Source organism: Anomaloglossus baeobatrachus, chromosome 5 (genome assembly GCF_048569485.1).
Source record: "Anomaloglossus baeobatrachus isolate aAnoBae1 chromosome 5, aAnoBae1.hap1, whole genome shotgun sequence".
NCBI classification, from domain to species: domain Eukaryota; kingdom Metazoa; phylum Chordata; class Amphibia; order Anura; family Aromobatidae; genus Anomaloglossus; species Anomaloglossus baeobatrachus.
This window is the reverse complement of record NC_134357.1, coordinates 80,265,643-80,409,821: the sequence shown is the minus strand read 5'-3', so window position 1 is coordinate 80,409,821 and position 144,179 is coordinate 80,265,643. Positions and strand designations below refer to the sequence as shown.

The 144,179-nt window shown below is 47.2% G+C and overlaps 1 protein-coding gene across 3 annotated transcripts; it reads left to right on the top strand.

Moving 5' to 3' along the window:
• The first annotated feature begins 43,868 nt into the window (after positions 1 to 43,868).
• PLEKHA1 (pleckstrin homology domain containing A1) lies at positions 43,869 to 117,858 on the top strand. Of its 3 annotated transcripts, none has more exons than XM_075348627.1 (13): positions 43,869 to 43,998; positions 76,281 to 76,441; positions 76,712 to 76,768; positions 76,864 to 76,909; positions 89,252 to 89,349; positions 98,934 to 99,065; positions 99,548 to 99,682; positions 100,689 to 100,757; positions 100,865 to 100,929; positions 101,432 to 101,495; positions 101,953 to 102,042; positions 116,047 to 116,124; positions 116,569 to 117,858. In XM_075348627.1, the coding sequence occupies exons 2-13, from the start codon at positions 76,301 to 76,303 to the stop codon at positions 116,842 to 116,844; spliced, it is 1,251 nt and encodes a 416-aa protein (XP_075204742.1). In that variant the 5' UTR covers positions 43,869 to 43,998; positions 76,281 to 76,300; the 3' UTR covers positions 116,845 to 117,858. The 3 variants fall into 3 exon arrangements, with proteins under 3 accessions (XP_075204742.1, XP_075204745.1, XP_075204743.1); XM_075348630.1 differs by having other exon boundaries at positions 116,084 to 116,124; positions 116,569 to 116,850; XM_075348628.1 differs by lacking the exon at positions 116,047 to 116,124.
• Positions 117,859 to 144,179: the final 26,321 nt, after the last annotated feature.

Below are 144,179 nucleotides of genomic sequence, written 5' to 3'. Positions count from 1 at the left end.
CCCGTTTTTTTTTGCGTTTTTGCAGCAGAAATTTCTTGAGAAAATGGTTGTAACCTTTCTGCAGACCAGCAAAACCTATGGAAAAAAAAATAGCTGTGTGCACACTGCGTTTTTTTCTCAAGAACATTCTTTCTGCAGAGTTTCTTGAGAAAAAGAATGTGCATGTCACTTCTTTTCTGCAGGTACCTGCATTTTTTTGCCATAGATAATGGTAAAAAACCGCAGGGACCAACCTGCGGAAAAAGTGCACCAAAAACGCTCAAAATCGCGGTAAAAACGCATGCAATTTTTGGTGCATTATTGGTGCATTTTTTGACTACAAGTGCGCTAATCTTTCAGACTCTCAAGAAATTTGTTGAAAAAAATCATTTTTCTAGTGTGAACAACCCTGAAGCACATCGCATGCAGACTAGCAATGCGCAGTGCGGCTTTTACTGGGGCCCAGGGAAGAGGGGGTTCCAGCTCGGGGCTTAATAAAATAAGATAAGTACCCCGGCCGGACCCCCCTCTTCACCGGGCCTCATCAGTAAGGGCACTAATGCCCTGATGGTGGTCGTGCCAGTGCCTGGGCCCACCAGAAGATCCTCCGGTTCCCCGGTGGGCCAGCCCGACCCTGTATATGATAGCCCCTGTAAAATGCAAAATACATAAAGACAGAGGTGACATTGTGTTGTTTATAGTTTATGAGGATTGGCTTACAGCAGAGTTCACATCAATGAAGAGTGACTCTAACAACCATGTTTAGAAGTGTCCATCTGTTTTTCTATCTTCACTTACACAGGATTCACAATATGTTTTTACTACACTTCTGATATTAAGATTCATCAGATGTTTTTCCAAGTTTATATTGGCCATCAAATCTGAAACCCTGAAGAGGCAAGAAACTTCCTCCTGACTCTGCATCTCGTATGGAGTCAAAGAGTCACATCTGTAGTTGCAACACTCCGGGAGGGTCGTGAGTCATTCCAGATGGACTGTGAGTGTAAGCATATGGGTATTTTTCCTACACTGTCCTTTCCTAACTCTCTAAACAGTGAATAAATGCTAACCATTAAAAAAATGTTGGCCTACATACACACTTGATATTTGGGATCTTGGATCATACGTGTTAGTTAAAAGGATTGATCCCCGGGATCAATGAAATATAAACTAAGTGGGAGAAGATATGGCAGAAATTAATAAAGATAAAGCATTATTATATGTTAAATCCCTACTGCTCCTGTGTTCACTGAAGACCATTATTCACTTCCCTCAAAATGGCCAACGTAATCATCACAACAGTACAGTAAAGAAAGACCAGCAGGAAGCTTTGGGACAAGGATGCTACAGTGGCAGGGCTTTCACAAGTAAGTAATGCTTCATTTATTATTTTAGGGCATTTCCTTTCCTTAGCCCACAAAACCCCTCTAATGTAATGATGACCCATGAACTTGTCCTCATTCCGAGGTCCCTTGACAGTATCTGCGGTGGATGGAACACTCTGGATGGAACTAATACGCTTCTTTCCGAGCTAGTGGAATTTCATGTGGGAGCTTCGCATTCAGAGACGATATCTTTCCTAATGCTTCTGAACTTGTCCTGTCCTGCGTCTGCCTTGACTCCATGCTCACGGGCTTGCCCTGGCCAATGCTTCATTGGGGGCAAAATTGACGCAAGATATGTGTGATCTCTGAAGCCTCAGTGATGTGATGACTACCTTGGAAGCTGGTGCCGTCTACCTTTCAGGATCCGGGAAGAGGTCTCTCAAGCAGCAGCCAACCGCCCTACCCCTTCAACCGGCTATTCCTACAGTTTCCAAAAACATCTTCCAGGAGAAGAAAATTCCTTCAGGCGTGGTGAAGAGGAGGCGTAAGAGGGCAGAGGGTACTGTAGCACTTGCATCCCTGCACTACACTGCCTCTCCCAGCAGGCATGCCGACTCACCACTGCGGCAGGGCTGCATTCTCCCCCCACGTTCCCACATCTAGCCACATGGTCTCCTGCTTCGATTTCTTCCAGCAGCCTGGACACGCAGCCCAGATCCCCCAGGGAGTGTGCTTAGGGTGCATGTACACACACGCCATTTCCTAGAAGTGCCTCTCAGGCATAGGCTAGTGTAACACCTGCCTGGATCCACAGACTCAGACGGGCTGTAATGGATAGGCTAGAGGGAAGCCACTCACCAAGCAGGACCACCAGAACCCAGAAACCCTTTTACCCCTATACAGGGATTTGGAATTACGCAAGGCCCTGGAGATCACTAACTGTGGAAGGTCCAAGAGAGTAGTCGTCAGGCAGGGTCAAACCAGGAATGGCAGAACAGGGACAGAATCGGCAGGCAAGGACGTAATCAGAAAACAAGCAGTGGTCAAATCCGGATCGGGCAGCAAGTTACATAAACAGCAGGCAGGAGAGGTAGTCAGGAAACAAGCAGAGATCAGCACACAGGAATACAAATAACACAGGAACCAGGAATAGAACTATCTCTGGAAGTGGTCAGATGACAGGAGGGGGAATAGGAAGGGTGTGGTGTCTTCCCATTGGCTGCAGGTGAATGATGGCAACTTCAGCTGGAAGACACATGCCACCTACAGTCAGCCAGTGGTACTGCAGGTTCCAGGGAAACCCAGCCTAGTGGATGAGCGGAGCCTGCGCTCAGCAGAGCCACGGGCACTGACTCCTCTCCCATCACTAGCACTATCCATGGCGGGAACACGGCGTCGCCTGGTGATTGGAGCAGAAGTCGCAGGAGCGAACTCCGGTGGGGACATGACAGCTAGGCAATTTACGCAGCTTCCTTCTTGGAGAGATGCCTGCACAATGCTTCTAGTTAGTCAGTCTCTCCATCTGCTAGCTAGTTGTCAGGTGCTCCTGTTTCGTTACCTATTCCTGAGACTGCTTTCCCATACCTATCTGTCCCAGGCATGCCCATCACACCTGTCCATACCTAATTTTCTGTCTGCTTTTGCCATCCCACATGTACCTCCCTGCACCTGTGTCTGTACCTTAGTCAGTCTCCTGTCCTGGGGGTAAGGTGCCACAGTCCCGGTCACTGCCCTGAGAGTGGTACCTGGTGTCCGCCTAGCCGAAGGCGCTTAGTTACTAAAGGGGTAAGGTGGGTTCCCTCCTGTGGTCCAGTGGATCCACTCTTGCTTGCAGCCTCAACACTGGCGAGCATTATAGAAATAAACGTGTATGACAAAACATGTATAATTGCAGCAATTTTCTGGGAGAAATATTTCATTTTCTGGATCAATTTTAAGCATACCAACACTTTTGGCCATGACTGTATTAACTATATACAATTACATACTTAGATTCTTCAATCTCTGCTTTCTTACTCATGTATCACACATATTAATGCTTCTCATATTTTCACTTTTTTACACTATCACCTTTTATTATCACTGTCACTTCTTTCACATTATTACCACCATGAGCACTAGTGCAAATTTTATTCAAGTACCACATTTTTATAAGTGCCCGGCAGTTAGACATGGCAGTTAGACAGGGCAGGAGACAAGTAAGTCATGCAAATAATCAAACAAACTTGCTGCTAGTTCAATTGTGCTGCAAGATGTTTTCATCATATGTACGAGGGGCTGCTGATAAGTCTTTGGCTTTGTGATTTTTTTTGTTTCTATGGTAACAAATATTACAGCACATGAAAGCCTTATGTGTCTAATATATGTTTTCAAAATGTTGTGTTTGCACAATATGGCAACAGTGTTCTACGCACTCGAGAAAACACAATGGCAGAGTCCAATGCAATATTCAGAGCAACTGAGAGCAGAGGAGTGATACAATTCTTTTTTCTGCAAGGAAAGTACGCACAGGATATTCATGGTGATATGTCGCAGAGATTGGGGAATCAATGCCCTTCATATTCCACAGTTAAGAATGGGTTGCCAAATTTAAAATGGGCCACTTCAGCACCAATGATGAGGAACGTCCTAGATGACCGAGAGTTGTTGTTGTTCCGGAGATCGTCGATGCTGTGCACAACCTCATACTGGAGAACCAAAGAATTTCAGCTAAAGTAATAGCAGACATCATGGGGATTTCCCATGAACGTATTTGTGTTATTATCCATGAACATGTAGACATGAAGAAGCGATCTGCAAAGTGGGTCCCCAAATGTTTGACAACAGATCAGAGAAGCATGCGAGTGAAAACTTCTCCCGGTCCATTTGTCAGCGTTTCCAGACTGATAAGAACTTCCAGGATTGACTGGCCACTATGGATAAGATCTGGATTTATTTGTATGGTCCTGAAAACAAGGAGCAGTCAAAAGAGTGGAGGCACACTGGTTCTTCTCGTCCAAAAAACTTCAGGGTGCAAAAACCAGCCACTAAGGTGATGGCGTCTGTGTTCTGGGATAAGGAGGGCGTGCTGCTAGTGTACTACCTTTAAAAGGGTTCCACTATCAATGCAAGATATTACATTGAACTTTTGGACCAATTGAAGACAGCTCTGAAGGCCAAAAGGCGCGGCAAGCTGTCCAAAGGAATCTTGTGCCTATAAGACAACGCCTCCGCTCACACTGCACAAGCGACCACCGCAAAACTGGCAGAGCTTGGCTTTCAGCTGGTTGACCATCCACCTTATTCACCAGATCTAGCTCCCCCTGACTATCATCTGTTTCCAAACCTGAAGAAACACCTCAAGGGTACCAAATTTCACACAATTTCTGATGCCATGACTACTACGGATGCCTTGTTTGAGGCACAACCAAAATCCTTACAGAACTTGGAATACCGATGTGAAAAGTGTGCTGACATCAGTGGAGAGTATGTGGAAGAAATGTAAAGTTTCATCATCCTATCTCGTTTCTTTTTGGGTAAAGCCAAAGACTTATCAACAGCCCCTTGTATTTGTATTATTTATGTGCTAGTTACTTCAATCCCTCATATCTATTGCCCTTTCACACTCTCTGTGAACTCCATCTATATCAGTCACTCTCTGAGAGGTAAGAGACCCATTTATACCTCCAAAACAGGTGAAATTATGCATTTTGATGAGCTATTAGTCTAAAAAGGGCCCATATATTGTTCTTGTACATGGACCATTTTCTTTCTGTCTCCACCAGTGGCTCTCATGCTCTTTTCATATTCTTATACCACAAACATCCTTTCACTCCCGCCATACAACACAATAGACACTCTCATGAATCATTTAACCATCCGGTCACTCTCTCTATTCTCTTTCTCTCGCAGGAGATATCTCCTCTAACCCAGGCCCTTCATGTTACTAAATTTAACTCCTTCCCTGCTATTTTCAGAAACCATATAAATCTAATTTATATTTTTTGCATGACTTCTGACTCCTTTAACTGTGCACCACACTGGACTGACCTCTGAAAGGATTCGGGTTCGACGGAGCCCATCACAGCAGGTGACCGGTATTACCCAGGCTAGCGGCACTAAAGACTAAGTAAGCCACCTGGAACCACAGAAACTGGTTTGGACTCTTTATTACCAGCGCCTCCGCTCCGCGCCTCGGCGCCAAACGCCATCACTACTCCTCTCATCATACTCCCCATGGGCCGCTCCACCTGTGGGGAGCGTTACCATCTCTGGCTGCTATCATCTGCCCCAGAGGACAGCGACAGCAACGGTGGCTAAATCCCTGGTTGCATACCACAGGTGGCATCACAACATTCATCCTACTACTACCCCCATCATCTACCCTCCTTATTGGCGTACACCTCGAAGCCCGGCAGGCCACCACGACATCCCAGATCATCACACTAGCAGTGACGAGTAATTCAGGTATGAGATACTGTGTGCCTGATTCCCCATGCCCCCTGGGTGCTACATTTTGGCGTCACGAACAGGATACTGTGCCCAGCCTAAGAATCTGGGTACTGTGCGCCTTATGGACTGAGTGCTTGAAAGACTGTTTAATTGCAACCAGTAGCCATTAGTGAACAAGAAAGGGTTAAATATCGCCCGCCCTTTGTGGGCTGGCAGGGAAAGTGGCACGAAAACCATGGCCCATCCCCTTCCAGGCAGGGAAATGCAAGAAAACAAAACTAACATGAGGAGAGTGGTGGGAAAGTCAAGCTCCACCTCCTTGTGTGCAAGTGGACTGAGAAATTAAACTTATATAGCGAGAGTCAGAGCCTGGAGCGCAATGGAGACGGATGTACCGGGACCACTTGAAGTGCAGGATGTCAGCCATGGCAAACCCTGGCTAACATGGGACGACACCGGTGAGTCCTTTATTCTGGAGCGCTCAGGACATGGAGGCAAGGGGTGTCTCGGGTGAGCCAAATGCTACGGCGGATGCAGTTTGATGCCATCCGTGACTGGGAGGAGCAGTGGGAGCCATGCGGGCCCATGAGGAGCAGGACACGCTAATCTTGGAGGAAGAGGAGTCTGTGGTGGAAGCTGCAGAGACCCTAGTCACCCCTGCCATCGGCGATATCCTTCAACTCCCACCGAGCTGTCCAGCATTCCCAGCTGCAGAGGCACCTGACCTGACCACTGACCCCTGGGTAGCCGAACACCTGGTTACCGATCCTCTGGTAGCTGAAGACCTGGCTGCCAACCCCAAAGCAGTGGAAGACCTGGCTACTGGATCCCCGGTAGCTGAACACTCGGCTGCTGAATCCCTGGTAGCTAAGGACCCAGCTACTGCAACATGGGTGGAAGGTGACCTAATCACCTTTGACTTCGAGCCGGAGGAGGAGAGTCCGGACAGCGTATTCTCGGGTATGGAGTGGGAGGAATGCCGTGCTGAACTGGAGGCTCTGTACCCAGTGTCTGTTAGTAAGGTGGTAAGGTGGACCGGGAATGGGCTGTTTGCAGAGCCGCCATTTCTAAACTGGCTGATGTGCAGGTGTGCCAGGACAGGTTGACGGTATCGGAGGCCCGTAACCTGACTGCCAAGCAACGGCTCCAGAAGGCTCACCCCGTGGACCGAGGCCCGTTGCGGACCGGTGTGGTGACCCGTTTTGACTTGACGTTGTGACTTGAAGCGGGTGTGGGACTTCATCTCGGAGCAGGTTCTTTCCAAGGAGGTCTTTGTGTCCCGCTGGGATGTGGCCTCCCGCCTCCGCAAGGGTCACCCTGGATGAGATCTTTACACTGGAGAACAGGTGACTTATACCCGGCACAAGGGAGAGCGGGGCTGGTATGCCCAGGATGTGGAAATGGATACCAGGGAGAAGGCAGCTGCTGAGCCGCTCTCCCAGCCAGAGGAGCGCCCACCGCCAGTCCCTGCTTCCCACCAGTCACCAAAGAAACCAGGTACCAAGGAGATGTATACGCAGACTTTCAAAGTTGACTTCCTGCGACTGGCCGGCCAGGAATTCCCTGGCAACTACGGCAAGTAAATATGTTTGTAAATCACGATTGCTTTTTCGTTAACAGCATTTTTCCACAGTTTATTTTTGCATTTATCATGGACAACCGGCCCACAGGACTCACTGGGGTCAGAACTTATTGTAAATAGTTGCATGCGTTGTGCACCCTACCAGAATTAGGGTGGCTAGTAAGCTTACTGTTTAAAAAGGAATATCTGATGATCAGGAGCGGTGCACTGCACTGTGGCACAAAAGGACTACATTTCCATTCTTTATCGAGTTGCAGTAAGGACGTTTTACATGTATAATACATGAAGGTTTTCTATTGATGTCCAGAAAGCTTCATTTACCTGGTCTTTGCACTAGTTTAACAATGACAGTGATTTCTGACAATGAATGCTGCTATGACCAGTACTTGAGAATGTTTTGACACTGTTTTTGATATTGCTTTTACCTTGCAAATGTTTTTGATGCTGCTTTTGATACTGTTACCTGTACAGAGTTGACCCGTTAGTAACGTTCATAGATAAGTGTCTACCATAAAGGGAAGATAATGTTATTTATTTGCTTTTGCATACAAAAATATTGCAGTGTACTAACTTTGTTTATTTTCAGCTCAGGAGTGCTGTCATTTGCTGTGGTGGAATGTTGCGCCCCTGTGGCTTCAGTCGCCACAGAGTATTGCACCTAATTTAAAGTGTAATGCTACACCTAGATCCTGAAGAGGTCGGTACCAGTTTCATCACATACACACTCAAATACACAACCAGGTTGCCCTCCCCAATGGGGACCGGGCTAGGGTAGGGTCTTAAGGCTGCCTTCAAACATGGGGGGCACCACCCACTAGTGACAGGAACCTGGGGAGGGGCGGCCACTTAGGGAGAGTTAGGAGCTAACACAACAGTTAGAGAGAGTTCTCCAGCAGGAGAGGAAAGAAGCAGACATGTCTCACTGGTGCTCCAGTGGGACAGAGGAGTTCACAAAGTTGCCGAGGGGAGAGCTTCATTGCTCCCTCGGAACTGGCGCCACGCAGGGTGCAGGACTCTAGGGAAGATCACACTTCAAGTTGGTTTTCCAGAATCTGCCGGGACGGGGAGGTTTCAAGCTTCCCTGGCTACAAAGAGCCCGAAAACACAGTGCCAAGATAGGAACCGGGGCCTTGGCAGCACCAGGCCCCAGTGTGGAGCCACGGTACCTGCTAATAGGGACAAGAGTACTACTCAAGACGAACTGGGGTCCCTAAGTAGCTGCAAGCCAAGAGGATCCAACACACACGGCGCTAGGAGGAAGGAACTCACAGAGCACCACAGCAGACTGACCTCTGAAAGGATTCGGGTTCGACAGAGCTCATCACTAGAGATGAGCGAACCAGTCGTGGTTCGGCTCGAGGTCGGTTCGCCGAACGGAGGTCCCGTTCGAGTTCGGTTCTCGAACGTTCGACGAACCGAACTCGAACCGCATAGTAAACAATGGCAGGCATTCACAAACACATAAAAACACCTAGAAAACACCCTCAAAGGTGTCCAAAAGGTGACAAACAACTCACAACACAACACAAACACATGGGAAAGTGACAAGAACAAATTCTCATGCGAAAACAAAAGAGCGTAACGAGGAAAAAGAGGACGAGACACAGATATAGGCATGGCACGCCCTTCTAAAATCATGTAAAACACCGCAAGGTGACTCCAAGCGGAGTCTCCCTTTTTTCAAAAAATTGGGCCCCACACACACCCACCCATTCAGTGGCAGCACTTGTGCCCTAGTTGTACACTTTACAGCTAGATTTGCATCAAGCACATTCAAAAATACGCCATACTTAACCGTCCCCAGGATGACACCGGGGTAGGTAGCAAAGTCTTCCCTGATCCCAGCTCTGTTCATCTTGGATCATTTTTAAAAACAATGTAAGTAAGGGTTACTCCAAGCGGAGTCTCCCTTTTTTCAAAAAATTGGGCCACACAGACACCCCATCAGTGGCAGCACTTGTGCCCTAGTTGCAAACAGGATGTTTTGATTTGCATCAAGCACATTCAAAAATACGCCATTCTTAACCGTCCCCAGGATGACACCGGGGTAGGTAGCAAAGTCTTTGCTGAACCATGACTTGTTCATCTTGGCTCCTTTTAAAAAACACAGCAAGCAAGGGTTACTCCAAGCAGAGTCTCCCTTTTTTCCAAAAATTGTGCCCCACACACACACACCCATTCAGTGGCAGCACTTGTGCCCTAGTTGTACACTTCACATCTAGATTTGCATCAAGCACATTCAAAAATACGCCATTCTTAACCGTCCCCAGGATGACCCCGGGGTAGGTAGCAAAGTCTTTCCTGATCCCAGCTCTGTTCATCTTGGATCATTTTTAAAAACAATGTAAGCAAGGGTTACTCCAAGCGGAGTCTCCCTTTTTTCAAAAAATTGGGCCACACACACACCCACCCCTTCAGTGGCAGCACTTGTGCCCTAGTTGCAAACAGGATGTTTTGATTTGCATCAAGCACATTCCAAATCCACAAGCATTTACTCTCCCCAGGATGACACAGGGGTAGTAAATTCCTTGTGGATCCATGACTTGTTCATTTTGATGAACGTCAGTCTGTCCACATTGTCACTGGACAGACGCGTGCGCTTATCTGTCAGCACACACCCAGCAGCACTGAAGACACGTTCAGAGACAACGCTGGCAGCTGGACACGACAAAATCTCCAAGGCGTAAGTGGAGAGCTCTGGCCATTTTTCAAGATTTGAAGCCCAAAATGAGCAAGGCTCCATTTGCAAAGTCATGGCATCGATGTTCATTTGGAGATACTCCTGTATCATCCTCTCCAGCCGTTGACTATGTGTTAGACTTGTTGTCTCTGGTGGCCTTGCAAAGGAGGGTCTAAAAAAATTATGAAAAGATTAAATAAAATTGCTGTTACCAGCACCAGATACAGTCCTACTGGTACGGGTAGACTGTTGAAGATGACGAGACCGTCCCATGTTTGTCAAGTTACAACTGGGAGATTCACTCCCTGCACCTGCACGGTTGTTTGGTGGAAAAGCCGAGCTAAGATCGAGTAACAGCTTCTGCTGATACTCCTGCATACGTGCGGCCCTTTCTATGGCTGGAATTATGTGACAAAATTTGGACTTGTACCGGGGATCTAATAGTGTGGCAAGCCAGTAGTCATCATCACTTCTAATTTTGACAATACGAGGGTCATGTTGGAGGTAGTGCAGCAAGAAAGCACTCATGTGTCTTGCGCAGCCATGCGGACCAAGTCCACGCTGTGTTTGTGGCATAGAGGTGCTAACCGTTCTTTCTTCCTCTGACATCTCCCCCCAACCTCTTTCAACTGAAATTTGACCAAGGTCTCCTTCATCCGCTGAGTCTTCCATGTCTATGGACAGTTCGCCCTCCATTTCTTCATGTTCTCCTGCACCTTCCTCAACAATTCGCCTGCTACCATGCACCCTTGTTGATCCCTGTCCCCCATGGTCCCATGCCTGCCGCGTTGGTGATGATGAACATCTGGACCTTGGAGATGTTGTTATGTCTTGCGCATATGAATTCTCCTGTAGTTCCTCCCCTTCCTGTTGTCCCACCCCCTGACTCGGAATAGTGTTTAGCGTGTGCTCCAGCATGTAAATGACTGGAATTGTCATGCTGATAATGGCATTGTCAGCGCTAAACATATTCGTCGCCATGTCGAAACTGTGCAGAAGGGTGCATAGGTCCTTGATCTGAGACCACTCCATCAGGGTGATTTGCCCCACCTCTGCATCTCGTTGGCCCAGGCTGTACGTCATGACGTATTGCACCAGGGCTCGGCGGTGCTGCCACAGTCACTGTAACATGTGGAGAGTTGAATTCCAGCATGTCGCCACATTGCATTTCAGGCGATGAACCGGCAGTCCGAAAGACTTCTGGAGCGATGCAAGTCGCTTAGCTGCGGCGCTTGAACGGCGGAAGTGAGCAGACAGTTTTCGTGCCCTGGTCAGAAGGCCATCTGTTACACGTCATGGCTCTCTTATTGCAAGGAATGAGGTGGTCCCCCATTCCTTGTCTGCCACGAGCCCTCCTGCTCAGCAGCGCCAAAGGTCTGAGAGACTGCAGGAGTTGCCTTCTCAGAGACACAGCAGAAGGGTGACACCTAGTGGTTCTCCCCTTGCAAGGAATGGAGCGGTCTCCCATCCCTTGCCTGCCACGAGCTCTCCTGCTCAGCATCACGGAGGCTCTGGGAGGAGTGTGCAAAGAATAGATGCTCAGGGAAGCAGCAAGACTTCCCATGTCTCTGCACATTGTGAAACCGGGGATCCCGCCTTTATGACCCAGAGGCAGGAAGATGAGCATGTGCTCCACGTGACGTCTTCTGATTCGCTCACTGATATCACACGGCCCGATGACGAGGCTGGTGATGTGCTGAATCCTGACTGGCTGGGCCAGGACGTCACGAATCCTGATTGGGTCACGCCCGTCTCGCGCCCGCCCTTGGGTGGAGCTACACCTCCTTAAAAGCTCCCCCTGCCATCATGGCAGCGCGCGACAGTCCTTCTATGTTTGGATGTCTGGCAGCGTGCTGCCACGCCACTGCTTACGCATTATTGTCTTTTGTGGGCTTTGCCCTTGCTGCTCAGGCAGCACCTAGTTTGCAGGTCTTGCCCCTGCCTTGCTGCTCCGGCAGTATCCCGTTTAGCAGGCTGTGTTCCTGTCCCAGGTGAGCTTCTCGAGTCTCTGTCGGACTCACTTGGTTTCTGAAGCACACGTGCGTGGGCACCTCTGTGCTACCCCCGTGCCATATTCCTGTGACTCCCGCTGGCACACGTGTGTAGGCACCTCTGTGCGTCCCCGTGCAACAGGTACACCGTACGAGAAGCCCCGAGCCATACAACCCTCACGGGTTAGGGCGGACCGGTGTACATAGATCGTCTGTGACGTTCCAGACGATCACTAGCAGCAACCCGCTCACTCTTTCCTGACCATAGCAGTGGTCCCTTACACCGCACAGTGGACCTTGACCGGCGGAAGCTGTCCATTTCCCATCTTGGCACGCTTCCCCGGGTCCCCCTCGTAACAGCCATCTAGGCTGGGATAGTGTGTTAAAAATTGCTGGACAACAAGGTTCAACACGTGAGCCATACAAGGTACGTGAGTCACCTTGCCCAGGTGAAGGGCCGCACCCAGGTTTGCAGCATTGTCGCACACGGCCTTACCAGGCTGCAGGTTGAGTGGAGACAACCATTTATTAAACTCAGACCGCAGAGCTGACCACAACTCCTCAGCTGTGTGACTCTTCTTCCCAAGACATGTCAAGCTAAAGACCGCCTGATAACGTTGCGCTCTGCTGCCAGCATAGTAATGAGGGGTGCGTGATTCCTTCTGCGCAGTGAGAACGCTGGTGGCCTGACCAGGCAGGCTTGGGGCAGAGGTGGAGGACACAGATGAGGTGGAGGAGGCAGAAGCAGTGGCGGAACTTGGACAGACAGAGGATTGACACACAAGTCATGGGGACGGCAAGACTTGTGCAGCAGACCCTTCACCATCTATCAACATAGTTACCCAGTGCCCAGTCAGCGACATGTAACATCCCTGTCCATGCCTACTGGTCCAAGAATCGGTGGTAAAATGCACCCGTTCACACACAGAGTTTCTCAAGGAAGCGGTGATGTTGTGTGCGACATGCTGGTGTAGCGCGGGCACACCTTTCTTAGAGAAGTAGTGGCGACTGGGCATCTGGTACTGGGGCACAGCGACAGACATAAGGTCTCTAAAATCCTGTGTGTCCACCAGGCGGAAAGGCAGCATTTCGGTAGCCAAGAGCTTACAGAGGGATAAAGTCAACCTCTTAGCTTTGTCATGGGTCGCAGGAAATGGCCTTTTATTTGTCCACATCTGAGGGACAGAGATCTGGCTGCTGTGTGTAGACGGTGTTGAGTAGGGTGTCCCTGGAAAAATGCAGGTTTGTGAGGAAAGTGCAGTCGGAGACATGATGTTGCCTTCATCCAACGTTGGTGCTATCGATGTCTGAGAGAGCTGTACACACGCACTTGTTTCGCCTTCCAAACCAACTGACGATCTACCAAGCAAACTGTCTGTTGCGGTTACAGTGGTGGAAGTTGTGCGTGGAAATCAGGTGTGACAGCTGTCCCCACAGTACTAGAAGATGAAGAGCGCGCGGATGCACTGGAAGGGGCAGGCCGTGGATGGTTCGCTCCGCTAGGCCGCATTGCAGCACGGTGAGCTTCCCACCGGGACATATGATGTTTATTCATGTGACGATTCATGGAAGAAGTTGTCAAACTGCTGAGGTTTTGACCTCTACTAACAGAATCACGACAAATTTTACACATCACATAATTTGGGCGATCTTTTTCTATGTCAAAAAAGGACCAGGCTAGGCAAGGCTTAGAGGGCATGCGACCTGCTGAGCCCCCCCGACTAGTGCTCAGAGGCAGAGTGGTGGCTGATGATGCAGTTGTAGACGTGCTACCAGTGCTCCGACTCTGTCCAGGAAGGCGCAAGGTAACTTCGTCGTCGGTTGCATCCTCCTCCACCGCCTCTGTTGACCTCCTCGAGTGCCTGACTGTGGGTTGACAGTAGGTGGGATCTAGAACTTCCTCATCAATTGTTGTTTGCACCTTCCTCACCCTCAGACCGAGCCTCTTCTTGCCCTGACCGAATATTTAAGTTGTCATCCCAATCTGGTATCTGCGTCTCATCGTCATCAGTATGTTCCTCATTGTCTATAACCACAGGTGTTACAGTTTGTGACAAAGGGTCAACATTATGCTCAGAAACTTGGTCCTCACGGCCTGAATCTGAGTCACAAAGGTTCTGGGCATCACTGCAGATCATTTCCTGGTCTGTACTCACTGTAGCTTGGGATCAGACCTCTGATTCCCAGGCTATAGTGTGACTGAACAGCTCTGCAGACTCAGCCATCTCAGTTCCACCATACTGTGCAGGGCTGATGGAGACTTCAGAGCTGGGAGAAAGCAAGTTTGATTGGGATGACAACTCAGAGGACTGGTGTTTTTTGGATGCGGTAGTTGAGGTGGCTGAGAGGGCACTTGTTGGACCACTTGAGATCCATTCAAGCATTTTCCTTTTTTGGCCATCATCTACCTTTGTTCCTGTTCGTGTCCGTAAAAAAGGGAGCACATCGGATTGTCCACGGTAAGTAGTAGACTTCTTACTTTTGCTGGAAGATGGTCTATCTTCAGCAGATGTTAATGGAGCTTTGCCACCTTCCCCACGGACAAACCCTTTTTTTCCTTTTCCAACATGCCTCTTGCCCTTTCCACCAGCATCTGTCATTTTGCCACTCATGTTGATTGCGACAAGATTGTGCACTTAAAATGTGGTAGTAAAAATTGAGAGGTGGTGTAGATTGCAGCGGTGGTCTAGCTTTATTAACAGCAGAATAATAAAGAATAATTATCCCTGACAATGCAACTACAGCCCTTAAACTGGCAGCATAAATTGCTAGTATAATGGCTTAGTAACAATGAGTTGGAGTGTGCAATGCAGGCAGACGTGCTGCAAATATCTTTGCACTAGTGGGACTATACAGAAGTCCAATAGCCACGTTTAGGATGCCACTAAGTTCACTCAGTGTTTGCTAGTATAATGGCTTAGTAACAATGAGTTGGAGTGTGCAATGCAGGCAGACATGCTGCAAATATCTTTGCACTAGTGGGACTATACAGAAGTCCAATAGCCACGTTTAGGATGCCACTAGGTTCACTCAGTGTTTGCTAGCATAATGGCTTAGTTACAATGAGTTTGAGTGTGCAATGCAGGCAGACGTGCTGCAAATATCTTTGCACTAGTGGGACTAAATCAAATAGCAGAATACCCAAGGGATCCACAGTATCAACCTAAGCAAATAGCTGAATCCAGACAGGAAATTAGGTACTAAAGGGAGACCTAAAATATAACTTTTATTTCACGTGCTTAATAAAAAGTGAACCTAGGTTCACTAAGAGTAAAACCAACAAGTCACAGACATAAATATGTCCTGTTATGTACAGGGACAAAGAAACAGACCAATAAATTCTTGGCCCTTGGTGATAGGGTACGGCAAATGATGGCCTCAAAGTTGAACTGAGGATACTACCAAAAAGAGGACCCCCACCATAAGAAAGTTAACAATAACTCTGAGACACATCCCTACTCATTCATAGGCTGAATATAACAGACTTGGGGCATGTGTCACAGAAATCAAAGGTATATGTTAACAATTATCCTGGAACATATCCCTCCTCACTCATAAAGCTGAATTCAAAATCAGCATAAGGGCATGTGTCACAGGTATCAAACATGGACCATAGGGAATCATAATCAATTGTCCCATCAAGGAACGATCTTACCCTGTCCAGCTGATGTTTTGGAAGGGCGGCAATTGGAAGGACCACCAATGATGGCTTATCCAGGGGGGGCTGTCCACCAGCTCATCAGATCCCACAATGATAATGCCAGACGGTCACCTCCATATTACGGCAGAAAACTCACTCCCAACGCGTTTCATGGAAAACAATCATCAGGGGAGTAGGTGAGTTAAATCATATATGGCCCATATCATCCTATGTGGCCATTTCCATATGCCCAAAGAGATTCGCACTCCTAGGTGCGTCAGTCATACGCCCATTCAAAGGTGCCGCGCGGCACCTTTGAATGGGCGTATGACTGACGCACCTAGGAGTGCGAATCTCTTTGGGCATATGGAAATGGCCACATAGGATGATATGGGCCATATATGATTTAACTCACCTACTCCCCTGATGATTGTTTTCCATGAAACGCGTTGGGAGTGAGTTTTCTGCCGTAATATGGAGGTGACCGTCTGGCATTATCATTGTGGGATCTGATGAGCTGGTGGACAGCCCCCCCTGGATAAGCCATCATTGGTGGTCCTTCCAATTGCCGCCCTTCCAAAACATCAGCTGGACAGGGTAAGATCGTTCCTTGATGGGACAATTGATTATGATTCCCTATGGTCCATGTTTGATACCTGTGACACATGCCCTTATGCTGATTTTGAATTCAGCTTTATGAGTGAGGAGGGATATGTTCCAGGATAATTGTTAACATATACCTTTGATTTCTGTGACACATGCCCCAAGTCTGTTATATTCAGCCTATGAATGAGTAGGGATGTGTCTCAGAGTTATTGTTAACTTTCTTATGGTGGGGGTCCTCTTTTTGGTAGTATCCTCAGTTCAACTTTGAGGCCATCATTTGCCGTACCCTATCACCAAGGGCCAAGAATTTATTGGTCTGTTTCTTTGTCCCTGTACATAACAGGACATATTTATGTCTGTGACTTGTTGGTTTTACTCTTAGTGAGCCTAGGTTCACTTTTTATTAAGCACGTGAAATAAAAGTTATATTTTAGGTCTCCCTTTAGTACCTAATTTCCTGTCTGGATTCAGCTATTTGCTTTTTTTTTTCACTAGTGGGACTATACAGAAGTCCAATAGCCACGTTTAGGATGCCACTAAGTTCACTCAGTGTTTGCTAGTATAATGGCTTAGTAACAATGAGTTGGAGTGTGCAAAGGGCAGGAGGGTACAGTGGCAGGGTTGTGGGTCTCTGGGTAGAGGAAAGGAAGCCTGCCTTTCTATCCCTCCTAATGGGGAAATGCAGCGAGGAAATCCCTGACCTTAGCTACACAGACGCTGTCATCTTGTGTAGCTGTTAAACTCTGTTTTCACGGACCTGTCACCTATGGCTCTGACCCTGCCGGTATGAGCCCTTAAAAGGACTGATACAAAGTGCTATCCCTAAGCTGTCCAGCGCTGTGTATGGAGCGTATACAGCAGTATCGGCGATAGGAGCTGCGCCAGTGATGTCTGACACCAAGGACGCAGAAGGCAGATAATGGCGTGCTGGAGGAAAATGTCCGGTTTTATAAAGCAGGGACATGTGACATGGACATCCTATCACACATGCCGTTGCTTCTCTGGCTAAAAGTCCACTTAGCTGTGTGTGTGTCTGGGATTGGCTGACATGCTGTCTCGCCCCACTACACGCGCGGCATACAGCAGTGATCTGAATGCGCTGTTCCCGCACACTATACACTGAAATGTCATAATAGTGTCAGTCACAGAGTGACTTACACTATTACAGCGGAAAGCCAGCTAGGAATTAGCTGTTTTTTTTGCTGCTAGAACCGTTCTCGAACGTATCTAGAACTATCGAGCTTTAGCAAAAAAGCTCGAGTTCTAGTTCGATCTAGAACAGCCCCCAAAATCACTCGAGCCGCGAACTGGAGAACCTCGAACCGCGAACCGCGCTCAACTCTACTCATCACAGCAACTGACCGGTATTACCCGGGCATGCGGCACTAAAGACTGAGTAAGTCACCTGGAACTGAAGCAACTGGTTTGGACTCTTTATTACCGGCACTGCCGCCCCGTGCCTCAGCGCCAAACGCCATCAATACTCCTCTCATCATCCTCCCCGAGGCCCGCTCCACCTGTGGAGAGCGTTACCATCTCTGGCTTCTACTATCATCTACCCAAGAGGACAGCGACAACAGCGGCAGCTAAATCCCTGGCCGCATACCACAGGTGGCGTCACGACATTCATGCTCATCTACCCTCCTTATTGGTGTACACCTTGGGGCACGAAGCCGGGCAGGCCACCACAACATCCCAGACCACCACACCAGTACTGTGACGAGTAATTCAGGTACGAGATACTGTGTGCCTAATGACCCCTGCCCCCTGGGTGCTACATTATATAAATAAAAATTATTATTATTATAAGACAAGACAATCCTTCTCCTAATGAGCTTTTACTGTTCCTCCGCCATCTTGTGCCCGTTTTGCGATACTACATGCATAGCTCTTGTCACTCTGTTTCACAGCGTTATCCTCTGTGCAGCGTCCTGTCCTGTTCATATTCATGTGCGCACGTCATTCTTTTCCTTCCCGGTCTCCATACTGGTCTTTTGATAGTGTAAATAGTATTAGTATTATTTGTGTTCACTGTATATTACCTGCCGCTGATTGTCTGTTCTGCACACACAGATAATACCCCCTTGAAAAACACCCATACCAGAGTTGAAACGTTAGTGTCGGATTTTTTTCTGTGAAAATTTTTTTACTACTTGATTAAAAGCACTATAAAACTCCCTATTTTCACTGCTTCAATTTTTCTAAGGGTGCCATAGTCTATACTTGCTTATTATACAGTTTTGTCACTAGTGAGCACCAATATTAACGGTTGAGCCAGACCTATTTCTATATACATTCTTTTCCTTGCCGTCCACATGGGGTGCGCTTTTCTGGATCATGTGAAGTGATCCAATCTCGTGATCACTATGTACGCATTCGGTGACATGGCCAGCGTGGCAGAGCTGAGTTAATAGTAACTACATCACATGATTTTATACAACGCATTTTTATTGCAGGCGATCTGTTTTTATGGGGTTTCCAGCTCGGATGATGCCACCCCCCCACCACCCCACCCCCCACCCCAAGCAAAGGCATTGCGCAGAAACGTATGCTGCGGCTGGCATCATTCCAGCAGGAGACGACATTCATGGGTAGACCACACCTATGCTCCCTATCACTGTTGTTGCCATTTATGCTTACATGAATTGTTATTTATGCACTGCCTTCTTGTAGTTTCATGAGATGACGTGTCTCACCATGATGTTCTTTCCTTTTATACTGTTATGTTCGTTTTCCCCTTTTCTTTTGCCCTGATCACTATAAGTACCATTAAGCAAGGGAGTGCAGGGTGGAGAGGAGGTAGTTATTTGGCTCTGGACACTGCTCACTGGTACTTACAGTTATCAGAGCAGAGCAGTCATATCAATCACAGTAACTACCAGTGAGCTCAAGACTGGGCACCAGGGCTGCGGTGATGACTTCTGCCATTCACTAGTTATTACAGCTGACAATTATTATTATTATTATTATTATTAGTTACTAGCTGTAGTACCCGGTCGTTGCCCGGGATAGTAACTGTCTCTTTGTCTTTCTCCCAGTCTGTCTGTCTGTTTCTGTCTGTGTGTCTGCCTCTGTGTCTGTCTCTGTGTGTGTGGCTCTGTCTGTGTGTCTGTCTCTTTCCCTGTCTGTCTGTGTGTCAGGCTCTATCCATGTCTGTCTGTCTGTTTATGTCTATCTCTCTGTCTGTCTCTGTATCAGTCTCTCTGTCTGTCTCTCTATTTCTGTGTCTGTCTAGTTCCAGGTCTGTCTCTTTCCCCCCTTTGTCTTTTTTTCCCCTCTGACTCTTTTCCCCCTCTGTCTCTCTCTTTCCCTGTCTGCCTTCCTCTGTCTCTTTGACTGTCTCTCTCTGTCAGTCTCTGTCTGTGCTTATGTCTGTCTGTCTTTCTGTCTCTCCACTGACATCTTATTACCTCACACATAAGCTTGTTATACTAACAATTTATTTTGTTCCTATAGCAACCACTCACAGCTCCTATTAATAAGCTGTATCTCCTATCTCCATTGACTTAAATGGAGACTGGTGTTTTGGAGAGTAACTGTAAAGCGCGGGGTTAAATTTTCCTGTCAAAACATAGTCTATGACGTTCCCTGAGTCACATGGAGCATCTGTGCAAAATTTCGTGATTGTAACTGCGACGTTGCGAATTCCTTTAGCGGACATACACACATACATACACACATACATACATACATACATACATTCACTCACTCAGCTTTATATATTAGATTATTATAGCGCCATTTATTCCATGGCGTTGTAGATGTCCCTACTCACAGTTTTGCACCCATACAATCTATTCTAAAACATGCTGCCCGACTAATCTACCTGTCCCCCCGCTACTCCCCAACCTCTCCCCTCTGCCAATCCCTTCACTGGCTTCCCATTGCCCAATGACTCAAGTTCAAAACACTAACCATGACCTACAAAGATTTAGCAATGCAGCAGTGCTGAGAAAGCTGCACCCGCCCACACCAGGCTCTCTATGTGCAAAGTGTATACACTATGAGTTGCTAATCAGAGGGATAGGGGACATGGTTGGACTAGTGTAGTCTGGCAATGATAGTCCCAGGTTAAAAAACCTTTACTACAATTAAACAGCAGCACAGCAGGATAATAAATGACACATCGCTGAACTCTTCGTGTCAGCCTCTTTCTTCTGCTGTCTTCAGATTACATGGCAAACGCCTGCTGACAGATTTCCTTTAAACTCCATATCGGCATAACAGAGAGGCAGGTTTTCAGGTCATGGTAGGAAAGCTATTGGACAGTGGCACGAGTAATACATGAAGGACAATAAAAAACAGCTCACCAGACCATAGATAGATGATAGCAGTGCCCGCAAATGAGTGCAGACACTTATCATGCCTACTTATGTAGCTAAAAGAATTACTTTTCCATGCCTTTTTATTTAATTTCCTAAACAATGTTTTAAGTTTTGAGCAGTGCTGGAATTTCCATTTTTTTCCACGAGTAATGCAGTAGTGATGGAAAGATAGTGCCAGCACCTAAAATGCTGGCAGAATGCTGATGAACAAGAATTGCCTAAAAAAGTGGATGATACATTAAAGAGCTTAAGAATTTGTACACTTCCTGAAAATATTACATGGTTATGTGCCGCAAAAGCTGATTATACTTGTTGAGGGTAGCAGGAAAATGCTTTTCTGTATGCTTTGTCTGAAAAGACAAACTTTTTGGTTGGTTGTGGGTGTCAGCAACATTATACCTCAGAGCTATATTGACCTATAAGTTGTGGAGCCTGATGAAGAATAACCTTGGTTACAAATCACTTTCTTTTCTTAGAAACAGCCCAAATCCTTAGGCAAGAAGCCCAAGGCATAACAAAGGCACTTACAGCACGTTATTGACTATTGTTCTGGTATGGTTCTACCGACCTGGTGTGTTGTATGCCTGACAGCAGCAGAGCAAGACATATACTTGCTTACTATGGTAACTATGTTTAACAATACCAAAGCATAACTAACATTTCACACAACTTCTGATATGTCATAAAGGCATGTCAGGAGATATCACTGGGGAGTCCGAGCATTGAGACCTGCCCCACTGGTGACAATAAAGAGACTGAGGCACTTTGGGGAGTGTCAGGGCATTTCAGTGACATGGATGGGCTATATAGTGTATTCATGAATTGGCTGATTCAATTGTCTATTGTACGCTGAATATTTATGACATTTACCAACTGTCTACTAAGAATGGACATCTATTGGTAAAGTACACACTGTCTTTGATAATATATTGGTAGTATCATATGCACCATAATCATGAGAGTGATTGTTAAATGCACTTGGTATTATAAATTAGACTTAACTCCTTTAAAGCTATTTTAAAAGTTAATGTTCCCAAGGCGTGGTATTAAATTGAAAATAAAAAATAAAATAAAAAAACAAAATATATATATATATCTATATCTATATATATAATTGCCTTATTCTGTCTGTCTGTCTGTCTATCTGTCTGTCTGTCTGTGTGTCTGTCTTGCTCCAAAATTGTGTCCTTACGGTGACACAAAGCTGATTGGCCGCTGGGCTCGCCATGGCCCCGCCCCCCGCACGGATTGGCCGCTCGCCCAGGCTGCGCCCCCACACGGATTGGCCGGCCGCTCGCCCAGGCTCCGCCCCCCCACAGATTGGCCTCTCGCCCCGGCACCCTGCAGGCATTGGCAACTCGGCCACGCCCCGCCCCCCTCACGCAATGCACGCTAGCTCTGGCCCCGCCCCCCCCACGCATTCCCCGAACCGACACGGTCATGGAGCCACGACTACCAGGTGAGTACTGTACCCCTGGGAGCCCACATCAGCGTACGTCGCCAAACCAGCCGACACATACCCTCGCATTGCTGGGGCTGGCCGGCGTATGCTGGTGTGGGCTCCCGTGCGAGCGGGGGACGAGATACGCTGGTAACCATGGTAGCATAGTTACCAGCGCATCAAGGTCCTGCAGCGGCGGAACATACACACACGCACACACATAACAGCACACACACACACATACACACACACATCAGATCACACTCACTCTCACACACACCTCACACACACATCACATCGCATCCACATACTCACAACATCCTGGGATATCGCTTGCTTCTCGGCGGCGATACTGTGCTGTGAGCTTCCAGGACCTGCCGAAGGATCACATGGCCAGAAGCATGTGGTATCTCCGGATGTTGTGAGTATGAGCGCGTATGTGCAATATCGTCAATGTGTGTGTGCGTGAGTGTATGCGATCGGGTGTGCGTGAGTGTATGCGATCGGGTGTGTGTGAGTGTATGCAATCGGGTGTGTGTGAGTGTATGCGATCGGGGGTGTGTGTGTGTGTGTGTGTGTGTGTGTGTGTGAGTGTATGCGATCGGATCTGTGAGTGTCGGCAGAGGAGCACGGCGTGCTGGAGGAGGCTGGGAGGAGAGAGGCTGATCCTGGGGAAGGCTGGGATGGGGAGGCAGAGAGAAGAGAGGCTGATGCTGGGGGAGGCTGAGGCTGGGGTAGGCTGGGAGGAGAGAGGCTGATGCTGGGGACCGAAAAGGCTGATGCTGGGAGGAGAGAGGCTGATGCTGGGGTAGGCTGGGAGGAGAGAGGCTGATGCTGGGAGGAGAGAGGCTGATGCTGGGGGAGGCTGAGGCTGGGGTAGGCTGGGAGGAGAGAGGCTGATGCTGGGAAGAGAGAGGCTGATGCTGGGAGGAGAGAGGCTGATGCTGGGGGAGGCTGAGGCTGGGGTAGGCTGGGAGGAGAGAGGCTGATGCTGGGGACAGAAAAGGCTGATGCTGGGAGGAGAGAGGCTGATGCTGGGGGAGGCTGAGGCTGGGGTAGGCTGGGAGGAGAGAGGCTGATGCTGGGAGGAGAGAGGCTGATGCTGGGGACAGAAAAGGCTGATGCTGGGAGGAGAGAGGCTGATGCTGGGATGAGAGAGGCTGATGCTGGGGACAGAGAGACTGATGCTGGGGACAGAGAGGCTGATGCTGGGATGAGAGAGGCTGATGCTGCGGGTAGAGAGGCTGATGCTAGGAGGAGAGAGGCTGATGCTGCGGGCAGAGAGGCTGATGCTGCGGGTAGAGAGGCTGATGCTGGTGCAGCATGGGGGATGGAGCACGATGGGGGGTGCGCAGCATGGGGGATGGAGCACGTTTGGGAGTGCGCAGCATGGCGGATGGAGCACGTTTGGGAGTGCGCAGCATGGGGGATGGAGCACGATGGGGGGTGCGCAGCATAGGGGATGGAGCACGATGGGGAATGCGCTGCATGGGGGATGGAGCACGATGGGGAGTGCGCTGCATGGTGGATGGAGCACAATGGGAAGTGCACACCTCCCCCCAACACACACACACACACACACGCGCGTGCACTGCTCAACACACCACACACACACACTGGGAACCACAAACAACTGCCCTACACAGACACCCACACACACAGACAACGCTGCACACACACAACACCCAACATACAAACACCGCGGCACACACAAATATACGCACATACCGCACAACACACACATTGCACAAATCATACCTCCCCCCAAAACACACCACACACACACAAACCGCGCAACACACACAACGCTACAGACACACAGTGCTCCACAAACAACGCAACACACGCAACACACATACAACACCGCTCTCACCCCCCGCCACACCCAGACAACACCCAGAACATGTACAGCGCCCTACACAAACACTTGGTAACTACACACAACATCTATATATATATATATATATATATATATATATATATAACAAAAATCATACATGAACTACACAATACGTAAATTCTAGAATACCCGATGCGTAGAATCGGGCCACCTTCTAGTATATATATATATATATATATATATATATATTTATATATATATTACCGTATATACACAGTGCATACCAAATGTTTGAACACACCTTCTCATTCAAACAGTTTTCTTTATTTTCATGACTCTGAAAATTGTAGATTCACATTGAAGGCATCAAAACTATGAATTAACACATGTGGAATGAAATACTTAACAAAAAAGTGTGAAACAACTGAAAATATGTCTTATATTCTAGGCTCTTCAAAGTAGCCACCTTTTGCTTTGATTACTGCTTTGCACACTCTTGGCATTCTCTTGATGAGCTTCAAGAGGTAGTCACCGGAAATGGTTTTCACTTCACAGGTGCGCCCTGTCAGCTTTAATAAGTGGGATTTCTTGCCTTATAAATGGGGTTGGGACCATTAGTTGTGTTGTGCAGAAGTCTGGTGGATACACAGGTGATAATCCTACTGAATAGACTGTTAGAATTTGTATTATGGCAAGAGAAAAGCAGCTAAGTAAAGAAAAACGAGTGGCCATCATTACATTAAGAAATGAAGGTCAGTCAGCCGGAATAATTGGGAAAACTTTGAAAGTTTCCCCAAGTGCAGTGGCAAAAACCACCAAACGCTGCAAAGAAACTGGCTCACATGAGGACTGCCCCAGGAAAGGAAGACCAAGAGTCACCTCTGCTGCGGAGGATAAGTTTATCCGAGTCACCAGCCTCAGAAATCGCAGGTTAAAAGCAGCTCAGATTAGAGACCAGGTCAATGCCACATAGAGTTCTAGCATCAGACACATCTCTAGAACAACTGCTAAGAGGAGACTTTGTGCAGCAGGCCTTCATGGTAAAATAACAGGCAACAAGCAGAAGAGACTTATTTGGGCTAAAGAACACAAGGAATGGACATTAGACCAGTGGAAATCTGTGCTTTGGTCTGATGATTCCAAATTTGAGATCTTTGGATCTAACCACCGTGTCTTTGTAGAAAAGGTGAATGGATGGACTCTACATGGCTGGTTCCCACCCTGAAGCATGGAGGAGGAGGTGTAACAGTGTGGGGGTGCTTTGCTGGTGACACTGTTGGGTATTTTTTCAAAATTGAAGGCATACTGAACCATTTAGTTGGACCATCATTTATTTTTCAACAGGACAATGACCCCAAACACACCTCCAGGCTGTGTAAGGGCTATGTGACTAAGAAGAAGAGTGATGGGGTGCTACGCCAGATGACCTGGTCTCCACAGTCACCAAACCTGAACCCAATCGAGATGGTTTGGGGTGAGCTGGACCGCAGAGTGAAGGCAAAAGGGCCAACAAGTGCTAAGCATCTCTGGGAACTCCTTCAAGACTGTTGGAAAACCATTTCTGGTGACCACCTCTTGAAGCTCATCAAGAGAATGCCAAGATTGTGCACAGTAGTAATCAAAGCAAAAGGTGACTACTTTGAAGAACCTAGAATATAAGACATATTTTCAGTTGTTTCACACTTTTTTAAGTATTTCATTCCACATGTTTTAATCCATAGTTTTGATGCCTTCAATGTGAATCTACAATTTTCAGAGTCCTGAAAATAAAGAAAGCTCTTTGAATGAGAGGCGGATCGCCGACCAGAGCGACGTTGCAGGGCAGGTAACTCCGTGTGACGGGGGTAAGCGAGGTTGTGCGCCACGGGCAGCGAAAAGAATAAAAACTCTGGAGTGGTGCTTTAACAAAAAACGGCCAGGAAAAAACAAAGTGCTTTAGGAAACATTACCAAAATGTTTCAGGACAATACACCACGATCAATTTATGCAGCGATTTCCACTTGAAAAACGTGTTCTTCTAAAAATTCATAAATAATTAAAAAAAAAAAAAATAGATGGGAATCTGATTAGAGAACCCTTCTCTGTTACCTTACAATGTTGTAATAGGGTTTATGAATATGGATTTTCTAATCAGGATGACCTCTTTGCTGAGCATCCACGTTTGACTTTTATTCCCGTCATCGGTGTGAAAGTCACACTATATCCCGGCTCTTAGGAAATTGCTCCCAGTCATCTTTTCTTGGCGGAGGCAGGATTACGCTTAGTTCGCATACGGTTTAGATTTCCTCCTGATTGCATGTCTCTGCTTAATAAAGTGCAATACAGAAAATATGAGAATTTAGCCAGTGAAGTAGTCGAAATACTGTGGAATATGGAAAACAGCTTTCCCATCAGCAGCGTACTTCAACTGGAGGAGGTTTATTCTGGTCACAAAATCCTCTATTTGCTGCAATGTTGTGGACAATAGAAATGTGCAGGCTGCTGCTCGGATCCAGATCCGCGGTGGCTCGAGGGGTCTCCGGACCCGGGGGTCGCGCGGCTAGTCGATGAAGGGGGGCTATGTACAGTGGGGTTAGAAGTTCGTGACACCACCCACGGTGCGTGGTAAGATAAGGTACCAACGCTGCTGTTAGGGACACCCGGTGGCGGTGGTAAGGCAGAAGGATGTTTAACCCCTCCGTTGCTAGGGTTTTTTTGCCCCGGGAGCCCGGTGATGGTGGTGAAAGGGTGCTGTTGGGGAGGAAAGAGTTTCTGCATACTCACTCAGTCCAAGAATATTGACACCGACAGCTTGTAAACCATAATTCTGAGCACCGCTGCAGCAAAGAGGGAGCACGCTTGGATCCGTGCCTTTGGTGTTGCTTGTTAGCCTGTGACCTTTTCCGTGGCACATTCTTCCCTATTTGGACCCTGTAGTGTGGAACTAGTTGGGTCCCGCTCACCCATATGGCTAACGGAGTGAGCTTGCTCTCAGGGTTCACGCTCTGGATTTTCTGGACTGTGTTTGGGAATGTCCTATCCCATCGGTGCGCTAGTACCCCGATTTTGGAGCGGATGAGGGATGAATCCTGAAGACTTCACCCCCATCGGGTAAATTACCGGGCTGCGTGAAGCTACTTCCCGGCCTAGGGTCCACGTACCCAGTCGTGCCCTGGCCCCTGCCCGGAGATGGCTCAAGGCCGCCGGCTTCCCTTCCTCGGCATATCCGTGTCCCTTGGCACGATCTCCTGCGACCGGGGTTCCAGCTCCTACCAGGCCCAGACCAACGTCTGCCACCTAGGATTCTACTAGGAGCCCAGCTCCTCACCCTTCCCTCTCCACTTCACCACTCTCTCTTTGACATTTCTCACTACCCCTTACCAACCCCCCAAGTGGGTGGCCCCATTCCTATTCCAGTGCGCATGACCCAAACTTCAGGGTCATGCGCACTGAGCCGAAATCCGGTGTCGGACATGATGGCGGTGGAGAGGTGAGTGAGATCATCCTCTGATGCTGTACAATCATTAGCATGTTAGCACACCCACAGGGGCGAACAAACATGCTAATGGGGCTAACTAGCCAGGGAACTAACGCCCAGGGGACTAGTCCCCTTGCTCATTAGCATACGGTGAAAGATCTTTAGAAATACTTTTTCTAAAGATCTCTTTATCTATGCTAGTGTATACAGGGACAGTTAGGCATGGATTAGCAATATACACCCAGAACTGCTCGTGGTTCTGGGTGTATATTGCACCTGACAGGTTTCCTTTAAAGCCTGCTGCTGCATTTTAGAATTGGATTAATAGTGCCCTATCAGGGATAATGCGGCGCCCCTGACCTGGTCAGGCACCACTGAGTACTGCACCCATGCTGGGTCAGTACGAACAGGTAATCCCAAAGGCTGAATAGGGTGTGAACACACAGGCACCCTTTAACCAGAACACACATACACATTAGAGGGGACCCCTGGGCAGACCCAGGGAGGGGGCGTAGCCTTCGCATCTCAGATAGGGTGGTGTTGTAGTGAAGCTGGAGGAGAGTTGTGCAGTGGCAGTCTGAGGAGAAGGAGGTGAGCAGCCGTGTCTGAAGTGTAGGGCTGAAGAGCGGAACACTGTCAGACCTTGCACGTGCAGTGGCTGCTGGCGGAGGAGAGCACTGCCACACAGTTGCTTGGAAAGACACCAGAATAGAGGGAGAAGTACGGAGTCGAGTACAGGAACTCCTGGGAGTGGAAGCACACACGGGGTACAGGTCCCTAGAGACAGACATCTATTTAATGGTCTGCTGAATCCTGCCGGTGGGGTGGACAAGAAGTCCCACACCAACCAACACAGAGCCCGGGGCATCAACAGCAACGAGGTGGCCCATAAGGAGGATCGAGCCTGAAGCCATCTTATCCTTGGTCCACGCTGTCAGCAGACGGGTCAGAAAGGGGAGAACGGCAGTAGCGACTTCCCTGGACGCATCCCACGATACACTTCAAGTCAGGGGTGATCCGAAACAAAAGGTGCAGGAAGTCGAGTCAGCAGTCACCCCTATATCAGCCTGAGGGATACCTGGTTCCACCTGGTTCATCATAGCACTGCTTACACACACTTACACTGAGCCCCTGGGGCCAGCCTCACTCTCGGGAGGCCGTAACATCAGACTGCATTTACCATCAGCCCCAGACGCTCTCTAAACTGCAGTGACGGTCACCCCCCTGACCGCAATTACCAAGAGTGGCGTCACGATTCCCATTGAAGTTATCCTGACCTACATGTGGCCAGAAGACTCCCAGCACGTGAAGACACTGAGGCGACCTGCAGGTGAGCGGGGGACGGGGCTTCACAACAACAGTGTCAGTTCCCCATTCTTCTGATTGTTGCAGTTTCCAATGCCCGGATTTCACCATTTCATAAGTAATCACCAATTCTGTGGATCCCATGGATCAGTGATGTTATTTTCAACAAAGAACCCCTTTAAGGGTAAGCACACACGGTGAGAAAAATGGAGCGAGTGGAATGTGATAAAAAAAAATCACAAAACACCCGGACCCCTGTTACTCTATGGGCCCTAATTGGACCAAGAAAACAGTCGCAGCATGCTGTGGGTGGAATTGGATTCATTTTCACTTGCACCCATACAAGTCTATAGACATGAGAGAAACATTGCATTGCACTCACATTATACCGGTGTAATGGGAGTGCAGTGCGAGAATCACATTAGCTTATAATGGAGGGGATAGGGAGATTACTTACTCCCTCTTCTCCACAGCACCCTCCCTCTCCTCCGCGGCTGTGCTGTGATCGCAGGATCGCATCACAGTGGCATGTCACTCGCATAACACTCGGTTACACTCCAACAGAGCTGGAACCGAGTGTCTTGCAATTGACTCGCATTAATGCCCGTGTGGCCGCAGCCTTAATAGTAATTGGCTGCGCACAGTAGATGTGAAGGAGTCTCCTGTAGCTGTAGTGTGGACCCCTAAAGTCAATTCCTCCTGTGCTCCCCAGATACCACAGTCCGACCCTGAACACACAGATTATGAAATGAAAGCTATCAGCTACTGATACTGTCCAAACCACTGGCAGCATGAATCGGACACTGACTGGTTTACTGAAGCCATGCATGATTAATACATACTTTGAAAAGCCGGCTGGGGACTATGTGTATCAGTTGACTTGTGCGAGGTAGGTCTCTCTGCCCCAATGTGTGAATATTCAGTGCTGGAAAGAAGAAGCGGGGTTAATGCCGCGCTACCGCCAATGAGGAAAAATGTTGATTAATAATTATTTTAGTTTATTCATTTTATTTATTATTAATCAACATTTTCCCCATTGGTTGTAGCGCGGCATTAACCCCGCTTCTTCTCTCCAGCACCGAATATTAGCCCACATGAGGATGTGGCAGCCGCAATCATTTTCAAACCGTGAAAGGGGTTGTGACTTCCACAACCCTACTAGGTGAGTGTTATTCTTGTACACCACTTTTTAATCTAGTAAGACCCTATTTGCGCTCTTTCCTCACTCTTTGCCCCAATGTGTGTGCGTAGGGAGACACCACTTAGTTAAGGGGACCAGGTTGAGGAGAAGCCACCAGGGTCCAATCTTCAGACTAGTCTGCTTAGATGAATAATTCACAGACGGATTTTCAAATTATGTTTTCTCTAAAATGACACAGCGATAATGCAGACATTGTCTGACTTATGCTGCCCGTGGTTCAGGCAACATGAGTCAGCTGGCAGATTCCCTTCATTCTCAATTTACTAACTGTCATTATATAGCCATTTGCATCAACGTGGCTGCGATAAGGCCCCTGAGTTGGGGGGGCAATGTCGGCACTATGGGGGCCTTTATACTATTCTGTGTGACTGTGGGGGCTATCAGACTGTGATGTGAGACTGTAAGGGCCATTATACTGTGTTGAGGGCTGCGCGTGCCATCGTACTGTATAGTGGCACTGCTATATTACTTTGTTCTAGGACTGTAAGGGCTATTATGCTGAATAGTGGGTTTGTGGGCCGCCATCATACTGTGTACTGTGGGGGCTGTTGTACTGTATAGTAGGACAGTGTCAGTCAGCATCCTATGTTGTGGTACTGTGGGGGACCATCATACTGTGATACCAGAGTGTGGGGGGCCTTTATCCTGTGTTGTAGGACCCTGGGGGCCATTGACTCGCCCACCCCAGGGCTATGGGACACCCGGTGCCGGGCCGGACTAGTCGTTTGTGAACCCTCCCCAACCACACCTATTGCCAATCCATATCATACGCATAAATAGCCTGGGTCTCAGCTTCCCATACACGGTAAGTTTTTTAACTGCATGAGAGGACACACACAAGCTAGGGACCCCAACGTAGAGAAATACTTTGGCGCAGTTGTGACGCCCTGGGCAAGCCAGGGGTCACAGGTCACAACACCACCACACCCTACATCCCAGTTAGGAACACCAAAGCTACTAAAATCCTTGTTGCCTTCCTCCAGGGGCTGATGTTCACACCAGGGGGTGGGCCAGGCGGTTGGCTCCGCCCACCGAGGAGTTCACAGCCCTGGAGGTGGGAGGAACCAGGCAGTTAAGAAAAAGAGAGAGTCGAGTGCAGTTGAAGCCAGAGTAGTAGTGGAGCAAAGAAGAAAAGAGTAAAAGTGAGCGTAGAAAGACCTGAAGTTGGTCCAGCTGAGTGCAGGATAGTGTCAGCAAGGTCAGCAACGGCGGTGATTGTCTGGAGTGGGACTGCTCGGAGGTTGCTGGAAGGACCGCGGACGGGTAGTGGCCCGGCGGTCTGGAGCAGTATACGAAGGACAGTCAGCACCAGGGCAGGGGCCTCTCGGACCCCGGCAAGGCTAGGAGTCGCCATAATTTGCCAAATCCGTCAGTGAAGGGGACGTCTGTCTCCCAACAACCAAGTCCCGATTGAAGGCAACAGTCCAACCATTAAGGAGGAACACCGCCACCGCCAGGGCACCAGTTCCTCGGGGCCAGCGTCTGCGGGCAAAGTAGGGCTCCTCCGGCCCATACCCAAGCCGGGGAGCGTGTTACCGGTGGGAACCCATCGCTACCAACACAAGAACATTAGGTGCAGGACAAAGGGACATCACCGTTACCTACTGGGAGAGCAAGTGCAGCCGTCTGTGGGAACCGTCTTTTCAGCCTTGTGTTTTACCGAGAACTGTGTCATCGTCTCAGGCTGAGTGAGTACCACAGTGCCGCAAGGCACAGCGCTGCCCCCGCGTCCCTGCGCCCAGCAAGCCCTGCATCACCCACCTCATCACTGGGCCCCGGGATCACCAACCCCTACCCACGGAGGGGCAACAGAACAACTGGCTGCTCCACATCATCACTCCCGGGATCCCCATATCGAGCAGCGGTGGTGCTAACAAATCACCACAAGCGTGGGTGGCGTCACGGACAATAGACTCAATCCCCACACCCAAAAACCCCCCTTTCACTCACGGGCGAGGAGCGCCGCTAGAGTCCCCGGGATCCGGCCCAACGCTCGAGCCACCGAGCAGCAGCAGGCCGCAGCAGCCGCGGCAGCTGGACCCGAGCAGCAGTGGGAGAGTGCGGCGTCCCCTCCTCCGCCCGCGACAACTTGGCGTCACGAACAGGATCTTACCGCTCTGCCGTTGGGTAGAGGTGCGCCTTGTGACCGCCGGAGGTATCCGGCTGAAAATTTCCAGAAGTCGCCATCTTTGGCGCGAAAAGTTCCCGCTCGAGCGTCTTCCCGAGTAGCAGAGGCGCGAAGGCCAAAACTCCGCCCCAATAGAGGAGTGGCCGGAAAGAAGCTAAGGGGGACGCGATGGCGGCTGGCTGCATGTAAGCGCAGCTATAAAAGCAGGGACGCCAGGACCCTGTGGCCATCTTGTTGCCAGTTCCTGGAAAGCCCGACTATCGAGATGTCCGCTCCAGCCAACAACAGCGAGACCCCCGCGCCCGGCACAGCGGCGTGGATAGAGAACCGGACTACCCCGCTGAGTCATCGTCTGCAGGCCCGGATGCAGCTCCTCCTGGAGGAGTGGGAGGCCGACATGGCGGACGTGGTGGCTGCTATGCGGAGATGCGAGGTGGAGGAAGAGTTGGAGGAGCGGGTAAGAGACCCACGTCCCTGTATTCCGGAGGGATCGGCCATCGTGGCTGAGGGGCCCGGCCTACACCCGCTCACCCTGCTGCCTTCCCCGCTACCCGCGTTAGTTGCTGCCGCCCCACCACTAGGCCCGCTACCTGCCCAACTGGTAGCGGTACCCTGCCCGCCTGCCCAAGCGGACCGCCCGGCTGCAGACGCCTGGGGCAGCCCTGCACTGCTTCCCCAGAAGCCCCCAGAGCCGAGTCCCCTTGATGAAGATGTGTTGGAGGCTCCGGCGGTGATTGTGCCAGACCCCGAGCCTGGGGCCATGGCCTGGATGAAAGCCTGGGTGATTCAATTCCACCAATGGCAGCAGGATCAGATCCTCAGGATGATGGAGCAGTGGACCAATGAGGTGGAGATGCTGATTGCAACTGCCCCGGTGTACGGAGGAGGAACAGGTGTAGCCGAACCGACTGGTGACCCACGTCCCTATGTCCTACCAGGACCGGCCGCTGCGACTGAGGGGCCCGGCCTAGTCTCGACCTATGCATCATCCTTGCCGTTACTCCCGGGACGCCTCAGCGCAAACTCGCCTGACCTGCTGCCCCGTGCTGCTGCAGAGGGATCTGAGGTGCTGGATGCTGGAGGCCAGGAGGCTACGACAGCTGGCGGTAACCCGCCTGACGCAGGAACAAGAGATGACGACTCCTGCCCCAGCCCCGGGTCTGCTGCTGAGTGTGAAGAGGCAAGTGAGCGTTCCCGCTATGTAGGAGACCCCGTGGTTGTCCATACCCCGCGTACCGGTGGAAATGGGTACCGGGTATCCCTGTCACAGCAGGCATGTCAGTGCATGTTTGAGATGCTGGTGGCAGAGGATGGGTCCGCCTCAGCAGGAGAGCATGAGTAAGGGCAGCGTAGCACCGTTGTCCAGTCCCCGTTGGGACCACCTTTGTGTTTGTTGAAAAAGTTTGAAAATAATGAAAAATGATAATAACCGTGAAAAGTAACCAGATTATCTACTGTGATTTGCAACCGGCCGTAGCCGGCACCGTTGTCCCCGTGGGGACCGTTTAAAAGTTTTGCATGGGAACTATCCATGGACAAGCCCGTGAACTTGCAGGGCAACCACAAACGTTAGTGGCTTGTAAATAATTGTTTTACCGTACCGTTTCCGTTGTTGCCGCCTCCGGAGAGGCAGGTTGGAGGGAGGGCCCTCAGCAGAGCAGGCTGGGGCCCAGCCACCACAGGAACCGGTGGCTACCCTCTGGAGGGGAAGGACAGATCCCGCTCGGGTGACTTGTGCTGGACTTGGGTAAAGGGGTGCTGCCTGTGTTTTAGGGGCAGCATCAGGGCCAGGTTGCTTGGGTGGGAGAGAGCGGAAACCGTACCCATAAAACCGTTAGTAACGTTTAAGAAATGTGCCTCCCGTTGTGGGATGTTGTTATGTTACCGTTTACCTTTTTATATATTTACAGAAAATAAAACCGGTGTTGGACGGGCAGCCCGCGGACGGTCTGCATTTTGCTAAGGGGGAATGTGACGCCCTGGGCAAGCCAGGGGTCACAGGTCACAACACCACCACACCCTACATCCCAGTTAGGAACACCAAAGCTACTAAAATCCTTGTTGCCTTCCTCCAGGGGCTGATGTTCACACCAGGGGGTGGGCCAGGCGGTTGGCTCCGCCCACCGAGGAGTTCAAGCCCTGGAGGTGGGAGGAACCAGGCAGTTAAGAAAAAGAGAGAGTCGAGTGCAGTTGAAGCCAGAGTAGTAGTGGAGCAAAGAAGAAAAGAGTAAAAGTGAGCGTAGAAAGACCTGAAGTTGGTCCAGCTAAGTGCAGGACAGTGTCAGCCAGGTAAGCAACGGCGGTGATTGTCTGGAGTGGGACTGCTCGGAGGTTGCTGGAAGGACCGCGGATGGGTAGTGGCCCGGCGGTCTGGAGCAGTATACGAAGGACAGTCACCACCAGGGCAGGGGCCTCTCGGACCCCGGCAAGTCTAGGAGTCGCCATAATTTGCCAAATCCGTCAGTGAAGGGGACATCTGTCTCCCAACAACCAAGTCCCGATTGAAGGCAACAGTCCAACCATTAAGGAGGAACACCGCCACCGCCAGGGCACCAGTTCCTCGGGGCCAGCGGCTGCGGGCAAAGTAGGGCTCCTCCGGCCCATACCCAAGCCGGGGAGCGGGTTACCGGTGGGAACCCATCGCTACCAACACAAGAACATTAGGTGCAGGACAAAGGGACATCACCGTTACCTACTGGGAGAGCAAGTGCAGCCGTCCGTGGGAACCGTCTTTCCAGCCGTGTGTTTTACCGAGAACTGTGTCATCGTCTCAGGCTGAGTGAGTACCACAGTGCCGCAAGGCACAGCGTTGCCCCCGCGTCCCTGCGCCCAGCAAGCCCTGCATCACCCACCTCATCACTGGGCCCCGGGATCACCAACCCCTACCCACGGAGGGGCAACACAACAACTGGCTGCTCCACATCATCACTCCCGGGATCCCCATATCGAGCAGCGGTGGTGCTAACAAATCACCACAACCGTGGGTGGCGTCACGGACAATAGACTCAATCCCCACACCCAAAAACCCCCCTTTCACTCACGGGCGAGGAGCGCCGCTAGAGTCCCCGGGATCCGGCCCAACGCTCGAGCCACCGAGCAGCAGCAGGCCGCAGCAGCCGCGGCAGCCGGACCCGAGCAGCAGTGGGAGAGCGCGGCGTCCCCTCCTCTGCCCGCGACACAGTGTTGGGGCTCTATTGCATTGATCAATTCAGTAGCTAAATTTCTCTTGATTCATATGTTCATGGCAGTAATGCAGATTCCATTTTTCACATTTTCACTCTTACATATAGCTATTGGATTTTTTCATGTCAGTATTCACACAGCAGTTTCTGCTATTTCATGTATTCCCCTTACATAGTCACTGGTGTGCATACCTTATCTCCATATAGTGATGTTTTTTAGGTTTTTGCACCCAGTTCAGACTTAGAATGGTGTTCCAAACGTTATTCCTTATTTGTGGGGTCAATGTTACTGTGTGTTGAAACTGTGGGGGTCATTACATTGAGTGTGTAGGGCATAATCTGAAAGAATTCATTGAGGGGGTATTATTCTGTGTTTGGGGGGTATTTTTGTTGGCATCATACTTTATAGGGGTCATGAAAGGGTTATCGTACTGAGTGACAACACTATGGGGCTTGAACAAGAGCTAAATTACCTGGGAAGTGCTGCCATACTTATCCCTCTCTCCATATCTTTAAAAGTTGGGCGATACACCATTCTGTTACTATGCCTATGCGCCATGACCCTAATCCGCCAAATATGATTTTTGTGTTGAGAGTGGGGCCCAATGATTTCTATGTACACCCCTGTATATAGCATTTATTGAAAAGCTAAAAGAAGATGACAGTCATGGACGTGCATTTTTTAAATCCTATATAAAGGACCAGTTTTCCAAGACTATTTACATGTAAACATCCAGTACATGTTTGTATATACTTTACACAGTAAATGCAGTTGACTTTTGACAGCTTACATTTATATATGACAGGTTTCACTGCTGTTTACCCAACACTTTTTATATCGTCCTTCTGGGAATAAATCCAGCACCTCTCTAATCTGTTAGGAATTATAGTATTACATTACATTTTATACAAATAAAAGTGTTACAATACAGCTCATAACCATAATGCTAATAACTAACTAAGTACATAACTAGTACATTGTGCAGCTAAAGGATGTGTAAAGGTAGGAACCACCCAACCACATAAGAAAATAGTATCATCACTGCCATCTATGGCGGGACCGGCCCTATTACATATTCTCTACTGGCACAGGGACCTTCTCTATTAATTCCTATGGATATGTCCTGGACATGTGAAGGGCACACAGACTTCTGCTGATCTCATATTGATGAGCATTACTATAGACAGAGGACATATGTAATTTCCAGTACTGGACTGGGGTATCTGGGGCCCACAGGGGGAATTGACTCTATGGGGTACTTTGCACATTGCGACATTGCTACTGCGATGTCGTTGGGGTCAAATCGAAAGTGACGCACATCCGGCGCCAGTAACGACGTCGCAACGTGTAAAGCCTAGATGCACCGATTAACGATCGCAAAAGCGTCGTAAATCGGTGATCTGTGTAGTGTCGGTCATTTCCATAATTTCGCTGCAGCGACAGGTACGATGTGCTTCCTCGTTCCTGAGGCAGCACACATCGCTGTGTATGAAGCCGCAGGAGCAAGGAACATCTCCTTACCTGCGTCCTGCCTGCAATGAGGAAGGAAGGAAGTGGGCGGGATGTTTACGTCCCGCTCCCCTCCGCTTCTATTGGCCACCTGCCGTGTCACGTCGCTGTGACCCCGCTCCCTTAGGAAGGAGGCGGGTCGCCGGCCAGAGCGACGTCGCAGGGCAGGTAAGTGCGTGTGAAGCTGCCGTAGCAATAATGTTCGCTACGGCAGCTATCACAAGATATCGCATCTGCGACGGGGGCAGGGACTATCGCGCTCGGCATCGCTACAATCGGCTAGCGATGTCGCAACGTGCAAAGTACCCCTAAGGGTCCATCCTACAGCGATATGCAAATACCTGTTAGCCCTTATCCCCTTTATAGTGGAGCGTCGACTGTAAAACACAGACGGCTCATTTACATCCACTGTGCGCAACATAACTGGGGCCTAAAATTACAGTAGTTTGCATTAAAGGGGGTCTTTGGTGAAAACAAGTTATCACCAATCTATGGGATCCTAACATGATGTATATAAGAGCCCAGGCCGCTTTGTAGAACATAATGACTTTATAATACTTACCTAAACGGTCGCTGCGGTGGAGTTGAGCCATATGGGCGTCTTCGTTCTCCTCTGGTGCCGGCGTCTCCTCTTTCGGCCATCTTCGTCCTCCTTCTGCAGCCTGTGTGCATGATGCATTCTACGTCACACACACTCGCCGGTCCCACGCATGTGCACTACAATACTTTGATCTGCTGCAGCTTATAGGCCCCAAAACTGGTGACAGGTTCCCTTTAATATGCAGCGACAGGTTAGATGTGTGGCTGCAGCTCCATTCATCTTTTCTGGGACTGACAGAAAAAGCCAAGTGCAGCGCTCAGCAGCCACTGAGGGAATGAAAGGATCAGTGGTCGAGTCGTACATGAGCTTTAGTCTCATGTGGGTAAATGTGTCACTTGCTGCCGATCGGTGCAGGTCCCAGCAGTAGGACCCCCACGATCAATAACTTATCACTTATCCTGTGGAGCTATTGAGAGGTGATTACTTGTTTTCACCAGAGAACCCTGTAAGAGCATCTTTGCCGTTCTGTAATAGTCACGGGACAGGGAAGGGTTAACTTTCTAAGTATTTAATCTCTAATGCAAATAAATAATCTTCTCGCCATTAATATCAGAGAGAACAAATGACCGCCATACACATCACAATGCACTATACTAAGAGCACTAAGGCCATATACAAGGGTGAAATGCTGTCACACCATGACCAGACCACAGATTACCACCACATAGTGACCAAATAATACCACATATAAGTAACAAATACCAGCACACCATGATCAGACCACAAAGTGACTGAGTAATAACCCATACAAAGGATAAATACCACCACACCATAACCAGACCACATATTACCACTACATAGTGCATGATTAATACTAAATACAAGGGAAAAATAGTGCCCCACCATGACCAAACCACGTATTACACCACATAGTGACTGAATACTACAGTACTGATCATGAATAGAAACCACAATACTAATAAGACTAATATTACCACCATTATGCACAGAGATCACCGGTGGCATTACACACAGGAACTCTCTATATACTATATAGTGTGCCAGTACATATAATGCACTGACTTAGAATTGACTTCTCTACGTGAAGCAATTCATGTTCACTTTTCTTTTTCATCCGGTGTAGACCGCTATCACTTCTTCCAGCCAGGACCTGTATCTGCAGAAAATAACACACAGACATCTATCTATAGCTAAAAAACAACAAAGAGCCAGCACCAGTGTGCACTAAGGCATCAAATATTCCAAACTGCATTATAAAAATTTTTTTTTTTTTTTTTTTTTTTTTTTTTTTTTTTTTTTGAGATTTTTGGCAAAAAATTGCAATTTCTTGAGCTGCTTCGCCACGTCACGGCAAATCTCATTTGAAGCAGTCCTACACTAAAATATTTTTATAAAATGTGCCATGCGGCCTCACATATAAATAGCAGAACTGCTCTCAGCAGCACTCACCTGGTCTATTGCAGTCCCGTACCCATGACTGAGTCATGGCTGTGGGCGGGACAGGTCCAAGCAAATGCTGCATGAAGTATATATATAGCCTGTGGACAAAGCCTGATGACCCAATGTGAACAGTCACCAAACGCCAAAATCTATACAGATGGAATACATCCCAAATTGGGGTGCATAGCAAGGTGGAGGTCAACCACCGACCAATTCAACAAAGAAACAACAAAGAGCCAGCACCAGTGTGCACTAAGGCATCAAATATTCCAAACTGCATTATAAAAATTTTTTTTTTTTTTTTTTTTTTTTTTTTTTTTTTGAGATTTTTGGCAAAAAATTGCAATTTCTTGAGCTGCTTCGCCACGTCACGGCAAATCTCATTTGAAGCAGTCCTACACTAAAATATTTTTATAAAATGTGCCATGCGGCCTCACATATAAATAGCAGAACTGCTCTCAGCAGCACTCACCTGGTCTATTGCAGTCCCGTACCCATGACTGAGTCATGGCTGTGGGCGGGACAGGTCCAAGCAAATGCTGCATGAAGTATATATATAGCCTGTGGACAAAGCCTGATGACCCAATGTGAACAGTCACCAAACGCCAAAATCTATACAGATGGAATACATCCCAAATTGGGGTGCATAGCAAGGTGGAGGTCAACCACCGACCAATTCAACAAAGAAACAACAAAGAGCCAGCACCAGTGTGCACTAAGGCATCAAATATTCCAAACTGCATTATAAAAATTTTTTTTTTTTTTTTTTTTTGAGATTTTTGGCAAAAAATTGCAATTTCTTGAGCTGCTTCGCCACGTCACGGCAAATCTCATTTGAAGCAGTCCTACACTAAAATATTTTTATAAAATGTGCCATGCGGCCTCACATATAAATAGCAGAACTGCTCTCAGCAGCACTCACCTGGTCTATTGCAGTCCCGTACCCATGACTGAGTCATGGCTGTGGGCGGGACAGGTCCAAGCAAATGCTGCATGAAGTATATATATAGCCTGTGGACAAAGCCTGATGACCCAATGTGAACAGTCACCAAACGCCAAAATCTATACAGATGGAATACATCCCAAATTGGGGTGCATAGCAAGGTGGAGGTCAACCACCGACCAATTCAAAGTTTCTTTGTTGAATTGGTCGGTGGTTGACCTCCACCTTGCTATGCACCCCAATTTGGGATGTATTCCATCTGTATAGATTTTGGCGTTTGGTGACTGTTCACATTGGGTCATCAGGCTTTGTCCACAGGCTATATATATACTTCATGCAGCATTTGCTTGGACCTGTCCCGCCCACAGCCATGACTCAGTCATGGGTACGGGACTGCAATAGACCAGGTGAGTGCTGCTGAGAGCAGTTCTGCTATTTATATGTGAGGCCGCATGGCACATTTTATAAAAATATTTTAGTGTAGGACTGCTTCAAATGAGATTTGCCGTGACGTGGCGAAGCAGCTCAAGAAATTGCAATTTTTTGCCAAAAATCTCAAAAAAAAAAAAAAAAAAAAAAAAAAAAAAATTTTTATAATGCAGTTTGGAATATTTGATGCCTTAGTGCACATTGGTGCTGGCGCTTTGTTGTTTCTTTGTTGAATTGGTCGGTGGTTGACCTCCACCTTGCTATGCACCCCAATTTGGGATGTATTCCATCTGTATAGATTTTGGCGTTTGGTGACTGTTCACATTGGGTCATCAGGCTTTGTCCACAGGCTATATATATACTTCATGCAGCATTTGCTTGGACCTGTCCCGCCCACAGCCATGACTCAGTCATGGGTACGGGACTGCAATAGACCAGGTGAGTGCTGCTGAGAGCAGTTCTGCTATTTATATGTGAGGCCGCATGGCACATTTTATAAAAATATTTTAGTGTAGGACTGCTTCAAATGAGATTTGCCGTGACGTGGCGAAGCAGCTCAAGAAATTGCAATTTTTTGCCAAAAATCTCAAAAAAAAAAAAAAAAAAAAAAAAAAAAAAAAAAAAAAATTTTTATAATGCAGTTTGGAATATTTGATGCCTTAGTGCACATTGGTGCTGGCGCTTTGTTGTTTCTTTGTTGAATTGGTCGGTGGTTGACCTCCACCTTGCTATGCACCCCAATTTGGGATGTATTCCATCTGTATAGATTTTGGCGTTTGGTGACTGTTCACATTGGGTCATCAGGCTTTGTCCACAGGCTATATATATACTTCATGCAGCATTTGCTTGGACCTGTCCCGCCCACAGCCATGACTCAGTCATGGGTACGGGACTGCAATAGACCAGGTGAGTGCTGCTGAGAGCAGTTCTGCTATTTATATGTGAGGCCGCATGGCACATTTTATAAAAATATTTTAGTGTAGGACTGCTTCAAATGAGATTTGCCGTGACGTGGCGAAGCAGCTCAAGAAATTGCAATTTTTTGCCAAAAATCTCAAAAAAAAAAAAAAAAAAAAAAAAAAATTTTATAATGCAGTTTGGAATATTTGATGCCTTAGTGCACATTGGTGCTGGCGCTTTGTTGTATCTATCTATAGCTGATCACTTCCAGCGCACATTCCCCACTTTTCCCCAACTTCATTCTACACTGCGACAAATAAAGAAAAAAAGCAACATAGTGCCACCCTGCACCATGAGACTATGTTCACACGTTGCGTTTTTTTATGCAAATTAAAAGCTACTCTTTACAGTACCAGCAAAAAGTATCAGATTTCAGAAATACTGAACTAAAAATCTACTGCGTTTTTTGAAAAAAAAAGCAGCAAAAAGGCAACATGTGAATATAGCCTAACAGGAACTCCCTTTTGTTCCCCCCATGGAAAACCAGTATCCTAAAAATAAGGGCACACTTACATTTGTGTATAACTCAGACGAGTGTTATCTGATGTTTTATCGGATAGCATTCGCTCCAATGTCATAATATGAGGCAGTGCTGAATAGCGCTGTTTTTCTCATGCCGATTCGGCATGACAAAAAAAGTCACTGCATGCTGCGACTGGCAGCGTATCTCGGACAGCGCACACCCATACAAGTCTATAGGTGCGTGGATAATATCGGATTGCACTGATGTCATCTGAGTGCAGTGCGATATATGCAGAGACAGATAATGGAGAAGATGGAGAAATGAATCTCTCCATCTTCTTGACACCTGTGATCCCATTCTAGCATGATAGAGTATCTGATCACAGTGATTGACACTCGGTCCCACTCGTAGCAGAACCCTAAAATACGTAAGAGCAGTAACAATGTCTCCTAATTGGCCCCTATAGTAATTATGTCCCCCAAATGCCACCATAAACTAATAACGTATGTCCCTTATCCTGAGCCCCTTTATTTAATAATGTCCCCTATCCTGTAATAACGTTAGAGGGGTTGTCTGGTATATAATGAAAACTCAGCAGTCACGCTGCGTGCCGCTCTATGTGACTGCAGACTTGTGATTCCTCCTTGTGCACACAGTGTATGCTGCAAAGATTTGTTGGTGTCAGGGCTGGGAACGGCGGCCAAATATGCAATATGTGTACTCTCGGCCAGAAGCCAACTAGTGGACGCAATATCGCTCAAGGCAATTGTGGTTCCTATAGACAGTAATAGCCATCACATAGCCCCCTATATAAAGTATGAGCCCCCACAAAGCTCCCTATATATACAATGAGCCTCCACATAGCCCCCTATATACATGATGAGCCCCCACATAGCCCCCTATATACAGGATGAGCCCCCACATAGCCCCCTATTTAGAGTGAGCCCACACATAACCCTCAGAGTGAGCCCACACATAGCCCCCTATATAAAGCATGATACCCACATAGCCTCCTATATACAAGATGAGCCCACACATAGCCCTTATATACAGAGTGAGCCCACATATAGCCCCCTGTATACAATACGGCCCAGTAGATAGCACCTCCTATACACAGTATGAGTCCCACACACAGTCCCCCAATATACAGAATGAGAAAACACACATCCACTATATAGAGGATGAGCCCCCACAAAGCTCCACTATTCACAGTATGAACTGCCAAATAGCACCTCCTATATACAGTATGAGCCCACAGTCCCACTATATACAGTACGAGTCCACACACAACATCCCCAATATATAGTATAAGCCCCCCTTAGTCTCCTATAGACAGTATGAGCACCACATAGTCCCCTATAGACAGTATTAGCCTCCACAAAGCCTGCTATACAACAGCACACATAGAAAAAAACCCCTAGCATTGAAAATAAAAACATCACATACTCCCCTTGCTCCCGTTCCTGAGCAGCATCCTCTTGCTGGTTCAAATCTCTTAGTTAAACACAGCCTCTGGTGTACAGGCATTTTAATGTCCGAGTGACAGTTACTAGCGGGACCTCTATGTCTGGATCAGGAGCGCACTGGAGCATCATCCGGTGTCCCGGTGGGCCAGACCAACGCTGGTAATTGCGCTACTTTTTTTTGGCAGAAATTCTTCATTTTCTGGAACAATTTCATGGGTGCCCACACTTAGGCCATGACTACAAAACCTTCAGTAATATTAAATTATGCTCCACTGTGCTCATTTCCCTGAAGAGTTTACTATCATATGCAAATATTAACATTTTACTCTGTATGCCCTCTATCAGGTCATTATTAATTATGTTAAAAGAAGAGGGCCCAATACCGACCCGCATTAATGGTTACCTAATCAGAATGTGTTCCATTAATACCCACCCTCTTTCTTATCACTGGTGCCCCACAGTCACTGCTGGGATAAGCAGGTGACATTTAAAGGGGTTTGACACTTTTCGAAGAGTGATCACCAAATAATGGAATACTAGACAGCACTAGCTGCCGTTAATGGCTGTAGAGGTGATGTGAACAGTCAACATGACAAATTTGCTGCAGCCAAGACCACTTTGAGGACTGGAAAGGAGAACATGTAAACTAAACACACCCTAATGCTCAAAATACCACTGAAATTAAAGGGGTTAAAATATATTTTTCCCACCAGCAGACACATACAGTCCTTGTTCATTACACAGATAAATAGAACATTTTGCACTTAAAGCGTATCTGTACGGCATTAGCAGCTCTAAAAAAAACGAAAAGAGGCGAGCACAAGTGACGGAAAACGCGTGAGGTCTGCGTGTGACGTCACTCACCAGGAGCGGAGAACAGACAGGGGGCGGGAGGACGGCGCAACGTCACGCATTCTTTGCCTTTTGATTGGCTGTTCGGTTGTCAGCAGCGGCCATCTTTGAAGTGTCAGAGCGAGGCTTGGACGGCAGAGAGGAGGGAGCGGCTGTGAAGTGATGTCCGGACTCCACTGGTGAGAGAAGCAGTGGAGCAGCGAGTGCACGGAGCCCGAGGACACGCACCGGCCGCACAGCAATGCGACAGCTCTGCACAGGTCAGACACCGCGCTTTACGGCTGAGTCGTGCTGCTCAGCAGGAGACGACTGAGTAGTCTGCAGAAGGGGGCGAGACACTATACAACTCCCAGAGAAGTGTCTGCACGCTGAGACTGAGCACAGGCACTACAACTCCCAGCAGTGCCGAGCAGTAGAGCAGCATGCCAGCCGCAGGCTGCTCTCTGTGACTGGGCACTGAGGGGCTCCTCCGTGTGATCGGGGGTGCAGCGATTGGTTTATTATTTCTTAAAGCGGTTTTCCTGTTTATTGCTACAACCTTTAGGCTGTGTGCACACGTTATTGTTTTTTTTTAATGCGTTTTAAGTGCAGATTTGTCACAACTCCAAACAAATCCTGATGGCAGCAAAGTCAATGAGAATCCTGAAGGTTTGTGCACACCTTGAGTATTTACTCCTTGCAGATTTGGTGCAGAAAATCTGCAGCATCAATACTTTCAGAGGTCTGTGGTTTTTATTTTGTTTTTTGTTTTTTTTTTTTTCACCCATTGACCTCAATTTTAAAACCGCATCCAAAAACATGCGTTATTCCTGCCAAAAGATGCAGCAATTTCTGCAACTGAATATGCAGCATGTGCACATAGCCTTAGGGTTTATCTTGCACACCTATGATTTACCCTCTCAGTTCCTCGCCATTAAGATCTGTGATTGCTGTCAGTGAACGGCTCTGTGATGACACCCGGCTGGTGTATAGGGAGAAGTGATCGTCGCCCCCTCCCTCCAGGAGCAGCCGCAGCCGGCTGCTGACAGTCATTGAGGCCAGCAGAGTATTATTTCAGCTTTTCACCGTTGTCAACATCTCTGCTTGCTGACATTGGATGGATATTGTGTTTGCAGCCACCAGTATTAGGACGTGATGGCACTCCACCTCCATGTGTGGGGACAGTGCTGCGATATCTGATGCTCCCATCACACTGCGATCTATGGGGTGCGATCAGACGCCACATTTGCTGGATGCCTCTCGGTGTCGTCTTTATACAGACCGTCACATCCGCTCAATGTTCTGGCCAGGCAGAGGGACGTGGTTTAGGTCTTTCACGTGTCTGACGTTCACGGTCCAAACATGGAGTGCACTGTAGACCAGCCACGGGTCTCCGGGCCCACACTCAGCAGCCTCCTATAGGTCTGTGAGGCGTTTCAATTGTAGTCGGGTGACCTGTGACTGGTCTGGACATGGTGGTCCGCACCCGGACTTTGAATATTGGACATGTGAGACCAACCTTAGATTTACCTGGTAAATGGGACCTTAGGTCAGCGAAGCGCAGTGTGAAGACAGGATTGTCTACACTGGACAACTGAAGCGACCTCTCAGCTGTGAGAAGTCATGGATCTGTACAGGTTCGGCTTCTGGTTGTCTGTACCCACAGGTACAAGCACTCGAAAATGGGGAAAGATGAAACACAAGATCTATGAAAAAGTTACACATCGTTTTCTCTCGAGGGTCCCCACTGCCGCTGTTTGATGCTCTCACTTGGGTGTTTCTGAAATTCCTATAGACATGTATATAGCAGCCACACATACTTTGAACAACTGTTCCCTAGGAAATGCGCACTTTGTTCCTGTGGATGGGTGGTAAATGATGGGAAAGCCATTTTAAAGATCACCAGGTCAAGTGTCCGTTTTTGCATTAATTTTATTCCCACGCTTCCCCGAGTAATCAGGTTGTTTATAAATCCTGCATATGGATCCAGAAATCAGAGCTTTTATTTTACTTGAGGCTAATTATTTTGATCTGTACAAAGGGGCGTGGCTCAGTGATTATGGAGAACAACCTAAAGACCCGCCCCTGAGGATTCTGTGAACTGAATTCTTAGGGAAGCAGCTGGAGTGAAATGAGAGCGAACACTGGAATCTTTTCTTGAAACTTATTTGTTTCATGAAGACAACACCCCCACCCCCACCCCGAGTACGTGATCCACTGTGCAAGAGCAGCTCCTGCTATAGCGTGTGACATGGATGCCTTCCCCGAGTGCTAGTGTGGTGAATCCTATATAAAATGGAGTTGTATGCGGTGAGACAATAGGGCAGTGTGCCCATGATGCGTTTTTATGTGCAAGTTTTGGCATAAAAGCAGCTGAGAAAAAAACACGCTTTTTTATTGCAGTTGTGCATTTTTTTTACATGCTTTTTGTGATTTTGCTTTGTTGTTGTTGTTGTGTTTTTTTTTTTTTTTTTTTTTGTCACGGCAATAGCGAGGGTTCAGCTGATGTACCCCCGCGGTTGCCACCGGGATCTGCTCTCTGTCAGGAGCAGTGCCTGCCCCGCTCCTGGCAGTTTACTCCCCCCTAAATGCTGCGATCAGCGTGATCCCAGCATTCAGGAGGCGGGGAGAGGAATTGCTTACCTCTCCATGGTGGTTGGGTCTCTGCTATGGTAATCCTGGGTTGTTGCCATGACGACCCTGGGTTACTCAGGTATGGATTGCCTCACAGACCAGGGCACCTATATCACCGGAGTTCCCTGCGGCAAGGTCCTGCAGTAAAGACCACGAGGCTTAGATGCAGGGAACTCAGGTGACGTCACAAGGTGAACAGAGTTCATTCCAGTGGATCCGCCAGCATGAACTCGATTCACCTTGTGACGTCACCGGACATCCCTGCAGTATAGGTCCCAGCGACGTCAGAAAAGCACAAAAAAAGTAACGTGTGCACTACACATACGTTTGTTTTCCTGCATTTTTAACTGACTCCATTGAAGACAATTGGTGGAAAAAACGCAGACACACTTGACATGCTGCTTCTTTTTTCAGCAACAAAAACTGCAAGGAAAAAAGAAGCAACATGCACAGCAAGTCAGGATCCTCATAGACTTTGTAGGTATGCTTTTTCCTTGCCTTTATTGATTGAAATCAAGGGAAAAACACATGAAAAAAAGAAATGTGTGCACAAGGCTTTTTCCTTATTAACACGTCAGTATTTGTTCTATGCAAAAATCAGTAGTTCCAAATGAAAGATCAGGTGGGAATTTTTACTTAGGTTTTTTTTTCCTCTCTAGATTCCACTCCAGATTTTTGGCTTAAACATACTATTGAAATACCATCTCAGTATTGATGTTAACCAAAAGCTGGTCTCCAGTTTCTGCAGCTCCATCACTGAATAACATAAAATATTGCGATGCTGTATCATTAATGCCGCACTCACATCCTTGTGTCAGAGCATGAAGAGTCCTGATTAGTACTTGACAACCTCATATGTCTAGGAGACTATCAAGTTCTGGCTAGAACCCCACGGACGGCCTGTGCTCTGACACACGGATATGCGAGAGCCCCATTACCAGGATTGTTGAAGTTTTGAGAAGATCACAGTTTTTCTGCTGCAGGTTTGCTCGTCCTCTGTGATGACCCCCTGCTATGTAATGCTCAATGTTCTTGAGCTCAGTATAACCCTGCCCCAACACTGATTGTTAGCTTTCTGCCTTTGCACAGTGTACATAGTGAGCTGTCAATCAGTGATGTTGGTGGCGTTATACAGGGCTCATAAATGAGAAGACTATCAGAGCTGCGGTAAAGGAGTGTTTTATCAGAACTACAGTGAGAAGTCCAGTAAGTGACATATTGCAGGGATCAGGGTCTCTGCCCCTGTTTTATGTTGCCCTGAGATTACAAACTGTTTTGTAAAAATTAGCATTATTTTTCTTCTTAATACATAAGGCCTTACCGTTTTTACCCGCTTCTTTTGCGGTTTTGCTGCAGAAATTTCCTGAGAAAATGGTTGTAACCTTTCTGCAGACCTTCCCCAGCAAAACTTATTGAAAAAAAATAGCTGTGCGCACACTGCGTCTTTTTTTTTTTTTTTTCTCTCAAGAACATTCTTTCTGCAGAATTTCTTGAGAAAAAGAACGAGCATGTCACTTCTTTTCTTCAGGTACCTGCGTTTTTTTGCCATAGATAATGGTAAAAAAACGCAGGGACAAGCCTGCGGTAAAAACACATGCGCTATTGGTGCAATTTTTGAACGCAAGTGCGCTAATTTTTCAGTCTCAAGAAATTTCTTGAGAAAAATCCTTTTTTGGTGCGTGTAGAGCCTAAGGCTAAGTTCACACTTCCGTTGTTTTGTATCAGTCACATGCGTCGCTTGACGCATGTGACTGATGCGTTGTACAACGGATGACAATGAAAAGAATTTCATTGTCGGACTCCGTTGTGTGCAGGAGAGGGCGGGGCGGAGCCAGGCGCTGAGGATGTCAGTGCTGCGGTCTGCATGGCTGGGGACAGGTGAGTGTTTGTGAGTGTTTGTGAGTGTTTGTGAGTGTTTGTGAGTGTTTGTGAGTGTTTGTGAGTGTTTGTGAGTGTTTGTGAGTGTTTGTGAGTGTTTGTGAGTGTTTGTGAGTGTTTGTGAGTGTTTGTGAGTGTTTGTGAGTGTTTGTGAGTGTTTGTGAGTGTTTGTGAGTGTTTGTGAGTGTTTGTGAGTGTTTGTGAGTACACATGCGGAGTGCGGAGGGGGCGGAGCCAGGCGCTGAGGATGTCAGTGGCAGTGCTGTGGTCTGCAGGGCTGGGGACAGGTGTGTGTGTGTGTGTGTGTACACATGCGGAGTGCGGGAGGGGGCGGGGCCAAGCAGGGAAGTGTCGGCTCCCTGCACACGTAATCAGACTAAATATCGGGTAAAGCAAAGCACCTGATGTTTACCTTGGTTACGGGCGTACACCGCTTAGCGCTGGCTCCTTGCACCGTAACCAGGGTGTAAATATCGGGTAACCAAGCAAAGCTGGTGATGTGTGCAGGGAGCCAGAGAGCATGCGCAGCGAAATCCGACGGATTGCACTGCTCAAAAAATGTCACAGGCTGCATTCCTCCCGCCCGGCGGTCAGTCGTTCCACGACTGATCAGTCGGGCGGAGGGTGCAACGCAGCATCATCAGTCACGATCCGCTCCTCATATAAGTGTATGGGAACAACGGAATCCGCTTAACGGATTCCGTTGTTTACCAGAGCAGCGGATTGTGACTGATACAATTTAACGGAAGTGTGAACCTAGCCTAAAATGTATATTTTCCATACCTTCTAGCTAAGGTTTAGGTGCTGTCCCTGCTAACATGCTCACGTTAATTTTTAGCCTTAGATTTCTGTAAGGGCGGATGTACGGCATCACGGCCTATCTATAGGCTGTCTAAGCCTTGGAGCCCCTCAACCCTACGATGAAGCAACCAGTCGCTCTTCCATTTATTCCCAGCATGGCATCCCTTAATTTGGGTGGATTAGACCATTGTAATTCTCTGCACAGTGGATTGATTGATCGGCCTTAGCTGTTGCATAGTGATTCGATCCCTTCTAACCTAAGATTTAAGGGATTCCATCACTCAGATCCCCACCGATGAGAACTTGTGGCACGTCTGATTTTCTGTTGCTGAATGTTGGCTAAAAAGATGCATTTATCGGCTGTTGCTACCTTAATTGTTTGTTAGCCCAGGGCTTGGCTATATGCAACACAGAGAGCTATTGTTTTGCTACTGTTTGATTTCAGCATCTGCAGATCATAAGATCGCATACAAATCTATCACAAAAATGAGTGATATGACAACAGGGTGGGAAGATGGCTAATTGGGCACAATTTGGCTAATTTCACTTAGGGTACCTTCACACTTTGGCGATGCAGCAGCGATCCGACCATCGATCTGACCTGGTCAGGATCGCTGCTGCATCGCTACATGGTCGCTGGTGAGCTGTCAAACAGGCAGATCTCACCAGCGACCAGTGACCAGCCTCCAACCAGCAGCGACGTGCAAGCGACGCTGCGCTTGCACGGAGCCGGCGTCTGGAAGCTGCGGACACTGGTAACTAAGGTAAACATCGGGTATGGTTACCCGATGTTTACATTAGTCACCAGCGCACACCGCTTAGCTTTGTGTGTGCAGGGAGCAGGAGCCGGCACTGGCAGCGTGAGAGCTGCGGAGGCTGGTAACGAAGGTAAATATCGGGTAACCACCTTGGTTACCCGATGTTTACCTTGGTTACAGCTTACCGCAGGCTGTCAGACGCCGGCTCCTGCTCCCTGCACATTCAGGATGGTTGCTCTCTCGCTGTCACACACAGCGATGTGTGCTTATCAGCGGGAGAGCAACAATAAAAAAACGAACCAGCACTGTGTGTAACGAGCAGCGATCTCACAGCAGGGGCCAGATCACTGCTCAGTGTCACACACAGCGAGATCACTAATGAGGTCACAAAAAACGTGACTCAGCAGCGATCTCAGTAGCGATCTCGCTGTGTGTGAAGCACCCCTTAGGGGTGTACTCACTTTTGTTGCCAGCAGATTAGACATTAATGGCTGTGTGTTATTTAGATGGATCTAAATTGACACTTATACAAGCTGCACACTGACTACTGTACATTGTATCAGTGTCAGATCTTCAGTGTTATTAGCCCATGAAAAGATATAATAAAATATTTACAAAACTGAGGGGGGGTGTACTCACTTTTGTGATATACTGTTTTTTTTGCACGGTAGATGTTGCTCTGCCCTCATTAAATTTGATGCTTCATTTGTAACTTGTGACTTTGCAGTACATTGCTGACCTTGGTGTCCTGCCCTGGAGTTGTCTTAGCTCAGCAGCTTTGGTAATATCCATGCTCGGGCATCCTCTATGGGGAGGTAAGGTGCTGGCATTTTCCCCTACAATGCCATAGGGTCATCACACCCTAGAAGAATTTCTAAAAGAACAGATTTGCACCAAAACCATATTCTCTTGCCTCTGCCGTTGTGATAAGAGGCTCCATCGTCTGTCCTACTTGGCAGTAAAGCTCCAGGTGATCTGCACAGCTGCTCGGTGGTGTAATCACCTGCTGGATGTTTTTGTTTGCTTGGAAACAAAGCAGAAAAATCCCTTCGTAAATGTCACTACACCTTAGGCTATGTGTCCACGGGAGAATGTAGCTGCGGATTTTTCTGCATCAAAATCCGCGGCTTTCCCGCAAAATCCGCACCTTTTCAAAGGTGCGGATTTTTTTTTCTTCTCAATTTTAAAGCCAAAATCCGGATGAAAATCCGCAACAATAATTCACATGTTGCAGATTTTTCCGGATCAAAATCCGCACGAAATCCGCCTCGGAAAAATCCGCAGCATGGGCACAGCATTTCCAAAATGCCATAGAAATGGCTGGGAAGTGCCTGAGCTGCAGATTTTCGGGAAATCCGCGGCTTTTCCGCGAGAAATCCGCGGCAAAATCCGTGCATTTTTCCGCAGCGTGGACACATAGTCTTAGGCCCCCTTCACACATCCATGTCTCTGGTACGTGTGACATCTGTTTTCACACGTAGCAGAGACACTAACACACATAGCCTCATTAAAATCAATGGGTCTGCGCACCCATCCGTGTTTTGACATGGTCCACTTAGAGCACAAGCTTGTCCATGTGTGCCACATGTCCATGTTCTGCCAGCAGCATGGGTGTCACACAGACCACACACAGATGTGACATGTATTGGGGAAAACAGAGGTGACCTAAAAATAAAGAATTTTATACTTGATGGTCTCTGGCACTGCTGTCGCTTCCGGCCTGCTCATTATGCTAAGGCCTAAGACACACTGCATGAAAATCGGAGCAAGTGGAATGCAATAAAACATCACATTGCACTCGGACCAATATTAGCCTGTGTCAGCAGCCATGAGCGATTATTTTCTTGGCCCCAATTGGACCGAGATAACTATCGCAGCATGCTGCGATAGTAATTGCGAGACTTTCTCTCACACCCATTCAAGTGTATGGGGCGAGAGAAAGATTGCACTGCACTCGCATTACACCAGTGTACCTTGAGTGCAGAGCGAGAATGGCAATGGCCGGCAACGGAGGAGAGAGGGAGATAAATCCCTTCCTCTCCCTCGCAGCGCCGGCCTTCGCAGCTGAGGTCCAATCGCATGATCGGGCCTCAGTCGCAGTGACACTCGCATGACACTCGGCTCCTGCTGTGCTGCCAGCGTGAGCCAAGTGTCATGCAAGGATTGAACTAGTCCCCGTGTGGCCCCGGCCTAATTGCACTCACCCTGGACCCAGAAGTAACAGCAGCGACTCAGACAGCAGCGTGGAGACTGGTAAGTATACCAGTTCTTGCTGTCAATGTGCTATCGGATGCTACACATACATACACACATACACACACACACACACACACACACACACACACACACACACACACACACACACACACACACTTTCACCACGGACCGTGCAAAAACGTTAGTGTTACATGGACGTGTGAAGGAGACCTTAGATGTTAGTGGTCAACAGTCATCCCTCCCGACCCCTCCACTCACGTGCTGTTCAGTTCGGCTGAGTGTTCATGTTTTCATTGGGTAGAGGGAGAGTCATGAGACCCCCACAAGCGTCTGAAGGTTGTCTGAAATGGGGAGGTTTGCCCAATATTAGTCTGTATGGGAGGGGCCTTAAAGGGGTTGTTCAGTTAAAGAAGTTGTCACTAGTGATGAGTGGGCACTACCATGCTCAGGTACTTGTAACGAGCACTCGGATGGGCTTGAGTCATGTACGAGTATAATGCAAGTCAATGGGGAACTCACATTTTTTCAGAAAAATGCTAGCATTCCTCGTTGACTTTCATTATACTCGTTACACGAGTCGAGCCCGTCCAAGCATCCAAGTGCTCAATACAAGTACCCAGCACCTGAGCATGGTAGTGCCCACTCATCACTAGTGATCACCTATCCACCCTGATCGGTGGCTGTGTGACTGGTGGGAATACAGATGGCGCACATTTATCCTCATTAATACGCAACTCCCATGCCATTCATTATGGGCTGCTGGAAAAAGCTGGTCAGCTCCATAGGTAATGACTGGCGCAGCTGTCACGCCTCCGTACTGCCGCTCAGTGGGTCTCAGTGGTCGGACCCCGACCGATCAAAAAGTTATGACCTATATTTTGTATAGGTGAGGACTTGTATTCACTCAACTCCTTTATAAGCTTTCACAAGATAGTAAAGTGAGAGCCTTGCATCAAGAGAAGCTATAACACTATACAGGAGATCTGCAGGCAGACAACGAGAGGTGTGAACAGGTTCATAGGCGGAAAGCTACACGTGTGACCACACAGATCTGCCAATTTATAGTACACACTTGGTCAGACGCGCTGTCTACAACCAGACATCACTATGTCAGAAATGCTGTTTACTGTTCAGTGCCTGTTAGTGGAGGCAGAAAAATCATGAATGGGCATGCAGAAAGATATGTGAAAACTGCACTGAGCCTGTGCGCACGTCCGGGGACTGCTTCTGTGTAGAATAACTGGTTTGCACCCATTTTCGGCAGACCCTGCACACTGCTCCGGACTGCACAGCTTGATCAGGTCTCTCGGTTCACTTTTGGATGGTTATTCCTACAGCGTTACTATATTTCATCAGACCCCAGGATGGCTTCCTCCTAGGTGTGAGTAAGCACATGCCTATAGGCTTTACTCGTAGAAAGGACGTCCGCTAAAGAGGAGATTTGAAAAACCTTCCCAGGATATTTGAGTTTATGGATGTGACATTAGGGTATAACGCTTGACCATTTGGGGGTACGGTCACACATCCCAGAATCCTTTAGTTGTGGGTGGTTCCACAGTATAATTTGTACATTGAATGTGGAGTTCTGGAAATTCCAGATTTCACCTTGTGCATATAATGGTAAAAATCCACATATTTAGGCTATGTGCCCACGGGAGTTTGTACCTGCGGATATATCCACAGGTACGTCCGCAGGTTTCCCACAGCTGATTCCCGGAATCCGCAGCCATTTTTAGCTGCGGTAGTACAGCAAAATAGCTGCGGTAAACCTGCGGATTTTTCCACAGGTTTAATCTCTCGTGGGCACATACACTTACAGTGTGCTTCCACTCAGGTTTTATATACAGTGGATGAGATTTATTAACATATCTTCTTTACTACTTTATGTACATTTTTTTTTATGGAGGAAAATTGTCATCAAACCCGATATATGTGAACATGTCCCGTTCTGCTTTCCTTTAGGATGGGGCGACACGGAGAAATCTGTCATAAGACTGCAATTCTCAGACAAGTCGTGCGGCCAAAAACCTTTTTTGCGAGTTGCCGTCACAGGACTATTTTAGTGCTGAGTTTGCTGTAAAACAAAATCGCAGACAAGTCGCAGTCCTTGTTCAGTTTTATAACAAGTGACTCATGTGACTTGTTACCAACGAAGGAAAATCCAGCACCTTTGGAAACAGTTGCAACTCTGCATTGCAGTCTGTATGCAGCACCATAGGAAATCGTTGGTTGTGAGGTCTTGGGTGTTGTATGTCGGCGTGTAGCTGGAGCCGTATGTGGATGGGTTTTTATTGGGTCTTTGATCTTTTACCATTAGGTCTGTGTATTGTAATACTGCGGAGTCCTGGTATATTGTAGGTCCAATAATAGCGAGCAGGTAGGGATCCCACCACCGTGCCGTGTCCATCTGCAGATCGGTGCCCTGTCATGTGCTGCCATCTGTAGAGACGCCACTCTATTCTTTTCCACAGAGTTCCAAAAACTGCTGATCCTGGGGCCTACTGTAGACCCCCGACTACACTCACAACCCATCAGCACCTACTATGATGAGAATGAGATGTGGTTGGCGATGAGGACAGAGGGGCCACGTGACACTGATGTGATTGTCAGACACCATCAGCCATGTGCAGAGCGGGCAAGCTCCATACATTGCATGTACATGGCTGTCCTGTGTCAAGAAGGGCTTTGAGTTTGCCAGAAACTAGTGTAGATATTGGTGCTTAAACTGGTTCTTTAGGGTCACAAGAAACTTTCTGGTTAAACAACCTGAGCAGGGGTCTTAAAGGGAACCACCAGCAGGATTTTCATGTATAAAGTAAAGCCAGTGCTATACTGGTGCTAGGATGCTGAATGTAAGCATAGCTTTTGTTCTGAGATTGGAGGTTTTATTTCAGAAATATGAGCAAGTAAAGTTCCAGCAATGCCCTGCTATTTGATTGACAGGGGCAACAGGAAGGGAATATGTGGGTCGGGTTTTACTATCTGTTCCCGCCTTATCAGTCCTTTTTGGGACCAGTGCATCCACTTCACCCAGTGTGTGGGGTACAATAGATTGTCCTATAAACTGCGTATAGGCAGTGCATTATGGGACCTGTAGTTCAGTGTCGCACTCCAGAAATGGAAGAAAAATAAAAACGGTGTCTTGGTAAAAGTTCCTTGGAAAACCCTTGTGAAAGGGAACCTATCACCACTTTTTTGGCCTATAAGCTGCGGCCACCACCAGTGAGCTCTTATATACAGCATTCTAACATGCTGTATATAAGAGCACAGACCACTGTGAGAACATAAACACTTACCTAACAGTCGCTCGGTGGGCCTTATGGGCGTCTCCGTTGTCCGGTGCCTCCTCTTTCGCCCATCTTCGTCCTCTTTCTGAAGCCTGGGTGCATGACGCGTCTACGTCATACACACTCGCCGGTCCTGTGCAGGCGCACTACAATACTTTGATCTGCCCTCCTCGGGGCAGATCAAAGTGCACCTGTGCAGGACCTCAATGCCGGCGACTGTGGATGACGTCGGACGCATCATGCACCGCGGCTAGAGAAGGAGGACGAAGATGGCCGAAAGAGGAGGCACCGGACAACTGAGACGCCCATATGGCCAACCACGCGATTATTAGGTGAGTATTATAAAGTGTTTACGTTCTCACAGCGATAGTGGCCCAGAAGAGGCGATCACTCTATACTCTAAGAATCACCATCTGAGATCAGCATGATGTAGGGGCAGAGGCCTTGATTCCAGTGATGTCACTCACTATGCTGTGTGCTGCAGTCCTGATCTGTCTGCTGCAGATATCCGTTCTCTGAATGCTGAACTCTGTAGAACCCCACCCATACCACTGATGGGCAGCTATCTGTGTACACTATGCATAGGCAGAAAGCTGCCAATCAGTGGGTTTTATAGCGCTCGAATATGGAGGACTACCTGGCGGTTTACTAGTCCTTTTAGCAACTGTTAGTTACTCATTGCTTGAATCAGGGTCTGTCTCCATTATTCTGCCCGCAGGCTAAAATACACAAACCTGGTGACCCATTTCCTTTAAGAAATGGGCAAATAAGAGCAAGTAAAAATGTAAGAAAACAAGCGCTGGCTTAGGTTTCCCACAATTAAGTGTCATTTGCTGCTTCTGAGAGATGGGGTATGGCCAGTAATTTTCTCATGGAGATGTGTATAAATGTCACCACATGTCCGCCATATGTGACCAATTACTGTGCCTCTGAGTAACAGCGGTTTGGCAGTAAATGGTGAACCACCATGGAGAAACGATATAGGATTCTGACTGTAACTGGAAAATCAACAGTTAAATTGGAGCAGTTATATATAGTTTGGAACTGGAGAGAAGCTAACAGGAAAACTATACATTTGGAGAAAACAGAAACTATATTTGCTTTAACTTAAAGGGGTAACATTTGGGGATGATTTCCCCCCCCCCCCTTTTTCATCTAAACATATGAATTTGCGTTAAATCAATTTTGCATTTTACTTTCCTTTTTTACAGGTTTTTTTTTCTCCTTGATATTCAGCTTAAGGCCAGCTTCACACTTAATTAACTTGCACTTATTCTCGCACTGCACTCGGACCAATGTTAATCAATGAGGCAGCTCCCATCTGTTATTTTTTTTTTCTCAGTCTAAATCGGACTGAGAAAAAAAATCGCAGCATGCTGCGTTTTGGTGAGTTTTTCACGCATCTCCCCAATGAAACTCTATGGGTGCGTGGAAAAAACGGATGTCACACGGACAGCACACACACCATCCTAGTGACATGCGTTTTTCTAAATACATGTATCGCATGTTGCAGAAAACACTGGAAATGAGTGAGGTATGTCGGTCTGTCAGTCAGTCGGTCTGTCTCTCTCTTCCCACCCCCCCTCTCTCATATTCACCGATCACCGGCGCGGCACTGCACGGATGTTACACTACTCCGGCGGCTTCTCTTTTGAAAATGCCAGCTGCTCATTATTTCATCTAGTATTCACTGCTTTCCCCGCCCACCGGCGCCTATGATTGGTTGCAGTTAGATACGCCCCCACATAGAGTGACAGCTGTCTCACTGCAACCAATCACAGCCACCGGTGGGCGGGTCTATATCGTGCAATAAATAAATAAATAAATAAATTAAAAAAACGGCGTGCGGTTCCCCCCCCCCCCCCCCAATTTTCATACCAGACAGGGTAAAGCCATACGGCTGGAGGCTGGTATTGTCAGGATGGGGAGCGCCACGTTATGGGGAGCCCCCACCCTAAAAATATCAGCCGCCCGGAATTGCTGCATCCATTAGATGCGACAGTCCCGGGACTCTACCCAGCTCATCCCGAGTTGCCCTGGTGCGGTGGCAATCGGGGTAATAAGGAGTTAATGGCAGCAGCCCATAGCTGCCACTAAGTCCTAGATTAATCATGGCAGGCGTATCCCCGAGATACCTTCCATGATTAACCTGTAAGTTAAAGAAAATAAAGACATACACCCAAAAATCCTTTATTTGAAATAAATGACAAAAAAAACCAACCTTTTTCACCACTTTATTCAAGTCCCCAAATACCCCCCCAGGTCCGACGTAATCCACAGAGGTCCCACGACGCTTTCAGCTCTGCTACATCGGAAGCTGACAGAGCGGTCACAGACCACGACCGCTCTCTGTGAGCTCCCCGCAGCGACTGAAGTGAGTCGTGCTATCAGCGAGGACGTCACTCAGGATACCCGCGGCCACAGATCTCAGCGGGAGGACTTCTGCTGTTGCCGCGGGTAACCTCAGTGACGGCACCGCTGATAGCAGAGATCACTTAAGTCACTCAGTGGATTTGCGGTCACCGGTGAGACCTTCCCCGATGACCACAAATCAGGCCATGACACACAGACAGAGCCGCGGGATGACAATGAAGTCGGGTGAAGTTCATCTGACTTCATTCTGATCGTGCGGCTCTGTCTGTGTCTGCTGTCAGCGGCCATGTGGCAGAGCTGAATGGTAGATGACATAGCTGCTGAGAATAAAAACTGATCACATACGCATCAAACACTTAATTGCACACGCTCTACAATCAATTGAAAGATCACAGAATCGCATTGCAGTTGCATTGCACACGGATCAAGACTTGAACAGAGTTCATGCTACTTTCTAGCATGAGACTCGGACCGATTTTACACTCGCAAGTGTGATTCCAGCCTAAGCGTCAAACTAGCAAAGTGCAGCACAGAGACATTACAAACGCCCGTCAGACCATCAGCACATGCTCGCTGACGGGTTCTCACTTAACTCATTCTGCACAAGGCAATACAGTTTATATATAACAAAAGCTAGAGAAAATGGTACACGATTAAAATTTTTTTAGCCTCAAATACATGCATTTAAAGGGCTTGTCCGACCTAAAACACCAGCCTTGTGTGTCCCCCAGCTTGCGAATCCTCGCGTTGCGTACATAGTGCTCTGTGAGCAGTCGCAGCCTTCAGAGTCATGAACGGCGGTCACGTGGCCGCAGGTATGAGTGGCTAGACTATTTCCGGCGTCGCTCCATACATTTGCATTGCGTGCACCAGAAATAGTCGAGCCAGATTTTGTGCGGGAGTCTGCATATCACACTCACGGCCACGTGACCTTCCCAACTCTGAAAACTACGAATTCTCTCAGCGCACAGTGTATGCAATATTAGGATTCACAAGTCTGCAGTCACATAGTGACACATAAAAGGACTGCAGACTTATGCATTTAGACAACTCCTTTAAGCATTAAAGGGAAAATTGTCTCCAAAAGGGAAACAACCCAAAATCACTGTACTTTCAGACATGTTGATTTAACATAACTGGGCAATCTGCAAATCATTTTATTTAAAAATGTTGCTCCCAAGTGATAGTCCTATCCTCTAGGTGTCTCACTTCTAACATTCTGTCCACTGATTGGTCCCAAGAGTAAGGGGTGCTTCACACACAGCGAGCTCGCTGCCGAGATCGCTGCTGAGTCACGCTTTTTGTGACGCAGCAGTGACATCATTAGCGATCTCGCTGTGTGTGACACTGAGCAGCGATCTGGCCCCTGCTGCGAGATCGCTGCTCGTTACACACAGCCCTGGTTCGTTTTCTTCAAAGCCGCTCTCCTGCTGTGACACACAGATCGCTGTGTGTGACAGCAAGAGAGCGACAAATGAAGCGAGCAGGGAGCAGGAGCCGGCGTCTGACAGCTGAGGTAAGCTGTATCCAAGATAAACATCGGGTAACCAAGGTGGTTACCCGATATTTACCTTAGTTACCAGCCTCTGCAGCTCTCACGCTGCCTGTGCTGCCGGCTCCGGCTCTCTGCACATGTAGCTGCTGTACACATCGGGTTAATTAACCCGATGTGTACAGCAGCTAGGAGAGCAAGGAGCCAGCGCTCAGTGTGCGCGGCTCCCTGCTCTCTGCACATGTAGCTGCATTACACATCGGGTTAATTAACCCGATGTGTACTGTAGCTAGGAGAGCAAGGAGCCAGCGCTTAGTGTGCGCGGCTCCCTGCTCCCTGCTCACACTGGTAACTAATGTAAACATCGGGTAACCATACCCGATGTTTACCTTAGTTACCAGTCTCCGCAGCTTCCAGACGGCGGCTCCGTGCAAGCGCAACGTCGCTTGCACGTCGCTGCTGGCTGGGGGCTGTTCACTGGTCGCTGGTGAGATCTGCCTGTTTGACAGCTCACCAGCGACCATGTAGCGATGCAGCAGCGATCCTGACCAGGTCAGATCGCTGGTCGGATCGCTGCTGCATCGCTAAGTGTGAAGGTACCCTAAGAAATCTCTCAAGCAGCAGGCACTGAGGTAGATTACAGGCAGATATGAGTGGGGGAATCTGTGTCCTCCTTCTGACTGCATACACAGATATGTTAAGCAGGTAAGTCATTGTACAGTTAAGAGCAATGCATGCTGGAAAAGGAGTTTCCTACACCTATTGTGCTGGCAGAATGCTAATGAAGCAGAACTACTCAGAGCACATGACCGTTCCTGGACAGATTTAGTCTGGTACGTGCATCAAAAGCAGCTTTAACTTGTGGAGGATGAGGACTGCAAGACTGTGCTTCTCTACAGGTTTTGTGAGAGAGGACAAGTGCACGTTGAAGGAAAGTCGCTGAGAATCCTCTCTCCAGCCGTCCATGCGTAATTTTCAGCTGCGAGCGGTAATCAAACTCCAGCATTTAAAATGCTAAAGTCTCGTCTGGAGGATAATGTGGGTAATGTCCGTTACCTCCATTGCTCCTTTCTCTCCTCCTCTTTCCTATAGCCCTTGTGGATTATAAGGAGAGTTAGCCCTCGGGTTTTGGTATAAGGCGATCATTCTCTGCCCTTTCCTATCTCCCCTGTGCTGGGGTCCAATTCTGATTCCAAATACGTTTTATTATATACCGTATATTTTGGACTATAAGATGCACCCTGGTTTTAGAGGAGGAAAATGGGAAGATAATATTTTAAGCAAAAAATGTGGTCATGACACACTGTTATGGGGCGAGGATCTGCTGCTGACACGGTTATGGGGTAATGTCCCCAAATTCTCTACTAAGCTACCCCATCCTGGTGGTAATCCTCCTGCCTTGTATATTATCCCCATCCTTGTATATATGTCCCCCATCACATAAAAACATAAACGGTTAGGCTATGTGCGCATGCTGCGTTTTGCATGTTGTTTGGGTGCAGTTTTGGTCTCAAAACTGCATGAATTTCCTTCCCCAGCAAAGTCTGAGATTTTAGTTTTTGCTATCCGCTAATTAGGCTCACAACATGTTCACTCCTTCCCTGCTCACTGGTGCCTGTGATTAGTTGCAGGCTGACCCACATCGTACAGTAAATTAAATAAATAAATAAAAAAAAAAACTACGTCACCGCCCCCCCCCCCCCCCCCCCCCAAAACCCAAATTGTGATAACCAGCAAAGATAAATCCTCACAGCTGGCGGCTGGTATTCTCCGACTGGGGAGCCCCACGTTATTGGGAGCCCCCCCAGCCTAAAAATATCAGCCAGCAGCTGCCCACAATTGCTGTATCCATTCAATGCGACAGTCCCTGGACTTTTCCAAACTCATCCCGATTGCTGTGATGCGGTGGCAATTGCCCCATAGCTGCCACGAATTCCTAGCTTAGTGATGGCAGGCGTCTGAGACCCCCCCCCCCCCATCACTAAGCTGTAAGTGAAAGTAAATAAACACCCCTCCAGGTCCGACGTAATCCACCCGAGGTCCCACGACGCATCCTGCTCTGCTACACCTGACAATCACCGTGAGCGGCCATAGAGAACGACCGCTCTGTGAGGGTCAGGCTGCAAGTGAAGTGAGCCGCAGGGGATCAGCGGTGACCACACATAACCTGACTGAAGTCACCGCTGATCTCGTGCTCACTTCAGCTGTGGCCAGTTACAAGTAGAGGACTCCCGCTGTATACTCCCCTTTCCTCACTCCACGCAGGATCGCTCGTCTTCCTGTGTATGCCAGCAGCAGCGCCGCTGACCTGTGTGGAGCAGTGTGCACCGCGATGACGTCATCACTGTGTGCACCGCTCTCCACACACATCAGCAGGCAGGCAGACAGGAGGTCATCGCCATGCTGCAGGGAATGGTGGCTGGTGAGTATACCGTACTTATTCACTGCCCCCCGCACTGATGATGATGCGCAGGGGGCAGTGAATACAGCCACACGTTCACTCCAGGCTGTAGGAGCCAGGGATGATCACGCGGGCCGTCTGTTTAGTATGCGCGCACCCCCCCGCCCATCATCCCTCCCACCTGTCAGCGCCGGCTTCAGCGCTGAGAGATGATGGGCGGGAGGATGCATGCTCCACCACAACCCCCTTCCTCGCAGCCATCGGACTATAAGACGCACCCCCCACTTTCCCCAAAAAAATTTTGGGGGGGAAAAAAGTGCGTCTTTATAGTCCGAAAAATACGGTAAGTTTACAGAGATTGTTCTGAAACTTACATCTGATCTATGAAACTAGCGAAGACCCATAAAACAAGGGCCGCTTAGCTCTTACAAGACGGCTGCCAAGTAGTTTTTATCATAAAATTAGAGCTGTGTAACAAGCAGTGTATTGTGGCAGGTGTGGGCATGACCCTACATGTGTGACAGTGACGCCATGGGCGTCTGCTTTACCGGTTCAGTTCCCATGTGATTTTGAGCACTAGAATGTAAAATAGCAAGGAAAGCTTCTCCAGTATTCCTGCGTATCTGCCAGATGCAGCCATTTTTCTTTTTATAGGTTTGGGAGGAATGGTAGAGCATATAAAGTCAGGATCTGTGGGGTCCACCTCCCAGGACCGCCATCAGATAACATGGAGTCGGATTGATCACCCCCTGTCATCGTTTCCAAGCAGAGCGTTAGCATTAACCTTACTGCTATCACCGGGATGTGTACCGTATTTTTTTAATGGACTAATAAAAGTAAGTTTTATTCAGCATTGTCTATTTTGAGCCATGCCACTTTATCACTAGTATTTTTATAGCAGCGGCCTACTGAGCATCACTGCCAGATACAATGTGCCCCTATTGTTCCCTGCCTTTTTCCTGGTCTGGTCATATAGATTTGTCTGTGACAAGATGTGGAAGCCTGAGTGTCTTGGGACGTGTCTTAGAAGTGGCACACTGCAGTGGTAAAGTTGGCCAAGACCCCAGTTGTCCCCTGCTGACATGACCCATCCGTGCCCCATCATACACCTTACACTGATGGGTTATTGGCCAAGTAAGCTTTAAAAAAAAATAAAAAGTGAGCAAAATGGTTGAAGTTTTCCTAGAAGATGCAGTGCCATGGAGTAAATTCCACTCTGCTCTAACTTGTTTCCCCCACTCAGTACAGCAGCTTGCCCACTTCAAGCCTGTGGCTAGTGGGCCTGAGTTAAAACTTATCTATTTTGACAGTGACTTTTTCAAGGACGGGCCCACTGCACAGTTCTCGCTCTTCAGCTCAGCATCTAGGACGGGCCCACTGCACGGTTCTCCCTCTTCAGCTCAGCATCTAGGACGGGGCCACTGCACGGTTCTCCCTCTTCTGCTCAGCATCTAGGACGGGGCCACTGCACGGTTCTCCCTCTTCAGTTCAGCATCTAGGACGGGGTCACTGCACGGTTCTCCCTCTTCTGCTCAGCATCTAGGACGGGCCCACTGCACGGTTCTCCCTCTTCAGCTCAGCATCTAGGACGGGCCCACTGCACGGTTCTCCCTCTTCAGCTCAGCATCTAGGACGGGGCCACTGCACGGTTCTCCCTCTTCTGCTCAGCATCTAGGACGGGGCCACTGCACGGTTCTCCCTCTTCAGTTCAGCATCTAGGACGGGGCCACTGCACGGTTCTCCCTCTTCTGCTCAGCATCTAGGACGGGGCCACTGCACGGTTCTCCCTCTTCTGCTCCGCATCTAGGACGGGGCCACTGCACGGTTCTCCCTCTTCTGTTCAGCATCTAGGACGGGGCCACTGCACGGTTCTCCCTCTTCTGTTCAGCATCTAGGACGGGGCCACTGCACGGTTCTCCCTCTTCAGCTCAGCATCTAGGACGGGGCCATTGCACGGTTCTCCCTCTTCAGCTCAGCATCTAGGACGGGGCCATTGCACGGTTCTCCCTCTTCTGCTCAGCTCATTTATTTTATTTATCCCCCCCAGGTTTAACATTTCTCAGTGTAATAATATAATTATATATTTATTTTTATATTTTTTCTTCTTGACAGGTAGAACAGTCCAGGTCCTGAGACCTCCTCCTCATCTACCATAATAGCAGTTTGAAGTCTGCAGCTCCAGTATGAGACTCATTAGTAAGCCTGAGTCTGTACATTCACTCTCACAAGGCTATCTACGGACCCATAGACTTACCATTGAGCTCCATGTGCAGCTTATACAGGGGATGCAGACTTGAGAGCGATATTGGACTGGTCGATGGTGGTCTCGGGGACTCCCACCTTTTTATATAGTTGCAGTTATACTTGGCATCAGTGACTCCTGGGGGGCCTTGGTGATTGCCGGCCTCAGCACATTCATTCTGGTCATCTGCAGATGTATCCACGGGATGATGTATATGGATGTATATGGGCGGCTGTACGCTTGTGTGATCTGGAGATAATGTTACATTTCCCCTTCCATACGGTGAGTGCGGAGGTGTCTCCATGAGATGCAGGAGTGCCCGTTCTATCACATATGGGCTTCCTTCCCTGATTTTATATTAGTGCAGCGTTTTGGAAAACGTCAAGGCCCAGTAATGCCTCATATTAAAATATCCAGAGACTTTTTGGAACTGAATGAAACAAAACTATTGCATAAAATGGAAAGTTTTGATGGACCAGCGGCTTGTCCGGCACCCGGGGCCGGCTGTAATGAATGGACTATTGTCTCTGGCTCTCCGGCACTGTTCTCGGGATCAGGATCTGAGCTGTGCAGTCTCCTTCAGCTGATTTGAGGTGTTATGAATATTCATAAGACTTTTCAAGACCGGCTTTGTTCCCAATGGAACTGCAGCAGAATGGAGGGAAGTGAGTATGTGCCTGTTTTCCATAAACCCGTCCAGTGACTAGCTGCGCCCACAGTCTCACCAGACGCTCTTAAGCCCTGGTCTCCAAGGGGTAATCGCATGTAACCGTGCTAGAGGAAAGACCGAATAGGGGGGAACTTTGTGCGTCCTGTCATTGTTTCCTTCTGGCAGAACAATGACCCTAATGTTTGCTGCACGTTCAGCAACAGAGAAATTCATTGGGGTCTTGTTCTTGTTACTGTGGCCCCTCACATGGACCCCTGTAATGGAGGGCTGCCCCTCAGCCCACGGTATATTTATTGGCCCTTTATCCTGGAAGCAGACTAAGGCATGGATTGTTCTGTCTGTATAAAATGCATATCAATTAAGGGGAAGTTAACCTTTTCAGAGGGGAAGAAAAGCAGTTTTACAAGATACAGAGCATTTGTAAGTGAAATTGAGGTTATTTTCTATTTTTATGTATTTCCTGCACGTGACACCATATACCTTTTATAGCTACAACTTGTCATGTCATTGAAATTCCATTCCTTTGCCGTGTGATCCTGATCCCCTGTAAAAAAAAAAAATAATAAAAAAAAAAAAATAAAAATATATATATTACCAACACTCAGACATTAGCTGTATCATATATATATATATATAAATATCTTTATAGCTCATGTCACACTGTTTTTTGTTTTTTTTTTTATATTTTTTTGATTTGCCTTCATTTAAATACGGTCACCAGAATTTTGTTACCCCCCCCCACCCCCATCTGACATCAGCATGCTTTCCTGAGCTGCTTGCTGTGGTTTTGATAAGAAATTGTGCACTCTGTTGCAGATTTACCATTTCTCCAATTGCAGAGCTCTGCATAACCTTGTTTACACCACTGATTGGCAGCTTTCTGTTTACACTGTGCATAGGCAGAAAGCTTCCAGTCAGTAGTGGGGGCAAGGTTAGACTACATGGCAGCAGGTGATAATTTTCTGTTGAGTAAAACTCTGATTTTATCAAAACTATAGCAAGCAGCCCAGTAAGTAACTTTGCTGGAATCAGTCTAGGTTGCAAAAATCTGGTGACAAATTCCCTTTTTAATGAGAAAACCACTAAACTTAAAAAATTCACACCTGTTCTGTGTTTTGGGCCTCTCCTGTCAATCGATACTGGTAAAATACTGCCATGTGAATGAGGCCTCTGTACTGGTTGTGTACATGACCAAGTTAGGCTAGCTTCACACTTGGGGTACGTGACAATGATCAGGACTCGCTGAGGCCTGGCCTGTGGGGGCTCTGGCCTGGCCTGTGGGGGCTCTGGCCTGGCCTGTGGGGGCTCTGGCCTGGCCTGTGGGGGCTCTGGCCTGGCCTGTGGGGGCTCTGGCCTGGCCTGTGGGGGCTCTGGCCTGGCCTGTGGGGGCTCTGGCCTGGCCTGTGGGGCGCCTTCGTAGGAGACTGCAGCGGCCCGTGCCCACGATCGGGGTTCGGGGCACTGCAGTCTCTCGCTTGTGTTCTCCCTACGGAGGACGCTTGCAACCGTGCAGCAAAGAATTGACATGCTGCGGCTCAGGAAAGCCACACCGCAGGTCAGTGTTTGCTGCATGCCGCACACACACAGTGGGCATGGGATTTCTATAAATGCATAAAAACATAAATAATAAAAAAAAACAACACACCAACCTCTGAACATCTCATGGAGCACTGTTCAATCAATCATCTAAAAATGAAAGACGTGTGGAACAACTGCAAACCTACGAAGACCTGGCCATCCATCTAAACTGACATCTCAAGCAAGGAGAGCACAAATTAGAGAAGCAGCCAAGAGGCCCATGGTCACTCTGGAAGAGCTGCAGAGATCCACAGGTCAGGTGGGAAAATCAGTCTAGAAGACAACTATAAGGCTATGTGCCCACGCTGCGGATTTACCGCGGATTTTGCCGCGGATTTGCCGAAAATCTGCAGCAGCAGCACTTCCAAGCCATTTCAATGGCATTTTGGAAATGCTGTGCCCATGCTGCGGATTTTTCCGCTGCGGATTTGCCGCGGATTTTGATCCGGAAAAATCTGCAGCATGTCAATTGTTTGGTGCAGATTTGGTGCGGATTTTTGGCTTTGAATGGGGAAAAAAAAAAAAAAAATCCGCGGGTGCGGATTTGCCGCGAAAGTCGCGGATTTTCAGGCAGAAAAATCCACAGGTACATTCTACCGTGGACACATAGCCTTAGTCATATATAAAGTTTTGTACAGCATGGCAAGACTTATACTATTCTTGAAAGCAACCCATAAGTCCCATTTTGTTTTCAGAAAGCTATATTAGGCTGCTTTCACACATCCGGCTTGAGCTCTGCGGCTCAATCCGGCTGTGCAAGCTATGCAACGGATGCGATGAAAACACCGCATCCTTTGCATAAGTTTTTCCTTTGCGGCCAGTCCGGTTTTTGCCGCTTGCGGCATGCTACTGAGCATGCGCAGTGGCAAAAACCGCATGCGGCGGCCGGATGCGGTTATTGCCACATCGCGCCGCATCCAGCCGCCATAGGCATGCATTGAAAAATGCGCCGCATCGGCCGAATGCGGCGCGATGCGTTTTTTTTTTTTTTTGCCGCACGAAAAAACGTGCCAGGCAACGTTCCATCCGGCCGCCGCATCGGCTAAATCTGCCGCATGCGGCAGAAACCGGATGGAACGCAAGGCCTTGTGGCACTAAAGTCTATGCAGAAAAAACGCAACCGGCAGCAAAAAAAAAACCGGTTGCGATTTTCCTGCAAAGTGCCGGATTGTGCCGCATTGCAGAAACCGGAGGTGTGAAAGCAGCCTAAGCGACACAGCGAGCATGTGGAAGTGCTCTGGTCAGATGAGACCAATGCAAAATGCAATGTGCTGCCGAAACCTAACACTGCACATTACTTTGAAAACACCATCCCTACTGTCAAACATGTTGGTGGCAGCATCATGGTGTGGGGATTCTTTTCTTCAGTAGGGACTGTTCTGAGTTAATGTTAAGATTGTTAGAGAAAAATACAGGGCAATCCTGCAGGAAAACCTGTTGGAGGCTTCAAAAAAACTTAAGACTGGGGTGTAAATTCACCTCTCAGCGGGACAAAAACCCTAAATGTACTGCCGGAGCTACAATGGATGGTTTAGATCCAAGCATATTCATGTGTGAACGGCCCAATCTCAGTCCAGATCTAAATCCCAGTGAGAATCTGTGACAAGACTTGAAAATTGCTGATCACAGACGTTCTCCGTCCAATCTCACTGAGCTAGTCTGCAAAGAGGAATGGGCAAAAATGTCAGCCTCTAGATGTGCAAAGATGGTAGAGACATTCCCCAAAAGACTTGCAGAAGTAATTGCAGCAAAAGGTGGCCCTACAGAGTATTGACTGAGGGCTCAATACAAATGCATGTCACAATTTTCAGATTAATCTTTTTAAAATATTAAAACCATTTATCATTTCCTTTACACTTCACAAATACTTGATACTTAGTGTTGGTTTATCCCAATAAAATACATTTTCGTTTGTGGGTGTATTATAAAATAATGTGGTAAAGTTCACTGGGTATGAATACTTTTTGAATGCACTGTGTATACAGCATTATACCCCATGGATTATATTGGACTTCCCGCTGGAGATGTTCACTTGAATGGAGCTGATGAAGCCGCTGTGGACACAATAGGGCACGGGGGTTAACCATATTTTTCTGCATCTCGGTAAATAGGCTCCTGCTGTGTACAGTGACTCCGGGGTCTTCATTCAAGTGAATAGCTGTCGGGGTTCTTATTTTTATTTTTTGAGGATTCTGATGGCAACCGCAGCGTAAAGCACGAAGTGTGAGCCTAGCCGTAATGATGTTGCGTTGTACTGAGCACAGCGTGGGGTTGTGAAGCTCGTGATCTTGCATTTCTAGCAAAACATACACTGTAAAGTATGGTTTTCTATCTTGTGATGGCTGCATACAGAGGCTGGGGTGTTTTATGATCACGCAGAGTGGATGACTAGGTTTGTTTCCTGCATTTGCCAGATCAAAGCTTTGCCTGCAGGAAAGTAGCGGAGGTGGCCTAGCCCTGTCTTCTGCGGGTTATGAGTTTATGGCGGCTCAGGCTGACTATAAGGCTGTGTAACTCCAAAATGTCAGAATAAATGCACAACCTTATAAGTGACGGGGTCAGTCCAATACAACGAAGAATAAAGTCACCGCTGGCACATCGTCTTCCCTGGAATTAACAGGAACAGGTTAAAGGGAACCTGTCAGGTGCAATACGCACCCAGCACCACGAGCAGTTCTGGGTGCATATTGCTAATCCCTGCCTAACCATCCCTGTATACACTAGCATAGGTAAAGAGATACTTTTTCTAAAACTCTCATCTCTTTTATCTATGCTAGTGTATACAGCAGGGGTCTCAAACTCGGCTGGGTGTATGGGTCGCACAGAGGGAAAAAACATAATTTGGGGGGCTGCATTCTTTGCAGGACAAAGTGACATTTTTATTGGTACCATATGTAATATGGTACCAATATAATGATGAATAAAATGACACTGATTTTGAACATTTTCACTTGTTTGTTATAGCAAACGTGCACATTCTTTGTTTCATTAAGAACTTTTTTTTTTTTTTTACATTTTATTCCTTTCTTGTAACTAATAGTCTTACAATTATCACTATATAGAAATTTTGACCAACATCTTTTAGTAATGTTCCCCATCCTTTTGTAACGTGCCCATCCTTGTCCCCTTGTAGTATTGTGCCCCATCCTAGTCCCCATCCCACAGTAATGTGCCCCATCCTTGTCCCCATGTTGTAGTAATGTGCCTCATCCTTATCCTCATCCTATAGTAATGTCCCCAGCCTTGTCCCCATCTTATTGTAATGTGCCCATCCTGTACTAATGTGTTCATCCTTGTCCCCATCCTATAGTAATGTCACCAATCTATAGAAATGTGTCAATCCTTGTCCCCCATTTTATAGTAATGTTCCCCATCCTTATCCCCTTGTAGTAATGTCCCCACCCTGTAGTAATGTGTCAACCTTGCCCCAATCCTATAGTAATGTCCCCAGCCTTGTCCTCTTGTAGTAATGTCCTTATCCTGTAGTAATGTGCTCACCTTGTCCCCATCCTGTAGTTATGTCCCAATCCTATAGTAATGTCCCCAGCCTTATCCCCATCTCATAGTAATGGGTTGGGGGGGCAGCGGCGGCAGCTGAAAGCGGGCAGTGGCGGCGGCGGATTGGATGCAGTGACGGCGGCGGCTGAAAGGGGGCAGTGGCACTATAATTTACCGATCGCTCACCTCACCTTCCACAGACGCCGGAATGAAGCTGAGGGGAGCGGTCTTCGGCTCCAGATCCGCAGTGATTGGAGAGACCGGCCTTGTGACCGATCTCTCCAATCAGCTGAGAGCGGGGTCACCCAGCTCCAGCCAGTGATCAGGGCTACAGCTGCACTGATCAGGGCTGGATTTCAATGTTTCTACCATTTTCAATGGCGGAAACATTACAGTGGATGTGATTGGATGAGCGGCGTTCGTCAGCCAATCGCAGCCTCCGTAGGTTCGGGGAAGAGACTCCACCCCTCCTGAGGTCAGGCAGAGGTCCCCTCCTCCCCGAATCTAAGGTATTTGCAAAGCGATCGCAGCCACCGGGGCTGCGATTTCGCAATGACGTACTGGGTAAGTCATGGGTCCTTAAGTACCAAAGAGCTATGACGTACCCAGTACGTCATAGGTCGCTAAGGGGTTAATGTGCACACACACACACACACACACACACACACACACACACACACACACACACACACACACACCCCATTCTTCTCACCTGACCCGCGTTCCCTCGGCTACCTCATCTCTGCTTCGTGCGGCCCCCAGGCCCGTGCCCCCGTTCACTATCGCGGCAGGGTCCGCAGCCACTGTCTGCGCTTTATGGCAGATGATTGTATTGCTGGCGCGAGAGCGCAGCACCGGCAAAACATTCATCTGACATAAAGCGCAGACAGTGGCTGCGGCCCCTGCACCTGCCGCGATAGTCAACGGGGGCACGGGCCTGGGGGCCGCACGAAGCAGCCTGAGGGGTCGTGTGTTTGAGACCCCTGGCATACAGGGATGGTTAGGAAGGGATTAGCAGTATGCACCCAGAACTGCTTGTGGTTCTGGGTGTATATTGCACCTGACAGGTTCCCTTTTGAAGTGCTATCAGTTCAATATATTGGTATTGCAGTACACGAACCAGGGAAAACATGACTGCCTTATCTACCATTGTTCCTTAAAGGGCTTGTCTCACATTATGTGGTTACAATTGCAAACTACTTGGAAAAACAAGCTAACGTCTTATTAGAAACCTCTGAATTCTCGAATGTCAGTGACATTTATTAGAAGTGAACTTGAGGTGAAAATGAGAAGCGCAGTAGGATGATACCTGATGAAACAAGGGTGGTGCGGACAGAACGCCTTACCTGGGGTGGATGTGTGAGAGACAACCACTATTTAGACAAAAAGGCTGCACAGATCAATAGAGACACCAAGACTGAGTATATAAAGGTAGAAAGTGCTCCCTGTATAACCAAGCAATGAGTCTGATGAAATTGAACAGGTTTTATCTACTTGTTTGAGGTGATCTGGACTCTTCTTCAGGATAAAACGCGTAGATAAAACCTGTTCAATTTCATCCAACTCGGTGCCAGTTATCGCTACATGTGGAATGAAGCGAGCACAGATCTACTTGCTTTATTGGTGATCTGGGCTCGATACACTTGAAAATCTGCCTGTGTAGAAAGTTCATGGAGTCCTTTTACATGATAAGATTTGAGAATGGCACCCATCAACCCTTCCGTTGCAAGCGGCAGTCGACACTGGGAAGACTATATGGCAGGGGTGGGGAACCGTTTTACTGCCGGGGACCATTTGGAATTTTCTACCAACCTTCGGGGGCCGCACCAAATTACCAATTTGAAAACTACCCTGCTGTATTTGGTCAAACAATTAACTCACCCGTACTGTGGTGGCTGGAGTGGCTTCTCTTTGTTGTGGCTGTGATGTTTGGTGATATTGATCATGTTGTTTCTCACAATTGCTTTTTGAGGTTTGTCTTGGTCTGGAGAGGCTGGGGGCATATAGACATTACAGGAGACGCTGGGGGCATATGCTTCACAGGAGACGCTGGGGGCATATGCTTCACAGGAGACGCTGGGGGCATATGCTTCACAGGAGACGCTGGGGGCGTGTACGGCACAAGGTGGCACAACGGACAGCATTAGGAGGCTGCACGGATTCCGCAGCACTGAGGGAGTTACACACAGTACTAGGGGGTACACAGCACTGGACGGGGGGTGGGGCAGCGATGGGTTGGATTCTTACAGTGCTGGGAGGGGAGCAGTCACACAGCACAGGTCCTGCAGGTATGTACAGCAGGGAGGCATATGCTGCACCTCTTCTTCTGTACCTCCTCTTCTGTGACGAGCACAGCGCGCTGCTTACCCTGCCCGCAAAGTAAACCATGAGCACAGTCCCCGATTCAGTCTAGAATGTACGGGCTGCAGTCAGGTCCTGAAAAGAGGCCGTACATTCTAGTATGGGCTGCAATCAGGATCTGGAAAAAGCCTGTACATTCTAGCATCTACCCAGAACGCACTGGGATTCAAAGAGCCGTCAAAAGCGCGAATGCCTCGAGCACTGCAGATGCCTGTAATGTGCCAGAGGGCCCCAGAAAGTCATCGTTAGCGGCCCGCGTGCCGGAGGTTTCCCACCCCTGCCGTATGGGGATGAGTGACTTACTACAGTCGTCATTCACATACAGTTTGCATGTCCTTCAGTTTTAAAAGGGAGGCACAAAATGACTGTTCAAACCAAGCACAGGCGATTACTGCACCCGTGGAGTAGTCAAACGCTTCAGTCCACCTACTATCTTCACCCTGCTCTTCCTGGTTGATGGCTCTTGCTTTACAAGACCCAGATTGCAGAGATGGATGGAAAATAAAGTGGGTAGGTGCACTGAACGGCTCAGCCTCGCCAAGGGTGCCCTGAGCTCTTGTGCTTTGTTTGGAAAGTTCTGTTGTGCTCTACTTTAAATGCCTTTAAAAAATAAATGATAAAACCGAACACTGCATATAAAGCTAGACAACCGCATCACTTGCAAAGCCTTTTGTCATCCTACTAATATATTCTGGAACCATGACATCATCAGACGTGTTTTTGCTTTTGTAGAACCCGGCCGTTCTGCTTTTAAATATAGATGTCCCTGGTCCTAGTGTCGGGAATGTTTTGCTGACCGACCTCATTACACACGTTTGTGGGTTTCTTGTTGTTCCACCTCTCCCTCCCTTTCCTTGCTTACGACACTGCTGTGTTGGCCTAGTCACACATCCCTTACGATAGAAGCGGTAGTGGTCCAAGAAGACAGAACGTAGTGCAGGAAGTGGGAGTGTAGACTGGGAAAATGGAGGATTGTTCTCCTCCTACCCGGTAGTACTGGACTCGCATTCATAGTGGTGTCCAGCAGGTGTAAGGGATGTGGCTCGGGAAGTGAGGATATTACCCACGCTAATGTAAGCCGCACTTTGTGGTTTTAGGGAAAGAAACCTTTTATAAAGATTCTTTTTCAACCTTTTTCTTTTTACATGGTCTCACTCAGACATTACTAATGTTTTATGTGTTAGAAACACTGCATTTATGAACTGGGGTCTTTTTACACGGGCAGATTTCGGCTTGGCAATTCATGGGTAAAATTGCAAGCAACTTTTGTAGTTTACCCCTTAAATAAAAGTTTTCAAGAGGATTTTTATTATTTACTGCTTTGTCTAGGTGAGGCTGCTTTCACACATCTGGTTTTTGCCGTGCGACACAATCCGGCAAAAAAACTGATCCGTTGCATCAGTCTTCTCCATGCGTTCCTTCCATTTTTTGACGGATCCCTTATGCTACTGACCATGCGCAGTTCAAAAAACCGGATCTGTCGTTGGATTCCGTCATATGCCGGATGATGACAGATCCGGCGCCCATAAGTTTTTATTAAAACGCACGGCGCTGCAAGCAGCGTTCCATCTGGCCGCCGGATGAGCTATTTATGCCTGATCCGGATGCAACGCAAGGCCATGCGGCACAATCCGGCACCAATACCAGTCTATGGGGGGAAAGAACGGATCCGGCAGCAATAAACGCCGGGACCGTTCTTTCCGGTTGTTACCGGATTGTGCCCTACGGCAAAAAACGGATGTGTGAAAGCAACCTTATCGGACAATTCAGCAGTCAATCATTAGTTGCTGGTCTACTAAGGAAGGGGTGAAAGTGCTTCCAAGCCTTTGACTTACAGCTTGCAAGTGCTGCTCTGAAGCTGGCCAGATCCTGCTATCCTGTGCTCATGCACTCCTCTGATGCTGCAGAGGCTAGTCTACTTCTACTTGCTGCAGTGGAGAGCACCGTGCAACCACTCAATCATACCGCTGGCTCTGGGTCTGGCTCTGTGGTCTGAACTATCAATCACTGAAGAGGATAGACTTGCATAGACTTGCATTAGCGCTGTATTGTGCCGCATGGCCTTGCGTTGCGTCCGTTTTTTGCCGGATGCGGCATATCTAGCCCCTGCGACGGCTGGATGGAACATTGTCTGGCATGATTTTTTGTACGGCGAAAAAACCGCATTGCGATGGATCTGGCGCGATTACAATGCAAGCCTATGGACGCCGGATGCGGCGTCCTGCGGCAAAATCCGCATCCGGCCGCTGGATGCGGTTAATTGAACTGCACATGCTCAATATCAAGCCGCATCCATCAAACGGACGGGCCGCATGGAAAAACTTATGCAACGGATCCGTTTTTTTCGACGCATCTGTTGCATAGGTTTTTGAGCCGGATTGAGCCGCACTGCAAAAACCGGATGTGTGAAAGCGGCCTTAGTCGTATGGGCATCAATAAGCATGTAAAGGCAATAGTAAACTATGCTATTCCATTCAACAGTATACAAAAAGACTTCTCACTGTCTGCCTTTACCATGAGGTATGTCAAAGCCTTATGTCAACGGCATACATCAAAAGCTTTTTTTTTCTGCTTAGCAGATTGCACGGCCATAGTGTGGTGTGGACAAGTCCTTTATCTTATAAGGGTCTTGCAGCTGGGACCCTAAGGGTACTGTCTCACTAAACGACGTACCAGCGCTTCTGACCACGATATGACCTGGTCAGGATCGCTGGTGCGTCGCTGGTGAGCTGTCAATCAGGCAGATCTCACCAGCCACCAGCGACTCTGCGCTTGGTAACCAGGGTAAATATCTGGTAACTAAGCAAAGCGCTTTGCTTGGTTACCCGATATTTACCCTGGTTTCTAGCGTACACCGCTTAATGCTGGCTCCCTGTATACGTAGCCAGGGTACACATTGGGTTACTAAGCAAAGCCCTTTGCTTAGTTTCCCGATATTTACCCTGGTTACCAGCGTACGCTGCTTACAAAGTCGGTGCTTCTTGATCTCCCGCCGTCAAACACGCCGATGTGTGCTGCACAGCGGGAGACCAACAAGCAAAAAATGAACCAGAACAGTGTGTAATGATCAGCGATTTCACAGCAGGGACCAGGTCGCTGCTTAGTGTCACACACAGCGAGATCGCTGGTGAGGTCACTGGTACTTCACAAAACCTGTGACTCAGCAGCCATCTCGCTATGTGAGAAATACCCTCAACTTCTCTCAAGATAAGAGCAGATAGCTGTCAGGTTCAGATCATAAAAATGGAAACTATAAGATCCCAGTCTCTAAAGCTGGGTTCACACTAAACGACAGCGACAACGACGTCGCTGTTACGTCACCATTTTCGGTGACGTAACAGCGACCTTGTAAGTCGCTGTTATGATCGCTGCTTAGCTGTCAAACACAGCAGAAGCAGCGATCATAACGTCGCTGTGTTACATGTTCAGAGAGCAGGGAGCCGCGCTTAGCGCTGGCTCCTTGCTCTCCTAGGTACAGTACACATCGGGTTAATTAACCCGATGTGTGCTGCAGCTACATGTCACAGTGCAGAGAGCCGCGCGCACTGCTTAGCGCTGGCTCCTTGCTCTCCTTGCTACAGTATACATCGGGTTAATTACCCGATGCATACTGCAGCCACATGTCACAGTGCAGGAGCCGGCGCTGGCAGCAAGAGCGGAGGCTGGTAACCAGCGTAAACATCGGGTAACCAGGGAAAGGACTTCCCTTGGTTACCCGATGTTTACGCTGGTTACAGCTTACCGCAGCTGCCAGTGCCGGCTCCTGCTCGCTTCATTTCGTCGCTCTCTCGCTGTCACACACAGCGATGTGTGTGTCACAGCGGGAGAGTGACGACGAAAAAATGAAGCTGGACATTCAGCAACGACCGGCGACCTCACAGCAGGGGCCAGGTCGTTGCTGGATGTCACACACAGCGACAGCGACGGGACGTCGCTGCAACGTCACAGAAAATGGTGACGTAGCAGCGATGTCGTTGTCGCTGTGTGTGACACCAGCTTAAGTTTGGTGGTTGTCTCAGCTGCCTGATCTTCCATAATGCTGATATTGATAAGCTATCCTTAGGGTAGGTCATCAATATAAAACTAGTGGAACAACCCTTTAAGGACATCAGTTTGTCATTATACAAATGTGATATTTTCAGACACATATAGCATAAACCATCTCTGGACATCTGAAGCCAAGTGGAAATGTAAGGGTGGACGGATCTTATACTTTTTGGGACAGAGTGGGTGATGGATGCCACTTTATGGTATTCTTTGGAAGCCTCCATCCTGGTGTAAATGTTAGGTGGAGGTCAGGGGTAAGCAGCACTTACTCTGCCAGTACGAATTTCCATAATGTGTTTACCATTGCTGTACCTCATTTTATACAGGGTAATGTTCCAATCCAGACATGCCTTACGTGGATCGTCAGAATCGCATTTGTGGCTTCTTGGACGTCGAGGAACATGAAAACAGCGGCAAGTTTCTTAGGAGATACTTCATCTTGGACACCAGCCTCAATAGTCTGCTATGGTACATGGACAATCCTCAGGTGAGCCGTGGACCCGCACTAATGCATTAGGCACGGACCTGTATCTCTGTGGCCGCCCGTGTGATTTGTTGTTCTTGCCCTTGGTTGTAATGTGCTGAGTCTGTAGCCCGGGGGATGACTGCCCATGCTCATTACTCAGTATGTCAATATTTTTCAGCGTTCAGAATATAGATTCAGATGGTTGTGGTTTTCTGTGAATAATTTCCTGTTTTCTGAAACTTTTTAAATACTTTTTTTTTTCTGCTTAATTTATTTTATTACTTTTTACAGAATCTTCCCGCAGGTTCCCCTTCTGTGGGGTGCCTGAAGCTCACCTATATTTCAAAGGCAAGTATCTTTTTAATTTTTTTAGCCAAAAGTAAAATAAAAGCATCGCACCCTTTAATTTTAAAATACTCTTATCCAATCCTCTTTATACATAGGTGAGCGATGCCACCAAACTTCGACCAAAGGCTGAGTACTGCTTCGGTAAGTTCAGTCTTCATTCACTTCAATTCTCCTATCATAGGAGAGAGGTTCAATTTGGTGTGGAGTCACTAAATACTGGGTCATTTGAAGGGATAGTCTAGTTCTAGGGGGGAAAAAAGAGAGGTTTCAGATGAACTATACATGGGATTACAATTGTCTTCTTGGATAAGGTGCCCCGATCTCCAGGTATCGGCGTCCGTCTTGGCAGCCCCCCCCCCACCCCCTTCTTCTAGGGACTAGTTGACTAGCTCATTTCAAGAGCTAAGCCAGCCCCCTTCTCCGTCACATCTGAGGTAGGATGTTGGGGGCCTGGCTGATCTATTGATATACGGCATACAGGACTGTGCATGTGTCAAGACCATCTGTAGCTGTGGTCACGTGATGATATCTTGAGATCAGGGCACCTTTCCTAATTTAAGCGTTGCAAGTTGGCCATTGTTTGTTTTTTTTTTTTTTTTTTTTTATATACGTCTATGTTCTTCTGCTGGACTGTCCTATTAGGCTGTATTCACACATCCATAGGAAGTTCAAGCCTCGGATCTACCTAGCCAAACGATACGGCCTCATGGGGCTGTCCAGTACAAGACTGGAAACCCGCGACCAGTCCGTCCATCACAGCTCACCACACACTTATTGTGAACCAAGGCCTTATGCTTATAGTCATCTGCAACTGGAGGAGCCATGGATTTTGTGCACTTCCTCCTCCCTCCTAAAATGTTGCCATTGTCATTGATTAATTCAAGCACTTAATTTCTGCAACTGTATATCCCCTGCTGACCCCCTACCCGACCCCCCCCCCCCCCTCCTTAAAGGGAACCTGTCAGGTGCAGTATGCACCCAGAACCACGACCAGTTCTGGGTGCATATTGCTAATCCCTGCCTAAAGGTACTGTCACACTTAGCGACGTTCCAGCGATCCCACCAGCGATCTGACCTGGCAGGGATCGCTGGAGCGTCGCTGGTGAGCTGTCAACACAGGCAGATCTCCACAGCGATCAGAGATCAGCCACCAGCGACCCGTGTAACGACTCTGTGCTTGGTAACCATAGTACACATAGGGTTACTAAGCAAAGCTCTTTGCTTATAGTTACCCGATGTGTACCTTGGCTACGTGTGCAGAGAGCCGGCTTCTAGAAGCTGCGGACACTGGTAACAAAGGTAAATATCGGGTAACCAAGCAAAGCGCTTTGCTTGGTTACCCGATGTGTACCTTGGTTACCAGCGTCCACAGAAGCTGGCTCCCTGCGCCCTGCAAAGTCAGATTGTTGCTCTCTCGCTGTCACACACAACGATGTGTGCTTCACAGCGGGACAGCAACGACCAAAAAATGGTCCAGGACATTCAGCAACGACCGGCGACCTCACAGCAGGGGCCAGGTCGTTGCTGGATGTCACACACAGCGACATCGCTAGCAAGATCGCTGTTGCATCACAAAAAACGTGACTTAGCAGCGATGTCGTTTAGTGAGACGTGGCCTTAACCGTCCCTGTATCTAGTAGCATAGATGAAGAGATCTTTAGAAAGTGTTTTTGAAGATCCTTTGATATGCTAATGAGCGCAAGGACGTTCTATCCCCCTACTAGCCGCCCTCTTAACATGTTAGTGCGACCCTGTTGGCGTGCGAACAATGCTATTCAATGCTGCATCACCAGTGGTGACAAGCGTACGTGTTTGCTGTGACCGCTCTTCTGAATGCCCAGTTATTGTCTGAGATTTTATTTACTGTGTTCAGTATATTGTAAAACTGATATGTCAAGTGATGCTTCAGGTCGGTGCGAGTTCATAGACACCAAACATGAATAGGTTCACTTTTATCTAAGGGGTTAAAAAAAATAAAGTTTGTCCGAAAAAAGTGGCACACGTTTTGCACCATTTTCTGTGACTTGTAGTGTTATTTTTTTTGGGATATATGGCTCAGTGACTGCTTATTTTCTGCGTCTCAAGCTGCCTTTTTTTACTGTATCATTTTTGCGCAGATGCTATGTTTTTTTGATTGCCTGTTATTGCATTTTGTGCAAAATTTGCAGCGACCAAAAATAATTTTGGAGTTTAATTTTTTTTTTTTTTTTTTTTGCCACTACCCTGTTTATTGATTTGATTTTATATTTTGATTGAGCATTTCTGAATGCAGCAATACCAAATGTGTGTTGGTTTTTTTTTGTTTTTTTTTTTAACCATCTAATTTTCAATGGGGCAAAAGGGGTGATTTGAATTTTTTTTTTTTCCTTCATTTTTTAAAATTTTTTAAACCTTTTTTTTTTTTTATTTTTTATTTTTTTTTATTTTACTTGTACCCCTAGGGGTCTATAAGGATCAGCTGTCTGATCGCTCATTCATTTCTCCCGATCAGAGCAGCACCGCTCAGACCGGGAGAAATGATAATCTCTTGTAACAGCCAGTACTTGGCTGTTTCTTACAGGACCTCACTCATGTGACCTACAGGAGTCATCACATGACCCTGTGCTTCCATGACAACCACCGGATCCACTTGATCACGCCACGCGACTTCCGGTATCTGTAAGTAAAGTTTTGGCGTGATCGCGATTTATAATGGTGCTGTCACGTTTACTCGTGCCTGCCAAGCACATGTCAGCTGTACAAATCAGCAGACGTGCGCTTATCCACAGGCTGCCTGCAGCAGCCCACGGGGATTAACGCTATGACCGCTAGGATGTAATTTTATTGCCTGTGGTCGTTAAGGGGTTAAACAGTATAGCTTAAAAGTGGAAGATCTTAGAAAAGCTTAAACAAGAGTATTTGTAAATATTGAGACAAGGCTCATGAAATGGGAATACATCCTTTAAATCCAAAGCCCTGTTTTGTTAATTTTGGGGAGAAACTACTTGCACTATTGACAGTGTAGGGGTAGATTTTATCTGTGATGCTACATTAGTGCCTCTGATTCACCTTTATTGTGCATTGCTTTCCTGGATGAGGGTCAGGTCACCTGTTTTTGGAGCGGCTGTGTCCTTTTTAGAACAAGTGGCTCAGCAGAAAGCTTTATTTCCTTGGATGCGTTGCGTGCATTGATCGGGCTGTGTACGCCGGCGTGGTGGCTGCTGTGCTCTGTAGATGCCGAGCTGTATCCCGCGGACCCTCCGGAGATGGGCTATTTTGGGTTCTGGCTTCCTGTATAGATGCGCCTCATTCTCCGCTCTTCCTGAGCGGCTTCCTCGCTATCTGGCTTCTTTACTGCTAAAAACTTACTGTCTGTTACTGAAGTAGCCGCAGAGTTCAGTGCAGTTCATAGTAAATGTATGACCCAGACGCCATCAGATTTGAGCTGGAAACTTTTTTTTTTTTTTTTTTTGTTTATTACTTTTTCAGACATAAACTATAAATATTGTTGCCGACGTTTTAGATTAATGGCTCAAATAGCATTTCTCCTATCCTACCAAAATACAAATAGTACATAGTGTCAAACCCTTTATCAAAAGCATATAGGAAAATGGCATTTACAAGCTGATCCGTGGCTTAGGCTAGGTTCACATTTCCGTTGTTTTGCATCAGTCACATGCGTTGCTTGACGCATGTGACTGATGCGTTGTACAACGGATGACAAAGAACAGAATTCATTGTCTGACTCCGTTGTGTGCGGGGGGCGGAGTGCGAGGTGGGTGGAGCCAAGCGGGGCCGTGGCGCTGAGGACGTGTGTGTGTGTGTGTGTCTCCCTGCACACGTAGCCAGGGTAAATATCAGGCAAAAACAAAGCAAAGCACTTTGCTTGGTTACCCGATATTTACCTTGGTTACCAGCATACACCGCTTAGCGCTGGCTCCTTGCACACGTAACCAGGGTAAATATTGGGTAACTAGGCAAAGCGCATTGCTTGGTAACCCGATGTGTATCCTGGTTACGTGTGCAGGGAGCCATAGAGAGCATGCGCAGCAAAATCCTACGGATTGCGCTGCTCAAAAAACGTTACAAGCTGCGTTCCTTTCGGCGGAGGATGCAACGTAGCATCATCAGTCACAATCCGCCGCTCATACAAGTCTATGGGAACGGAATCTGGCAAACGGATTCCGTTGTTTACCAGAGCAGCGGATTGTGACTGATACAATTTAACGGAAGTGTGAACCTAGCCTTAAACAGAACCTGTCATCAGGATTGTATACCCCAAGCATGTATACACAGGTGCAGTGGAGCGGCCGCCGCACTGACATTTTCCCCATCCACCGCCTGTAAGACAAGTCACTGAAATATGTGACAGCGGCGGAAACCTATAGGAATGGGCCCCGGTACAAGAACAGTATATGGGCACTTTCCAGTTCAATGGTTCTGTCTAACATGAGCTGTTTACTTTCTAGGATGTGGTTTTGGCCCCCTTATCTCTTGGGCCCTTATGTGGTTGCACCAATGATATAGCTGCGTATACCTTAAATGGAAGTGAACTTGGAACTACAGAACAGAAGGACTTAGTATTCTTATTACAAATAAGCTGAGCAGCAGCACTCAATGTCAGGCAGCAGCTGCTAAAGCAAACAAGATTCTAGGGTGTATAAAACGAGAGATTAGATCCTGTGATCCCAACGTATTATTACCCCTCTATAAATCACTTGTAAGGCCTCATCTGGAATATGGGATCCAGTTTTGGGCTCTACATTTTAAAAAGGACATTCAGAAGTTCAAAGGCGGCAGCTAGACTACTACAAGGAATGGAGGCCTCCCATATGATGACAGGTTGAAAAAGTTAGATATGTTTAGCTTAGAAAAAAGACATCTCAGAGGAGATCTCATTTATATGTATAAATACATGTGTGGTAAATATAAAGGACTGGCACATGACTTATTTCTTCCAAAGACAGTACTAAGGACCAGGGGGCATACACTGCGAGTGGAAGAAAAGCGATTCCGACAGCTAAATAGGAAAGGGTTCTTTACAGTTAGAGCAGTCAGACTGTGGAATGCCCTACCACAAGAGGTAGTAATGGCAGATACTATAACAGCTTTTATATCAGGGCTGGGTGATTTCCTCAGTACACAACATTGTTCGTTATAAGTGACTTAAGCTGGTGTCACACACAGCGACAATGACGTCGCTGCTACGTCACCATTTTCTGTGACGTTGCAGCGACGTCCTGTCGCTGTGTGTGAAATCCAGCAACGACCTGGCCCCTGCTGTGAGGTCGCCGGTCGTTGCTGAATGTCCAGCTTCATTTTTTGGTCGTCGCTCTCCTGCTGTGAAGCACAGATCGCTGTGTGTGACAGCGAGAGAGCGACGAAATGAAGTGAGCAGCGAGCAGGAGCCGGCATCTGGCAGCTGCGGTAAGCTGTAACCAGCGTAATCATCGGGTAACCAAGGGAAGCCCTTTCCCTGGTTACCCGATATTTACCTTCGTTACCAGCCTCCGCTCTTGCTGCCAGTGCCGGCTCCTGCTCTGTGCACATGTGGCTGCAGTACACATCGGGTAATTAACCCGATGTATACTGTAGCAAGGAGAGCAGGAAGCCAGCGCTAAGCAGTGTGCGCGGCTCCCTGCTCTCTGCACTGTGACATGTAGCTGCAGCACACATCGGGTAATTAACCCGATGTGTACTGTACCTAGGAGAGCAAGGAGCCAGCGCTAAGTGCGGCTCCCTGCTCTCTGCACATGTAGCGACGTTATGATCGCTGCTTCTGCTGTGTTTGACAGCTAAGCAGCGATCATAACAGCGACTTACAAGGTCGCTGTTACGTCACAGAAAATGGTGACGTAACAGCGACGTCGCTGTCGCTTAGTGTGACCCCAGCTTTAGTGACAAAATGTAGAACTGGTGGAGGAAGGGTGAACTAGATGGACCTAGGTCTTTTTTTTTTCTTTTTTCTTCAACCTATGTAACTATATGTCTGCCCCTGATAACTGACCTGTCAGTGAGCGGAAAGAGCCAAGCAGTGGGCAGAGAGGGAGGATTGTAAGTGCATTGCCCGCTCCTCCACTTCATTTGCATCTCATTAGCATACAATTTGAGCTATGGATTTTTCTAAGAGCAAAAAATGATTTCTAGAAGAAAGGTGAGCATTTTCTCAGCATTAAAGCACTTTTACATACATGACATCAGTTTGGGGTGTAAAATCCTGATGACATTCTCTTTAAAAGCTTTGTTTCAACTTCTTAAGTGCTTTGTAATTTCAGCCATTTGCATGAATTTTTATTTTTTTTTTTTAAAAAAAGCAACTTTGCAGTTTACCTGTTATTAAAAATCTTCTCCATTTTAAAGTCGAGGCATCTTTTAATTTTATAGGTTAAAGTGAACCTGTCAGGTGCAATATGCACCCAGAACCACGAGCAGTTCTGGGTGCATACTGCTAATCCCTGCATAACTGTCCCGGTATACACTAGCATAGATAAAGAGATCGTTAGAAAAATGTATTTCTAAAGATTGTTTATTATATGCTAATTAGCCTAGGGACTAGTTGCAAGGGCGTGAGTTCCCTTGGCTAGTTGGCCCCCTTAGTATGCCCACAGGAGCGTGCTAACATGCTAATGAATATGCAGCAACGCTGCACATACCTCACTGTTCATGGCATCCAGTGGAGGATGGATGCACTCTGCGCATGATCCAGAGTCCTTGGAACTTAGGTCATGCGCACTATACCTCACTGAAGCCAGGAAGCTTACACCCGGCATCAATTTAGTGCATATGATCGGAAGTCCAGGGGACTCCGGATCATGCCCAGTGTGCATCCATCCTCCGCCGGCCACCATGAAGAGTGAGGCATATGTGGCGAAGCTGCACGTTCATTAGCATGTTAGCACGCCCCTGTGGGTGTACTAACATGCTAAGGGGGGCAGACTAGCCAAGGGAACTCATGTTCTTGCGACTAGTCTCTAGGCTTATTAGTTTATTATATGCTATCTTTAGAAATACTTTTTCTAAAGATCTGGGGGGGGTTGTCATGTGGTGTTGTGTGTGTGTGTGTGTGTTTTGTTTTTTTTTTTTTGTTTTTTTTTTTTTTTTGTTTTTCTCTCTTTCATTATAGTGTATATAGGTGCCCATGGTTCTGGGTCCATATTGCACCTGACAGGTTCACTTTAATGCTCTTTGTCTAGGTCAGTAGTTCACAGCCTTTCTCACTGTGAGCCACACTCAGCTCTGAGAGATGGTTGCGAACCACTATCAGGTAGCCCTCCTTCATATTGACACCCAAGGGATGGTATAAAGAGCCAAAGCTCCCCATAGTCCTTGTGCCCCCTTCATTATGAGCAGTATACTTGCATCCAGGAAGGCCCATATATTATTTATTTTATTTTTTTTCCTCATTCAGTATTTTTACATCAAACATGCCACACTATTGCACCAAACTAACTGGCGATATCATGCTATCTCCTTTACCCGTTGTATCGGCATGAAGATCTGCTCCTCTGTAGGGGGCTACAAACGAGTCACCGACTGGCGTGTGTGTGTCTTTCTCCATCCATAATAGAAGTCTATAAAAACATCCGACTCCTTTAGTGTATGTATGTATGTATGTATGTATGTATGTATGTATGTATGTATGTATGTATGTATGTCTGTCTGTATGTATTTTTTTTTTTTTCTTTCAAATCAAAGAACATTACAAAATAGTTCTATACTTTTTAATATTGTGGATTTCATTACAAACTAGTTTTATATAGTGTGCAGGAAACTGTGCTTTGCATTTGAGCCCTCTCGTACAGAGGAAGGCAGAGGAGGACATTGGAGGCTTTTATATTTAGCTTCTCATTGCTGAGCGCTCTTTGAAATCTGAACTTGGTCTGACTCATACACATTTTGCTGCTTTGCTCTAATTGCTGGTTAATTTAGTCAGAAACCTATTTCCTCCCACATTTGGTCAGTTCAGTTCTTGCCTATTTTCTCATCTTTCCTTTAAAGAAGACCTGTCACCAGGTTATACGTGGCCAGTTCATACTGCTAATGTGTATGGCCCTCACAAAGTGATGTGGCTAGGGGTTCCTTGGAGGCCATGTCTATAGGCTGCCTGGCATTTTTAAATAAAAAAAAATAAATAAATTTGACTTTCAAAAAAACAAATCTTCCCTTGTGTGAATTCTGCATGGCAACGTACCGTATTTTTCGTACAATAAGACGCACCAGACCTTAAGACTCACCCTGGTTATAGAGGAGGAAAATAAAATTTTAAAGCAAAAAATGTGGTCATGACACACTTATGGGGCAAGGATCTGCTGCTCACTCTGTTATGGGGGTAATGTCCTTAAATTCTCTAAGGTACCCCATCCTGGTAATGATCCTCCTGCCTTGTATATGACCCCATCCTTGTATATATGTGCTCCCCATCCTGCTATGTGCCCCCAATCCTGCTATATACTGCCATCCTGGAATATGCCCTCATCCTACTATATACCCCCATACATCCTGCTATATGGCATGTTATCCTGTGTCACACACAAAAAAAATAAACGTTTATACTCTCCTTTCCTTGCTCCATGCAGCATTGCTCCTCCCCCGGTCTGTGGCGGCAGCAGCGCCGCTAACGTGTGTGGAGCCGTCACCTTGGTATGTAGCATCGCTCCTCTTCCTGTCTGCCTGTCAGCTGACCTGCGTGGAGACTAGCGGCGCGCACAGCGATAACATCATCTATGTAGAGCGCGGTGAGCACAGCGATCAGCTGGCCGGCACAGACAGGAGGAGATCGTGATGTTGCAGGGAAGTGACCGGTGAGTATACAGTAATATTCACTACCCCCCGCGCTGATGATAATGCGCAAGGAGCAGTGAATACAGCCGCGCATAATCACTACAGGCTGTAGTTGCCTGGGATGATCATGCGGGGCGGCTGTTAATTATGCGCACACCCCCCACCCACCTGTCAGCGCTGAGGGATGATGGGCAAGATGATGGGCATGCATATGTAATTAGCAGACCCACGTGGTCACGGCAGGTGCTGCTACAGCCTGCTCGTGTCCCTGATGACAAACAGCACTCTCATTCCCCGCAGCCACGTTCAGACTATAAGACTCCCTGCCCTCCCCCACCCCCCACCCGCTGTTCCCCCTACATTTCGTCTACATTGCGTCTTATAGTCCGAAAAATATGGTAACTAAACTTTATTTCTTCTTCTTTTTTTTTTTTTTTGTCCAACATGTGAAGTTACGAAACTTTGCGACTGAAGACAAATCCTCTAAGTGGCTCCCAAACTCTAGCTTTTCCCCAGTCTAATTACTTGCCTTTTAGATTAGAAGGTTCAAATAGCTATGCAGCTGGAGTACAGAGGATGGCAGTAAAAGGTCAGCACTTGCCCTTATCAGGATAAGGTGCTGCAGGAGATGGTATTGAATAAGCATAACACAGAGGAACGGACACTTCAACTGACGTCATCTGTACTCCAACTGCATAGCTAGATTGGGGAAAACTGGGGTTTGGTGGTCTTACAATTTTTATTTATTTATTATTTTTTTTTTGATCTATAAAGTGAAGTTGCAAAGTTTGATACCTTTTTCATGTGTAAAATTTATAGATTATATATAATAGATATTATATTATATGTAGTTCAGTGTGTATATTAATATACCCTCCTTCTCTGCCAACCAGCGCAGTTATTCTCTACTCACTGCTCTGCAGAGCCTGTTCACTGTACACTGTTCTGTGTGACCCAGAAGTAACACTTGCAGTGTAAGCCTATGGAGTGTCAGAACGAGGCTCCATAGACTTACACTTTAAAAGAGCCTTTCAGTGCACAATTGTTTTTGGTCCAAGGTGAACATTGCCAGTATTTCCATAAGTACATTATCAGAACCACATCAGTACATTAATACATCACCACAACCAATTTTTAAGTATTTGGAGAGATTTTCCTTCCAAAAAAAATCAGTGTTAACACATGCTAACTTAAACTCAGTTTTTGGAGCATAAATTCGCAAAATCCTCCTCATAAAAATACTCAAAACTTAAAGATTTGAGATTGTTTTAATGTAGGCATGAAGCATGTTATGGATTGCTATACATGTAGAAGATCACAACCACATTCAGTACATGAATGCAGCACCAGAACCAGCTCATCTCTGCAGACATCCCTCGTCTTCTGGAGCACTTCCCAACACCGTGCCCTTAAAAATAAAAGTATCATTATACTGTGCCAGAAAAATAAATATCTCCCATGCTGTGCTTCCTGCACAAAATATTATGCACGAGCACACACGCACGCCGCTGCATGTTGGGGCCGGTGATGATGGAAGCTCCTTTGCCACAGTCACAACGCCACAGAGTTCAAATGTATTTGTCGAGTTCAATACATTTGAATACAGGAAGATGGGAGCGTTTTTTGCCACACAGGTCCGCGGCCCGCATCAATTTCTCTGGCGGCCGCGTGTTGTGCAGGCCTGGCATTGAATGATCCATATAGTGATGTCGCCACTATACACACGAAGAGGAGGAGCAGAACGGTGCTGGATACTGGAGAAGGTGACAATGGGGTAGTATATTAAAGTCTGCTGCTGCTACTGCGTCTGCTGCTGCTGCTGCTACTGCGTCTGCTGCTGCTGCTGCTACTGCGTCTGCTGCTGCTGCTGCTACTGCGTCTGCTGCTGCTGCTGCTACTGCGTCTGCTGCTGCTGCTGCTACTGCGTCTGCTGCTGCTGCTGCTACTGCGTCTGCTGCTGCTGCTGCTACTGCGTCTGCTGCTGCTGCTGCTACTGCGTCTGCTGCTGCTGCTGCTACTGCGTCTGCTGCTGCTGCTGCTACTGCGTCTGCTGCTGCTGCTGCTACTGCGTCTGCTGCGTCTGCTGCTACTGCGTCTGCTGCTACTGCGTCTGCTGCTACTGCGTCTGCTGCTGCTGCTACTGCTGCTGCTACTGCGTCTGCTGCTGCTGCTGCTACTGCGTCTGCTGCTGCTGCTGCTACTGCGTCTGCTGCTGCTGCTGCTACTGCGTCTGCTGCTGCTGCAACAACAAAAAAACAAACATTTTGCATCACTTTTTGTTTGGATAGACTACTGTGACACAATCTGTTCCTCCTGGAAATGTATGTGGAAAGCAATAATTGGGTGTTACCATTCCCCTTGTACATAAAGTAGATCCACTTTTGAAAGTCTCACCAAGGAAACTTCATTCGCTTGCAGATTAGACTGTGTAAATTGACAAACCAGCCTTCCGGCTTGGTCCATCCTAGTACCATCTTATGGACTTGATTGCCCTGCAGTATTTCTATGTTGTCATTGGGTTTAATGGCCAATATGAGTACCTGTCTAGGAGCTGATTTTTGTTATCACAGCACTTCTGTATTATGTCTGCTGGTAACGGACACGTCCCTCGAGGACAGATCCCAACATGTCCCCTGGATTCCTCCTTCCTCGCCCCTCCTTCCTTCATTCCTAACATTTCTTCCCGTTAAATATTACACTTGTCACTAGGACGACCGTGTACAGACCCATAATAGTAGATGACGTCTATATGTGGACGTTCTACTTAATGTTTGAGATCTTACTACACAGAAAACATCGTAAGACATTGGCGTCTATTTTCCTGTATCGTCAGGAAGGGTTAATGCCCTCGGATTGAGATCATAATGCGATCTGGTCTGGCCTCTGATTTACGGTGTATCTTGGATAAATCTTGCCCCTGTCTGTGCTCCAGGCCAGAATAGACTTGGCGGATGCACCGTCTGCAGTGATGAGGATGCACTTGTCTAATGCTGAACCGCGAAGCAAAAGGGAGTATTAGTAATGCACAGTCCCCCTTTCTGCCTCTTACCTGCGATCACCGCCCGGCTTAGGCTGCTTTCACACCCGTTTTTTGTTTTTTTTTTTGCCGTCCGGCACAATTCTGCAAAAAAAACCTGATGCAACGGATCCGGCAAAAAAACTGATCCATTGCATCCGTTTTTCCATGCATTCCTTCCGGTTTTTCATGGATCTGTTGTGCTACTGAGCATTCGCAGTGCAAAAAAAACGGATCCAGCCTCAGTATCCGTTTTTTTGCTGGATCTGGCGTCTATAGACATCCATTATAAAACACGCTGTGCGGCACCGGATCCGGCGCGATGCAGTTTTTCGCCGTAGACAAAATACGTTCCCCCTCAGCATTCCATCCGGCTGCCAATCAATCAAATTTTGCCAGATCCTGCAAAAGCCGGATGCAACGGAAGGCCATGCGGCACAATCTGGCGCTAATACAAGTCTATGGGGGAAAGAAAGGATCCGGCAGCAATAAACGCCGGATCCGTTCTTTCCGTTTTTTTACCGGATTGTGCCGCACGGCGAAAAACGGATATGTGAAAGCAGCCTTAAAGTGACGCTCCACCTTCCAGCCATTTCCAACTCTATATTACGGAATTGCACTATAACCACTTTCCTTGTAATGTTTCTCCGGTGCTCTTGTAACTGACAGATCTTGGGGCTGATTTCTTGTATTCTGTTTTCTTGCAGTTATAAATGCCGGGATGAGAAAATACTTCCTCCAAGCCAACGATCAGCAAGACCTAGTAGAATGGGTGAATGTCCTCAACAAAGCTACCAAAATTACAGTGGGTGTTCTTTTATATTTATACTGATTCATTGTCACTACTACCGAATAAAGTCAGTCACCAGCACACGCTCTATTTAATGGGTTTGTGCCAAATATAAAAGTTATTCATTTATTTAAAGGGAACCTGTCAGGTCCTGTATGATCCCTGAACCACGAGCAGTTCTGGGTGCATATTGCTAAACCCTGCCTAACTGTCCTTGTATACACTAGAATCGATAGAGATCTTTAGAAAAAGTATTTCTAAAGATCTTTTATCTTATGCTAATCTAATGATGCCGGGGACTAGTCCCAAGGGCGTAATTTTACCTGACTAGTCTGCCCTCTTAGCATGCCCACAGGGGCGCGCTAACATGCTTTTCAATGCACTTTGCCAACTGTCCTCAGCGGTAACGCACGAAGCTCTGTCCGTTGTCACCACCTCGGAATGCCGGGTTTAGGGTCAGTGTGCATGATCAGAAGCTTTGGCACTTCCGGTCATGCGCACTGTGAAGCCGGGTGTACGCGTTTAGGCTTCAGAGAGGTTTAGTGCACATGACCGGAAGTGCCAGGAATTATGATTTATGTTCACTGACCCTAAACCCAGCGTCTGAAGCTTTGATAAGACACAGGTACACGCGTCACTGCAGATGATGCTGGGCATTGAATGGCATGTAATCACGCCCCTGTGACCGTGCTAACCTGCCAAGAGGGCGGACTAGTTGGGCAAACTAATGCCCTTGCGACTTGACCCTGAGCTCATTTGCATATCATAAAGGATCTTTACAAATAATTTTTTTAAAGATCTCTATTTATGCTAGTGTATACAGGGATGGTTAGGCAGGGATTAGACATATGCACCCAGAACTGCTCGTGGTTCTGGGTGCATATTGGACTTGACAGGTTCCCCAGGTTCCCTTTTAAAGGATATGGTATAACTTAATGATCACCGATCCCTTTGTACATGGAACATATGGAACTGAGGGTCTGTGATTAAGTCCCCACTGATGCCAAGAACAGGACTTTTGCAGAACCCATGAGGATTAGAGGCGGCGCGAGCATGCACACCTCCGTCCATTCATTCTCTATGGGACTGCTGGAGATGGCAGAGAGCAGTACTCCATTATCTCCTCCAGTCCTATAGAGGGGAGGAACTTTACTTTTGCGCCATTTAGATAGGCCTCTGTGGACCAATACACTCGGGTTGGTAGATGTCCCAACACTTGTACCCTATTGATCAATGTTATCCCTTATGGATAAGGAATATCTTATTTACTTGGTACACAATCTCTTTTAAAGACTGCCTGTCATCGTAACCGGTCTGCTGGGTTGTTATAGCGATGACAATTTGTGCTGTTTACCAGTTAAGAAAATATGCAGTAGACTACTAGAGGAGACTGCACTATATTCATGACTGCCAATTAATGACAGCCGCCCTATATAGAGGTGGATTCACAGTGGTTGTCAATGGCAAGTGGGCAGCAAGAGGCACGATAAGGGGCTGCCGTCTCCTCATGAGTACAGCAGACTGGTATATCATGGCTAAGCACTGAGGGTCCAACCTCAAGGATGCCCACGAATGAAGCGGTTGTGGCGCTGCTCTAGGGAGGTGTCCTTGCACAGCTGCGCTCCCCACCACCTGCACTATAGGTAATGGTAGTGAATGGGCTGAGGGCCACCAACCCTGCCAGGTAAGTGGTGCTTCTACTTCATCCTCAGGATCCGTAGCGGTCAGGATGGACCCTTACCATAAAGTGCTGGTACATCCATGCAATGTGCTGTCTCATTAGAACACGAGGATAATCTTTTAATGATATGGCGCCATATTAGTGATTGGCTAAACGTAGAATACTACATCTATATGAACACTAAAGGGTGCTTTACACGCTGCGACATCGCTAACGATATATCGTCGGGGTCACTGTGTTTGTGACGCACATCCGGCGCCGTTAGCGACATCGCAGCGTGTGACAGCTAGGAGCGACTATCAACAATCGCAAAAATCATTGATCGTTGACACGTCGCTCCTTTTCATAATATCGTTGCTGCTGCAGGTACGATGTTTGTCGTTCCTGCGGCAGCACATATCGCTACGTGTGACACCGCAGGAACGACAAACATCTCCTTACCTGCGTCCACAGGCAATGCGGAAGGAAGGAGGTGGGCGGGATCTTCTGGCCTCTCATCTCCGCCCCTCCACTTCTATTGGACGGCTGCCGTGTGACATCGCTCTGACACCGCACGAACCGCCCCCTTAGAAAGGAGGCGGTTCGCCGGCCAGAGCGACGTCGCAGGGAAGGTAAGTCCATGTGACGGGTGTAAGCGAGGTTGTGCGCCACGGGCAGCGATTTGCCAGTGTTGCACAACCGACAGGGGCGGGTACGCTCGCTAGCGATATCGCAGCATGTAAAGTGCCTTTAAGTACTGATCTACAAATTCCAAAGTGTGTAAACCAGTAAAAATAAACAAAAAACAAAACCCCATAACGTTGCTATTTTCCCCTATGGCTGGTGTATTCACTAGGTCGCTGTATATAATGTCGTGGGCATTTAAGAGAGATCTGCCTGGTGAGATTGGAGAGGAGCTGTGGAGGGCTTTGTGCTGCGCTCATCCGTAGGCGGCTTTCTTTGTTAATGTAGAGGACGTGTTTTGTGTCCCATCTCGAGACATGAGGTGCTGGCCTATTAAAAGCTCAGAGACGTGGGAGGTTTGGTTTCCTGCCAGAAACCATCTTTCCTCCCAAACTAATGTAGATTGGCTGCGAGATAAACCCTTTCTTGGTTGAGATGTTGAGAGCTTGCCTTAATCTATTCATTATTGTACTTTTAAAATGCAATATGTAAAATACTTCTAACTGATTCGGCATAATGGAGAAAAAGACCTTTTTAAAGGGGTTTCGCAAAATGATCACTCACCTGTGGGATAGGAAATAACTTGCAGATCACTGGGCATCTGATGGCTTTAGATCCCTTCCTTGGATGGAAAAGGGTTCCACATGCTCTGCTCCATTCACGGTCAATGGAGTGGCCAGAACTGGCACAGGGTTGTAATCTGCTCCTTTTGCGATCAGTGGAACAACTAAAAAAAAAAAAAAAAAAAAAAAAACCTCCATAGAGCATGTGCATCACCTTTCCTGCTCTTCATGTTTCAGAGCCCCATATTTAGGAATTTTCTTTGCATTTAAAAACAAAAAAAAACATTTCTGTGCTCTTACATACTTATACCACCTGGTCCATCTCTGGCTTGATTGCCATGCCATGGGTACCACATGGCAAACCTCTAAGCTGCACTAGATGTAAGGCCACTTTCACATTGCGCTTTTACGTTCAGTGGTCCCGTCGGGGCATCTGTCTTAACCGCCCCCACCCCACAAATCGTGTTTCGTACACATGTGCCAACAGGGCCATTGACTATAATGGAGCAGACTCCGTTAGCGTGATCTTTGTCTTGCACCATTTTCGGGCATATACGTTTTCTGCAGTTCGGACGGATGCCCCGACGAGACCACTGAACCTAAGTAAAAGCGCAATGTGAAAGGGGCCTAACCGAGTGGCTTGTGGTGAGGAGTCCAAACCGTGTGATCCAAATCAAGCTGGCTGGTGTGGCCGTCAAGCTGACTGTACAGGAGTGGCTCCACACTCATGACCCCTCTGGCTCCACCCCCTTGACACTTCACAGGCATTTAAATGCAGTGAAGAAAGTATGTTTTTCCAAACCTGCCAGATCTAAGAAGGTAATCATGGTGGACCAGTCACTGTCCTGCTGAACAGTTTAATATTGTGGGCATAAGATTCTTTTTTTGTCATATATTATCATTTATTTATTTATTTAAGACTCCTAATTTTAAAATATTGGTGTAAAAAAACTAAAATAGTGTCTGTATGTATGATGAAATTCTTAACAAAAAGTGTGAAACAACTGAAAATATTTTATTTATATTCTAGGTTCTTCAAAGTAGCCACCTTTTGCTTTGATTACTGCTTTGCACACTCTTGGCATTCTCTAGATGAGCTTCAAGACGTAGTCACCGGAAATGGTTTTCCAACAGTCTCTTAAAGGAGTTCCCAGAGATGCTTAGCACTTGTTGGCCCTTTTGCCTTCAGTCTGCGGTCCAGCTCACCTCATTTCAATTGGGTTCAGGTCTGGTGACAGTGGAGGCCAGGTCATCTGGCGTAGCACCCAATCACTCTCCTTCTTAGTCAAATATCCCTTACACAGCCTGGAGGTGTGTTTGGGGTCATTGTCCTGTTGAAAAATAAATGATGGTCCAACTAAACGCAAACCGGATGGAATAGCACGCCGCTGCAAGATGCTGTGGTAGCCATGCTGGTTCAGTATGCCTTCAATTTTGAATAAATGCCCAACAGTGTCACCAGCAAAGCACCGTCACACCACCTCCTCCATGCTTCACGGTGGGAACCAGCCATGTAGAGCCATCCGTTCACCTTTGTTCGCACAAAGACACGGTGGTTGGATCCAAAGATCTCAAATTTGGACTCCTCAGACATCAGACCAAAGCACAGATTTCCACTGGTCTAATGTCCATTCCTTTTGTTCTTTAGCCCAAACAAGTCTCTTCTGCTTGTTGCCTGTCCTTAGCAGTGGTTTCCTAGCAGCTATTTTACCATGAAGGCCTGCTGCACAAAGTCTCCTTAACAGTTGTTCTAGAGATGTCTGCTGCTAGAACTGTGTGGCATTGACCTGGTCTCTAATCTGAGCTGCTGTTAACCTGCGATTTCTGAGGCTGGTGACTCTGATAAACTTATCCTCCGCAGCAGAGGTGAGTCTTGGTCTTCCTTTCCTGGGGCGATCCTCATGTGAACCAGTTTCTTTGTAGTGTTTGATGATTTTTGCCACTGCACTTGGAGACGCTTGCCAAAGTTTTCCCAATTTTTTTGGACTGACTGACCTTCATTTCTTAATGTAATGATGGCCACTCGTTTTTCTTTACTTAGCTGCTTTTTTTGTTGCCATAATACAAATTCTAACAGTCTATTCAGTAGGACTATCAGCTGTGTATCCACCAGACTTCTGCACAACACAACTGATGGTCCCAACCCCATTCATAAGGCAAGAAATCCCACTTATTAAACCTGACAGGGCACATCTGTGAAGTGAAAACCATTTCCGGTGACTACCTCTTGAAGCTCATCAAGAGAATGCCAAGAGTGTGCAAAGCAGTAATCCAAGCAAAAGGCGGCTACTTTGAAGAACCTAGAATATAGGACATATTTTCAGTTGTTTCACACTTTATGTATTTCATTCCACATGAGTTAATTCATAGTTTTGATGCCTTCAATGTGAATCTACAATTTTCAGAGTCATGAAAATAAAGAAAACTTTTTGAGAAGGTGTGTCCAAACGTGTATGTGTGTGTGTGTATATATGTATATGTACGTGTGTGTGTGTGTGTGTGTGTGTGTGTGTATGTGTATATGTATATATATTAGTGTGTGTGTATATATATACACACATACATATATATATTATATACACACATACATATATATACACATGCACATATATATATATATATATATATATATATATATATATATATATATATAATCACACACACACACGTATGTGTGTGTGTGCCTTGCGAAAGTATTCGCCCCCTTGAATTGAACACACGCACGCGCGTGCGCACACACACGAAAGTATTCAGCCCCCTTGAATTTTTCAACCTTTTCCCACATTTTAGGCTTCAGACCTAAAGATAAAAATGTTAGTTATGGTGAAGAATCAACAAGTGGGACACAATTGTGAAGTTGAACGAAATTTATTGCCTATTCTAAACTTTTTTAAAAAAAATAACTGAAAAGTGGGGCGTGCAATATTATTCGGCCGCTTTTACTTTCAGTGCAGCAAACTCGCTCCAGAAGTTCATTGATCCAATGTTGTCCTGACTGAGCATAAATATAATCCACCTGTGTGTAATCAAGTCTCCGTATAAATGCCCCTGCTCTGTGATAGTCTGTGTTCTGTTTACAGCACAGAGAGCATCATGAAGATCAAGGAACACAGCAGGCAGGTCCGTGATACTGTTGTGAAGAAGTTTAAAGCCGTATTTGGTTACAAAAAGATTTCCAAAACTTTAAGCATCCCAAGGAGCACTGTGCAAGCTATCATATTGAAATGGAAGGAGTATCATACCACTGCAAATCTACCAAGATCCGGCCGTCCCTCAAACATTTCATCTCAAACGAGGAGAAGACTGATCAGAGATGCATCCAAGAGGCCCATGATCACTCTGGACGAACTGCAGAGATCTACAGCTGAGGTGGGAGAGTCTGTCCATAGGACAACAATCAGTCGTACACTGCACAAATCTGGCCTTTATGGAAGAGTGGTAAGAAGGCAGTTTCTCAAAGATATCCACAAAGTGTTGTTTAAAGTTTGCCACAAGCCACCTGGGAGACACACCAAACGTGATAGAAGGTGCTCTGGTCAGATGAAACCAAAATCGAACTATTTGGGCACAATGTCAAATGATATGTTTGGCGTAAAAGAAACAGCTCATCACCCTGAACACACCATCCCCACTGTCAAACATGGTGGTGGCAGCATCATAGTTTGGGCCTGCTTTTCTTCAACAGACAGGGAAGATGGTTAAAATTGATGGGAAGATGGATGGAGCCAAATAAAGAACCATTCTTGAAGAAAACCTATTGGAGTCTGCAAAAGACCTGAGACTGGGACGGAGATTTGTCTTTCAACAAGACAATGATCCCAAACATAAAGCAAAATCTACAATGAAATGGTTCACAAATATTAGACACCTGATGCACTCCCTTTTTACCTCCATAGAAGTCTCTATCCCTACACTTTTTGAGAGATTATGCAGAGCTGGGGTCTCTACTAAAGGCCTCATCTCAGATATATACCATATTTTAATTACCCCCTGCCCAGAAGACAAGCCAGATCATACATATATGAGGAAATGGGAAGATTTCCTTGGTGAGACCATTCCCTTGGGTATGTGGAAACGGATCTGGGATACTGCCTCGAAGACATCCTCATGCTATGTCTAGAAGGAAAATCCGTATAAATTACTCATGTATTGGTATCTCACCCCATCACTACTACATAAACTAAACCCAGCTATACCTGACAATTGTTGGAGGTGTGGAGCTACAGGAGGAGACATACCGCACATATTCTGGGTATGCCCCATTATCCAGTGCTTCTGGATGTTGGTGCAATCCCTTATCTATAAAGTAACTGGCCTTCAGGTTCCCCTGAATCCTAAATTCTATATATTAAATATACCACTTGTTCAACTGGGGAAAAGAGTGAAGCGGTTATTGTTACATAGATGTCTGCCCGTAACTGGAGATCGGCCCATCCACCTTCACTTACAGATCTCCATTCTCGGATCCAAGATGTAAGAAGGATGGAGTATTTATCTGCCCTGTCAAATAACACGGTAGATCATGTTGAGAGCGTTTGGTCACTTTGGGACACCTATTGGGCCAATAAAGAAAAATGGTAAGGTATGGTTTTGATAGAAGCCTGATATATCCACCCTCACCACTTCATCCCCCCCCCCCCTCCTTATATCTCCTTGTCTAGTATTGTTTTGTTTGTCTTGTCACATTCCTTGTTTTTATTGTATTAGTGGATAGTATATGTACACTGATTCTCGGTTTACAGTTATTGCTCATATGCTTGTGAGACAGATCTATGCATTCATGTACTTCTTCCATGTCTGTTTAAAAAATTTAATAAAACCTTCAGTTATAAAAAAAAAAAGAAAAAAACAAATGGTTCACAAACGTATCCAGGTGTTAAAATGGCAAAGTCACTGTCCAGACCTGAATCCAATGAAGAATCTGTGGAAAGAGCTGAAAACTGCTGTTCACAAACTCCTCCATCCAACCTCACTCAGCTCCAGCCGTTTGCAAAGGAAGAATGGGCAGGAATTGCAGTCTCTCGATGTGCAAAACTGATAGACATACCCCAAGAGACTTGTGCTGTAATCACAGCAAAAGGTGGTGCTACAAAGTATTAACTTAACCCCTTAACGACTGCGGGCTGTAAAATTACGTCCTAGCGGTCATAACGTTACTGCCCGCGGTCTGCCGGCAGCATCATGCTGCGATCGGCGCACATCTCAGCTGATTTTAACAGCTGAGATGTGTGCCTGCTAGGCACGAGCAGAATCGTTATCTGCTCGTGCCATTTAACCCCTTATATGGCGCTGTCAATATGTGACAGCGCCATTATAAGCGCGATCGCGGTAAACATTTACTTACCGCCCGATACCGGAAGTCACGTGACGCGATCACGTGACTCCCGATAGTTGTCATGGTAGCACAGGGTCATGTGATGACTCCTGTACTACACCTGACTTGCTTTCACTTTCGCTGTGCCAGCGGCACAGCAAAAGAGAAAGAGAGCGTATCTGCTGTTTACATCCTTGTAGCTGTGATCAGCAGATACTGCAGAGCGATCGGACTGCTGATCGCAATAGCCCCCTAGGGGGACTAGTAAAATAAAAAAAAAATTAAATTAAAAAAAAACAAACAAACCTAAGTTCAAATCACCCCCCATTCGCCCCACTGAAAATTAAAGGGTTAAAAAAATAAAAAATATACACACATTTGGTATCGCCGTGTTCAGAAACGCCCGATCTATCAAAATATAAAATCAATTAATCTGATCAGTATACGGCGTAGCGGCAAAAAAATTCCAAACGCCAAAACGATGGTTTTTTGTCGCCACAACTCTTGCACAAAATGCAATAAGAGCCGATCAAAACGTAGCATCTGCGCAAAAATGGTACCGTTATAAACGTCAGCTCGAGACGCAAAAAATAAGCAGTCATTGAGCCATAGATCCCGAAAAATGAGAATGCTACGGGTCACGGAAGATGGCGTAAAACGTGCGCCACTTTTTTCGGACAAACTTCCGATTTTGTTTTTTAACCCCTTATAAAAGTAAACCTATACACCCACACATCAGTTTTACCATATAGTGAACACAGTGAATAAAATATCTCAAAAACCATTGTGCTATCGCACTTTTTTTGCAATTTTTCTGCATTTGGAGGTTTTTTTTTGCCGTTTTCTAGTACACTATATGGTACAACTGATGGTTTCATTTAAAAGTACAGCTCGTTCTGCAAAAAATGAGCCCTCACATGACCATATTGACTGAAAAATAAAGTTACGTCTCTCAGAAAAAGAATGGCGGAAAAAAAAACGGAAAGTGAAAAATCGGCCGGTCGTGAAGGGGTTAAAGGGGATGAATAATATTGCACGCCCCAATTTTCAGTTTTTATTTTTTTTTTTTTTTAAAAAAAAAGTTTAAAATCAGCAATAAATTTTGTTCAACTTGACAATTGTGTCCCACTTGTTGATTCTTCACCATAACATTAACATTTTTATCTTTGTTTGAAGCCTGAAATGTGGGAAAAGGTTGAAAAATTCAAGGGGGCCGAATACTTTCGTGTGCGTGTGTGTGAATAAATATTTCTGCAATGTCAACTTTTGTGTATGTTTTATGTGAATTAAAAACAATATATTTCTGAAAATAAACTCTTCTCGGTCCGCGTTGTCTGTGTGGCTGCGCTGATAAACGTATCTTCTGACTTCTCCATAGGTACCAAAACTTAGTGACCAACCATGTCCTGCCGACAGTGCACAAAACCAGCTGGAGTATTCAGGTAGCAAGAAGCAGATCTCGTACAAGACGGAAATAGTCGGTGGTGTCCCCATTATCACCCCAACACAGGTACCAGACTGTTTAAATACTCTTCATCAGGATCCATTGGCAGAGTATCTGTTACCCTTCAGGGGGAGATGCAGTCATGACCACACTAAGGCCACGTGTCAATCATCCAAAAGGATGCCTGTAACTGCAGGTTGCATTCCCAAACCAACCATGAACTTCTCTATGGGGTGTCTTTATGATTTATATACTATGTAAATACCACTTAACAAGGCTTTTTGAGTTTTAATGTGGGGTAGTGTCTGCTGTTTACTACCCCCCCCAAAATAGTGCCGCTCTTATTAATGGGAACTCTGCAGTGTTACAATGGACAGGAGTGGTGCAGTGTTTGAGGGTAAAAAGTAGACCCTTTTTCTAACTCTGCTCCCCTCCCACACATTACTTGTGGTGCCATTTATCCTGTATTCTGAAAATTACATTGATCCCTTATGTTTTCTTCAGATGGCTGTATTTTATATATAATTTTTATCTGTTCCTATATTTAGCAAGACATAAGTGAAAGTGCCAACACTGGTGATAAAGCCAACCTGAAACGCACCCAGAGTCAGCTCACATCCCCACATCGGCTGTCTGACAGTGGCATTATCAAAGCGGGGTACTGTGTCAAGCAAGGAGCTGTGGTAAGATACAAACTGTGTTTAAAAGGGTCCGGCACTGGGATATTCATCACCGTTCCTACGGATAGGTTATTATATCGGATCAGTGGCAGTCCAACACGTTGCAACCCCATCCATCTGCTGCTTTCGGCCCCAAACTGTGTACGGAGCTGAAGATCACTGCTCTATATACTGTGTAGTAGTCGTTCCTAGGTCCTGCAGCTCAGGTCCCATTCACTTCTATAAAGAAAAAAACAAACGGGGAGCTCCTGTGTAAACTCCTAAGAGATCTGAGAAAAGATATAGGGGTGCGATGCACTCACCTGGATATATTGCGCAGCAGGCACAACACTGTTGGGTGCTTGTATCAGTGGTTGGTGGATCCTCTCTGTGGAAAGGAGATTATGGCCGTCACCTGAGGGATAGGAAGCACTGCTTATAGATCATCCGGTGGTCAGAGCTGTGGGAGAGCGTCCTGCAGTCTGTAGCGCAGGCACAGCAGTGGAGAGCCGGTCGAGCGCACACAGATGAGGATGGTGACTCTCCACCACGCGGTAAGACACGGACCTGGATGACCCTGCTTCAAATAACCTCCGGGATAGTAGATGCTGCAAAGGGCTAGATGTATGAACCCGACTAGCCAGGGGAACTAACACCCAGGGGACTAGTCCTCTCACTCATTAGCATACGTTAAAAAGATCTTTAGAAATACTTTTTCTAAAGATCTCTATCTATGCTAGTGTATACAGGGACGGTTAGACAAGGATTAGCAATATGCACCCAGAACTGCTCGTGGTTCTGGGTGTATATTGGACCTGAGAGGTTCACTTTAAAGGCCATGCCCTTTGTAGCGAGACCACATTCCATGCTGGCCATTGTTGGGACAAGATGAATCTCCTGATGGATTCCTTTCAATGTTTTTAATGGAAAAAAGTTAATTTTTTTTTTCCCTTTTCCAATCAGATGTCCTTTTAAAAATCAATAAATAGATCAATAAATAAATGACCTTCTCTTGTCTCCCTTTTTATAGATGAAGACCTGGAAAAGAAGATTCTTTCTACTAGATGAGAACACAATAGGATATTTTAAGTCTGATATGGTACGGATGTCATGTGTTTGATCCCAATTTGCATGGGACAGAAGTATTTTCTCCAGTTTGTTGAATGTTTCCATAAGTTTAATGCGTTTTTCTGCTTTTTCTTGTAGGACAGAGATCCGCTCCGGATGATACAGCTGAGAGAGGTGCAGAAGGTGCAGGAATGCAAACAAAGGTGCGATCGGACATCCTAGATCTCTTCTGCCTTCACATTGTCAGTGCAGCCATCTGTGTTCAGCCAGGGTTACACTCCATTTTGTTTAATGTATTTCTGGTCTTTACCTATGAGCAGTTTGATCCGCGCTGCTGTGGTCCGGCACCAAGTCCCGTCTTCCATGGCAGCTGATGTTCACTTCTGTATATGGCATCCTGGACGCCTTTTGCACTTTGTATATTGTCGTGCAACCTAATAAGTGCCAGAGGTTTCCAGGATGCCAGGGTACAGCAGTGAAGACTGCCCTAGAGGACCGGACTGGATGATGTACCTAGGCTTCCCGAATGGATTTTCTTACCTCTACTGGTCGTCATTCTGTATGTGCCGATATGTAGACCTGTAATGTGTAGCACCAGAGATCTCGTAGTATTTGTGATACTGATGAGCTGAGCGGCACTTTGTGTCACACATGGAATGATCGGTCTTGTTCGTTTTTTTTTTTTTTGTTTTTTTTTCTCCGCAGTGACATAATGATGAGGGACAATTTGTTTGAAATAGTAACGACTTCTCGGACGTTTTACGTACAGGTACGTGTTTTTTGCTCATAAGATATGGAAAGTTAAAAAAAATGCATCTTTTTTTGTTCTACAATCTGTAGACTCCATGAAAAAATGTAACCCAATAAGTCTTACAAGTGGTCGCCATGTGACACTGGTTTTCCCACCACTACATTGCAGGATTTTTTTTCTTATAAAATATATATATTTTATACAAATTTGTATAGAAACCTCAGACATAGGTTTGTGACTCTTCTTTTGATTAGTTGGCCTGACGCGATGTCACATGTGGACCAGGACGGCTAATGAAAGATTGCCATCAAGTAAGGGCTGGTTCTCCAGACTCTTGTCCAGTGACAGTAGATTACTCTAGTGGTCGATGGACTGGGCCGCGCAAATTGATTTGCACCAACTCTAGACTCCTTATGTATATTCCTTTGATTTTTGTATACATTTTAACTCTCTATTTTGTCTTTTTATTACACAGGCAGACAGTCCGGAAGAAATGCACAGCTGGATTCGAGCCATATCTGGTGCCATTGTAGCGCAGCGCGGGCCTGCTAGATCCGCAGCCTCTGTAGGTTTTATCACTTTGTAGTACGTACAGCTAGTCGCACCAAGTCATTAGGACTTGGGGTCTGCACACACGTTGCAGTTTTGTCTCTGCAAATTTGTCATAAAACCTGTATTTCCTGATGCCAGCAAAGTGAATGAGATTCCTGAAGTGTCATGCACTTGTTACTTATTTTTTTTTCCTTGCCGAATTTCAGCAGATGTAAATTTTGTGTTTTGGGTTTTTTTTTTTTTTTTTTGCTTCAGATTTCACCCATTTTAATGAATAGAAAAAAAACACACAAACGTGCAAAAAAGTGTCTAAACACATGTTTTTGATGCTGCGTTTAACCTGCCAGCCCATCAGTATTTGCAGCAGTTTATCGGCAGATTTTTCTGTTTTAAAGATTGAATGTGTGCACATACTAAAGCCAGTGCTGATTCTATACATACCTTTAGTTGTGAGATCGGATGTATAGTTTCTGAAACACAGGCAAATTTGTGAAATGCACTGTTATTTGATAGCAGCTACAAAATATCTAAAAGGTGGGTCGGGCTTTGCTAGTTATTCCCAGCCCTGTCTGCCTGCCTGTCCTTCCTCCCCCCTGTCTGTTATTACGTAGGGAGGAAGGACAGTCAGCAGACAGGGCTGGGAATAACTAACAAACCCAACCCATCTATTAGATATTCTGCAGCACCTCTCATCACATAACAGTGCATTTCACAAACTTTACTTGCCTGTATTCCAGAAAGTATACATCCGATCTCACAACTAAAGTTTGTGAAATGCACTTTTATTTGATGAGAGGTGCAGAAGAATATCTAATAGATGGGTCAGGTTTTGCTATTTATTCCCGCCCCTGTCTGCCTGCCCTTCCTCCTCACTGTCCTTCCTCCCCCTGCAATAACCAAGACGGGAGGAAGGACAGGCAGGCAGAAAGGTGTGAAAATAACTAGCAAACCCAACCCACCTTTTAGATATTTTGTAGCTGCTATCAATCAAGTCACAGTGCATTTAACAAACTTGCCTGTATTTTACAAACTATACATCTGATCTCACAACTAAATGTATGTATATAGTCAGCATGATAGCACCAGTATAGCACTGGCTTTAGTTTATATATGAAAATCCTGGTGGTTGGTTCCCTTTTTAAAGAGAACCTCTGGTATTTCAGAGCAAACATACAATGAAATGATACGGTCTCTTGGATGATTCGTCTGAGTCCCCATAACGCAAGTTATCACTGACATGTCTCCTGATCAGTGTAGGGTAGTGGAGCCGGAGATGTTACTGTCCCCGGACAGTTTTTCAAAGTTTTTTTTTTCTCTAAAATGTTGCATAGTAAAGCCAACATAGGTGCAAAAACTCAGCCAGGGTCCGCTTCCTGCTGCCTGGGGTTCGGCCATCATGAATGGCTACCCTTTTCACTTAAATGAGTTGGGGTTTTTTTCTGGCCACGTGACGTAACTCCCATTTTCTATGTACCTTCTTTTCCTATTTATTTCTGTTCTGTATGTTCTGAATCTTCACTTGGGTTGAATGCAAGGAGCTCAGTACAGTTCTCACTATCTTGACAAAAATTCCATGTCCGATCTTCCCAAGCCTGTGCCCGTGGGTGTGAAAAACTATAATCCACTAGTTTATTTTGCGGTTGCCCAGATGGTGACCTACAGATGCCCACAGTGCTGTGTCAGTTCCTCAAATTGTAATTGTTTTTTGGGTCTTCTGGGAATGAAAGTTCAGTAGGTGGTATTGAGCTGCTGACGGCGTATGTTACAAGAATTTCTAGCAGTGAGGCATGCGGTCATTTTCAAGAAAAATGCAGTGTTTAGAAACCAACAGTTGTCTGGATGGCTGACTTGGGAATTTTGCTCTTTGCATTGACTGGGAACTTTTTATTGTAGGTTTCTGACCCAGGAGTGCTTTCTTGTTACGACTATTGTTGAGCGGGCACTACCATGCTCAGGTGATCTGTACTCAGAACGAGCAATTGAATGCTTGGATGCGTGCAACTCATGTACCAGAGTATAATGGAAATCACTGGACGACTTGAGCATTTTTCCGAAAGATTTCCCGGAAAAATGCTTGAGGCCCCAATTGACTTTCATTATACTCTGGTACTCGAGTCGTGCCCATCCGAGCATCCAACTGCTTGTTCTGAGTACAGAGCAGCTGATCGTGGTAATTCCCGCTCATCACTACACTGTGTTCCAAATTATTATGCAAATTTTTTTTTTTCATATTTTCCTAAATTAAATTTATGAATTGCAGTCATTGTTATTTTCCAGTCATCTACTATTCGAGTATAATTGAAATGTTTTTGATCAAACTGCCTATGAAAACAGTATATTTTTAAAAATAATAAACTCAAAATGCATGTTCCAAATTATTATGCACAGCAGCGTTTTCAACTTTTTTTTTAATTTTTATTTTGAAAAACAAAATGGTCAATTGTGAAATTATAAGCATTTTCAGCTTATTACAAAATGAAATCAAACAGTTTTCAAGTTAAAACTTAATTCTAGGTGATGTTACATTTGCACATAGGACCCCTTGCTTGAAAGAAGCTTCTGAAATCTCTTGTCCATTGAATTTGTCAGTTTTTGGATGGTTTGTGCTTCAATTGTTTTGCATGTGGACAGAATACCCTCCCAGAGCTGTTGCTTAGATGTGAACTGCCTCCCACCATCATAGACACTCCTTTTGATGATGCTCCAGAGGTTCTCAATGGGGTTGAGGTCAGGGGAAGATGGTGGCCACACCATAAGTTTGTCCTCTTTTAGGCTATGTGCGCACTAGAGCTTTTTACCTGCGGATTTACCCGCGGATTTGCCCCGGAAATTTCTTGAGAAATGTCTGCAATCTTTGTGCAGACATTTCCCATGAAATTCAATGAGAAAAAAAAATAGCTGTGCGCACTGTGCGGATTTTTCTCAAGAAAATTTCTTGAGAAAATTTTCTCGAAACTTTCTTGAGAAAATGTGCATGTCCATTAATTTCCGCAGGTACCGGGGGTATTCCGGGGGTATTCCGCAGGTAGCAATGATGTGCGGTATACCCCCGGAATAGCCGCGAATTACCTGCGGGAATGATCATCGCTGCCTGCGGTTTTGCAGGAAGCGATGTCATTATGCCAGGAAGAGGAAGCGGAGCAGACGTCACACTCCCTGGACGCCGCACAGAAGCACTTCCGTGCGACCTCCAGGTGCCAGTCTGTGTCCTGCTCCGGCCTCGCGGCTGCCTGCACTGCAGGGTGTCAGTGTCTGCCCGCAGTGTCAGCAGCCTGTCACGCGGCAGCGCAGGCAGACACTGACATCCTGCAGTGCTGGGAGCCGCGGGGATGACGATCGCTGCTGTCAGGAGGTGAGATCATTACCTGCTGTGACGATCTCCTGCCTCCTGACGTCAGCGCTGTCTATGCCCGTCTCACGAGCGGCCCGAGACTGTCACTAGCGGTGACGTCACGGGCTCTCGCGATACTTCTGACAACGCAGTCAGTGACAGCGCTGACGTCAGCAGTACAGGAGATGATCACAGAAGGTAATGATCTCATCTATGCTCCTGATGGCAGCGCTCGGCATCCCCTGCAGTGACCTGAGCTGACCTATTGATAGCCCAGGTCACTGCACAGCTCTCCCAGCCAATGGGGAACATTCTGTTCTTCATTGACTGGGACAGCGACTATGGTATGGATCGCCGTGGGACCCCCCCCCCCCCCCTATTGGATTACGCCGGACGTGGATTGATTGTTCTTTTCAATAAATTGGTTAAAGAGGCTATGTGGGGAGTGTTTTTTCAAATAAAACTTTTTTTGTTGTCTATTTTTTAATTACTACTGACTGGGTTGGTGATGTCAGGTATCTGATAGACGCCTGACCTCACCAACCCCAGGGCTTGATGCCAGGTGACATTACACATCTGGCATCAACCCCATATATTACCCCATTTGCCAACGCACCAGGGCGCGGGATGAGCTGGGGCAAAGCGCCAGGATTGGCACGTCTAATGGATGCGCCACTTCTGGGGCGGCTGCGGCCTGCTATTTTTAGGCTGGGGAGTGTCCAATAACAGTGGACCTCCCTAGTCTGAGAATATCAGACCCCAGCTGTCCGCTTTACCTTGGCTGGTGATCCAATATGGGGGGGACCGCACGTTTTTTGTTTTAAATTATTTATATAATTTAAAATAACAGCGTGGGGTGCCCACTGTTTTGGATTATCAGCCAAGGTGAAGCTGCCAGCGGTGGTCTGCAGGCTGCAGCCGTCTGCTTTACCCTAGCTGGCTACAAAATATGGGGGGACCTCACGTCGTTTTTTTTTAATTATTTATTTATTTTATGGCTAAATACAAGGCTAAGCACCCTTTAGTGCCACATGAAAGTCACTAAAGGGTGCCAGCTTAGAAAATGCAGGGAGGTGGAACATTATATAGGTTTTTCTCATCTATCTATCTATCTATCTATCTATCCATCTATCCCTCTATCTATCCATCTATCCCTCTATCTATCTATCTATTCATCTATCCATCTATCCCTCTATCTATCTATCTATTCATCTATTCATCTATCTATCCCTCTATCTATCTATCTATCTATTCATCTATCTATCTATCCCTCTATCTATCTATCTATTCATCTATCCATCTTTCCCTCTATCCATTATCTGTCTATCGATTATCTTTATTATTTATTGCAGGGACAAACCTGCGGTAAATCCGCGGCAAATCCGCATGCGTTTTTGCCGCGGATTTTTCCGCAGGTGCGGAAATCTTCCACTCCCAGAAGTTTCTCAAGAAATTTTCTTGAGAAAATTCACATTTCTAGTGCGCACATAGCCTTATGCCCATAGCAGCCAGAGATGCAGATGTGTTATTTGCAGCATGAGACGGTGCATTATCATGCATGAAAATGATATTGCTGCTGAATGCACGGTTCTTCCTCCTGAACCATGGCAGGTAGTGCTGTTTTAGAAACTCCACATAGATTATGGAGTTCATCTTTACCCCTTCTGGGATCCTAAAGGGGCCGACAATCTCTCCCCATGATTCCAGCTCAAAACATTACTCCACCTCCTCGTTGGCGCCTTAGCTGTGTTTTCATGGGGTGTCCATCAACCAGCCATCCTCCACTCCATCCATCTGGACCATCGAGTGTTGCACGGCACTCATCGGTGAACAAAACCGTTTGGAAGTCAGTCTTCATGTATCGTTTGGCCACTGGAGCAGTTTCTGCTTGTGTGCAGTGGATAGAGGTGGTTGACAGGATGGCTTACGCACAGCTGCAAACCTCTAAACGACCCTGCATCTTGTTGTTCGGGGGACGTTGGAGGCACCAGCAGCTTCAAAAACTTGTATGCTGCTAGGACAAGGCATTTTAACAGCTGCTCTTTTAACCTGACGCAATTGCCTGTTGGAAAGAGTCCTCAATTTCTCCTTATCAGCACGCACACGCGTGTGCTGTGAATAAGCTACATACTACTTAATTGTGTGATGATCACGATGAAGTTTCTTGGCAATGTTGATTGTAGTCATGCCTTCACCTAAATACTCCACAATTTGTTGCTTCTCAGCAGCCGACACATCCTTTTTCTTTCCCATTTTGGCAAAAAATGTAGGCTGCTTAATAATGTGGAACAGCCTTCTTAAGTAGTCTTGCCTTTATTTGGACACACCTTCCAAACTAATGTGCACAGGTATCTGCAATTGCTGTCAGAGATATAAAGAGCCCTGACACCATCACCAGCAATAAGTTTAAATGACAAACAAAAAAATTATAACCTTATTTGACCAGATCATTCATCTTTTATATGTAACCAATAAACTAGCATAACAATGGCCGGCCAGATCTAAAAGTGTGCTTCACCTCTTGTGTCCCTCTTCTTCCCCGTAGATTGTAAGCTTTCGAGCAGGGCCCTCATTTCTACTGTAGCTGTTGAATTATGTACTATTTGTTTTGTTTTTGTCTATACAACCCCCCACCAGATTGTAAAGTGCTGCGGAATATGTTAGCGCTATATAAATAAACTTTATTATTATCACTCAAACTCTTTTTGCATAATAATTTGGAACACAGTGTAGTTATGACCTAATGAATTGACTGCGTCGCTTCAGAAATGCATAGTACAATAAAATTTGATGTGATATAGAAGAACCCTTGATTTTTTTTTTTTTGCCTTTTTCTGGACATGGACAAGAGTATACATTGTCACAACCATTTTCTTTTTCGCTCCTAATTGGGAGACCCAGACAGTGGGTGTATAGCTACTGCCTCTGGAGGCCGCACAAAGAACTACACTTAAAAGTGTAAGGCCCCTCCCCTTCTGGCTATACACCCTCCCGTAGGAGTACAGATTCCTCAGTTTTAGCTTTGTGCGCAAGGAGGTCAGACACGCACGCATTGCTCCATTGTTTTTAGTCAGCAGCAGCTGCTGACTATGTCGGATGGAAGAAAAGAGGACACATATAGTGTCCCCAGCATGCTCCCTTCTCACCCCACTTATGTCGGAGGTGTTTGTAAGGTTGAGGTACCCATTGCGGGTACGGCGGCAGGAGCCCACATGCTGATTCCTTCCCCATCCCTTTTTACAGGGCTCTGGGTGAAGTGGGATTTACCGGTCTCCAGGCACAGAGACCGTGCTCCATCTACAGCCCCTGGAGAAGATGCTGGATGGAGCGGAGTACATCAGGGACATGGCCCTGCTTCCTCAAGGTACTCTGTGTCCCCGTGTATCTGGCGCTCACACCGCAGCATGCTGGGTGTTGTAGTGCGCCGGGGGACATCAGCGCTGCGGCGCCTGTGCCATGGCCTCATTCAGCTTTGCTGAAGCAGGCACATTTATGGGAATAGGCCGCGCCGGCCGCTGGGACTGCGGCGCGGCTGGCACTTGTAGTGCGCCGGGGACTTCAGCGCGGCCTGCGCTTTTACGGCGGCCGCGCTGATAACTACAGTCCCCGGCTTTTGCGGCCTGCTTCCTTTCGCTCCCGCCCCCACACCTGCCAGTCAGGAGAGGGGCGGGACGCTGCCCACGTCCAGAACTCGGTCGCGCCGGCCGCTCGAACAGCGGCGCGGCTGGCACTTGCGGTGCGCCGGGGACTTCAGCGCGGCCCGCGCTTTTACGGCGGCCGCGCTGATAACTCGAGTCCCCGGCTTTTGCGGCCTGCTTTCGTTCGTTCCCGCCCACAGACCTGCCAGTCAGGAGAGGGGCGGGACGCTGGCCAGTGCATCAGCGCTGAGGGCTGGAGTCGTTTTTACATACTCCAGCCCTCACAGTCAGCACAGAGGGGACACTGTTCCCGCACTTTTGTTTGGGAACTCCCACGGACCGCCCCTCTCCACAGAAGCCGGCAGCCATTCTTGCTGACACGCTGAGCTGCAGAGGGGAGCCGGGGAGACCCAGACAAGGCATTCTGCAGCCTCTTACCCGCTGTTCAGCGGGCGGTAAGCAGCCCTCAGGGCTCACCCCCTCTTGTGCTCGTAGTATTCTTAGTATTTTGTTGCTACAAATACTTGGTATTACATAGCGCTGGTCGCCCTTTGGCTATAGACTCTCTCACATGCAGAGAGCCAGCAGCATGTCGCCCGTAAAACGCAAGGGTGCCAAGGCACAGACATTGTATGCTTCCTGCACCGCATGTGGGACTTTTCTACCGGCAGGCTCCACGGACCCCCATTGTGTGCAGTGCTCGGCCCCTGCGACGCTTGCACAGTCGGGACCTCTGCTGGACGTGTCCCAGGGTGTACCACCTGTGAATGCTGTCCAGGTGACAGGAACTGAGTTTGCAGCTTTTGCTGACAGAATGTCTCTCACTATGTCACAAATTCTTGACACATTGCGAGCTAGGCCTGTACTTCAGACCACGGACACTGTGCATGTATTGCCCCCTGGTCCCCCTCAGCTCCTAGCTCCGGGACGGGCATCTACACCTCAGGGTGAAGACTCTGACTCGGACGATGGCCCCGGGCAGCCTAAGCGGGCTCGTTATGACGGGCCTTCACATTCATCTCAATGGTCTGGATCCCAGCGGGATGAATCTATGGGTGATGAGGCGGACTTAACTGATCAGGATTCTGATCCTGGGACCGCTCTCAATCTAGATACACCAGATGGTGACGCAATAGTTAATGATCTTATATTTAACATCAATAAGATGTTGAATATTTCCCCACCAGCTCCTCCTGTAGAGGAGTCAGCTTCGCAGCACGAGAGAATCCATTTCAGATACCCTAAGCGTACATTAAGCACTTTTCTGGACCACGCTGACTTCAGAGACGCAATCCAGAAACCCCACGCTTATCCTGAAAGGCGTTTTCCTAAACGACTTAAAGATACACGCTACCCTTTTCCCTCTGAAGTGGTCAAGGGTTGGACCCAGTGTCCAAAAGTGGATCCTCCAATTTCCAGGCTTGCAGCCAGATCCTTGGTTGCTGTTGAAGATGGAGCGGCACTTAAAGATGCCACTGACAGGCAGATGGAGCTCTGGCTGAAATCCATCTATGAAGCGATTGGAGCGTCATTAGCGCCTTCTTTTGCGGCCGTATGGGCACTCCAAGCTATCACGGCCGGGCTTGCGCGAGTCGACTCAGTCACACGTGCATTTGCCCCGCAGGTAGCACCATTGACCTCGCAAATGGCGGCATTCGCGTCGTACGCGATTAATGCTGTTCTTGACGCTACAAGCCGCACGGCAGTGGCGTCAGCCAACTCAGTTGTTTTGCGTAGGGCTCTGTGGTTGAGACATTGGAAAGCAGATTCTCATTCCAAGAAGTGCTTAACCAATTTGCCTTTTTCTCGTGACCGATTGTTTGGAGAGCGTTTGGATGAAATCATCAAACACTCCAAGGGTAAGGACTCTTCCTTACCGCAACACAGACAAAACAAGCCCCAACAGAGGAGGGGTCAGTCTGGTTATCGGTCCTTTCGAGGACAGGGCAGGTCCCAATTCGCCTCGTCAAAAAAGACTCAAAAGGACCAGAGACGTTCAAATTCTTGGAGGTCTCAGTCACGCCCAAAAAGACCAGCCGGAGGAACCGTTGCCAAAACGACGTCCTCCTGACTTGCGGTCTCCGATGCCCACACCCGCGGTCGGTGGGAGGCTGTCCCACTTTGGCGACATTTGGCTAGCAAATGTCAAAGACCGTTGGGTGAGAGATATTCTATCTCACGGGTACAGGATAGAGTTCGATTCTCGTCCGCCAACTCGTTTCTTCAGAACTTCTCCGCCACCAGACCGAGCCGATGCTCTGTTGCAGGCGGTGGCCGCTCTAAAGGCGGAAGGAGTGGTGACCTCCGTCCCTCTTCAGGAACAGGGTCACGGTTTTTACTCCAATCTGTTTGTGGTCCCAAAAAAGGACGGATCGTATCGTCCCGTCCTGGATCTGAAGTTGCTCAACAGACACGTAAAAGTCAGGAGGTTCCGGATGGAATCCCTACGCTCCGTCATAGCCTCAATGTCTCAGGGAGATTTTCTAGCATCAATAGACATCAAAGATGCGTATCTCCACGTGCCGATTGCACCAGAGCATCAGCGTTTCCTACGTTTCGTCATACACGACGAGCACCTACAGTTCGTAGCGTTACCCTTCGGTCTGGCAACAGCCCCCCGGGTCTTCACCAAAGTCATGGCAGCAGTAGTAGCTGTTCTGCACTCGCAGGGTCACTCGGTCATCCCGTACCTAGACGACCTGCTTATAAAGGCATCCTCTCAAGAAGCATGCCAACACAGTCTGAAGGTGGCGCTAGACACTCTCCAGACTTTCGGGTGGATTATCAACTTTCCAAAGTCTCATCTAACCCCGACCCAATCTCTGACTTATCTTGGCATGGAGTTTCATACTCTATCAGCGATAGTGAGGCTTCCACTGGACAAGCAGTGCTCGCTACGGACTGGAGTGCAATCTCTCCTTCAGAGCCAGTCGCACTCACTGAGGCGCCTCATGCATTTCCTAGGAAAGATGGTAGCAGCAATGGAGGCAGTCCCGTTCGCGCAGTTTCATCTGCGCCCTCTCCAATGGGACATTCTGCGCCAATGGGATGGGAAATCGACGTCCCTCGACAGGACTGTCTCCCTCTCTCAGACTGCCAAGGATTCTCTACGTTGGTGGCTTCTCCCCAACTCATTGTCACAGGGAAAGTCGTTCCTTCCCCCGTCCTGGGCAGTGGTCACGACAGATGCGAGCCTATCAGGGTGGGGAGCGGTGTTTCTCCACCACAGGGCTCAGGGGACGTGGACTCAGGAAGAGTCCACCTTGCAGATCAATGTTCTGGAAATCAGAGCAATCTACCTTGCCCTGCGAGCCTTCCAACAATGGCTGGAAGGCAAGCAGATTCGGATTCAGTCGGACAATTCCACGGCGGTGGCGTACATCAACCACCAAGGGGGAACACGCAGTCGCCAAGCTTTTCAAGAAGTCCAGCGGATTTTGACGTGGGTGGAAAGCAGAGCGTCCACCATATCTGCAGTTCACATCCCAGGCGTGGAAAACTGGGAAGCAGACTTTCTCAGTCGCCAGGGCATGGACGCAGGAGAATGGTCCCTTCACCCGGACGTGTTTCAACAGATCTGTTGCCGCTGGGGGTCGCCGGACGTCGATCTGATGGCGTCACGGCACAACAACAAGGTCCCAGTTTTCATGGCACGGTCTCACGATCACCGAGCGCTGGCGGCAGACGCCTTGGTTCAGGATTGGTCGCAATTCCGACTCCCCTATGTGTTCCCACCTCTAGCATTGTTACCCAGAGTTCTCCGGAAAATCAAGTCCGACTGCCAGCGAGCCATACTCGTCGCTCCAAATTGGCCAAGAAGGTCGTGGTACCCGGATCTGTGGCATCTCACGGTAGGCCAACCGTGGGCACTACCAGACCGTCCAGATCTGCTGTCTCAAGGGCCGTTTTTCCATCTGAATTCTGCGGCCCTGAACCTGACTGTGTGGCCATTGAGTCCTGGATCCTAGCGGCCTCAGGTTTATCTCAGGGAGTTGTTGCCACAATGAGACAGGCTAGAAAACCATCCTCAGCTAAGATCTATCACAGGACGTGGAAGATATTCTTAGCGTGGTGCTTGGCTCAAGGGTTTTCTCCCTGGCCATTTGCATTGCCAATTTTTCTTTCCTTCCTGCAGTCTGGGTTGGAAAAAGGTTTGTCCCTTAGCTCGCTTAAGGGTCAAGTCTCCGCGTTATCCGTATTCTTTCAGAAGCGCTTGGCACAGCTTTCTAAAGTACGCACGTTTCTCCAAGGAGTTTGTCATATCGTTCCTCCTTACAGACGGCCATTGGAACCCTGGGATCTGAACAAGGTTCTCCTTGCTCTTCAAAAGCCGCCTTTCGAGCCTTTGAAAGAGGTTCCCCTTTCTCGGCTTTCACAAAAGGTAGTTTTTCTTGTAGCGGTCACGTCTCTTCGAAGAGTGTCCGAGCTGGCGGCGTTATCTTGCAAATCTCCCTTCCTGGTATTTCACCAAGACAAGGTAGTACTGCGTCCAATTCCAGAGTTTTCTCCCAAGGTGGTTTCTTCCTTTCATCTCAATCAGGATATCACTTTGCCATCTTTGTGTCCGCATCCAGTTCACCAATTTGAAAAGGGTTTACATCTGTTGGACCTGGTGAGAGCACTCAGGATTTACATTTCTCGCACGGCGCCTCTACGCCGTTCGGATGCGCTCTTTGTCCTAGTCGCTGGTCAGCATAAGGGATCGCAAGCTTCCAAATCCACCCTGGCGCGGTGGATCAAGGAACCAATTCTTCACACATACCGTTCTGCTGGGCTTCAGATTCCATCTGGTCTGAAGGCCCATTCTACCAGAGCCGTTGGTGCATCCTGGGCGTTGAGGCATCAGGCTACGGCTCAGCAAGTGTGCCAGGCGGCTACCTGGTCGAGTCTGCACACGTTTACCAAACACTATCAAGTGCATACCTACGCTTCGGCAGACGCCAGCCTAGGTAGACAGGTCCTTCAGGCGGCGGTGGCCCACCTGTAGGAAGAGGCTGTATGACAGCCCGTTCATGTGGTATCTTTTTACCCACCCAGGGACTGCTTTTGGACGTCCCACTGTCTGGGTCTCCCAATTAGGAGCGAAAAAGAAGAAGGGAATTTTGTTTACTTACCGTAAATTCCTTTTCTTCTAGCTCCAATTGGGAGACCCAGCACCCGCCCTATCTGTTTTTAGGGTTTCGTTTTTTCGGGTGCACATGTTGTTCACGTTGTTTCTTAAGTCTCCGATCTAGTTATCGGATTGAATTTGTTTTTGAAACTGTTATTGGCTTTCCTCCTTCTTGCTTTGGTACTAAAACTGAGGAATCTGTACTCCTACGGGAGGGTGTATAGCCAGAAGGGGAGGGGCCTTACACTTTTAAGTGTAGTTCTTTGTGCGGCCTCCAGAGGCAGTAGCTATACACCCACTGTCTGGGTCTCCCAATTGGAGCTAGAAGAAAAGGAATTTACGGTAAGTAAACAAAATTCCCTTCTTTTCCTATGAAGAAATAGTCAACCAAAACATTATTTTTTTTTTTCCATCACGAAAATTTTTTTTTTTTTTGATGGTTATAGAATTACTTGCAATTGTATAAATCAAGACCATCAATTTGGCTAGAAAAATGTTCTAAATTAGATAAACACTCTCTAATATGTGCCTTAGCAATGCCATGTATATGTGACTAAAATGGAGTTATAGGGGTTTTCCAGACATATAAATATCACCGCTTAGAAATGTATGATGTATGCTGGGCTGCTTAGCCCGGCATACCTGATTGAAGTCAGATTTAATTGCAACTGAAAAATTAGGGTTTATAACTTATACGGTGGCTCAATGGTTGAGGTCCTGGGTTCAAATTCCACTGGAAGTTTATATCTTTTCCCCTTTTTTGTGTGGGTTTCCTCTGGGCTCTCCAGTTTTCTCCCACACTTCAAAAACATTCTGATATGGAATTTAGATTGTGAGCCCCAATGGGGACAGTGATGATGATATCTGTAAGCAAGCAACCTAAATACTACCGGAGATCTGCCTATCCCGCCTCCTTTAGGCTTTTGTCAAAAAGGGGCTTTATTTTCCTGTGCCTCCTGCTGTTCATGTTTGGCTTGTCCCTAATCTCATAACCATAAAACAGTAGGGCTGGCCACCATCTTGGAGTCTAATAATTGCTAATATGTTGACCTAAACAGGAGGAGGCGGCCTGTGTAGAAAAACTTGACAAAACACCTCAACCAGCATTATAGATGTCTCATCTTGTATCCGTATGTAAGGAAACACTACAGTTCTGTATGAGCAGATACAATATATTTACTTGGTAGTCTATTTTAAACATGGCTGCTCAATTGAGGCGGCAACCGTGCAATGCGATCAAAGGACTGGTGTCGGAGTTTCTTTTCTGTCCCAAACCAGGACATGTGGACATAGTCACCAAAAGGAGTAGGACTTCTTTAAAAAAAAAAATAATCTGACTACACAGGAGTTTTGTTTTGTGGTCTGTTACCATGGAGACACTTAAGTTTGTCTAGTAGCTGTAGAAACGATATAAAATGATGTTAATGAAGACCTATTCCCTGTTGCTTCATTTTTTTTTTATTTTTTTTTTTTATAAAAGGTTTTAGAACAAAAATAATCCATTTGCAATGATGTACTGAGAGGCTATTTTTCTGAATGGTAGAGACTTCAGCTTACCATAGGCATCCGTTGGATTTTTTTAATATCTAATACATTCTTTTGATATTTTAATATACTGGATTGTGGTGCTGGGTCCACTCTTCATTTGTTTTTTTTTCTTGGCTATTTTTTTTTAATATTTTTCTTGGAGATTTTTTTTTTTTTATAAACTTTTTCGATTTTAATAATTTCTGGTTTGCACAGGAGGATCCCACAACCATAAACCTGTCATCGTAAATCTTATAAGTATCAATAGTCCTCTAGTAAATGTTGATTTGTGTCTGTTGCCCTTTTAATCCTACTTTTCTCTCCACAGCTTCCTCCGGTGTGTATCTTTCAGTTTCTCTTTCATCTTTTCTTCCTCTTGTTTTTCTTCCTTTTTATTCTACTCTCTTTAAGGTGTTTTTAATTCCCACCCTGCCCTGTCTCCCCGCAGATGCGACAGGTCAGACGTCTTTCAAATCCCTGTATTCCGAGGTACATGGGCAGCAGTGCATGCCCACACTACTAATTGCTGCCTCTTATCATGTAACCCACCCCCACATCCACATAACCTCCATTCACTAAACTCAGTGGACTCTGTGCACACGGCCATACTGCACTGTGCTGTTAAATTTGCATGCTACGCGATGAGACAGTGACGGAGCATGCCTCATCCCATGGAAATACCCAGCGAAACGCTCAATGAATAGTCTGCTTTGTCTTCCGCTCGTAACCCTAACTACTGCCTTTTGCAGTTTTTTGCTTTGAATTGGTAAGTAAAGGTTGTGAGACAATTGGTACGCTCCATCATGTACCTTTTTGCAGGTGCTGCGGCATTGTCTTGTAAGGACAGGCGGAGATCTGACCTCCATGCATTTTACAGTCTCTGACTTTCTAACCTGTTTTACCGTCTCACTTACTTTTTTATTTTATTTTCAGGAGACCCCCACCTCATACTCCGACCTCAGCTCCTCTTTTCGCGCCTTCAGTCTCCCTCACTCGCCCGCCCGAGCTCAGCACTCTGACCCCGGGCCTCCTTATCGCCACCGGGATGAACCCAAGAACCAGCCAGGACACCTCAAGATCCCGTCTGTCTCTGCAGGAAATCAGGCTAGCAAAGTGACTCCTTCTGTGCCCAACAGTATGCCCATTAATCTCCTTGAGCCAGGGATTGTTGACCTTGATGATGCCAGCTTGCCAGTCACTGATGTCTGAAGCCAATCCAAGGATGTGCGGAATCAAATCCGGCAATTGTACGGCCTCACCAGCGCAGTTCTCAGTGCACATCCTCCTGACCTGCCATTTACTCTACAATCAGTGATAAGAGTTTGTAGTGGGGGTTTTTTTTTGTTTTTTTTTTGTGTCCCCCACCCCCAGCCCCGCCAGGTCTGTAGGACTAATGACATACATTCCCAAAATAAATCAAGAACTTTTTTCTACTGCGGCCAAAGCAAGAGAGGATAGACATTAGCCCATCTTCTGGAACTGTGTGTGACAGTGGTCACTAAACAAGAGCATGCCACCGTTGGCATAGAGTGCCTTTTTTTTGCCCTTATAGCGGTTTTACTTGCAAAATAATATTTGTTCTTTCGGCTACAGAAACCCTAGTGAAACATTTGCTAACAGTATTTTTCTTGTCTAAACCTTTGCTGCAATGCAATAAATGCCCGTCTGCAAGCAAAGAAAGCTGGACCACTGCGAGCTCCCCGGCTCTTGACCTCCTGCCACCATTCCTCGCCCCCGCTGTATATTGCCGTTTTCTTTCAGTGCCACTTTTGGGGGACGTCTTGTAAAAGCTTTGGAATGGATATTACTTTATCCGTAGAGATCTCAGTGTCTGCAGTCAAGTTATTCCGTTCAGTTCCTGGAGACCATTTTTGATCCACCACTTTTTTTTTTTTTTTTTCGTCTCCATGTCTCAAGTGCCTGCTGATTCCTTGTGTTGAATCTTATGTGGTGTAAGACTGTTGTTTTGTGATCTGCTGATACTAACAAGTCTGCTGTAACCATGTGCTTCCATCTGTGACAAATCCCAAAGTTATCCCCCCCCCCTTTTTTTTTTTTTTCTTTTTCTTATTTTACTTTTGTTTTTGTTTTGTTTTTTTGTTTTTTTTTTTATATAATATATGTGGGTGGCGGGTTCTAATTTATAAATAAAAAAAAAATAAAAATATCTCCAATAGTGTGCATGAAATGCACCATCTGAATATATCACTTGAAATAAATCTATCCGTTTTCATTACTAGAGTTGTTTCTTTATTAGACAGTCTTGGGTATAATCGGGTGGATGTGTATCAGCAGTCGCTCTCCATTGCAGGGGCTTAGTTATGGGCTTACACCTGTATTCTGTTGGGGTGGTGGTTTCTTTGGTGTGTGTTTTTTGTGGTTTTTGGGTTTTTGTTGGTTTTTTTTTTTTTATAGTTCTGTTTACATGTTCGTCTTGCAATTTAAGATCTCATTCCTGCCTGTAAGTATAAACTTTTAGGTTATGTTCACACAGGGCATTTTTGCTCAGGGTTTTTTTCTGCAGCAAAAGCTCATCTTTTGCCAGTAAATAACCTGCGGTTTGCCATGTTTTTTTTAAGATTACATTATTACATATAATATATATATGTGCGTGTGTGTATGTATGTGTATGTATGTGTGTGTATGTATGTGTGTGTATGTATGTGTGTGTGTGGTGTGTGTGTGTGTGTGTGCATGTATGTGTCTATGTATGTATGTAATATGTGTATATCTAATTTTTTTTTTTTTCTCAGTTTTGTATGGGTGTAAAACAGCGAAAAACGGTGAAAGGAATTGACATGCTCATTCTTTCAAAAACTGAGCAGAAACCAAGGTGCTTGACAAGTCAGGGGAAAAAAAACCTCAGGTGTTTTTTCTGTGCATAAGATTTGTGGAATCCCATAGGCTTTGCTGGGACTGTGAAGGCAGCGTTTTATTACCATGGATTTGCATAAAACCAAGGCAAAAACCATTTTTAAAAAAACACAGAAAAAAAATTCCTGTACTAACCTGACCTCTTTGTTCACTTTCAAAAGATGAAACGTGATTCTGGCCGTGTGATGGATTTTATAGACACATTATTTGAGGTGTAAGGAGCCGTGCACTTGTGTGGCCATCACATGACCCAGATAGAATTTTTTTTTTTATATCCTGGAAGTGTGCCGCCCCTGCGTCAGGAGCCAGGCTGCTCGGATCTGGATCCATGGTGGCTTGAGGGGTCTCCGGACCCGGGGGTCGGGGTCGCGCGGCCACTCGAAATAAAGGGGCAGTATTTACAGGGGATGGTGTGGAAAGTTTGTGACGCCACCCGTGGTGTGTGGTACTGTGGAGTACCACTGCTGCAGTTGGGAGTACCCGGTGGTGATGGTGTGCGCAGCCAGGTGTTTAACCCCTCCACGGGTAGGGGGAATGCCCAGGGACTCAGTGATGGTGACTGGGAGGTGCCGTTGGGACGGTAAGGGTCACTTGTGTACTCAACTCGGTCCAATAACGTAAACAAGATGGAGGGGTGCACAGCCTGAAATAGGATAATGAGTGCAGCCTTATGTGTGAAAGTAATAATGTACGAAGAGGAGGAAAAGGACCCACATAATTTAGGCGCACATCAAAAAATTATAGGCAGGAAATAACAATTCAATAACCATTTTATTGGGTCAATGGGAAACAGTTTAAAAACATCTAAAAACCTACACAAGTGCATAACACTGCCTCTGAAATTGTCATAATTAGCTCCAGGAAAATAATCCAATCAATATTAGGTTGGTATAACAATATCAATATTGACATGCGAAAATATCTATATCGTATGTTTGAATAAACAATTGCAATATCCAAAAATTGCTAATGCCTGCAGGAGAATGAACCAAATCTGTATCAGTCAGTAAAGAGTATCAGCACTACTATGTGTGCTGCCCTATAGAGCTGACAACCAGGTATACAGCAACCATATATTTTGAAATTATCAACATTGACTCCCGGATAACGATCCGATCAATAAAAGGTTGGTGTAACAATATCAATTGCTAGCATGCAAAAGTATCCGTATCATAAGTTTGAATAGACAGTTACATTTATCCCTTGGCTACTAAAACATGCAATGATAAACCAAAGCTTGTAGAGATGAATAAAGAAAATCAGCACTGCTGGGTGTGCTGCCCTATAGAGCTGATAACCAGGTGTGGGCCAAGCACATGTCAGCACAAGATTGTGACTATGGAGCGCTGAGAGAAAAAAAAAGCAGTGCTGTTTTTCATGTTCATCTTATTTTCTACTAGCTGTACTACACGGCTTTCCCCGAGTTAATAACTGTTAACAAAATAGAATGTATAACAAAAATTTATTCTGCACACAATATCCGCTGCCCGGGATAGTAACTGTCTCTGTTTCTCTCCCATTCTCTGTCTGTCTCCCCCTTTTGTATTTATATCTCTGTCTCCCTATCTCTTTCTCGGTCTCTTTCCCTGTCTGTCTCTGACTGTCTTTCTCCATCTGTCTCAATCTCTTTCCCTGTCTGTCACTTTCACTCTGTTTCTTTCCCTGTCTGTTTCTGTCCCTCTCTTTCCCTCTTTCCCTGTCTGTCTGTCTCTTTGTGTCTCTTTCTTACCCTGTCTGTGTCTGTCTCTTTCCCTGGCTGCATTGTGACACGCCAACATTCCATATAAGGGTGTGGCTGCGCATTCTTCTGAAGTTCTGGCTGCACTGTGGCTCCCAGCTCAATTCGCTTTAATGGAGGCAGGTTTTTTGGCGAATAACTGTAAAGCGCTGGGTTAAAATTTCCCCTCAAAACATAGCCGCTGATGCTCCCTTGGCTATTGCAATTGTTTATTTACATATATGATGTGGATATTTCTCTATCGTTTCATTGGGGGACACAGGACCATGGGTTATGCTGCTGTCACTAGGAGGCTGACACTAAGTAAACATAAAAAAGTTAGCTCCTCCCTAGCAGCATACACCCCGAGCCGGAGGCGGGCTCAGATCAGTTTTTAGCTTAGTGTCGTAGGAGGCTGATGTGGGCCGTCTCGGCCCCCCTCAGCCATGTATTTTTTTGCGCTTTTTTTCTTTTATTTCGGCGCCGCTCATCACTCTCATACCTGTCGTCTTCTTCTCTGCAGGTATTCGCTTCACTCATTCTCCGCAGCCCCGTGGGTACCGCTCCCCAGGGTCGCAGGGGCTTGAGACTTCGGGGCCCTCTCCCCCGCCCGTCCCCGTGGTACCACTCCCGGGGGTGCGCGTGTGGGCAGGTTGTTTTGTGGGCACCCCTGATTCGCCCTGAGGTATCACCCCAAAGGGCATACAGGGGAGTACAGCAGGGATGGATCCTCCGCAGCGTGTGTGATAGGGGGCTGTCTACCCCCATCATGATGTCCACTACCCTGCCTTCAGCACGCTCTCCCCCGGAGCCTTCCTGGACGAGCAGCGCTGTTCACAGGCAGGGCAGGGAGCCCTGCCTGCACCGCATCCATCGCTGAGCCGGCGCCGCCGATTGCAGGTAGGACCGACTTCCCTGCTCTTTCCCCCGGCCCTCTCCATAAATTTAGTCCCCGGCTTCGGCCTAGTCGCTCCTGCGTCCTAGCCACGCCCCCCTGCAGCGCTATTGGCCGCCGGTCGTCTCCCTCTGTACCTCCCACTGCTCTGCCTCCTGGCTGATGGTGGGGGCTGTGAATCCTCCTGGTTTTTTCGCGCCGGAATCCTGCTCCTCCCCCAGCCTCCTCCAGCGTCCCCTCTCCATTTTAGCCTGCCTCTGGTCCCCTGAGGCTGCAGCACGCCGGCGTTCTGAGTTTTCTGGCCAGCTCATTCCTGGACTCCACTTCTGGACTGGTGCGCAGCACGCAGGACCTGGGTAAGCTCTGCTCCTAAGGAGTAGCCCTCACTAGGTAGCATTCTCTGAGTTTAGGGACGAGTTAACCCTCTCCTGTCTCCTTCCTAGCAGCCACCAGAGAGAGTACCTGTTTGCACCATGCCTAAGGCTAAGCCCACCCAATCCAAGCAGGCCCCCTTTGCACTATTTTTTGCATGCTCCTCCTGCAGCTCCAAATTTTCCCAGGGTCAGGACGCCCCACTATGCTCCGTCTGTTCTACAGACGCGCAGCCTCCGCAGAACTCCGCGGCCGACGTTTCTGATACCGCAGACGCCACAGCGCCATATGCTGCAGGGCCCTGCGTCCCGCCCCCCCCCGACTGGCTAGCGTCCCTGTCCCAGTCCATAGATTCCCTCTCTGAGGCTTCTCGGACCATCGCGCAAGCTCTACGCCTGCTGCCGACGCTCGCCCAGATTCCCGCAGACCCGGCGCAATTGCCTCCGGAGCAGGTGAGCCCCGTTGCAGGGTCCTCCTCTGCTGCTCAGAAACGGACCCGCCAGGTCTCGTCCTCAGACTCTTCCCAGGTTTCACCTTCATCCCCAGGTCCAGACCGTCAGTCCTCCAGGGAGGCTTCTGACTGCTCCGAGGATGATTCCGATGCGGTACCCCTGCAGGACTCAGAGCAGGCGGCCGATATCCGGCACATGGTAAATAGCCTGATAGAAGCAGTAAACCAGACCTTGAAGGTACAGGTGGACCCAGTCTCCTCCCAGAGCACCCAGATCTCCTTTAAGCGGGTGAAGCGGGCCCAGAACACATTCAGCGGACATCCAGAATTCGCTGAGTTACTGCGCAGCCACAGGCAACAGCCGGACAGGGTATTTACCAGCGGTAAGTCCATCGATTTGCATTATCCCTTTCCTGAGGGTCTTAGAAAGGATTGGGCAGGTTCACCTGTGGTCGACCCCCCCAATCTCCCGCCTGTCTTCTCACACAGTCCTTCCACTCACTAACGGTACGTCTCTCAAAGACCCTACGGACCGTACTATTGACAGGTTGGCCCGTTCCGCCTTCGAGGCAGCGGGCTCATCCCTCTCTCCGGCCTTCGCCTCGGTTTGGGTTGCGAAGGCCCTGATGTCCTGGGCGGACACGCTACGCTGCGGTCTACGCGCCATTCCTGCCAATCCGGACCTGGTTCCCATCGCCTCGCAGATTTCCCTCGCGGGTGAGTACTTGCTCAATGCAGCCCTGGCGTCTGCAAGTTGCGCGACCCAGGCCGCCAGCAACAATGTGGCCATCCGTCGAGCCCTTTGGCTCCGGTCCTGGAACGCGGATGCGGCATCTAAGAAGTCACTAACTTCCCTGCCCTTCCTAGGGGAGCGTCTCTTTGGAGATAGGCTGGACCAGCTGATCTCCCATGCAACGGGAGGAAAGAGTACATCTCTCTCCCAATTGCGTCCCAAGCGCTTCCAGAATCGGCGCTCCACCGCTCGTTTCCGGCCCTTTCGCAGCTTCAGCTCCAATCCCCAGCCGCGGAAAAGCCGCTCTCCTCCGAGAGACAGGAAGACCCCGTCATTCAAGACCAATCCCGCCTGGCGTTCACGCCCCCGCCAGTCCACGAGATCCTCTTCCGGTTACCGCCGTCGTTCATCCAAGTGACTCGCGGTCGGCGCGCAACAGCGCCAGACTTGTGGGAGGGCGTCTGTCTCGTTTTCAGCATGTGTGGATTCCCCTGACCGCCGATGCCTGGGTCAGAGAGATCATCACATCAGGCTACAAAATAGAATTCGAGGCAAAGCCACCGAGACGTTTTTTCCTATCTCGCCCTCCCGAGTCTACCGCGCGGGCTCGCGCGTTCTTTCACTCCATAGACTCCCTCCTCCGAACCGGAGTCGTGGTACCAGTCCCTCCCGCAGAGCGTTTCAAGGGGTTCTATTCCAACCTTTTCGTGGTCCCCAAAAAGGACGGCTCTGTCCGTCCCGTCCTCGACCTAAAGCTTCTGAACAGGTCGGTGAGACCTCGGCCGTTTCGAATGGAGTCACTCCGGTCCGTCATCGCGTCCATGGAGGTAGGCGAATTCCTGGCATCGCTGGATATTCAAGACGCCTATCTTCACGTCCCGATAGCCACCTCTCACCAACAGTTCCTCCGCTTTGCGATAGCGGAAGATCACTTCCAGTTCACGGCTCTTCCCTTCGGCCTCGCATCCGCACCCAGGGTCTTTACGAAGATCATGGCTGCTGCCATGTCCGTCCTGCATGCCAGGGGTGTCATGGTCATCCCGTACTTGGACGATATGTTGATAAAGGGCTCTTCCTTCGAGGACTGTCGTCTTGGGGTTCAGGTCACGATCGACACCCTTTCACGGTTAGGGTGGCTGATAAATCGGAAGAAGTCCTCTCTGATCCCGGCCCGTCGGATCACCTTTTTAGGCATGGTATTCGATACCATCCAAGGGCGAGTTTTCCTCACACAGGAGAAGATCTCCTCCCTACAACGAGGACTCCGCGCTCTCCGGCGTCAGCGCCAAGTGTCCATCAGGTTCGGCATGCGAGTCCTCGGTCGTATGGTGGCGGCGATGGAAGCGGTACCCTTTGCACAGTTCCATCTCCGACCCCTCCAGCTGGCCTTGCTGAAGAAGTGGGACAGATCTCCCTTTTCTCTGGACCGCAGGTTTCATCTTTCGCCGGAGACCCGCCACTCCCTCCGTTGGTGGCTCAATCAGCGCAACCTCGAATCAGGGAGGTCTTTCCTCCCGCTCCACTGGAAGATAGTGACCACCGACGCCAGTCTCCAGGGCTGGGGAGCAGTGTTTCGACATCACACAGCGCAGGGCCGATGGTCACCGAGAGAGAGTTGCCTCCAGATCAACATTTTGGAGATAAGAGCCATCCGGCTAGCCTTGCAGCAGTTTCGGCACCTCGTACAGGGTTGCCCGGTCAGGATCCAGTCGGACAATGCGACGGCGGTGGCGTACATCAACCACCAAGGCGGCACAAGAAGTGTCGGGGCGATGCGAGAAGTCAAGAAGATCTTGCACTGGGCCGAGTGTCATCACTCCCTGATCTCAGCGGTACACATCCCAGGCGTGGACAATTGGGCGGCGGACTTCCTCAGCAGGGAAGGCCTCGCCTCCGGAGAATGGTCCCTCAACCGGGAAGTCTTCAACCAGATCTGCGACAGATGGGGAGTTCCGGACGTGGACCTAATGGCCTCCCGGTTCAACCGTCAGGTTCCGCACTTTGTAGCACGGTGCCGCGACCGCTTGGCTTTAGGAGTCGACGCCCTCACCCTGTCATGGAGCCAGTTCAGTCTCCCGTACATCTTCCCTCCGCTCCCTCTAATTCCGAGGGTCCTCAAGAAGATCAAGGCGGAAGGGATACCGGTCATCCTAGTGGCTCCGGACTGGCCCAGGCGAGCATGGTTCGCGGAACTAACTCAGCTCCTCGCAGACGCTCCGTGGCGCCTTCCAGACCGTCCAGATCTCCTGCAGCAGGGGCCTCTCTTCCATCAGAACTCACAGGTCCTAAATTTGACGGCCTGGCCATTGAATCCTGGGTTCTAGCTAAGGCTGGTTTTTCCTCAAGAGTGATTCAGACAATGATTAGGGCCAGGAAGCCATCTTCATCAAAGATTTACCACCGCACGTGGAAGGTTTTCTTCAGGTGGTGTGAAGAGCAGAATATTTCTTCTCCTCTCGCCTTCTCCCTTCCTTCCCTATTGGCATTCTTGCAGTCAGGCCTAGATGCGGGTCTCTCGCTCGCAACACTAAAGGGCCAGATATCGGCGTTATCAATCCTGTTTCAGAAGCCACTGGCCGCTCGTTCACAGGTTAAGACCTTCATCCAGGGAGTTGCCCACCTGGCACCGCCGTACCGGCGGCCTCTAGAACCGTGGGACCTTAATCTAGTCCTAGGGTCACTTCAGGGCTCCCCATTCGAGCCCTTGCGAGATTCTTCCCTTTCTCACCTGTCATGGAAGGTGGTGTTTCTTGTTGCCATCACTTCTATTCGCAGGACGTCAGAGCTGGCAGCTCTCTCTTGTCGTTCCCCCTTTTTGATTTTTCACCAGGACAAAGCGGTTCTCCGGCCAGATCCCGCTTTTCTCCCAAAGGTGGTCTCCCCGTTCCATCTTAACGAGGAAATCGTCCTTCCGTCCTTCTGTCCTGGCCCCTCTCACAGCTTGGAGAGGTCCTTGCACACCCTGGACCTAGTGCGTGCACTTAGAATTTATGTCTCCAGAACCGCGCCATTCCGTAAGTCAGATGGTCTGTTTGTTCTCCCTTCTGGTCCCAAGAAGGGTGAATCGGCATCCAAGGCCACAATTGCCAGATGGATCCGTTCCGCCATATCAGAGGCCTATCGGATTCGGGACAAGTCTCCGCCGCGGGGGGTAAAGGCGCACTCTACCCGCGCAGTGGGAGCCTCTTGGGCGATTAGGCATCAGGCGTCGGCCGACCAGGTCTGCAAGGCCGCCACCTGGTCTAGCCTGCACACCTTTACTAGGTTCTACCAGGTTCACACCCAAGCATCGGCAGATGCTATTTTTGGGAGAAAGGTCTTGCAGGCAGCAGTTGCACACCTGTAATAGGGTGGCAGCATTCAATTATAGTGCAAGCCCGCCGAGGGAGGTTGTTGTTTTTTCTTCCTCTGCGGGTTTTTCGGTATTCCCACCCAGGGACTGCTTTTGGACGTCCCATGGTCCTGTGTCCCCCAATGAAACGATAGAGAAAGTAGGATTTTTGTGTACTCACCGTAAAATCTCTTTCTCTGAGTCTTCATTGGGGGACACAGCACCCACCCTGCTTGGTTTTTTGGTTGATTCAATTGCATTTGCCGGCTATTTTGTCAGTGGTCTTATGTTCATAGACCTCTTGTTTGCACGGCTGCATTGTTTTAGTTACAACTTGTGTTTATGTATGGTGATTCTGGTACTCCTCCTACTGCTTGTGCACCAACTGATCTGAGCCCGCCTCCGGCTCGGGGTGTATGCTGCTAGGGAGGAGCTAACTTTTTTATGTTTACTTAGTGTCAGCCTCCTAGTGACAGCAGCATAACCCATGGTCCTGTGTCCCCCAATGAAGACTCAGAGAAAGAGATTTTACGGTGAGTACACAAAAATCCTACTTTTTGCATGTTAGCATTTTATCCTGAGCACTTTGTACCATTCCTTATATATGTGCTTGGTCCACACCTGGTTATCAGCTTTATAGGGCAGCACACCCAGCAGTGCGACATTCTTTATTCTCTTCCACTAATTCTGTTTATTATTGCATGCCTCAGCAATTATTGGATAAATGTAACTATCCAAACTTATGATACGGATATTTTTGCATGCTAGCAATTGATATTGTTACACCAACCTTTTATTGTTCGGATCGTTATCCCGGAGTCAATGTTGATAATTTCCCAATATATGGTTGCTGTATACCCGGTTGTCAGCTCTATAGGGCAGCACACATAGTAGTGCTGATACTCTTTACTGACTGATACAAATTTTGGTTAATCTCCTGCAGGCATTAGCAATTTTTGGATATTGCAATTGTTCATTCAAACATACGATATAGATATTTTCGCATGTCAATATTGATATTGTTATACCAACCTAATATTGATTGGATTATTTTCCTGGAGCTAATTATGACAATTTCAGAGGCCGTGTTATGCACTTGTGTAGGTTTTTAAATGTTTTTAAACTGTTTCCCATTGACCCAATAAAATTGTTATTGAATTATTTCCTGCCTATAATTTTTTGATGTGCGCCTAAATTGTGTCCTTTTCCTCCTCTTCGTACATCAGTCCAATAAAGCGGACACCGACAACTGAGGTAAACCAAAGTTCTGGACACCGCTGCCGCTTGGAGGGAGCACGTCTGGATCCCATGCCTGTTAGTGTTGCCTGTTAGGCTATGTGCCCACGCTGCGGATTTACCGCGGATTTTGCCGCGGATTTCCCAAAAATCTGCAGCAGCGGCACTTCCAAGCCATTTCATGGCATTTTGGAAATGCTGTGTCCATGCTGCGGATTTTTCCGCTGCGGATTTGCCGCGGATTTTGATCCGGAAAAATCTGCAGCATGTCAATTGTTTGGTGCAGATTTGGTGCGGATTTTTGGTTTTGAATGGGGAAAAAAAAAAAAATCCCCGGCAAATCCGCGGGTGCGGATTTTCAGGCAGAAAAATCCGCAGGTACATTCTACCGTGGACACATAGCCTAAGTCTGTGACCTTTTCCGTTGGCACCTTTTCTAACTGGTACCTTTTAGCATAAAACTAGTCGGGTCCCGCTCACCAGTGTGGCTAACTGGGTGAGCTTGTTCTCAGGGTTCACGCTTGGGATTTTTTGTACTATGTAGTGGGAAAGTCCTATCCCCCTCGTTGCGCTAGTACCCCAATTTTGGAGCTGGTGTAGAACGGATCTTGAAGGCTCCATCCTTGTCAGGAAAATTGCCAGGATGCCTGAAGCTACTTCCTGACCTAGAGTCCACGTACCCCGTCGTGCCCTGGCCCCTGCCCGGTGATGGCACAAGGCCGCCAGCTGTCCGCCTCGACAGTCCATGCCCCTTCTCACGATCCCCTGCAACCGGGGTCCAGCTCCTACCAGACCCAGACCAACGTCTGCCACCTGGTAGTCTCAAGGAGCCCAGCTCCTGACCTCTCCTCGAGAGTCACCACTCAATTAACTTGTGACCTCTCCTCTTGAGTCACTCCCCAACTAACTTGACTCCTGACCTCTCCTTAACCAACCCCACCAAGTGGCCAACCCTGTTCCCTTCAGGCTAGCCACTGGTGTGTCTGGTGGGTGTGGTGCAGAGTGTTCCTAGGATTTTGATTAGTCTGTTCTTGGCAACACCAAAGGTCAGGGACCCGTAACCAAGGAGGAGGGTGGATACTGTGCAGAAGGGCAGATTGCACAATACCCTGACACGACCTGATAGGCCAGGGCGTCACAGAAGTAAACGCTGAACTTAGTATTCATTGACCGCAACCATAGGTCTTCTAAGATAGGCCATTCATCGCTTGCCTGTTTCTTTGTGGGGTTTAAGACCCTTTTCTTTCTTTGTCTTCGGGGACTCGATGATGGGTTTTGCTTTTAATTCATCAGAATTGTGCACTGTTCAAGAATTTGGCACAATGTAAGAAAACAAGGGTGGGGCTTCACTCTGACCAAATTTTGTGGCTTTGCGCAAAAGTTGCAACTTTTTCATAATGTCGCAAATGATTTTTTTTTTTTTTTAAATATGTATAAAGCTACACTAGGAGGTAAGTGAAAGAGTTGTACCAAATTGATGACTTTTTATACAGTCGCAATTGATGAAGCAGCCCAGAACATCTGGGATTATTAATCTACCAAAGCAGAAAAAAAAACACAGAAGTATAAAGTATACTTAAAGAAAAAAAAAAAGCACAAATAATTGGGTGCAAAAAAAAAGAAAAGGCACATAACACACAAATCGGGTACAAAGGCAGTGAGTAAGCTGGGACATATAATGGCTTTTAATTAAAGGGAATTTGTCACCAGGTTTTTGCCACATAATCTGAAAGCAGCATAACATAGGGGCAGAGATCCTGATTCCAGCGATGTGTCCCTTACTGGGCTGCTTAGTGTAGTTTAATGATAATCTACTGCTGATTAAGCAGTGATTTTATTAAGAGGACTACTTGGTGTGCTGCAGGTAGTCCAACCTATTCATGAGCTCTGTATAACTGCTAGATCTGCAGCAGAGAAAACTTTTGAATTTATCAATAACAGCAAACAGCTCACTGGAATCAGGCTCTCTGCCCCTACGTTTCAGATGGTAGAGCAAATCTGGTGACAGATTCCCTTTTAAGACACAGAATACAGAAAAAAATAAACTTCAAAATTGTACTTTGTAAACCTGGAATAATTTTCTAATTGTACAGATTTTCTACTCTTAAAAAGGTCACTTTTTTTTGCATAGAAATATACAGACCCGGGCCAGCTTTACTTGCTTGCTTTTATGGTCTATTTACGGACAGTAATTTCTGGCCTAACTGCTGGTCTCCTGGGCTGCCCTTTAGCAGCCTCATACAGGGCTGTGAGAGTGTCTGTGAGTCTCCTGACCTGAACTGTCTGGAAATCGTAGTCTGTACATGGGTTGTGAAACTTTGATGTGTGAGGACGACCTTAGGTTAGATTTATATGACCATATATCAGCCATCTACTGTGGAAATTTCCCACACAACCGTGGCTTTCTTGAACTAAACAAAAACCCCTGATTAATCATTGCTGCTTCTACACTTTTGGGGGCACAGTTTGCTCCTTTTTGGTTGCTTTTGTATTTATGCCTTTATTTTCTATAGGTTTTTGCAACACTTTTTAAATGTTTCCTTTTATAGGGAATCTGCCAGCAGGTTTTTGCTACCTCATCTGAGAGCAGCATGATGTAGGCAAGGAGATTCTTAATCCAATGGTGTATCACTTAGATTGCTGGTGCAATCATTTTGATATAATCAGACTTTTTTTTTTATTTATTGGATGTAATAGAGCCCATACAGCTGTGCCCGCCCACACCAGGATTTCAGTGCACATTTCCATAGACAGAAGCTAATCACAGAGGGGACGGAGTCTGACCAGCTCACATGCTGCTGAGACCCACTAATGATAAAGCAAAGAGGCTTAAACTAACATTGCAGGTAAACAAAAACACACTTTGAGATAAGAGATGCAGGGCTAAAATCTGAATGTTAACTTTTACAGCCTGTGGTCTTCAGATTATATAGCAAAAACTTGCTTGACAGATTCCCTTTTAAGATTTGTTTTTTTTTGTATTTACATTTTTGCTTATCTAGATGTTTTAGACACATTAATGAAATGGGACTGTTACAGATTGTTACATATTGGTGATGCATCTTACTCCAGTCTCTAACTGGAGTAAAGATTCTGGAGGAGGATTTTTGGTGCATTTAAAAGACAAAAATAGAGAACCTTTTTTTATTTGCGACACATTCATGAACCACATGTGCCATTCTGAAGAATTTGATGCAAAAAAAAAGTACCAAAAACAAAACTTTTTTTTTGTTTTTTTTTAAATAAGTGACTTCAATAAATCTCAAATGATTAATCAATCCTATGTGGCATATAATTATTTAGCTTTAGTTCAGGTCAGAAGACCCTGCAGTTGGGCTAAGCCTAGCAGCTGTAATATGGACGGTATAATATGACTGCTGTCCTGTCTTATGAATCTGGCTTAGGGTATGTGCGCACGTTGCTTTTTACCTGCTTTTTACCTGCTTTTTTGCTGCTTTTTCTTCTGCGCTGTTTAATGCCAAAATGGATGTGTTCTTCTATTCAAGCAAAGTCTATGGGAATTTGGGTTTCTTGTTCACACTATGTTGTTCAAAATGCTGCCTTTTTGAGGCAGAACTTTGGTCAAAAACTCAGCTTTTCAAAGAAGCAACATGTCAATTGTTTTTGCCATTTGGGTTTTGCACTGCAAAGCTGAGTTTTTGACCAAAGTTCTGCCACAAAAAGGCAGCATTTTGAACAACATAGTGTGAACAAGAAGCCCAAATTCCCATAGACTTTGCTTGAATAGAAGAACACATCCATTTTGGCATTAAACAGCGCAGAAGAAAAAGCAGCAAAAAAGCAGGTAAAAAGCAGGTAAAAAGCAAAGTGCGCACATACCCTTACACGGCTATATCACACGTTCTGTTTCTGACCTGTGATTCCTTGGCCGGCCCCAGGTTTCTCGACCTGAACATATAGCCTCTTAGCCGTGTGGCTGTTTGGGTCAAGACACCCACAGTGAGGCTAGGAATGATCTATCGGCTATTAGTCTTGTCAGGAAACCTGTGGTCGGGGCCAGAAAGCTTGTTCCAAAAACAGAACATAGAGCGTGGGAGGAAGTTTCTTTTCTGAGACGCTGTGACATTACGTCCTTGTGATTTGGACCTAGTTTGCAACTAAGATTTACAGGTTTCCATAAAACAAGGATTTTTATCAAAATGACAGCAAACAGATCAGTAAGTGACACATCGCTGGAATCAGGGTCTCTGTCTCTACATTATGCTGTTCTCAGATGGGGGAGCAAAAACCTGGTGACAGATTCCCTTTAATTTCTTAGTCTTCTCCATACTGGTGATATGATTCTCTAATGTGAGATATTATCACTGCAATCTGACACTTTGCTCACAATCTGATGAGAGACAAACAGATCGATTTATAGTAACACTCGGCTAAAACTCTGAAGTGAATCATTGCTCATGTTAGCACAGCCTTAAGGCCCTTTTACACACTGCAACATCGCTAGTGATATCGCTGTGACGTCACCGGTTTTGTGACGTAATAGCGACCTCCCCAGTGACATTGCAGTGTGTGATCCTCATCAGCGACCTGGCCCTCTGTGAGGTCGCTGATCGCTACAAGTCGTTCAGGACCATTCTTTGGTCCTTTGTTTCCCGCTGCGCAGCATGTATCGGTGTGTTTGACACTGTTACAACAACATCATTAGCGACCCAGCCCATAGGCGTGCTAGCGTTCTCTTTCCAGCGAGGTCGTTCTGCAGGTCCGTATCGCTGTTGCGTCGTTGGCCAGATCTGCCTGTTTGACAGCTCACCAGCGACTCACTAGAGACTTTCCAGCGATCCCAGCCAGGTCGAGATCGCTGGTGGGATCGCTAGAAAGTCTGTGTGTAAAGGGGCCTTTAGGGTCCCGTTACACGTGACTACGTTCCAGCAATCCCGACAACGATACGACCTGGTCAGGATGGATTGCTGGTACGTTGCTAGTGAGCTGGCAAACAGGCAGATCTAATTAACGATGCAGCAACGATACGGTGATCCGTATAACGACCTCGGCGGTTGTTGGGACCCTGTCACACAGCAGCTTTTCTGATGACTCAGACCTTGATAGAGGCGTAGTGTTTCCACCCAGGCGGGCCAATGAGGTTGCTCTTCGTTATGGTGCAAACACAGCGATGCATGCTGCCTAGCGCGACACCAACGATCAAAAAATGAACTAGGACGTTCAGGTACGATCAGCGGTATTGCAGCGGGGGGCCGGTTGTTGCTATGTGTCACATGTAGCGAGGTCGCTGTTGAGTCACAAAACCTGTGACATTTCAGCAATCTCGCTAACGACATCGCTATGTGTAACGGGGCCTTTAGGCCGCCTCCATACATCTGTGTCTCTGGTGCGTTTGACATCCGTATTTACACATACCGGAGACACGGACATGCGTTGATCCATCAAAATGAATGGGTCTGCGCACACGTCCGTGTTTTGTAGAAATGGAGAAGGGAAAGGGTTAACCGCGCTGCCGTGGAGAAATGCAGGAGATGAATCCAAGGGTTAATGTTTGTGATTTTTATTTTTCAACGTGTTTCAGTCTTTATTAACTCCTTCAGGAAAAAAAATCTCTGATGTACATCCTGATGGAGTCAATAAAAAATCTGAAAAGCGTTGAAAAATAATCATGAACATTAACCCTTGGATTCTTCTCCCACATTTCTCCACGGCAGCGCGGTTAACACTTTCCTTTCTCCATTGCTATTGCTGAGTACGCGGCAGCCCACGTGGATTATATGGTTACGGTTGTTGTGTCCTTCACAACCCGCAGAGGTGAGTGTATCCTAGTACACTTTTATTTCTCATGTCTGTAAGACAAGACACCAATTGTGCCTTTTTGTCTTCTCCAGCACTGATTCATGTCCGTGTTTTGACATGGACTGTGTGGAGCATACGCATGGGTGTCACATAAACCGCACACTGATTTGATCTGTGTGACATCAGTGTGGCATGCACCGGAAAAAACACAGGTGACAGAAAAATAAAGAATTTTTATACTTGCCTGTCTCCGGTGTTGCTGCCTCTGCTGTTACTTAGAGCCTTCTCATTATGGTTATGAATATTCACTGCACTCACCGTGGACCCGGAATTAACAGCATCATCACTGTTCTCATGCTCTCTAAAGCAAGATCTGTAAATCAAAGAAGGTGGAGATGCACTTAAATGTTTGCTGCATCGAGTGTCTGTACTTGGTCTGAACAGTCATTTTGTGCTGACTGCCTTTAAAAAATGGAGGGGTCTCCTATAAGGGTGCATTAACACAACCCGATTCTGCGCCATTAATCAACTACAAATTGTTAAATATTTATCTATTGGGGTCGTCACTTATTAGACTGCTACACAGAGATTGCACTGGGAATTTGCACTGAGTGATCTGTGTGCATCGGCTGCCATTGTTCTCAGCAGCATATCATAAGTGTAAACAGGACTCCCACTGCCGAGAAGAATGGCAGCCAATGCACATTGAATAGTCCTGTTTACACAGTATGCTGTGCTGCTGATAACAATGATCTTTTATGTAGCACAAATGAATATTTCAGCTGTACAAGTGTTTTTGTTCTTTTTTTCAGGTGAACATCACCCTGTTCATATTACTAAATTATTTAAACCAATGGGAAAGCTCATTCAGGATAATTTTACATTGTAAATGAAGCTTTAACCTTTAAAGAGAATCGGTTAACAGGTTTTGCTTTCTTATCTGAGAGCAGCATGATGTAGGCTAAGAGATTCTGATTCCAGTGATGTATCACTTAGATTACTGGGTGCAGCCATTCTGACACAATCCAAATTTTTAGATTGTAATATAGCATAGCTGAGAGCTGTCCTGCACCAGGCTGTCTTATAGAGATTGACACCTCACTGTCATTGTGCAATCAGATAAGGAGGTGAGCCGGACTGCTATGCAGGTGACATTGTAGTCCCAGCAATAAGTTCTGCTTATATCCCGCTGCTTAAAGGGAACCTGTCTCCACTTTTACGGGCTATAAGCTGCGGCCAGCACCACTGGGCTCTTATATACAGCATTCTAACATGCTGTATATAAGAGCCCAGGCCGCTGTGTAGAACATAAAAAAACACTTTCTAATACTCCCCTAGAAGGTCACTCCGATGCACAACAGTCGAATGGGTGCGGCCGGTCTACGGAATCGGCGCCTCCCCTTTCGGCCATCTTTGTCTTCCTTATTCTGAAGCAGCGGTGCATGACGCGTCTACGTCATACACACTCGCCGGCATTGAGGTCCCGCGCAGGCGCACTACAATACTTTGATCTGCCCTGAGCAGGACCTCAATGCCGGCGCGTGTATCACGTAGATGCGTCATGCACCGCGGCTTCAGAATAAGGAAGACAAAGATGGCCGAAAGGGAAGGCGCTTGTCCCAGAGAACAAAGACTCCCATCTGACCAGTCTGCACCGGAGCGACCTTCTAGGTGAGTATTATAAAGTGTTTTTATGTTCTACACAGCGGCCTGGGCTCTTATATATAGCATTCTAACATGCTGTATATTAGAGCCCAGTGGTGCTGGCTGCAGCGTATAGGGCAAAAAAGTGGTGACCAGTTCCCTTTAAACAAACAATAGATCGTACCTTGACAAAATCGCCATCACTGAATTCCATGTTGTAACCACTACTAGTCTCCTGCGTTGCTGAGAATCTGACAAAATGACAATCGTTGACCAGTTCTGGTGAAGCACATTCATTTGTTCCTCATGAGGACTTTATAGAAAACTCTGCCTATTAACTGTCTGCTTTGGTTCTGTTTTCGCTTTGTCATTTTAAGGGTTCGTGCACATGTTGAGTCTTTGCAGCTGGTTTCCTGCACCAAAAGACCTCAGTGTTGGCCGGAAAAATGCTGTGTAAAATGGTTTAACATTTTTCACCGATTTCAAACGAATTGGAAAAAGCAGAAGCAAAAACGCTGAATGAATTGACCTTCTGCAGCTTTGAAAAAAAAAACACTTTAGTTCACATCTTTTTGTAATCTTGCACTCTTAAGTGCCTTTCATGTGGCACTAAGGGGTGCTTAGCGTTGTATTTAGCCAATAAATTTAAAAGAACGACGTGGGGTCCCACCTATTTTTTTGTAGCTAGCTTGGGTAAAGCAGACGGCTGCAGCCTGCAGCTGGCCGCTTCACCTTGGCTGGTAATCCAAAACAGAGAGCACCCCACGCTGTTATTTGAAATTAAATCATTTAAAACAAAAAACGTGGGGTCCCCCAAATTCGATCACCAGCCAAGGTAAAGCGGACAGCTGTGGTCCGGTATTTTCAGACTAGGGAGGTCCACGGTTATTGGACCCTCCCTAGCCTAAAAATAGCAGGCCGCAGTTGCCCCAGAAGTAGCGCATCCATTAGATGCGCCAATCCTGGTGCTTTGCCCCCAGCTTATCCTGTTGCCCTGATGCGGTGGCAAACGGGGTAATATATGGGGTTGATACCAGCTGTGTATTGTCACCTGGCATCAAGCCCTGAGGTTAATGACGTCACGGCATCTATCAATCTATCAGATACCCGACATCACTAACCCAGTCAGTAATAAAAAAAAAAAACAATTTGTTTTGTCGTGTTTTTTTTTTCTTTTCTTTAAATGTTTGAAAAAACACTCCCCAAAACCTTCCCTCTTTCACCAATTTATTGGAAAGAAAAATCGACGATCAATACTTACTGTCCCAGTCAATGAAGAACAGAATGTTCCCCATTGGCTGGGAGAGTAGTGCAGTCACCTGAGCTAACATCATTAGGTCAGCCCAGGTCACTGCAGGGCATGACGAGCGCCAATGTCAGGAGGTTAGCTAGGTACATTACCTGCGGTGATAAATGCTGCTGAACTTGTGACGTCAGCGCTCCTCACTGAGTTAAATGACCGCCGCATTCACAAGCGAAGTACGCGAGTTGCCCGTGACATCACAGTCTGGGCCGCCCGCGAGAGTTGATGTGAGAAAACGGTGGGCATTGAAGTCAGTGACGAGCGCTGACGTCAGTAGTGCAGGACTTCATCACAGCAAGTAATGAACTTTACTAACCTCCTGATGGCAATGCTCATCATCCCCACAGCTGCTCGCACATTGCTGTGCGGGCAGATACTGACACACTGTAGTGCAGGCAGCTGCGGTGCTGGCAGGGAGCAGGACACAGACTGCAGGGGCACCCGACGGAGGTCACACAGAAGTGCTTTCATGCGGGTTCCGGGGATTTTGCGGACTCATTGACTTGTATTGAGTTACGGTCCGCAATTGCGGAACAGAATAGGACATGTTCCATAATAACAGAATGGACATACGGCATCCAATGTGGTTTTTCTGTAGGATGGATGCACACGGAAGTGCTTCTGTGTCCCATCCGATCCTACTCAAAAGACATTGAAAAGATGGTCCTATCAGTAGGTCCGCAACAAAAACAGGAACTGACCAGGACAGACGGAACGGTCGTCTGAATGAGCCCTAAGTCTTAGTGACTGATTAATCAAAACCGGTTTTGTTCATGCCGGTCTTGCTAGGATGTGCAGGAGTCAGACTCTCCTGACTCATGAAGCAGCACACACTTCTTTATGAAGCACCAGCGTCGGACAGGTGGTGTGAACCTCGCCACATCCTTCTCCAGTCCATGTTACCATAGTGAGCGGCGCTGGTCTCATGACCTTGATGAGCGATGGTCGCCACACTTCTATCCTGCCCCAATTTTGTAAGACCTGGGTGGAAATGTCATTAGAACAAAATAAAAAAATAACAAAATCACCATTTTAGCTCAGCCTTGACTTGTGCTTAAAGTTGTGCAACTTTTCACAGCCGTTTAAAGATGAATCCAGCCCACAGAGCTTTATATTTTATATCACTTGTTACTTTATTTTTATATTTGTGAAAATACTCATTTTATCGGAGGATGTCAACTTTTCCAACTTTTTTTTTCCCCTCAATTGACCTACTGACTCCTGCTGTTGTGGCTTAGTCTGGTTAGGTATCTTCTTACTGGAAACTCTGTCTACATGAATGCTTTCTAAAGTGCTCAACGTTCTGAGCTGGGTTTGTGTGTTCTGTATTTTTTTTTCCAGGAAAACTGGAGTATACAAATTATTAAGTCATTACTATAATAAGCTGCAGCTGAAGAGGTTTTTGTTAGGTTTCAGATCTCTCCTCCAGAAAATAGAAGGCTGCCTCTCCTGCGCCGCCTATCGGAAGAGGTTGCCTCTCCTGCGCCACCTATCGGAAGAGGCTGCCTCTCCTGCGCCACCTATCGGAAGAGGCTGCCTCTCCTGCGCCACCTATCGGAAGAGGCTGCCTCTCCTGCGCCACCTATCGGAAAAGGCTGCCTCTCCTGCGCCACCTATCGGAAGAGGCTGCCTCTCCTGCGCCACCTATCGGAAGAGGCTGCCTCTCCTGCGCCACCTATCGGAAGAGGCTGCCTCTCCTGCGCCACCTATCGGAAGAGGCTGCCTCTCCTGCGCCACCTATCGGAAGAGGCTGCCTCTCCTGCGCCACCTATCGGAAGAGGCTGCCTCTCCTGCGCCACCTATCGGAAGAGGCTGCCTCTCCTGCGCCACCTATCGGAAGAGGCTGCCTCTCCTGCGCCACCTATCGGAAGAGGCTGCCTCTCCTGCGCCACCTGTCGGAAGAGGCTGCCTCTCCTGCGCCACCTGTCGGAAGAGGCTGCCTCTCCTGCGCCACCTGTCGGAAGAGGCTGCCTCTCCTGCGCCACCTGTCGGAAGAGGCTGCCTCTCCTGCGCCACCTGTCGGAAGAGGCTGCCTCTCCTGCGCCACCTGTCGGAAGAGGCTGCCTCTCCTGCGCCACCTGTCGGAAGAGGCTGCCTCTCCTGCGCCACCTGTCGGAAGAGGCTGCCTCTCCTGCGCCACCTGTCGGAAGAGGCTGCCTCTCCTGCGCCACCTGTCGGAAGAGGCTGCCTCTCCTGCGCCACCTATCGGAAGAGGCTGCCTCTCCTGCTCCACCTATCGGAAGAGGCTGCCTCTCCTGCGCCACCTATCGGAAGAGGCTGCCTCTCCTGCGCCACCTATCGGAAGAGGCTGCCTCTCCTGCGCCACCTATCGGAAGAGGCTGCCTCTCCTGCGCCACCTATCGGAAGAGGCTGCCTCTCCTGCGCCACCTATCGGAAGAGGCTGCCTCTCCTGCGCCACCTATCGGAAGAGGCTGCCTCTCCTGCGCCACCTATCGGAAGAGGCTGCCTCTCCTGCGCCACCTATCGGAAGAGGCTGCCTCTGAGATCGCTGTCCGACTCTATATGGAGACTTGCAGCATGACTAAGGATCTTCGCCAAACTAGTCTCTTCAATAGAAAGAGACCCCTATCTATACACAGCTGGTTTGGGTTTTTGCCCCCCTTATTTCTGCAGAGCAGTGAGCTGGTTGACTCTGCTCAAAGCAAGATCTAAAAGTGGGGTGGGGTGGGGTGGGGTGGGGAAGGGTATGTAACGAGTTGTAGAGACCACCAGTTGTCCAGTAGTCTTAATAAGGTGCCACCTTCACACGTCCATTAAAAAAAAAAAACGCACTTGTGGCACTTTTAGTTTTGACTATCTGTGTGGCCCTCCCTGGGAACATATGTGTCATTCATGTACTATCTGGCCATACGTGTGCTATCCCTGTGACAAGTAATGGAAAAAATGCATGGCATGAAAATGAATTATATTTTTCTTATGTGTTAAAGATATGCAAAGATAGAAGACAGACAGCTATTAGCAACAACAACAAAAAAATTGGAGTAACACATCCACTGATAACAGGTTTTTATTCTGAAAAAATACAAAAAAAATATAGGAAATCAAGTATGAAAAGCAATAATTGAGGAAAATGTTTTTACATAGAGGAAAAGTCAGACATAAATCCCGCTGGTAGGAGAGGGGAGTCTAGGGAGGAAAAAAAAAAACATCCAAAACATGGCGCAGAAGGTAAAAAATATAAGTAGAACACTAAGTGAGAGGTAACATCAATATATATTCATATTCTGGTAGAGAGAGATCAAAAAAATCCCACTCAGTAAATATTGAAGGAATCACAGCAAAAGCTTACCCATGATAGATGAGGGAAATCCTCCCAGAGACCCCCTAGCAACCCAACGCGCGTTTCACCTGGTGGCTTTGTATGTTTTCTGAATAAAAAAAAAACCTGTTATCAGTGGATGTGTTTCTCCAATTTCTTTTGTTGTTGTTGCTATGGTTTGAGGGAGTAGTTTCCACATTATATATTTCTGGGAGAAATATTAACTGTCATACCCCCCCTCTTTTTTTTTTTTTTGCTTATTTCTGGCCCTTGTGATATTGATGCTTTATGACTTTTTGTTGGCTAATTTTACAGCTATTAACCAAATAAATCCTTGAGACCTGGTGCCTCAGCTGAGTGGTGCCGAGTTATGCACGGAGCAGCGTGACCTGGCAAACTTGAACAGCTGTAACGTTGCTGATGTCACTGCTTATCAGATTCATCAGGCCTCACACAGTGTGACCCGGAATTGCCTGCAAGTAAAGTTTATGGAGTGTGAGACTAATGCTTTATAGACTGTTCGCCTGAATCCTCCCCGGACTTCGTTGGAGCTGCTGGGATTGATTATTTTTTTAATAAAGTGGTGAACGACGGTAAGTGTCTTGTTTTATTTCTCCGTGTTTGTGGGGTTCTTTTTTCCCCAGATATCCTCTTTTAGACTGACTAATGGATTTGGTAGACTGTAGTGGAACTGCATGTTTTTTATATTTTTAATAAAATGGTAAACAAGGGAAACTTTTGGGAAGTGTTTATTGAAATATTTATTTTTTTTTTGGGTGGGGGAGGAGAGGATTGAGTTAGTAATGGGGTGTCTGACACACAGCTCTCTATTACTAACCCTTAGGCTTGATGCCAGCTTTAGATAACATTACACAGCTGACATCAACCCCAACTACCATTGCCCCGATTGCCATCACATCAGGGCAATCGGAAAGAGCCAAGGCAAAGCACCAGATTTTTAGTATCTAATGCGCCATTTCTGAGGCGGCTGTGGGCTGCTATTTTTAGGTAGGCTAGGAAGGGCCAAATGACCATAGACCTTCCCAGCCTGATAATACCAGCCCGCAGCTGTCTGATTTACCTTGGCTGTTTATCAAAAATGGGTAGACTTCACGTCACGGGTTTTTCTTTTAATTTATTTGGTTAATAGCTATAAAATCTATCATCTTTGCACATCTTTAATACTTAAAATCTATAATGCTTGGAATGTATTTAATTCTGCTTTGTGTAACACGGACAGCACACGGATGTCATCTGTGTGCCGTATGTGTTTTTCACACACTCATAGTCATCTATTTGCCCTTGTCATCTACGCTAAAGTTTAAAACCAGATATGTCTCCGTGTGGATCACACAGTTGCAGTGTCCATGTGAAAATCAACACTTAATGAGTACGTGTAAAAATGAACACCACGAGTACTGGAAACACGTGTGCAGGGGCATTAGGCTGCGTGCACACGTTGCGCTTTTATTGCAAGTTTTTTTATGCATTTTTGAGTGCACATTTGTCACAAAACCTGAGGGAACGGGAATCATGATACCAGTAAAATCAATGAGAATCCTGAAGTGTATGCACACGTTGAGTATTTTCTTATTGCTGGCTTGGTGCAGATTTAAATCTACAACATGTCAATTCTTGCAGCATTTTTTGCTGCAGATTTCATCCATTCTAATAGATGGGAAAAATATGCACCAAAAACGCTCTGAAAAAGTGTTAAAGTGCGCTGTTGCCTCTACATTTTTCCTGCCAAGAAACGCAGACATTTCTGCACCAAATCCTAAGTGTGTCCACATACCCTAAAACAGGTGATGTCATTTTCTTTTGGTGGACACTGGTTTGGCTAACACCCTTCTTCATGTTGGACATTGACTTGCAGGGTAGCAGAGTAGTAAATGTATAAAGTCCTCTTCCCTCCCTTTAGTAGTAAAATTATCCCATCCTCCTACTTAGGGCTCTTCTCCACTTGCGCTTACAAATTCACAGCAACACTCGGCTACAAATGTGAGTCGAGTGTCCTGCGTGTGGTCTGCGTACGGTGTGTGTTTTTTTTCCTCACATAGCACTCGCATGTCATACGGATGCTATGTGAGTGTTTATGCATACAGCGTCAGACTGTCTACCAGAGGAATCTCCAGTAATCCCAGGCCTGGCCGCGGTTACCTGCACTAAACCCCGGAGCGGTCACCTGAGCTCCAGAGATCAACCCGGTCTGTCTGCAGCTGTGCTGAACTGAACAGCAATCGCCGGGGAATCAAGCACTCGGCGCTCGCTGTTGAGGCTGAACTATGGAGCTCAGGTGACAGATCCGGGGTTCAGTGCAAGTTACCGTTGCCAGGACTGGTATTACTGGAGATTCCTCCTGTAGCCAGTCCTACGCTGTATGCAAATGTCAAGGATCCGTGTGACATGTGTACACCATCTGTATGACATGCGCATGCCACCCGGATTCTGATTTTTTTTTTCTCGCTCCCATAGGATTGCATGGTGGTGTGAGAGCTGAGACTCGGTCAAATCGCAGCATGCTGCGATTTCACCGAGAGCACGAGACGTGCCGTAAAACATTTAGCAAGAGGACATGGCCTCATTGATTAACACTGGTGCGAGTGAGATCCGATTTTCTATCTGATTGCACTCGCACATAGAAATCGCAAGTGGAAAAGAGCCTTTAACCAAACACTGTCCACCACCCCACATTTTCCAACCAAGGATGTTTCCTTTACCACACCGATTTAAAAAAAAAAAAAAAAAAAAAGGCCATTTCCCTCGTTGTTAGCAAGCTGTGATTGCAGGACTCATTTCTCTTGAGCTCTCCTACCTCCATGTACTCACATCTGCTTACATCATGCGCCCTATGATGCCGGGAATCCCCCTATTAGCAGCCTATTGCTGGCTGTTGAATGTAGCCAACCAGATCATGCTACACGAGAATCACACTAGAGGAGCCCCCACCGCTGATGTTGGATGAAAACCGTTGTATGTCTTCATTGCCGGGTAACATTACTCTGTGACCCCCTTTGGCCGATGACGACTGCATCTAGCTCTGCTTTTTGGCAGCAGATGGAGGAAGACAACTGCCAAATGCATGAAGTGATAGAAGCAAAATGAGGTCCAGGGTTGATTTTTGTCCTGCACCTTCTTATGGTCTCAATTAGCATCTGGCTTGGTTACAATCTCTCCAGATTCATACAATAAATTAAGAAATACACATAAATGGATAGAAAAATACACAGATAAACAGCATATGGATACTAGATACCATCTTCATCGATGCTCCGAAACCAAGTTCTGGGATTGACCCTGGTGCCAAGAACCTCCAGCTACTGTTTCTGTAACTGCCACTCATTTCTATCACTTTCAGGGATAACCATTGCACCATCTCATGACATCAGCACTGTACAGACTTATTGCTGAGATGGTAATAAACTTTTAAAGGGGTTGTGCAGGTTGGAAAACCCTACTGGAAAATTGAGGTATGAGGTGATACAGGAGGTCTTCTGTTAAAGCGTCTCATCTTTTAACTTAAGACTTTGTCTACAAAGTGAAGCTCTCTCTGGAAGCTTTGTCCTGTCCTATAGTACATGAACCCCAATGACTTGAATAGGCACTGTGTAATGCTATATGCCCCCTGTAGTGGCGCTATAAAGAAGTTAATCCCCTATTGCTTTGTTTTCCTACAAAATACAGTTGATTTGAATGGGTCCAGCTTCGGGACAATTTGTACCCTTTTTGTTGTCAGAGATAGTCTAAAAGAGAACACTTCTTTAGGCTGGGGTCACACTGGGGTATATCATCTGATGAGTTTCTCATTTGAGAGAATTGGGTGCTATATGCACATAACACTCGGCTCAAAGTGTGCAAGTGTGAGCTAAAGGCTACTTTACACGCTGCGATATCGGTCCCGATATCGCTAGCGTGGGTTCCCACCCCCATCTGTTGTGCGACACGGGCAAATCGCTGCCCGTGCCGCACAACATCGCGCAGACCCGTCACACATACTTACTTGCCCGGCGACGTCGCTGTGACCGGCGAACCGCCTCCTTTCTAAGGGGGCGGTCCGTGCGGCGTCACAGCGACGTCACTGAGCGGTCGCCCAATAGAAGCGGAGGGGAGGAGATGAGTGGCCGGAACATCCCACCCACCTCCTTCCTTCCTCATAGCGGCCGGGAGGCAGGTAAGGAGAGCTTCCTCGTTCCTGCGGCGTCACACATAGCGATGTGTGCTGCCGCAGGAGCGACGAACTACATCGTTACTGCTGCAGTAACGATAATCGAGAATGGACCCCCATGTCACTGATGAGCGATTTTTCACGTTTTTGCAATGATGCAAAATCGCTCATCGGTGTCACACGCAGCAACATCGCTAATGCGGCCGGATGTGCATCACAAATTCCGTGACCCCAACGACTCCGCATTAGCGATGTCGCAGCGTGTAAAGCCCCCTTAAGTGTCATCCACTGTGCTACGATTCTGTCGCGTGCCAGAATTGAAGCACATGTGCGGAGAAGATGGAGAGAGTAATTTTTCCATCTTCTCCATTGTCTGTCTTGGCATATACTGGACTGCACTTGCATGTCTTCTGAATGCACATGCACCAATAGATTTGCATGAGTACACGTGATCTGAATATTGGAACCATTGTTTTTTCAAGTCAAATTCACCGCTCTATAGTTTAACACTGGTCCGAGTGCTATCCGATAAAACATCAGATAGCACTTGGGCATGTTATACGCTCATGTGAGTGACTACTGAAAGTTACTCTCCATCCTTCGACTGAAAAATGACTAGATAGTTCTCAAATCTAGTCACCCTAACTTCATATGCCTCCTGATGCCTCCTTTTAGATTGGCATTTTGTTCCTTCTGTCTCCAAGATGGCTGTTGCCACCACTCACCTGCCCTTCCTGTGCTAAGAGATAGGAAAGGCAAGGAAATCATTGAGTTACCACTATG

Bases quoted from the DNA above. Each gene is read 5' to 3' on its own strand.
- PLEKHA1 (XM_075348627.1), top strand. From the start codon at position 76,301: ATGCCTTACGTGGATCGTCAGAATCGCATTTGTGGCTTCTTGGACGTC. The intron at 99,066-99,547 runs GTACCAGACTGT...TCCTATATTTAG, and splicing joins CCATTATCACCCCAACACAG to CAAGACATAAGTGAAAGTGC. The intron at 116,125-116,568 runs GTACATGGGCAG...TTTTATTTTCAG, and splicing joins TCAAATCCCTGTATTCCGAG to GAGACCCCCACCTCATACTC.